We start from the raw sequence: 107,150 nt of genomic DNA, 5'->3' as shown, positions 1-107,150 counted from the left end.
ATCTAACTGCATAATGTGAAATAAATACGTTACATGTTCACTGATAAAACAGCTGGACGATATAGAGTAGTTATCCTCACACGACCTAATGTGCAATATAATGTACATTCCATTTAAAAAAAAGTATGTTTTTATAAGTAATTGAGTGTGCAAAACAACAGGTAGAAAATTCATAAATGAAGGTCAGTCTTAATAATTTATTCAATATTAGTAGAAGCGTGGTGTTTGAGCAAAAACGGTTTATTTCAGTTCCAGCCGTCATTGTTATCAGTAGGTACTACTAAGTGATAACATTGACTTTTCAATCGTTTGACAAATTTGTAAAATCTAGCTCTATCAGTTCCTTTCGCAGTATGAAAAGAAATAAATAGGGCTAATTTTAACCGAGGTTTTTGGACCTACAGCGTGCCTATGTCATCTATAACCAATTGATATGAGACTTGCTCAAATATGGCATCATTGATTTTATACCTTTAAACTTTATTTGCTACTTTATTGTTCGAGTCAGTAGATCCTTCAAGCCCTAACAGTGGCACTCTGTAGATTTTTGTTAGTTGTCTAATTAGCGTTGTAATGTGTTATTAGAGCTGCAGGAACTTCATGAGTGCGTCGTAGATGAGGCGGGGGCTGGCGTCGCCGTCGGCGGTGTAGCGCACGCCGCGCAGCGCGCCGTCCTCGTTGCGCACCACGCCGTACTCGCCCACGATGAACCCGTCCGCCGTGCGCTCCTCCACGCGGTACTTGCGGTACTGCCGCCCCTCCACAACATACCCCACCTTGCAGCTGTCGTCTTTGCACTCTTGACCAGATTCTTGGACCCCATGGCTTTGACCATCCGTCAATACGCTGTCTTTCTCGTCGACTTCGTAGTTCTTTTCCGGCCCATGCTCCGGTTGTACAGTCGTCGTGCCTGTCGTGGTATCTACGACTACGGATGAAGGCGTTTGTGTGTCTTGCCACGGAGTAGGGTCCGGCGCTTCTTGCGGCGGCAGATTGAGCGAGGCGTGGGGACTGTAGAACTTCGCGGGTTCACTGTATATCTTCGCCGGTTCGCTGTACACTTTGGATGGCTCGCTGTAAACTTTCGCAGGCTCACTGTACACCTTTGCCGGTTCGCTGTAAAACTTGGCGGGTTCACTGTAAACTTGCGCTGGCTGACTGTATATCTTCGGTTGCTCGCTGTATATAGGCTGCTCCGGAAACGCTGGAGCCGGTTTGTGCTCTTTATAATTAGATATAGTTTTGGGCGTGTCGTGTAGTATATTAAAACTAACAGTTGTCAATCTCGGACCCTGCCCCCTTTCACTGAGTGACAGACCTTGAATATAATTTTGCGAGGGCGGCGAGAGCGCTACCGATCTACCTAATGGTATATTTGCAATCTCTTCCTGAATGTCATCGGTGATTTCTTTCACTTCGGCATTTAAGGGTTCGTTGGAGTCGTTCGTTAAGTGATGTTTGATTTGCAACTGGAATGGGTGGACTTGTTCTAGATGATGGGTTCCTTGAGCTTCTTTTTTCGAATGAAGTTGTTTGATGAACTCTATGTTGGCGCCTGCTAAGGATGGTGCGGGTTCTTCGAGAGTTTCGTTGCTGGGAGTGGTTGTTTCGATGGTCGCTATGGCGGGAGTTACAGAAGCAGTCTCGTGAGCGATCAGATCTTCCTCCGGTTCCAGGATTTCTATCTGCTTGCCCTTGCCTCTACCGACTGCGACCGAGGACGTAATGCTCACGGATATTACTTCGTCATTTTTCCTTTGGTCGGCGGGCTCGCTGGGCGCGTTGAGATCAACTTTTCCCTCTCCATTGTGGTCTTGCACTGGTCGCGAAGTCACAATCACCAACGGAAGAATCTGTAATGAGGACAGAATATGTATGAGTATATTTATGTACCTAATAGGTGTGCCTGGTTAGTTAAGACAAACCAATATAATAAACTGCATTGCTTCATCAATAATAATATTATAAATTTATTGCGTGAGTTTATCATAAATGATACATAATGTATTGATTTCATTGAATGCATGAGTTTTTTCAGTGCCAATAATTACCTAACTACATGAGTGTAGTGATAATACGAGTACGTATTATCTATTGTACACTAAACTATTTCAGATCTTGAACCAAATACGTTTTTACTAAACAATGGAAGATTTTGCAAACTCACTAAGTTGCACGCGTGTCTTTTAATACCGAGTGGCCATGAAGGTAAAAAAAAGTAATTATTACTTCAATATTGTTTGACAAGCGGCTATATCAAGTTTTTGACACTAAGTAGTTAGGTATAAGTGGAAATATAAATATGCAATACAAGTGCTTGTTAAATTCGTGGCGGAATTTAACGTGTTGTATGTTTTTAAGTTGTATTTAAGTAGCCTCATAACTATTAAACAATTAGCTACTGGGCTAGCTACACACTCATTTTATGATATTAAACATTATGACGCTTACCTAACTAATAATTTGCAAAAACAATTAAAATACCATAAATAAATCATTATATCTTTTAGGTCACGGAACACTTTGCCGGACCCCCTATTATGAATCTGTAAATGATCATTAATGAAGATACATGTTCCCTCCACGCTTTACTTGTAGTAGACTATGCCTCGAGCCTGATCTGGGGGAGGCCTATGTCCAGCAGTGGACGTCTTTCGGCTGATATGATGATGATGCCTCGAGCCGCACTACTTACCCATTTAAACCGTACTCTATTTTAGTACTAACCACAATTTTAAATGGGAGATAAGAACAGAGCGAATACCTTACCTACTCAGACAAAAGACTTAATTTAGGTATGTGAGGAACTTGTGGACCATAGGTAGTTGTAGTATTGGACTATAGTAGGATGGTTTTAAGGAACGCCTAAGTAATTCTACCATAATATATATTAACTACTTTGCATGCCGCCCTTTTCAGGTAAGACCAATTAATACGCTAAGATCAATAGTTATAATTACAACAATCATCTGCGCACACGAGGCGGATGCGTGTTGTACAATTACTGTCGGAAAAAAGTTACCGCGGCCTGACCTGCCAAGTATGCTGGCCGACAACTGAAAGTGGATTTATATGTAAAATGCTGACGTAAGCGCAGTGGGGTGTTAAACCGTGTTGATTAGCTGTTAAATTGCTTATAAGTTGCTACATTTGTAATGGCTCAAACTGTACGATCAATGTAACTGTCTGTATGCGCTTTTTACGATTGCGTGTAGACATTTTGCTCGATTATACCTAATGATTATTCATTAAGAAAATATTATACAGAGTTGAAAATATTATACTTGGTATGCACAGGTTATCCATTTTGTTTTTAAATCACGCATGATTACGTTAAATATGCATTTATTTAAACGGTTATAGAATGCCTAACTGCCCTAATTATTTCTTACTATGACTGGTAATAATCACTTGTCTTATTTATTTAATCAGACTAGATCTCAATTTTTGTATGAATGTACGAGTAGATATAAGTAGAAAGAGCATTATGAAATTTGACTTTAAATGATTTAATGATTGACTGAAAAGTTTCCGTGGGTTTTCGCACTTTCGAGTGTAAATGGGATGAGTCAGATAAGTTTTAGCATACCAAATTACATGCATTGGTAGTCTAGTTGCATGTTAAGTGGGTAAAATATTTTCCTGCTGGTTTCTTCATGCCAGCATAATATACAGACCTATTCTAGGAAAACCTTGACCGGTACGAATCAAATGATACTACTTAACCGACTTAATTAGGCATATGTTACGCTTTTAAAAATGTATGCCACATTTGATTGTGCTTATTATGATTGTACTGATTTTAATTTAACGATGTATAGGATACATATAGGTAGGTAAGTACTTAGGTAAACACTCTTTTTGTTTGGGCAGTCGTGTAAAAATAGGTTGCAATGGTACATAAAAAGGTAGATATAGTTTGTAGTTTATGTAAATCTTGGTACATAACATATATTTAGGAATTTTAAGATATAACATAATTACACATGGTTTACATTACACATACATTGAAGCGTTTTTTGCATATTTCGTAGCTATCGTGCGTTAAAAGCATATGCTGCATACTTCCGGATGTTGCCCCACTGATTAAGTTATTAAGACCACCATTAAGTAGGTGTTGTCTAGTGTCAAGAGTGTCAAGTTATGGTCCGGGAGTAGCGCCCGCGGCGGCCGCGTGGCGTCGATGACCGCCGCGGCCTTGCCACAAACACACCGTGCAGACAAGAACACGCGCTTTAAGGCCAGGCCACACCGCGGGTATGCGCAGTACAGCTTCGGCGATACAAGCCCCTTCCCTTGAGTAGGAGCTTCCTGACCAGGCGGTAAGAAATGGGTGCGACTTCATTATTGCTGACGAATTGGCGCTCAGGAAGAATTACTGCGTACTACGAGTAACCGTCTACACCGATTCTACACTACCAAGTCGATTATACTGGACAGGACTTAGGTAATAGCAGAACGTGAACTTTGATTAGCTGGTCGGGAGTAGCGCACCTACGCTACGCTGGCGTCCTCGACCGCCGCCGCGGCCTTGCTACAAATAGCGCATATGCATGCACACCATGCTGACACCGAGCGAGTCTCACGCGCTTGGCCGTTCTAACTTGGCGGTCAGTAGGTAGGTAATCGGCGTAGCATTGACGCGGATGCGTGGTGGAGGTGGACCCTGCAGGGAGCGTATCCTGAAGAAATACCGTGCACTGCCTGGACTTTACACGGCCAAGTCAATAAGAGGTTGGAATGAAGCGCGATTAGAAAGTACAGCAAGCTGCAAAACTGCATGGACACATTGTTAATGGAAATCATTCACAAAGTTGCCGAGCATTTTTGCAGCTCCCTGTCCATACCCACCACAGCGTATTTAAACCTAGGTGTGATAACTTTGATTAGTGTCAATATTAAAGTAAATGGTCTAGCTGGTAGCGCCCGCACCGGCGTCACTGACCGCCGCGGCCTTGCCGCGACAATCAGTGGGCACGCGCAGAAACTGAAGTAAGATCACGCACTAACTCTGTAATGTATACGTGCTTACCGGTGTCTACTGTCTATTTTACTCCTGTGTAAAATAAATAGCAATGGGCACCTGTTTTTAAAGTGCTGTCATTACCATTGCCTTATCTATAGTACTTAGCATAATGTAGGTTGTGTCTGGTAAGGACGTAAGTACTTATACTAATTAAGCCTTTATTTGCTTGAATGCTTGGAGAACGCACTATTATTCTTTTATTTGGTAGACAGGATAGCCTTTAAATGCAGTTTTGCTATCTTAAATATAACTTGATAACTAAGCCGGATCCTATATCCTCTCTTTTTCAGCTGTGTCCGTCTGGGTGGAAAATCCCTTATGTATGAGTGTAACCACATTGTTGCACGTTTGCAAGCAGTGATCAGCCGCAGTCGTCTAAAGCCATTAGCCGTCTGTGGAAAATGTTACAGTAATTATGCAAGCAGCAGTTGTTTGCATAACCATTAGGAACATAACACGGCCGACATTAATTGTACTTTGCTATTGAACTTTGGTATGCAACATAGGCGTTAAACTCAACTTTATCCACTACGTAGTGTCAAAAATCTATTGCACGCATTCCTTTTTTTTGCGGTATAGGCCTGTAGAAAATTGTGTGAGATCGGCAGCAACTTTTTTATTTCATCTCTCACCCTAAAACCTTTCCAAATCTTTATATTCCGAACTCAACATTATTATAAAATATCATAAAATAGGTAACTAAGTAGTTACCTATTGACTTTTATGATCAGCGCTACGCAAGGATACGATTACAAAAAATGTTGTTTCGAGCCATTTTTTGCGAGATGGACACAAAATAACCTACTTAGACCATAACAAGGATAACGTCGTCAATTTGCCTTTTTATGAACACACTGTCTTACCCCGTCATTGGAATGTGTAGCAAAAACTAGCATTTCAACTGACAGAGCGCATTAATATTTGGTCCAGTACACCCACCGACAGCGGAAGTAACTTCACTCGGCCTTAGAAGGCTGTGAGCCTGTCTATTCACTAAGCTTTATCTCGACCAGGAGCGATACTAGTATATCTTGACCCTGACATTCGTAACAACAATGAGAAATCGGAAACAGACTTATGCTAGAAGTTTTGTGGAACAACAGCGTAACACGCCCAATGCGGCTGATGCACGAATTGGTATGTGGGTTACATATTTTATTCCTTTCCTAATTAACCTTTTATTGGCACGTCTACAAATCAAGGATAAAAGAAGGTGTTATTTAATAAAAGGTGTTAGAATGACGGTTAATAAAATATAAATAGTGTTTATATGATGTTAGTTGTAGTGTCAGTCGTTCCGTATTGCCATACCAAACAAGTAACGTAAGGAATAATGTTATATATTATGCAAGTGTATGGGTGTGTCTAGATGAAATAGATTTAACTGGTATGCCTACATACAATGTGTTAAATCCAAATGGCGCTACGACGGAAAATCAGACAAAATCTTTTTCGACATCGCCATACGAATGAATCATCCCAGAACTCGATATATATTTATACACTATACATATTTCGTTAGAGTACTTGAGTGGCGTGCAAGCGATTATAACAGCAAACATGCGCGCACGCCGCCGTGACAGTGAAAACCAGAAGGTTACAAATGTTACAATACAACGAATAACTCTCCCCAACTCGATTATGAACTGTATTTTACCGTAATAAAATCATTAATCCCGAGCGTTCTATGCTAGGTACAGGTACATCCTAGCAACGTGGGCAAACCTAATGAGCCATTAAGATTATACGCAAATAGATGTTTAGCAGCGTAACAACTTGGAATTTACGAAAAACTGGCATAGAGCTGGAAAATAAAAAACGTGCGCAATTTTTTTTCTAGACATGAGAAAATAGCAAATTATGATACCTATCTGCCATTTTAATTTGGCACACAAACACCCTGTACTATATTATATTTTCAAAACACGTTATTAGCTATCTAAATTGGTCTATAGAAAATAACATGTTAAAAATATTTCATAAAGCCATTCCTGTAACAATGTATATTTTAATATAGGACCTACTTATGACAATATTTTAGATTAAGTAACTTAAAGATGTTCGAACTTAGTTTATCAACGAGATCGATCGGCGGAAGGCGGCATCTTTGAGCGGCGCAGATTCATTCCACAAGTTAAATAGAGCGCAGGTCGGTAATTATAATTAAATATAGTTGGTTGGTATGGTTGGTTGGTTGGTATATGGTTGGTTGGTTGGTGGACTAATCTTATTCTCACAATCGACTTTATCGACTTCGATATGGTGAACTGCATTCTGCAGGAAAATTCATCAGAGTCAGGGGTTGTCCCTAATACATCGCGCTTATGGCAAGTTCACTCGAACTTTACTCGTACAAACGCGCGACATTTGTAGGTAGGTACTTACTTATCCTAACCAAATTGACAATCGCGCGACTCAAATTTAAAAGTCTGTTCCCGCGAATTTAGTTCGTAAGGTAATAAGATTTATATTTATCTAAACGAGTTAAGTATTGCTACCCACAAATTACTAAATAGCAATTATAGCTACAGTTAGTAATGAAAGTCATTAGGCGTTTTTTTTTGTTGTCCCCTACACTTTTTTTTCAAATTTGGGATTTTTTATGTTATTTCTACTCAGAATCACGAGCTCTTTCTATCCTAATAGGAGAAAAAAAGTGTCCTAAGGTTTTTATTTCCATTACGTCACCATTTTTCATAGACTTTGTATGGCGGTCGCGGAATGGAAAGATCGAAAAATGTATGGAAATTTTGGGACACTTTTTTTCTCCTATTAGGATAGAAAGAGCTCGTGATTGAAAAAATCCCAAATTGGCAAAAAAATGTGTAGGGGACAACAAAAAAAAACGCCCCATTACATGTACAACTCACGTAATAACACCTTTTGGACCTTGACACGGATTGATAGCGCCGGCGTACGAAGCATTCTGTTATCCTATCTACCTATTATCCCTTATCATACCTATTATCCCTAGATCCGGCTGCAATAATGATCAAGTTGTGCCTATTTTGCTCTATAAAATTATGCATGTTTGTGGAATCACTACATAGTATAAAACAAAGTCGCTTCCCGCTGTCTGTCTGTCTTGTCACCTCCCACTACCTACTTACTTACTTACTTAACTAACCATAATATAAACACCCCCTTTAGATTTACCCCTGAAATTTGGCCTTGTGATTTAGTCGTGATCGTCTAGTCTAGCGTTAGGACCCCTCGAAGTGAACCGCGGTACCCTAGGTTCTTTAATGAGTATCAGCTAAATTTTGGACTCTGATTTTATTTACAATTACCTGGACTTTGGGAAAAATATATTATGAAATTGGAAGCACATTTATTATGATGTTAACGAGTAACTTACTAGAATAATTTATTAAAATACAGAAATAGTACTGAAAGTTACCAGAATTTATTATTGTAATGTAAATGTTGTTATATTTTACTTCAAATAATGTTATTTAGGTAAATGCAGCATATATGATAATATGAATATAAAAGAAATATGTTTGGTAAAATGAGTTTAAAAATGGGGTTGGTAGAAGCCTGCCACAATCTATTAAGCCTCCGGGATAACATATGAGTAGCACTCCTGGGGTATGCCCATTTACACCCTAGCATTTCAAGTTAATATTATTAACTACCAGCTTCTATACGAAATATGCTACCCATACGCTCGATGCAGGATTGGGGGCTCCTAGTCCAATCAGCAAGGTCAATTGGAACTCCTACCCTACCTCTTTAGCCAGACGGGCTATGACCAACACTTCGGAACCTATGCGTACCTAGATGGCTATGGAAAGAAGTGTCAAAGTATCCATCAGTCATCAAAATTACTATTCTTTTTTATTTCAAAAACTAGGGATGCGAATCCCAATTCCATTCCCCAGAACTAAAATATAAACTGTATTTCTAGTCTTTTAGAAGTATAAACGAAGTACTAAGTTTATTTGTTAAACTATACTATATTTTATGAGACTGAAATATCAAGATGAGCATTATTTCACTCAAATTATCCTTTGGATTACTCTTGCCTGCCAAAGGTTCCCTAAAACAGCTAGTCGTCGATTTTCTATCTCCGAATAGACTGTGTTCCTAATCCCAACTTGATATTTAAGATTTTATTTTGTAAATACCTTAGAAACATGATTGTAATACTCAGTACCTCGTCTTTACACCAGAAAACCAGAATTTCATAAATAAAAATAGAGATAAGATACATTTATTATTTTCCCCAAATAAATTAAAATATTGGAAGATTTAAGCTATTGAAACCCTATACCTATTTACGCACAATCTTAGTATAGCGAGACCGTAGTTGAAATCCCTTAAAAAGAAAAATACATCAGTTTTACAGACCAAGACTAAAACGAACCCTAAATTCCGAATAATTGGTGTGTGAATTTACCCTAAACCTACCCTTGTCCCTACTCTAGTATAACCAAAGCACAGTTCGTACTTACCATCGACCTGGTACTTTGGAATATACGCAAGTGTATCCCTACTAAGAAGCTGTAAGAGTTCGGCGAGCGATTCCGAGAATGCAACCTAACAGCTCGTGGGCTTGTCTCCCCCCATGGCGGGTTGCACAGAGGCAGGGTGGCAACATGGGTAAGACAGGTCCCTATTATGTATATAAGTGGTATAAATAAATATATTTAATATACGAAGCCTCCAAATACTGTAGATTTCAAATGGGCCCAGATTACTCCGGATGGTGCGCATGTGACACCCCCACTATTCATCTAACAGCTGGACATTGGAGAGCTAAGGAGGGAGACGTTTTTCACCTTCTATGTTGGTAAAGAGAAGGTGCCAAGATAACCCTCATCTTGGAGCAAAAAGACTCCTAGACAGCTCACATTTAACACCGCAAGGGGTGAGCGGTCCAGCCGGACAAACAGTCAGTCCAAACAATGATCTGGTTTTAAACTATATAGCAAAAGACCCTAGTAAAACACTAAAATAACTAGGTTCTATTTTACGAACCAAACTCCACACAAAATTAAACTAACTAAACACAGAAGTGAAATTCCCTTAGACACCATTATCTAAGTTCAGTTTTATGACGATATTGTCTCCATAAAACCAAACACAGACACGTTTTCCAAGTCCCTGCTATGCAACGATATTGTCCCTGCATAACGTGACGGCACTTAGAAAACACAGTGTAGAAAACTTCACTATAACTACACACAGTAGCAAAGAATCCCCGCAATAGCCTAAGTTCAGCTTTACGACGATATTGTCCCCGTAAAACCAAACACAGACACGCTTTCCAAGCCCCTGTTATGCAACGATATTGTCCCTGCATAACGTCGCGGCACTTAGAAAAACACTGCGTAGGAAACTTCACTATATTTAAATCCCGTACACGGTAACAAAGAATCTCCACAAAAGTCTAAGATCAGCTTTACGACGATATTGTCCCCGTAAAACCAAACACAGACACCATTTCCATGTTTAAATTCACCAGGATAATTCCAAGCGAAAACAAACATAGTAACAGTAGTAGAGGAACTTTGCTCACCGAATATTAAACGCCCGAGAACCAGAGTCACTGCTAGTCCGATGGTTGAAGAATGAATCCATCGCTCGCGGCGCGCACCTGCCTTTTATACCCCTTACTGGCGACCTATTGGCGACACAATCGGCGACGTATTGGCGACGCAACGGCGACGTATTGGCGACCTGTTGGCGACAAGCGACGTAACGGCGACCTATTGGCGACATGCGACGTAACGGCGACCTATTGGCGACATGCGACGTATTGGCGACCTATTGACGACAGGCGGCATATTGGCGACCTATTAGCGACAGGCGACTCAACGGCGACCTATTGGCGACAGGCGACGTACTGGCGACATATTAGGGACCTATGGCTAGGGTCATAACAGTGACGTATTGGCGACATATCGGCGACATATCGGCGACATATCGGCGACATATCGGCGACATATCGGCGACATATCGGCGACATATCGGCGACATACCGGCGACATACCGGCGACATACCGGCGATATACCGGCGACATACCGGCGACATACCGGCGACATACCGGCGACATACCGGCGACATATTGGCGACATATTGGCGACATATTGGCGACATAACGGCGACATATTGGCGACATAACGGCGACATAACGGCGACATATTGGCGACATAACGGCGACATAACGGCGACATATTGGCGACATAACGGCGACATGTGACTTACTGGTGATCTTATGACACACTGGCGACCTATTGGCGACAGGCGACGTATTGGCGACCTATTGGCGACAGGCGACATATTGGCGACAGGCGACATATTGGCGACAGGCGACATATTGGCGACAGGCGACGTAACGGCGACATATTAGCGACAGGCGACGTATTGGCGACATATTGGCGACAGGCGACGTAACGGCGACATATTAGCGACAGGCGACGTATTGGCGACATATTGGCGACAGGCGCCGTAACGGCGACAGGCGACGTAACGGCGACATATTGGCGACAGGCGACATATTGGCGACAGGCGACGTAACGGCGACATATTAGCGACAGGCGACGTATTGGCGACAGGCGACGTAACGGCGACATATTAGCGACAGGCGACGTATTGGCGACATATTGGCGACAGGCCACGTAACGGCGACAGGCGACGTAACGGCGACATATTGGCGACAGGCGACGTAACGGCGACATATTGGCGACAGGCAACGTAACGGCGACATATTGGCGACAGGCGACATATTGGCGACCTATTGGCGTCAGGCGACGTAATGGCGACATATTGGCGACAGGCGACATATTGGCGACAGGCGACATATTGGCGACAGGCGACGTAACGGCGACAGGCGACGTAACGGCGACATATTAGCGACAGGCGACGTATTGGTGACATATTGGCGACAGGCGACGTAACGGCGACATATTAGCGACAGGCGACGTATTGGCGACGTATTGGCGACATATTGGCGACAGGCGACGTAACGACGACATATTGGCGACAGGCGACGTACTGGCGACATATTAGGGACCTATGGCTAGGGTCATAACAGTGACGTATTGGCGACATATCGGCGACATATTGGCGACATATCGGCGACACATTGGCGACATAACGGCGACATATTGGCGACATAACGGCGACATATTGGCGACATAACGGCGACATAGTGGCGACATAACGGCGACATAGTGGCGACATAACGGCGACATATTGGCGACCAATTGGCGACATACTAGCGACATGTAGAGACAACTGTTATTCTAAAAATACCAGGATACCAGAACCGAGGAAGAGGTGATTTGTCTCGTGGCGTGTGCCGACGCTTGCTTCGTGAAGAAAGATCCTAAGTCCTATTTTGTTTACTAAGCCATACGACCGTAATATTAAGGTTCACATTCGTAAAGTTCGATGTTACCAAGATCTATCCCTTTCCCGCTTGCGTTTTTAGAGAAAGACGGAGATATTTTCAATGACGTCTACGCACACATTCATAGGCAATAGTAGGGTAGTCAGTTTGAGTAGACTAAATTACAATAAAAGGGAACGTTTTATGGCTCCTCTACACGTACGAATTTGTAAGCATTATTTAACTTTGAGATACTTTTAGTTTCTTTCCGAAAAATACTCCCGTATTGAAGTACTTTATGTTTATTAGTAGCCAAACATAGCGGGAAATTTAAAATCTTACGAGTTTTGGATTGTTCGTATTAACGCTGTACTAGGAGTTCAGACTTCCGTACGACCGAACGTCAAACTGTCAATGTCATCCAAAGGTTCACGCATTTAGGTTAGTTTCAACTTGAGATGATTATCTTACGCAATTTATTAATCTAAATAGCGAAAATTTTATAGTGGGTTATATATTAAATGAAACCACAAGTGGTAAAATATGGAAATGTGTGCTTCAAGTTGTAATTGTTACATTATTCATTGGAATCATGTATGAAATACGCGACTGAAGGGGATTTTAGTATTCAAGGTATTTCTTTCTAGTTTCTGAGTTTTGTAATGACAATTTAAGGTTAATATTATGCAATAGGCATACGACCAGTCACAGTCTGTCTGTCTGTCTGTATGCTTAGATCTTTAAAACTACGCAACGGATTTTGATGCGGTTTTTAGGGTTCCGTAGCCAAATGGCAAAAAACGGAACCCTTATAGATTCGTCATGTCTGTCTGTCTGTCCGTCTGTCTGTCCGTCCGTATGTCACAGCCACTTTTCTCCGAAACTATAAGAACTATACTGTTGAAACTTGGTAAGTAGATGTATTCTGTGAACCGCATTAAGATTTTCACACAAAAATAGAAAAAAAACAATAAATTTTTGGGGTTCCCCATACTTCGAACTGAAACCCAAAAATTTTTCTTTCATCAAACCCATACGTGTGGGGTATCTATGGATAGGTCTTCAAAAATGATATTGAGGTTTCTAATATCATTTTTTTCTAAACTGAATAGTTTGCGCGAGAGACACATCCAAAATGGTAAAATGTGTGTCCCCCCCCCTGTAACTTCTAAAATAAGATAATGATAAAACTAAAAAAAATATATGATGTACATTACCATGTAAACTTCCACCGAAAATTGGTTTGAACGAGATCTAGTAAGTAGTTTTTTTTTATACGTCATAAATCGCCTAAATACGGAACCCTTCATGGGCGAGTCCGACTCGCACTTGGCCGCTTTTTAATAGATAGAGTGATTCAAGAGGAAGGTTTATGTATAATTTGTTAACCCATGCGAAGCCGGGGCGGGTCGCTAGTAAGTAATAAAGGAGCAAAGCAAGATTAACCAAAATGTCCTACGCACCAAACTATAATCATATATGTATATTCTTTTTTTTATGGAGCTCCGACTCCGACTCAACTAACATTTGGGAACTAATATGAATTCGACAAATCAAGATCAAAACGACAAAAAAAATCTCAAGTGCTTTGAGTCCTTTGCTTTAAGACTCGACAGTTTTTCTAACTCTAGTTATTAAGTCGGAACATCAGTTTTTATTGCAACTTGAGCCTTTTGTAAAGGCTCGAGTCCTTTAAAAATAAATCCGAAATTACGAACAATTTTTAGGGTTCCGTAGCCAAATGGCAAAAAACGGAACCCTTATAGATTCGTCATGTCTGTCTGTCTGTCCGTCTGTCCGTCTGTCCGTCTGTCCGTCTGTCCGTCTGTCTGTCCGTCCGTATGTCACAGCCACTTTTCTCCGAAACTATAAGAACTATACTGTTGAAACTTGGTAAGTAGATGTATTCTGTGAACCGCATTAAGATTTTCACACAAAAATAGAAAAAAAACAATAAATTTTTGGGGTTCCCCATACTTCGAACTGAAACTCAAAAATTTTTTTTTCATCAAACCCATACGTGTGGGGTATCTATGGATAGGTCTTCAAAAATGATATTGAGGTTTCTAATATCATTTTTTTCTAAACTGAATAGTTTGCGCGAGAGACACTTCCAAAGTGGTAAAATGTGTGTCCCCCCCCCTGTAACTTCTAAAATAAGAGAATGATAAAACTAAAAAAAATATATGATGTACATTACCATGTAAACTTCCACCGAAAATTGGTTTGAACGAGATCTAGTAAGTAGTTTTTTTTTATACGTCATAAATCGCCTAAATACGGAACCCTTCATGGGCGAGTCCGACTCGCACTTGGCCGCTTTTTTTCTAAAACGCAGTGAAATTAATGGGTTAATTAATTAATTAATTTAAATTGTAGACTCAAAAGATTCGCGTTCCTACCAACGCTACGTGTCAGTTGTCACCATACCAAATAAGTATAAGTATACTACCAAACAAAAGACATCAACGAACGAAGTAAAATCGCCTTAGTATAATAATATTAATCCTAGGCGTAGGATGTGCCGCCTCGCCCGCTGATTTTCCCAGTGCAGGGCAACTTATGGCGAGTTGTTGGGGAGTAGCGACCCCACGTACCCGAGGCTCTCTAGTCTCTACCCCTGGCCTGCCTCAGCCAACGGTCCAGAGTTGAGTCGTTTGTCGCCAGTAGCAACTAAAAATTCAAGTGAGTGAAACCGTTGTCGTCTAAGTATATGTTTAAAGACTTTAAAGTCCAGTGACACCACTCTACTCTCAGCCCTCACACCGGTATTGCCCTTGCGCCATCCTTCATGTCGCTTTTGGTGGGGGGCCATCTTGTTGTCTCCGCCGGAAATAAATTTATATAGGTACCATTTTAGTAGGTTTTACATCCCATAGACCAGTATTTAGTCCATTGCTTGCTCCCTATAGCCTAGTTCATTTTAGATTCCATCAACTTTCAATAGTCCTTACACCCTGGCGGGTGCTGCCTCTGAGTGCGTCCCATGACACGGGCAAGGGCGGTATCCGCTCGGTGTACTCCTGTCCAGGGCGATCATCATCTTTTAGTACCACTACAGCCCACTCCGCTCTTTATTTTGCGATGACATTTAAATGTTCCAGGCGCAAAGTTTATGGTTATCATCCTGGTAGTCTCAAAAAATCTCCGTCGACTGTCGACAGTATACATACCTACATATTACTCATATTAGTCTCGATCCTAAGGGAGGGCACTCAAGCACCCAGTCTATCTTGATTCTTGATGTACACTCACTCATCACTGTATCTGGATTACCTTGCATTTTACTTTTACTTCGCCATATTGGATGCGGTTCGCATTACACTACGTATCTAAAAACATAATTATTTCCGATAAAGAGTGTTTCTTGCGATAAAATAAAAGGCTTCGAAGGTCGCCCTGTACTGGCCCTTGTACGCGGAGATTATTGTGAGTTATTCACAATTGGAACTTTATTGCAGCTTTTCGAGTTATCGGAGTGAGGCAGTGACATTGACTTTCGTGGTTCGTGCAGTTATGTAATGCAACAGGTTCGAAGTGCAGCCGATAACGAGATCGAGAATGTCATTGTTTGCAACTCCAAGTTTATCGCGAATTTATATCGGGCAAAAGTCTGTCTGTCTGTTATTTTCCCGTGTAAACGACATATTAGTTAAAAGCTATAGAAGTCATATTTACATATGGTCAAAAATAATAGAAAGAGTAGGTAGTAGGTATTTACTTTAGTACGAATTTTAATGCCTTCTTACAGTCCTACATATAATATGTCCTAAGACAGCACGTGCAAAGGAATAATCGTAAGCGCTATACAAATGCAAAATAAATACAAAGTGCTGGAAAAGGTAAACTTATTACCTATTTTGTATTTCTAAAGCAGCTTAATTTGCTCTAAGCACGGTCCTGACCTTAAGCAAATTTAGCGCGTACTAATGTCTCCAATGTATCTATGGGGTAGACAGCTTAACAACTTTTACCCTTCGTAAAATAAACATATTAATACCTAGGTATATATTTGTACCCGTAGGTGTAATGCTTAACAATTTATGCTGTGAAATTACACCTACAACACTAATGGGATGTTAATGCTGACATTTATAAACTTTATATTATCATAAGAAATAAAAGGTATTAAATTTCACTTTTAATATAACTTGTAGGTCACCCGCTCTGGTTTATAAATATAAATCTGAAATATTGTACATAATTAAACGCACAATTGATGTTTCAATTCCAACATATCATTAAGAATATATTTCTTTGTCCCTGTTTTTACTGCATTTATGCATTAAACCACAGGGCTAGGAGGGGTGCGGTGGGGAAACCAGTTCTGATTTACCAGATCGTGCGGTATTTTAAAGTGCATGCAAATAAATCGGCCGATGATAACGAACTTGATCACCGCACAAAGAAATGCAGGGCGGTCATTGCAGTAGCTTAGTCTGGGGGCCTATTTGACTCAATAAATTGACGGAACAGGACGTGGCTATTAAATATTGCAAATATTGCAATTCGATACTTCCTCTTATGGTCAATCGCTTTTCAAAATTTGAAGGTCGATAAAAGTAGACAGATATTGCTAATAATTTATTTAGGTACATACTTATGCACTTTCATTTTACCACTGTATGAGCAACTTGAAGTGTGCTTTACTTATGTACTTACTATCAAATATGGGATAAGAGTTTAGTGCCTGAGCCCGCTCCTATTGTCACGCAATGTTAATTTTATATATGTATTTTGTTACACATACCTTCTATTTTGGTTTGGCAATAAATGGTTCCTTATTCTTATACGATACATATGACCTTATTTCTAACCAAACTTCTTGGGCGATATTCGCATTTGATCAAAAATTACAAAACTTGATTTAACGCGTGAGTTTGAGATATCAGAGCCCAGATAATCGATAAATTTCAATCTCTGAAATGCAATAAAACATAAATCGATACATTGGCCGGCTCGCATCGCATGTGCTTGTGCATGTGGGTGCAGAGTAAAGTGTAACAGGAAGTAAGTAGACCAGTTTCGCCCTGCGCGCGCGGTGCCGCATCGCTCGATCCAGTTTGATAAAGATCACACTGACATTTGAGGGTTTAAGCACCCCGTATTAAGTACAGGCCCTGCCTAGTGCCTAATATACACAGAATAATAGGTAATTGGTTATTGTGTATGGAAACATAGAAAAATATCACGTTTTCCCTGCTTTTTACTTTGAGAGAATCATCTAAGTACATAGTAGGTAATTACTTATTAGTTTAACTACTACTTAATTTAAATCCAATTCTTGTTATTACCATTGACCATTCCATTCTATGTGTGGATTAGCTCTGGATGGAAATGGAACTTTAATTTACCTAATACCACTTACCTCAGGCGGTTTGGTAAAGAAGTTTTACGGTAATTTTATAGTAGAAGGCAGAGTTTTGGGACTGAAATTGGTTTTAATGTTACATTTTTACTTATCTATTTGAAATAATACCTACCTACCTACAAATTAGCTTCATGCCTTGAACTAGTCCCTAGCTGACAAACCGCCTGATTTAAACGGTAGACTATAGCATATAAATGTGGATTTCCATCAGAGAAGGGAACTTAATGCTCCATTGCATAAGGACTCTTATCTGATGAAAAGCCACAACTATACTTGCGCACATTATTTCTCGTTATTATTTAAACATTTTATTCGATCCACGAGACGTGTAAAGGGATAATTGGACTTAAATATTGATTGTAGGTACCTATCGAACGTATCAACTGATCGTAAGTAGGTGTTCTGACTCAGTAATCAGTAATTAGCCGGGTAAGCCATGTACTGTACGATATAAAATATTAAACGAAGGGTTTAAAGGTACATATGTTGAATTTTAATATCTTCATTTAAGTATCTCACCGCGCAATAACATCCATACATACGTACTTAATACTTGTACCTGGGGAGTGAATTGCCATTATTTAGGTATGAGACTTTAAGAGTATTCATTATACCTACTTACTAGTAAGTACTATTATTTTGGTGACCATTTTTGTAGAAATATCAATAGATACTGCAGCATTTTAATAATGGCCAATGTGCTACTAATTGTAACGTAACGATATTAGTATTGTGTGTCTCGTGTAAGAATTGCAGTTTTACACACGTTATGGATACCTATACCTACAAATAGCGGCGTTAGTGATGGTTTTGTAACAATTTATAATATTATGTCAATGTGTCAAATAGGGTAAGGATATTTTGCGCTTTCAGTTTCACCTTATCTAGTTCTACACGCAAAGACATTAATAGTATGTACATAGACTACATAGTACCTACGCCAAAGCAAATCGTATATCCCACACTTTTAAAAACCTAAACATAAATGCAGCCTTTTGGAACAATAAAAACAATCAATCTCGTGTAATGGAGGCGAGCTATAACACAAGGTTTGTCATGTCAAGAGCTGTCAATAAACGATACGGAATTTAGCAATGACAACCACTATTACCCAGTGAATGGGCATTTGTATGCTGTCACCCTAGCAGTTACCCTTACATTTGGCGGTTACCTCATAATAATAAGTAACGGTAATGGTAGTAACGGTTAGATCACAGCATGCAGGGCTGACCAAGGCTGTAGTTTTTCATAATGTACCGCACTGATTACTGATAAAGTGCGCCTTCCTATGACCATAGCCACTTATCTTTGATACGAGTAGAAAATTAAATAAACAAGAAATATTTAACCATTTAGCAACATAATCCTAAAAGGTCGGCAACGCGCATGTAACACCTCTGGAGTTGCAGGCGTCCATAGGCTACGGTGACTGCTTACCATCAGGTGGCCCGTATGCTTGTTTGCCACCGATGTGGTATAAAAAAAATCCGCAGTCAGAAATAGGTAAACATGCGAACTGTTGAAATGAAATTACCTAATTTTATAGTTTAAAAATTAGGCAAGTGTATACTTCGTTAGGTAGACCATTTTAAAAACTTCGTCCGCTTAAATATCTTTTTTTTTTTAGTTAACTGTACCTTCCTATAATGTAGCAAAGAAACGCACACTCTCCCCAATAACGTAAACTAGTTACAAGGCTAGGGTGCGGATTCCTATGACCTATTTTTTTTAAACACGTCCTTTATCCTATTCCCTATTCAAACAGGTGTTCATGGCCCGACATTTTAAACGCCTCGCAATGTATGACAAATATTTAACCATAATTATGTGTATTATGTATTAGTAAATAGGTACGACCTAGGTACTTTTGAATTAAGTATACGTATGCAATTATTCCCGCGCCTGCAAAATATAGTACAAGCTAGTTATCCTCATAATACTTATGTGCATTTAATTGTAACAGAGTAGGCAATAATCGGCTGGACGCAGCTGAATAAACCGTTTTTAAACATGTAATTGTAACTAATTACGGAACCTTGTGCAGACAAAGTAGGTGGCTGCTAGCCTTAAAGAATGAAATTAAACGCTTAGGAGTAAAGAGCTATATAGGTCCGTAAAAAATCCCTACTGTATATTACAATATACAATACATATACAATATTATAAATGCGAATACTTTTGACATTATATCAATGCAAATACAATTAAATATCCCCGTTTACTACCGGTAGGTAAAGTGTGTGCGGTAAGAGAAAAGTCTGAACTCTTTCCGCACACACTCTAGTCATAATTTCTAATTTACCCATACTCCTCGGGTAAAATGTTCTTTAGGTATGGTGTCCGAAAGTAATAAACTCTTCGCCTTACGTTGCAAACAAATCATCGACTGCAAACGAATCACTATAGGTATAGCTTATACCTACTATTCGAATATAAGTAACATTGTTTTTGCATTAATTTTACATTAGCAGTACATATAAAGAATCGTAATTAGTAAATGAAATTAAGGTTTGCCAGGTTATAAAATGTTGGTTATTTCCGGCATTTTTCAATAGGTACAACAGCGAATACTTCTGAGAACGTTTCCTGATCCGTGTACCTATAAAATAACAAAAATTAACTTTTGATCCATACCAGCAACAACATCCACGTGGTTTTGTCCCTCATCTCGCCTCGGCAGCACTAACTCCTGGCAACTACTGGATCGACAGCGCCATGTCCACTCTCTCGGGCAAATATAACAAAGGCATCTCGCAAAACTATCCTACTATCAGTCCAAAAGTCCGCGGCTCCAGCACTTGGTACAACTAAGCGAAGTCTTCAAGCCCTATATTCGGTTTTCGAACTGGGGAAGCGGTTCGCTTCTAGTACGCGAGTGCTTCGCGCGCGCGCTACGGCCAACTACGCCGCTCGACAATCCGCGGTGACCTTCCCAATTAAGAATTAATTCATTAATGCACTTTCTTATGACACGGCTCTAGCCACGAGAGAAAAACATTATAATACAATAAACTTTATTAATAACGCAGACATTTTTACATTCTTTACATTTTTTTTGTTAAAATTTTTGAAAACCAAAATATAAATAGGCATATCTAAATTACAACAAATTAAAAGTATATTGTTGAATTTTGATAGTTAGTATGTCTACTCTGTCTTCTTATAGTAAAGAAGAAGAGAGAAGAACTGGAAATAATTACGACTGTATATACATAGGTACCTATTTACATTATTCGATCAAAATCAGTATATCAGAGCCTAACGTCAACATCGAAAAATCGAAAATCGTTATCTGTCTTCCTATCGCTCTTTCATGTTTGAGCGACAGAGACGAAGATAACGTTTTTCTACTTTTCGATCTTGGCGGTGTATTAGGCCCTCTGGTCTAAAATGACGCCTTCCTTAGGTGACGCCCCGCCAGCGCTTTGCACCACCTATATTCCGGATTTGGTCTCCAGTCTCATACGTACGCTCACCCGGAGACCAATACAGGAGGCTAATCGAATGCAGGCTCGGCTTCTATGGAGTTAGTTTCCGTAGTAAGGGTCGTGGGGGTAGGCGGGCGCGGGCGCCGCGTACTGCGGCTCGTACTGGGGCTGCGGGGGGTAGGCAGGGGCCTGAAACAATTGAATTTAGTATTTTATAAAAATTAAGCTTTCTTTTCTTTTGAATCTTAAAAACTCAAAAACAAAAAACCGGCCATGTGCGAGTTGGACTCGCGTTCCAAGGGTTCCGTACAATATTTGAGATTCCTACAATGAGCTCTTTCATTTGATATGTAACGCGATACAGTTTGAAAAACTTTATTTTTAAATTTTCTCATTTACCCCCCAAAAATGGCCTCCATATTTAAAATTCTTCTTTGGGTCACAAACTTACATATGTGTGCCAAATTTCAACTTAATTGGTCCAGTAGTTTCGGAGAAAATAGGCTGTGACAGACGGACAGCCAGACGCACAAGTGATCCTATAAGATAAGGGTTCCGTTTTTTCTTGAGGTACGGAACCCTAAAAATGTAGTAGCTATCGGAATGACAGATGCTACGAAAAGTCACGTGACTATTTCGATCCTTTCGACTGTCGTTTTCTATCAACGATTGTCATCTTGGCTAGGCCCCAAGGCAAGGTCACTCGTAATTATATTGTTGCCAACCAGACTTTCGGTTTTTTAATAGATGGAGTGATTCAAGAGGAAGGTTTATGTTAACCCGTGCGAAGCCGGGGCGGGTCGCTAGTCTACCTATAAGTAATGATTGAGTTGATATCAGTCACAATCTGTTAGATAAAAATACAAACAAACAAGTTGTCACCTGAGGATAGCTTTGATAGCTCGGCTTCTTCTTCTCCACCACCAGTTCTATCGGCTTCTTCTTCAAATGGAACTCCAAAAGCTCTTTCAGCTTCAGCTTGGTGGTGAGCACGTTCGCCGCCAGGGCTTTGTCGAAGGCCTTGAGTTCTCTAATCTTGGCCTTGATGGCCCAGAGGCCGTCCTTGAGCAGGTCCAGCTTGCCTAGCTCCAGGTCTTCCTCCTGGTACTCGTCGTGGTCGTAAGAGGGCGTGTCGTAGGCGGCGCGGTAAAGTTGCTGCTCCTCGGAGTCGAGCTCGGCGAAGCGGGGCACGTGCCGGGTTAACACTGGAATGTTTAGGGGTTGAATGATACCGTCTATCCTCGTAAGGCCCACCATACAAAATTTTCCTATTTTAATTTGAAGTGATGAAGATGTTAAAGTCAGAAGGTATAATAAATGGGTAATCATTAGATAGATTTTATATCATTATAATATTTACTTGGTGAATATATGCGCAAAATACAAAAAAAAACTGCTCGCGTAAAAGTTACAAAGAAGAACTGTAGGAAAGCATATTGAATAAGTACCTAAATACCTACCTAGTTTATTTTCTGCTTAGGAAATTCTTACTTATTTAGTAAACAGATTCTCGTATCGTTAACGTAAACGTAAATGGTATTTACCTGGACTGAGCACCAACACCAGACAAATAGTGTACCGCAACATTTTCAACATGTAGAAAGCACCACGTCACCGCACCAGACTAGGCGGAATGTGAACGAATTGCAATGGACGTTCGCGACGGCAATGGCACCAGCGTTTGTTTCTACCCTCACATTTCAACAACCTCGAAGATATCGGTCACCCTACCCGCGACTATAGCAATTACCTATCAACATAAAATAAACTTAAACTAAACATAGAAACGATTATTTAAACCGGGTCAATCTTAATCGCATCCGCGCGTGTTGGAAGGTCCGCCCCCTGTAATCAGTGTGATATATAATGGAAAATTCAAACTTGACATTACTACTGCACGCCAGTAAGCGGAGCTGCCCCCTATGCAGCATAATATGCTGGAATGATAAAGAATAATAATATATTATATATAAGTAGTTCGTCGTTAGGTATTAATAAGTAAAGAGGCCGTAAAGTAGGCAACCGGGTCGTGATCACTATTTATACTTGGTCAACCAGATCTTGTCAGTAGAAAAAGGCGGCAAATTTGAAAGATGTAGGCGCGAAGGGATATCGTCTCATAGAAAATTTGAATTTCGCGCCTTTTTCTACTGACAAGATTTGGTTGACCATCTATAGTAGGTACATATTTACTTTATTTTATCTGCTTAACCACATCGCTGGTGGTGCAGCGTCAAGTTTAATCAATCGGTAAATCTGGTAAGATGTTATTTTAAATGCATCTTATCGCTGTTTCAATCACCAATATCCTTCAGAAAGGTGTTGGGAGAAATAAAAGAATATAAACATGATACATTACTTATATTTTTTATCATAACTTCTCATCTTTGGTTTGTCAGTTTTAAATAATAACAGGTAACGAGTCTGCGAAGAGCGTGACTTACACCGCACCCATACATTTAATAAGATAGCGAGATTAAAGATAAATGAGTGCGCTTATATTTTAGCATTTATTCAATATTTTAATACCCATATAGGTACTGTGAGATCTTTTTTTAGACGAGCTACAAATAATCTTGTAAGGGATTTTTCATATATGCACGTAAAACAAAATGTAGGTACTTATAGTTAGTTTTTTTAGCATTAGAAATAAGGTAAACAATCTTGATGTGTCTTTTAATTGAAAAACACATTTTAAAAGTAAGTTACGGCAAATATGTAACAATTATGAATCTAATACTCGATCATTTATATTCTTCTGCTTTCATAAGCAATAGTTTTTGATTTTTAAAAAGCGTTTTTCAATTAAAAGACATGTCAAGATCGCTGATCTTCTTGCAAGTTCTTTCTAATGCAAAAAAAACCCGGCCAAGTGCGAGTCGGACTCGCGCACGGAGGGTTCCGCACCATCAACAAAAAATAGAGCAAAACAAGCAAAAAAAACGGTCACCCATCCAAGTACTGACCCCGCCCGACGTTGCTTAACTTCGGTCAAAAATCACGTTTGTTGTATGGGAGCCCCACTTAAATCTTTATTTTATTCTGTTTTTAGTATTTGTTGTTATAGCGGCAACAGAAATATATCATCTGTGAAAATTTCAACTTTCTAGCTATCACGGTTCGTGAGATACAGCCTGGTGACAGACGGACGGACGGACGGACGGACGGACAGCGGAGTCTTAGTAATAGGGTCCCGTTTTTACCCTTTGGGTACGGAACCCTAAAAACGAACTATAAATCAATCTAATATGTTTGAAGTACCAGACCAGACTTATTTTGAACACATTATATTTTAGGGACAGGTGATACCTCTGTACTTATACAGGGTGTCCCAAGAAGTAGTGATATACTGAAGCTGGGAGGTAGAGGACCTAGAGGGCTATCTGAATCACCCCCATGTATGTTCCGCGATTTTTCGTATTTTCGGAGTTATGATTTTTTTTAATTTTTCACCTATCGCCGAGTACGATGAGATTTTTATTTATGGTGACGTGAATTATTGCGGTAGATGCTTGATTTTTTTTGTGTGCTACGCTGATAGATAGGCCAATTCAGTATGGTAACATTTACTATCGTTAGATCTTTGAATGGAATTAAAAAAAAAATTAATGCCAAGAAAGATAAAATTACCCAGTATGTTCACAACTTCAAGGGCGCTTAGAAAAATAAAACATACTGGGTAATTTTATCTTTCTTGGCATTAAATTTTTTTTTAATTCCATTCAGAGATCTAACGACAGTAAATGTTACCATACTGAATTGGCCTATCTAACAGCTTAGCACACAAAAAAAATCAAGCATCTACCGCAATAATTCACGTCACCATAAATAAAAAACTCATCGTACTCGGCGATAGGTGAAAAATTAAAAAAAAATCATAACTCCGAAAATACGAAAAATCGCGGAACATACATGGGGGTGATTCAGATAGCCCTCTAGGTCCTCTACCTTCCAGCTTCAGTATATCACTACTTCTTGGGACACCCTGTATAAATGTATATAACAACTTACAATTTAAACGGCTTAAGTAAGTATGTATTACGAAATATAGGTAGGTACGTAGGTATGCTTTTTACTAATTAACATTTTATACACGTAATACTTACTTATAACAATACGCCCGATACCTTTAACCTTAATGTACAAATGAAATAATAAAGTTAAAAGTGGTTTAACATTATTTTTTTATCGAATGTTTCAACAACCGAGATGTGGAAGACTGGTAACACAATAGCAATTAAGTACCTAACACCAAACTGAACAACCACTTTTAGTTGCATCCTGTCATATTGAGATCAAATTTGCAGAGTAATTACTGCAATTAAACTAAATTCACACTACATTATAATTACATAGGTACCTACGATAATTTATAATGCGCGCAATTGAACAGGTCACACAGATCCTCGTTCTTGAATGGAATTCTGTGCTTTTCTAACATTTCCAAGGGGACTTAGTGTCTTTTCTCAAGGAACAAAGAACGCCATAAACTATGTATGTATATTACTTGAATCAGAGACCTTAAGTCTACAGTTGTGACTTAGCCGCATACCAGGCAGCGGCCTACGCAAGGCAAACCAGTGAAATTACTTTTTAACAGCAACTACCATTAGGCACCAAAAAATAAATTGGCTGCATTAATTACACTTGATTCCCTAAATATACACCTGCCAGTAATTGCCTAACCCATTAGGTTCCGGTGAAAAAAAAAGACGAATGCTTACTGATGATTACATATTGACATTGTATGAAAGCGTGATACTTGTAGGTAATAATAATAATAAAAAAATAAATAAATAATAAATAAATATTATAGGACATTATTACACAAATTGACTAAGCCCCACGGTAAGCTCAAGAAAGCTTGTGTTGTGGGTACTCAGACAACGATATATATAATTATACAAATACTTAAATACATAGAAAACAACCATGACTCAGGAACAAATATCTGTGCTCATCACACAAATAAATGCCCTTACTGGGATTCGAACCCAGGACCGCGGCTTCACAGGCAGGGTCACTACCCACTAGGCCAGACCGGTCGGTCGGTCGGTATTTTGAATAGGGGTGCTAGGTCGGGTAACCTCCACGAGGGTCTGGGCCATTCCAGTGTCTGTTGATCCTTACGGATCCGCAGCTATAAGCGATTATTAAAGTCAAATTCTCGAACCGCGCGTGTTGTATTTTTGTGTGTGGCCTTTTTGATTCGCCAAATGGAATGGTCAATCTTCAAACGGACTAAACTTGTAAGTACTCGTACTTTCACCACCGTTTATTAACAGTTTCCGGAGGGTCCAGTCCAGAGGTTGCAGTATTAGATGCGAGCGCGGTGACGGCAACGCCAACGCGATGGTTACAAGGCAACACGCACCTTGTACAACTTGTCTTCCATCTGTAACACACATGGTCGGCAAACTTGTACTCGTACCACCGTCCATTAACAGTTTAAAGAGGTTTCTGGCTTAGAAGCGAGCGCGGCGACGGGGGCGCGAGGGTCACAAGGCAGCACGAGCCTTGTACAGGTCGTCCTCTAAATCAAATGCCGGGTCCGCGTACCCTGAGTCGTCGTAGCGGAGTGATCTGGAAACAAACACAAATTGAATAGCTTGATCAGTGTGGAATACGTTGGAACAGCATTTATGTGTCGGATGTTGAGGTTATTTGCAATGTTTCTAGTATGTTTGGTTAATGGTATGATCAAAGTGAGAAGAACCTGTCGGGGGTCCGAGTGCGACAGCGCGACGGCGGCGGCGAGCGTGACGACGCGCGCAGCAGCGTCGGGTCGTCGTACCGACGCGACACCACGGTGAAGTCGTGGTGCGCGTCGATCAGCTTCTGCAGACGGGAGACCATTTCGAAGTCCGACACCGATGACGGCACCAGGATGCCAAGGAGTTTCGCTATTGAGTTCCTAGAGCAACAAAAAAAGCAAGTTAAATGTTAGTTGCACTATAGGCTACTCTTTCCCCTAATTGTCTATCGAAAATCTAAACATCTAGGTATTTGAAAAGTGGGTGTGGATACCTAAAGCTGGTGAGCTGAGCCTCTCTCCTATGACTTTCAGCAAGCGCTTCTTTGGTGCGGGCCAGGTCATCGCGTAACATGTTGATCTGGTGCTCTGATGTGGTCCGTTCTTGCTCGAAGGTCTCCCCAGTGTTCCGGACCTGCTCATACAATTTTCACAGACAATGATGTAAATAAAGGTACAATGAATTTAGTTATGTCATCGAGTTGAAGAGTTGCTTCTTGCCGCTTTATATAGCAGTACATCAATACGACCACACTCAGATTTAAGACGCAAAATGCTTGTCTTCGTACAAATCTGAGTTTATAAAGGATTTCTGAACGCCCATTGCCCTACCTGGTCTTTGAGCACGTTGACTTTGCGGTTGTACCGCACTCGGAGCAGCTCGGCTTCCTCCAGCTTCTTCTGAAGCTCCTCGATCTTGCGCGCCCTCTCCAATGAAATTATCTGTGATGACCAGTACAAACTTGTTAGTCGAACATTTGCCAAACCCTCGACTAATCAGATAACAGGGTGCGTATCCATCATGCCAATCGTTTACGCTCCGTAGCAACGTACGTACGAACGAAACGCAACTACTACTACACGTAGGTACTACACTAATATGGAAGAGGGGGTCCCGTTGTTTCCCATAAAGTTTTAAGTCATAATGTATTGTTTGTCATATTATCATTAGTCATAAAACTGAAACCGTTATCTTTTCGTTAGGTTATCCTATATAGGATAGGTTAGGTTTGTTTTATGGCAATCCTGAGAAGTGACGCGTTTCTGAACCAAATGAATTATGATTAACGAAAATGCGGGAAAACAGTGCGGGTATGGCTTAAAACTTTTTGGGAAACAATAGAGACCCATCCATGGAAGAGTGATAGAGAGACACAAAGCGTTTCTTTGTCGTAGCGCAAGCGATTGTCAATTGGCTAGGCACGCAGGTGTTTTAGTTCTACGTCAGCAGAATATGAACAGCAACCCAAATATGTAATCTAGAGGTACTGGTTCTTTTTAAGTAATCTTGAGTCTCTCGTTATTATCGCCTACACAACATAATGAACTATCTATCTATAAAAGTAGTCATTGATCAGAAAATTCCAGGTTTTCGGAATATAGGATAGCTAAATAATAACAGAATATATATAGGATATCTAATGTAATTGCATGTCCAATGTACAATGATTCATTGTGACTTCGTAGTTACTAGATATTAGGTATTGAAGGAGCAACAATTTACTGCCTTGTACTTATTTAGGTAGTTGGAAATTCTTGGCAATCTAGATCAGTAATTCAACCCGGCGTATTATGATGATACACATAACTTCTGGTCTAATCGACTACATAAATCAAGATGAATGAGATCACGGCAAGTGATGTTAATGTATAAATCCATTTAACCTTGCTCTTACATACATTTATTCATGCAAATCGGGTTAATAAATGAATAAGTTTAAGTTAAAAATACTGTTTACTTTGATTCACATTCCTCGTCAGTCGATAGTTACAATGTAAGGGCTAGGCTGTTCTTCTGAACATTTAGATCATCCTGGAGCTGATAATTGCTTAAAATAATTTGATAGCGATCAAAACAAAAATGGGAAACACCATTCAAATATTCAGTGCAAGAGTTTTAACAATAGCACCTGCAGCTGTTGTTACCATCTTCTCCATCCAGAATGTACCCGAAATTTCTCGCGTATAAGCTTTAAAGTCCCAACACCATCAGCAGTCACGCTCCTCAGGAGGTTGCCGAATTGCTGAGCGAACTCACCATTCTACCTACTCGGCCACATCAGCTACCTCGGTGGGTGGCAGCTGCGCAGCAAGATATTCCACTACATGTGAGCTGACTCCGCTTATCTTGTACTACCACGCCAGAGGACCTACTGCGTAATTCTAAAATCAAAATTTCGATTTTCTTCGGTAGACCTTCTAACCTGTATTTGCTCACTCCTCACTCACCTTATACTCTGCCGCGTCAGCCACCTGCGCGTGCAGATCGCGCAGCTGCGCGCGGGCATCTCCGAGTTGCGCGGCTAGCTTGTCACACTGGCGGGCGAGCTTCTTGCTCCTCGCTGTCGCCTCGTCGCGCTCGGCCTGCAGCACGGCGCGCACGCGCGATGACTCCTCCTGTTAGGGTCATACATATGGGGCCCGTTTCTCAAAAGCTTGTAACTACAAGTTAAGCGGATGTCACTTAGGTACTTATTGTCAGCTTTTGTTAGAAAGGGACTTCCACTTGTATTACAAGTTACAAGCGTTTGAGAAACGGGCCCATGGAGGCTGACTTGTAACATTTCGGTATAATATATCGTGTAAATCACATGCTCAAGAGTGAGTCTCGAGTTTCACAATAAATTAATCACTTTAATCAGTGTAGTGTGCCCGACGTGCTCCACTCGGATGTGGATTTCTGGCGCCAAATATGTCTATGAAAAGACTAAAAAATTGCAATGAGTCAGAGTGGTACCACGAGTACCTATCTATGTAACATTGTATCAATATATTTATTATGTCAATGTGAGGTTTTCTCAAACCACTAGGTAAACTGAGGAAAAATAGGTAAATAATCCAGCAATTACGAACTCGATATCACGATCTCAATTATGTTTTATGCGTGCATGTTTTGATAATTAGAAGCCTATCCAAATATACCGGTATAATTAAGTTAGTAGCTATATATATAGTGAGTAATGCATAATTGTATAACAGAGGCAGCTATCTATACCTAGAAATATGAAGACGGGAAGTATACACTGTACAGTTATGCCCGGAGGCAAGGCTGCATACGGGTCATTTAAATCAAACAAATAAATTACGCGAACGAGTTTTGTTTTCCATCGTTGAACATTGATAGAGAGGTGAGAGTCAGGATGGCGGGTGTATGTAAACAAAAATAAACAAAAAGCATACCATATTTTAGTACCTAATTTGTACTATTTGGTACCTCATATAAAAAAATTAGTACCTCACGGTATTTAAAGTTATCAGCAAAAAACGTTACACCCGCCAACCTGACAGTCAGAATGGCGGGTGTATTTTATTACGCTATGATCCCGCGATTATTGATAAATTCTATAAAAGCCAAATTTTAGTACCTTTTTAGTACTTTCATATTCAATTATAAATTGAGCCATTTTATTTGTGGTTTCCGAGTTATACTCATTTTACATTTTGCATTGCTATTAAAAAAATTCAGGCGCTTTAATTTTTCACCGTATTGATATCGTTTTTAAGAAAAAACGCTACGCTACAACTATTTTTATTACGCCAGGATTTAGTACCTTTCATGATTAATCTGTTACCCTTTCACGGGTAATCTGTTAGGTTCAATTAACTATGAAAATTACGTCTTACAAATGGCCAGGCGCCATGTCAAAGGATTCTTCCTAAGAAGAAATTCCGCTCTTCGTTGTGCATGTAATTGTGTACATAATACCTACTCTTAAGTAGGTACATGGTGATTAATCAAATAAGAAGAGTGGAGATCGAGGGGGGAGGCCTTTGCCCAGCAGTGGGACACTGTAATTGTATAGGCTTATAATAATAAAAATAATAGGCCCATCTAGTGCGCGGCAAGTCCCCACCTGCCTCGATAACTTGTGAACACATTGTTATGGCAGGTGTCCGTACGTCTTTGTAATAACCCAGTCTCATAGTCCACCCAAACTTCAATCCATAGATCGGTATACTGTTCTCTTTTTCTACAATAGTCCCAATGCCTCTGTCTATTGTTGCACCTGTGAACGGGTTCCAGCAGGCGTTCTATATGACATAAAAGCTCTCCAAGGGGCCTCTACGTGTTGGATCTGTGTCCCCACGCAAGCCTATCAAAAAACCGGGATTATAGGCCCGTGATATCCAAGGAGATACAAAAATAATAATATTTATAATAATACACTAACTATCCGTCCTGAGCAATTTCTATTTCGTTAATGTCTGCCCTATTATTGGGCACATTAATGTGCAATTGTTTTACAAGGGGCAAAGTTGTTGTTTAATATCCTCGTGCTAATATTGATACACGAGTAAGTGAAAGTTTCAAAAATAGAACCATGAGCGTAGCGCGTGGTTCTAAAGTACAGGAATCTTGAAAGTTGCGAGGGTTTCAACTACAACGCATGAGGCTTAAAAAAACTTTGCTACCAAATGAAACACAATTTCTTTCCACACCAACGCGAGGAAAATACTTAAACAATTTGAAATCAAATTAAATAAACGAATGCTGTAATTATTAGTGGCTTTTGTTCACTAAGTATTATACATTAATTAAATTTACAGAAATAGGCATGCACGTCATGCTCGGCGTTTTGGCACTTTTATATGCAATTATGATTATGGTAAGTCAGGATTATGATAATCATATTGATCATATGACCAGTCGATAGAGTCTGTGCAGAAGAGTCGTGGAATGTAAGGCATATTTATACGAGTATAAATATTTTTTTCATTTTTATTTTCAAGGCAGCCCATACATTTCACGACTCTTCTCTTTCCGCACAGACTCTATTAATCTTTACAAGAAATTATAATTTTCACACTCGACTTAAAATAATAATTATTGTTGAACTTTTTTAAGGATGCACATGTTTAGCGGTATTTTTTTAACACCATTTCATGATAAAAACAAAGGTGTGTTACTAGTAGATTGTTAACCAAGGGATGAAAGGCACTCATTTCTGCCGAGGTAGTTTGGTGCTCGAACGCAGTGAGAGCGCCAATAGTCCGAGGCTGATATGATGCCTTTCACTCGAGTTAAACACTCTACTTTTCATTTCGAATACGAGGAAAGTAAAATACGTGTTTTATTAATACGTAGTGCAGAAACGTATCATCAACACCTTTTAGAACAACATTCTATCAGAGCATAAGAAATATATTTCCATCCATTTTGATCCTGATTTCGGTTTTAAGTTTCGTTATTTAGATTTACTTATTTCCATCCGCTCTAAAGGAAAATTAAAGACACAAAAGGCACTAATAGGGTTCAGTAATGAAATTTATAATGGTACATTACGAAAATCTTGCACAAACACGGCTTGCACGTTTTTATTTAGATAAAATAACGACATTTGAAAAAGTAGTCGATATAAAACAGTCAAACACCGATAGGTTATTAATCTAATATCTATACTTAATATACCTCCCTGGCAACGGAAATGCACTTATTTTTTGGCCCACCTGTATACCTAGCTAGTGTGAATCATTAAGTTGACGAAGAAGAAAGTTTGTCAAGGAAATGCTTGCGCAGCATAGGTACGCTTGAATGTGAATTTGGTCTGCGCTTACCTGATAGAGAGTGGGAGAACGTTCCAAAGTCTGATAGCCTATGCCTGTACATGTACCTACATACTATGCCTTAAACAGTTTTTTGAAAAAAAAAAACACTATAGCCTAGTTCGGACTATATTAGTCGAGTGGCGAGTATTTTAGTTGACTAAAATCGGTCAGCTAAACTAAAATCGTTCGCACTACAGATGAGGCCACAATGAAGAGCGGAATTTCTTAGGAAGAATCCTTTGACATGGCGCCTGGCCATTTGTAAGACGTAATTTTCATAGTTAATTGAACCTAACAGATTAACCGTGAAAGGGTAACAGATTAATCATGAAAGGTACTAAATCCTGGCGTAATAAAAATAGTTGTAGCGTAGCGTTTTTTCTTAAAAACGATATCGATACGGTGAAAAATTAAAGCGCCTGAATTTTTTTAATAGCAATGCAAAGTGTAAAATGAGTATAACTCGGAAACCACAAATAAAATGGCTCAATTTATAATTGAATATGAAAGTACTAAAAAGGTACTAAAATTTGGCTTTTATAGAATTTATCAATAATCGCGGGATCATAGCGTAATAAAATACACCCGCCATTCTGACTGTCAGGTTGGCGGGTGTAACGTTTTTTGCTGATAACTTTAAATACCGTGAGGTACTAATTTTTTTATATGAGGTACCAAATAGTACAAATTAGGTACTAAAATATGGTATGCTTTTTGTTTAATTTTATTTACATACACCCGCCATTCTGACTCTCACATAGAGAGACTCCGGTTAAAATCGTGACGAGTTGAAGCGGAAATGTAAGACGAACAGACGTCAATATTTTAATTTTTTTTAGTTGGTATATAGGTGCCTATAATAAATAGTAGGCTTTCATAGCACGATTTTGTTTAGGTAATATGTACTACTTACATATTTCTCGAATGCTAATAAACACTCGATCGATCACTTTACTACAAATAAACTCATTAAGGGTGAGACGCCATATTGGACAGATGGAATACCAACCTAAGGTAGGTTCCCTCTCATAAATCATAGTATTTAGTTAGCACCTAGGTCATCTTGACTCACCTTGACTTCATGTAACATGACTTCATGTACTTACTATGTTCAGCGGCTAGCAGCGTATCACACGATACAAACGCCTTATATAAATAAGTTGAAAGTCGAAAACAGCCTAGCAACAAACAATTATTACACTATACCGACGTACGCGTAAGTACAAAAATACAAAAAAAATACATAAAGTTTATTTACAAATTTAGGTACTTAATATACAAAAATATAATTATATCCGTCAGAGACCATCAAACTAATAGGCTGAGCCTGCATCTTGACCATCTGATCTGCGCGTGTGGTGGTGGTGTTGATCAATGAGCAATTCTAAGATAGGTAAATTATATTATTACAAATACTTACGCGGTTTTAAAGTATTTGATAAAGGAGCATAATATTCTACCACAGTGTCGGTTTATTTATAAATGTTTCGAACTTGATTTTTCTGAAAAGCTAGGTGAAGTTTTGACGCAAACCCATTGATTATCAGATCAAATATGAGATTCCTAGCAATCCTAGCATTTTTCGAATTATTAAAAGCGTAGCGTAATGTTGACAAGTGACACCGGTACCTATAATAAAGTCCGTCAACCAAATCTTGTCAGTAGTAAAAGGCGGCAAATTTGAAAAATCGCGGGTTAGCAACACTGTGTTCGAATAATTCCAAAATGCGTGTCATCTGTGTTTTATCTGTGGAATGTGGATCGTGAACGACAGCCGTCACCTTATTTGTTTTCATTTGGTTTTCATTCTGAATCGTTTCTGTTTCAAGAGATATTTCTGCTGTCACCATTAAATACCAATACATTAAATAAGAATAAGCAAAACTAAGGGGCCTACAATGTACAATCATGCTCGTTGATGGTAAACATTACTAAAAATTGAGGTTATGACAAGTACATACTGGAAGAACTCTTTCGAACTTTTAAGATTATGTTCAGTTTTTTTGTTTTACGGTTAAAAGGCATAAATAAAATTAAAACGTATGCCTAAATCTATCCAACAAGACCATAAATTGTGTCCTGGAAACCGTCCATAGGCCCACATGTCTAATATTTTCAGCAATCAGTTGTGACTATTTACAAAGATGCAATAATACTACAGAGTATTATGCTTGGTTGAAGTGACCCGGTAACATTGGTAACTTCATTATATTTTTTCAATTAATTACCTGAATTATAGTGTAAGCTAAAGTGACCCTTATCTTATTTACCTTTAAATTAAATAAACACCCAAATATCAGTTGTTTTATTTTTAATATGTAATCCTATTGTACAATATATACCAATCAAAAAAATTACACAGGTATGTCATATTCATCCAGAAGAGTACACTAATTTACATTAACAAGTGGCATATTATATTGTAAATAACAAATAAGAGAGAATATAAATTCTCTTTGTTCCCTATCTATGTCTTCTATGTTTACTAAAATAAAATCATATCAAAATGCAGATAATTAGATAGTGCATATATTTGTTATTTACAATATAATATGCCACTTGTTGTAATATGCCTATCGTAGTGCTTATGCACTACGATAGGCAGTTGTTTTTGATATCTTCAAATTTGTTCATCATTTTGATTAACATTGTTTTAACATCGCTTTTAAATTGTCCGTCCATGTTTCAAATTTTTTCAATAAACCGCGAGTGACAATTTGAATTAACGTACGCAGGGCGCGCTCAGCGGAAAAAAAAATCTTTTGGTTCGATGTACATTGCTGCTATTCTTAGCGCAATACTGCTCTTTGAGTGTTGCCCTACTTTAGTTTGCTTTACATTGCTACTGACAAGATTTGGTTGACGGACTATATATACTCCTACAACATAGAAGGTAGGATCCTATAGAAGTGGTATACGCGTGCCTCCGTGAGGGACAAAACATAGGCAATGCGACACTATGATTGGTCGAATTTATTTGTTGCCCACCATAACCCATACTAATTTATGGTGGGGAATAAAAAAAATGTGAGACTGTGACAAGGACAAACAATAATAGCGCTTTCGCTGCTACTCCTACTGAAAGATACATAAGACTATCCCGTTCGCTCATTTCCCCCACCCATCATGCCTTATCCAGTTAAAAAACTAGATTCATGTCCTACAAATATAATGCGCTAACTTATAGTCCGTCAACCAAATCTTGTCAGTAGCAATGTAAAGCAAACTAAAGTAGGTAAATAACAAATATATGCACTATCTAATTATCTGCATTTTGATATGATTTTATTTTAGTAAACATAGAAGACATAGATAGGGAACAAAGAGAATTTATATTCTCTCTTATTTGTTATTTACAATATAATATGCCACTTGTTAATGTAAATTAGTGTACTCTTCTGGATGAATATGACATACCTGTGTAATTTTTTTGATTGGTATATATTGTACAATAGGATTACATATTAAAAATAAAACAACTGATATTTGGGTGTTTATTTAATTTAAAGGTAAATAAGATAAGGGTCACTTTAGCTTACACTATAATTCAGGTAATTAATTGAAAAAATATAATGAAGTTACCAATGTTACCGGGTCACTTCAACCAAGCATAATACTCTGTAGTATTATTGCATCTTTGTAAATAGTCACAACTGATTGCTGAAAATATTAGACATGTGGGCCTATGGACGGTTTCCAGGACACAATTTATGGTCTTGTTGGATAGATTTAGGCATACGTTTTAATTTTATTTATGCCTTTTAACCGTAAAACAAAAAAACTGAACATAATCTTAAAAGTTCGAAAGAGTTCTTCCAGTATGTACTTGTCATAACCTCAATTTTTAGTAATGTTTACCATCAACGAGCATGATTGTACATTGTAGGCCCCTTAGTTTTGCTTATTCTTATTTAATGTATTGGTATTTAATGGTGACAGCAGAAATATCTCTTGAAACAGAAACGATTCAGAATGAAAACCAAATGAAAACAAATAAGGTGACGGCTGTCGTTCACGATCCACATTCCACAGATAAAACACAGATGACACGCATTTTGGAATTATTCGAACACAGTGTTGCTAACCCGCGATTTTTCAAATTTGCCGCCTTTTACTACTGACAAGATTTGGTTGACGGACTTTAACTACTCGTAGCTGTACCGCATAGTTTGGCGGTAAAAACAAATCACTGTCAAAAACATACTAAAGCTGTCCCATTTGTTATAGTTTTTGATAATGATTTGTTTACTTTCATTGTAAATTGTTAATTAATACAACAGACAATTTGAACTGGTAACGTGTACCATTTCCATTTACCACTTTACCTGAACACTTAGTTTGCGCCGTAACAGGTCCAGATGCAAGTCTTTCCTTTGGATTTGTTCCCTAAGAATCCTTATTCGTCTTTGCAGTTGGTACACCACGGCCGTCTGTGAAAACGCATGCAATGTTAGGTGGCGTAGTACGTACTACAGGTGCATCCAGGGCTATAACCGCGAAGTATCGAAGTTCGCAAAATGCGGCCATTTTTCTCCTTCACTCTAATTACGCCTTAATTGGAGTAAAAGAGAAAGATCCCCGCAATTTGAGAATTTCGGTTTTCGCGGTAGCCCCTCTGAATATCTAGCTAGATCAAGCGAATGCACCGAGAGTGCGCACGGCTGTTTCCTTCAGATTGCGCGCGTTCGCATCGCTAGATTTTGATGCACCTTTATGCCACATAGGTATTTATCAGACCTTAATTCTACCTAACAGAATTAATGAGGTATACTTGCAAACTTGGATGTAGGTATATAACGAAGTACATAATACTTAAATGAATGGATGAAAGATGTTTACAATATCAGACTACTTAAATGCGCTAAATACGTAGTAGCTAGAGTGTTAGAGTGTTCTAAATCGATCGATAGCCGATCGATGGATCATCTATCAACGTCAAATCATCAACCAAGTAAAATAAACGACCGTCTAATAGATAGATACATCGATCTCACACTCTTATGTCACATGTAATGTAAAAAAACGATCCGAGCGAAGTTGAAACGTCAACGAATCCGAGCCGAGGGCCACACGGAACGCACGCTCCGAGAACTATGCACGCTGGATGCTGACGCCGACCGCCATTCATTTGTTGTAACAATAAACCTTACGCTACGTCTTACGTAGGCGAACAACGCGCGAACGCCGCGCGGCCGCCGCGCCGCTTCGCGTCTAAATCGCTCACGTACGAGTAGGACACACCTATACGTATCAACGGTTTGTTTCATCCTCGCCGCGCCGCGCCGCGCCCCGCCGCGCCACCGCCGTGCCGCGCCGCGCCGCCGCCGCGCGGCGTTCGCGCGTTGTTCGCCTACGTAAGACGTACCGTTAGCGGTCGGCGCGCGGCGTCAGCGTCGAGCCTGCACATTCGAGGCGTGCGGTTCGTGGCCGAAGCGTGGCTCGGGCACGACATTGCGCGACTGGCGGCGGCAACCATAGGTTGGAGCGAGACATAGCGATCGAACCTTTCGTTCCCACCTATAGTTGTCGCTGCAGCCGTCGCCAGTCGCGTAATGTCATGGCGTGGACGAGCCGTAGTCAGGCGATATCGCTCGGAGCGTTTTTTTCGTAGCGTTTTGTGTCTCGGGTCATGAAAAATACGTTTGCTGTAGAACGTGTTTCCTAACTTTAACAGAGAAACAAAATGCGGTGCAATCCAAAGATAGCTCATTACTACGGTTTTACACCGTGCTGTCTGCATACTTACTGTGCGTGATAAATTGATGATAGATAAAATAGTCAAGTCATTAAGTGCCAATTCGGTTCTAATTAGCGGTCAGTATTATTACTATACGATGCCTGGTGTAGCATGCCTTTTCGGAATGTCTCTTACTTCTTTAAGGTAAGGCAAGTCATGGAAAGAACGCTCCCTGCGTAGGCGAGGCAGCGTGCCATAGTATCCGTAATATAGCAGCTACACAAAATATTAATAATTGTCAATTTAGAGAACTGTCATGTAAAGGTGTGTCCAGATCTGGCGAATTCGCAGGCGAGCAGTTTGCTTAATTCACAAACTGGCTTATTGAAGGCGCGTTCGCCAGATGTAGACGCACCTTTAGACCTTTCACAGGCGTAGATACTACCGTATTACTACCATATAGATATACATACATTATCTACTATGTCATCTTCTGTCACTTTGTTGAGTTGAATTGGAACCCACGAAAAAATCTACTATTTTTTTTTTATTGCAGTACACCTATGACTATTAATTTTGCTTATAAATCTTTTTTTTTGCCGGTTACTCTTTTTTACCGGAAGGTAGTTAGAATATCGATAAGCAACGGCCCCTGGCCAATGTTTAAATATCACAAAATGGTAGCTGAATTAGTCTTACGTCAGAACGGAATATGTAAGTAAATATATGCATGAAATTAATGCGAATTTTGAGGACTTAGGCAATTTAGACACGAGTCAAAAGTCCGATCGATCACGAAACCGCAATCACGGCTATAAGTTGAAAATGATCTCACTAAACTAAACATTTGAACCTACCTATTATTAATATAGTAACTATTAAATTATAATATCCGCGCCAACGCATTAAATTAACTGAAGTATTATTACGGACGAAAATAGCACTGCAAAATATAAGTTATTGGCATTGCTTGAAATACGCCACTGCTACCTCAAAATAAGATTGAAGATGCTCACCACTAATTTAATATGGAAACGATACATACATATATTTTCATTATTAATTGTATTTATTATAAGAACCAATTCTTCATTTAGTGCTCGTTAGCCGGTTATAACGGTAACCAGTAGGTTTTCACATCATTCTGCTACGTAACCATAGACATATACCAACCTTATCGACGATCTTATCGCTCTCCAGCCTCGCCAGCTGCTCGGCGCGGTGCATGATGGAGTCCGTGTGTCCGATGTCCAGGGTCAGCGCGTCCATGTCCATGGTCCTGCAGTACCAACCTTGTCCACGATCTTATCGCTCTCCAGCCTCGCCAGCTGCTCGGCGCGGTGCATGATGGAGTCCGTGTGTCCGATGTCCAGGATCAGCTCGTCCATATCCATGGTCCTGCAGTACCAACCTTGTCCACGATCTTATCGCTCTCCAGCCTCGCCAACTGCTCGGCGCGGTGCATGATGGAGTCCGTGTGTCCGATGTCCAGAGTCAGCGCGTCCATGTCCATGGTCCTGCAGTACCAACCTTGTCCACGATCTTATCGCTCTCCAGCCTCACCAGCTGCTCGGCGCGGTGCATGATGGAGTCCGTGTGTCCGATGTCCAGGGTCAGCGCGTCCATATCCATGATCCTGTAGTACCAACCTTGTCGACGATCTTATCGCTCTCCAGCCTCGCCAGCTGCTCGGCGCGGTGCATGATGGAGTCCGTGTGTCCGATGTCCAGGGTCAGCGCGTCCATATCCATGGTCCTGCAGTACCAACCTTGTCCACGATCTTATCGCTCTCCAGCCTCGCCAGCTGCTCGGCGCGGTGCATGATGGAGTCCGTGTGTCCGATGTCCAGGGTCAGCGCGTCCATATCCATGGTCCTGCAGTACCAACCTTGTCCACGATCTTATCGCTCTCCAGCCTCGCCAGCTGCTCGGCGCGGTGCATGATGGAGTCCGTGTGTCCGATGTCCAGGGTCAGCGCGTCCATGTCCATGGTCCTGCAGTACCAACCTTGTCCACGATCTTATCGCTCTCCAGCCTCGCCAGCTGCTCGGCGCGGTGCATGATGGAGTCCGTGTGTCCGATGTCCAGGGTCAGCGCGTCCATGTCCATGGTCCTGCAGTACCAACCTTGTCCACGATCTTATCGCTCTCCAGCCTCGCCAGGTGCTCGGCGCGGTGCATGATGGAGTCCGTGTGTCCGATGTCCAGGGTCAGCGCGTCCATATCCATGGTCCTGCAGTACCAACCTTGTCCACGATCTTATCGCTCTCCAGCCTCGCCAGCTGCTCGGCGCGGTGCATGATGGAGTCCGTGTGTCCGATGTCCAGGGTCAGCGCGTCCATGTCCATGGTCCTGCAGTACCAACCTTGTCCACGATCTTATCGCTCTCCAGCCTCGCCAGCTGCTCGGCGCGGTGCATGATGGCGTCCGTGTGCAGCTCGATGCCGATGTCCTGGGTCAGTTCGTCCATATTCATCGTCCTGCTAAGCCGCTCGAGGAATGCTACAAACTGTAACAGTAATCCATTATTTTACAAAAAAAAACAGCGCCTTTGCGATTTCCGTGTGAATAAAAGTGACCAGATGTAAACCTTACGAGAAAGTTATAAGGTCCACGGATATTCAGTTAAGTGTTGGAGATAGTACGTCATTAATATAGTAAAGTTACTCGATTGGAACTGATTTATGATGGACCGGTGCAGGTCGATTCTGATAAACTGAAGCGATATCTAATGGGGACTTTAAGTATTCAATATACCTATCAGCATCGATAGTCTCATATATTCGTTTATTTCTTATTGCGTATCATTCCGTATTCATCACTCATTCGTCGAAAAGACCCTGCACTTGAAATATCTAATACCTTTAAACGAGCAATTCTTGCTTATTTATTTATTTATATATATATTTCAATGATCTCGGAAACGGCTCTAACGATTTCGATGAAATTTGGTATATGGGGGTTTTCGGGGGCGAAAAATCGATCTAGCTAAACGCTATCTCTGGGTAAACGCTCATTTTTTAGTTTTTATATGTTTTCCGAGCGAAGCTCGGTCTCCCAGATATTAAGAAGTTATGCAAATACAGTTTTAATTTTGGTAGAACGCGACTGTGTAAAGATTAACAGTCTATAATTTGAATTTATCTATGGTTCTTCCTAATTTGATGCTTACATTAGCTTTGTCCTTGCGTAAATTGTCCCTGGTGAGCTCGAGCGCTGCCAGTTCAGCCTCAAGCTTGTGGACCTATGAAAACATATCTTTAAGAGTAGATTATCATAGGATACATTATCATAGGGTAAGGTAATTTTTTCTTCAGTATAGGTACATATAATATAATATACATATTACGACATTTATTTCAATTCACGACGTAAGTAGGTACCTTCCCCTCGAGCATGTTGCGCTCGTCCTCCAGCACCCGCACTCGGGTCGCCGCCTGGTCGTGCGCGTGCGCCGCGCGGCTCAGCTGCTGAGACTCCATGCCTAGCTTCTCGCGCAGCGCGTCGATTTGCTGACAAGAGGTATAAAATCACTTGAATTTAGATTTTTACATAAATAGGTAGGTACCATCACCATCAGATATATCGGATAGGCGTAGGTGTTCACAATATCTGAACACGCACTCTTGCCCTGATATAAATAGAGGCGTGATCAGATATTTGTGAGCGCCCTAGCTGCAGCGATATTATCTGATGGTGACTGTACTAAATAAAGTAATTTAAATAGTAGCATAAATAATTAACTAATGACCTAGATTTTTACATCATCGCAAAAGCAATAAGACTTAGATTCAATTTGAGTGACAAACTCCAGCAACCGGAAGTCTTTTTGAAATTTAATGAATTGACAGAAAGTTATAATTCCAACAGCTCTAATTTATGATAAATAATTTATGATATACATATAACCCATCTGATCTGAAGGGATATAACTTTACCAATCCTAAACCTTATTGCACCGAGATAAAGTCTACCTACCATTGCTCAGTAATCAGTGTCAGTACGTACCACAGTTTTATCCTTGTTGTCGCTCAGTATCTCCCTAATCCTGTCCTTGATAGTGCTCTCGTGGGCCTCGACGAACCGCGTCGGCAAGCTCAGGAGGATCGCGATTGACTCCATCGTGTTGCGGAATTCCGTTTGCAATCTTTGGTATTTTTCGTCGCGATGACGTAGGTCCTCTGAAAATATATATATGTAGAAACAAATTTTCGTACACGTACTCATTTCTTAGTGTAAGGCCTGAGTGGACGCTCGAGTTGGGCGTGCAGCGGGGCGGGGCGTGCGGCGTGTATGTTAAACAAATGCAAGCGTATAGCAACGGCCTTAGTGCACGCCGCTCAAATCACTTGTGAGCCCGACGCCTCGCTGCACGCCCCGCCGAACGCTCCGCTTCGAGCGTCCACACAGGCCTAACACTTAACTCCCATAAAATGACTAGGACTTACACAAGACTACTTTTAGTATGGTAACAAGTCACTCCACGATTTCGTCGAGTAGCTAAAGGTACCTACAAGTACGTGCGGCCCACACCAATTGTGGTGTCTAGCCATAGTAGTTGCCGCGCATCGCTACGGAATGGACGCCTGCTCGCGCTGCTGCCACCTAGCGGTCATATCTGTTGTAATAGACGCGTTTTGTTAGAAAGTGAATCTTCTGTACCTAGTACTGTTATTTATTCCGTGCCAAACGTCATGGCTGACTACAAGTATGGCGGTGATCCACTGTGAGCCGCTCCAGCGGCAGTGACGTCCTCTGCCGGTTTAATAAATACCCACCTTTCAGCTGCACAATCATGGACTCATTCTGGTTGACGTTGTCGGTGACGACGCACAGGTTCTTGGAGCAGTGGGACAGCTTCTCGCGCGCCTCGTGCAGCTCGCGGTCCAGGACCCTCGTTTGTACGGACAGGGACTCCTTCTCCTGCCGTAGACGCTCCAGCTCAAGCAGCTGAGACGTCACCTAGTAGATTTACAATTCAGTTTTGGTAAGCAGACATCTATGCTAAAAGAAAAAATAGAACAATTTTGGTGTGGAGTAGCGCATTGCTCTACTGGTAATCCAACGCCCCAAATACGAGGCACTACGGGGTGAGGTGGGTTTTCCTCTTTATCCTCAAAGTTATGAAATGGAACTACCCAAAATAAAATAAAAACTAAAATTCAAACGTCCGGAACACTTATTATATAGGGGAAACTGGGGAGGGTTGATCAACCCTTTTGTTTTTAGCATACATTTTCTTAACTATTTGTAGTATTGAAAAACTTTATAGACCATACGATTCAGAATTTATCTCTTCATTAATAGTTTGAATTAGAACAGATTTGTGCAATAAATTAGACCATTATTTAATGAAAACCCATACTGTTGACTTTTACCATGTGTCACCTATGTAAGGGAGACTTGTTTACCCCTGGTCGGGAGCCTTGATCCTAGGGGGATCAAGTGACCCTGGTTCTTGGGACACATGGTAAACAGATTTTTACCATGTCTCCCCATACCAGATTCTCATTGATTATATAACTAGGATCGCTATTAGCAATGCATCTATAATTTGTAAAATACACAGCAAACATATATATATTGCATCTTCCATGCTTTGAAGTTGTATTTCCGGTAATCAGATGTGTAAGCCGAGGGGATCAAGTCTTCCAGATTTGGGGACACTTGGTAAAAAGATTTTAAGCGGCAATGTCATATTTCGAGGGTAGTATCTACATTAATTTATTCACTTTATCTACAGAAAATTAATATATGAAGATATCTAACACATATTAATCCATAATCTTATACTTTTAAAAAATAATGTAATCGACGATTACATTATTTTTTAAAAGTATAATTACGACGATTACTAATCGTAGTATCCATAAAACAACATAAAATAGGGAATCAATTTTTGAACCAAAAAAAAGTTAAAAAAAAAACAAAAATCTAAGTTATTAACATAAAATTTCTTGTAACAAGCTAAATTTTTTAAAGTTATTATGAAGGTATTTTTAGCGTCAGATACCTACAGCAATTTTAATTTTTTTACCCATCTCTGGTCGTTATTGTTTACTATAATAAATAAGTTTAGAAATTTACTGCTCACGTTTCGAGGACGGTGTTTGAGCTACATAATCCTAAAATCCTTTCTATGGACCGTCGGTTCTATAGTACATAAGGTCGGAAAGCCATTGAAATAGCATTTCATCCATAAAAACAAATATCGCCGGTTGAAAACCAAATATCGTTATAAGTGTTGTTTGTCGACCGAGTAACATCCCCTGTGTGTAAAAAGTTTAACTTGATAAACAAGATCAAGTGCGGGTAGTTCGTAAAATGTTGATGTCAACTTTAGTTAGTCTTTTCAAAGGCCACGGGGATAATTCCGTTTTCGGAGTTCGGAGTCGGTTGTATAATTAAAAACTGAATTATACGCCATTAAATCCCGTTTTAATAAACAATAATCAGTCAAAAACCTTGAAAGTTTAAATCGGTGTTTCTCTGGTCGTACTTTTGCGGCATGATTTACTAAAGAAAAGAAAATATTTATGATAGCTCTATGAATCATTTTGTAAGTAAATTTATTACAATGTATATACTTGATCGCTTTGGGGGTGACATGATCCCGGAATCATATCTCCCCTGAAGAAAAAGACAAAGTCTCCCCATACATAGTAAGATTATAAAACGTGCCGTACTCGAAACGTGTGTTCGCGTATATCAATGTAATCCAAGTTAATCATCACTTCAATAAACAACAAATAAAATAAGCACACTCACTAACATCATTTCCATCTCATATTATAAAATAAATCTAGTTAAAGCTTACCGAAAATTTAATATAGTACGCAGAAAATCTTTCACCGTCCGCCATTTTTGAACCACTGACTTTTCCGATACAGTGCCATGACAGAACGTGAAGTTAGGAACGAATGAATGAGTGTTACCAGTGCAAAAAAATGTATCTCGTTTGGTTTGATTAAAAATGAAGTTTACCAAGTGTCCCCTAGGGATCGACCCTCCCCACCCTCACCTATACCATTCCGTTTTCGTACGTAAAAATAAAATGTTATCGAGGTTTGAATTTCAGTTTTGACTCTACTCATCCCATTTTACGGTAATAGCGAAAAAAATTACTGACTGCTACTTTCACAATACTCAAAAACGACCGGAATATGACGCTTCGATAGTTTTAGTTGAGACGGACGATATCCCAGTAAGTATAGCGGTCTCGACACATTGTATAATTAATTTAGATACATCACCTGTCGTTGCAGCATGTCTTTGTCCGCGTTAGCTCTCTCCAACGCATCCCGGCAACTCCTAAAGTCCTGCTCAACACTCGACAAGTTCTCCGTAGTGTTCATGCACTTGTTCTTGAGCCTTGTTATTTCTTGCACCAACTCCGCCGCTTTGATTATAAGACTTTCGGGGGAATGAGTGTGGGTAGTGTCGCAGAATTCAGCGTCCAATGCCGCAGACAAGCGACGCACTAAGTCGTGAAACTGGCAGCGGGCATTTTCCTTTTGCTGCTCTTCGTTGTGACACTCTAATTCAAGATTACGAAGCTTCTTTTCTAAGTCTTTTATTTTATCATCGTAGTAGCGATTGTCCCTCTGTAAAGTCTGTACTGTCATGTCGCTCCTCCCCTGAGCAGCTTGCAGGTTACGCTGTATTTCTTCGAGGTCCTGAATTTTCTTCCTAAGAGATGATATGACCGCGTTTTGTCTGGCATTCTGTTCGCGCAGGTGGTCTATTTCCACCTGCTGCTCTAAAATCCTTTGATCACGAGAAAGCATTTGGTTCTTTAAATCGCTGACCTGCAACATTGTTAGAATACAGAAATTAATAGGTAGGTACGTTTCGAATGCCTGTTAAGAATTTAAAGTTCAGTTACATTATCAGCAGACTTCGGTGGTCCAGTCCGATACTTACTAATATCGGATCTTATGTGAGGGCATCGGATCCGATTTTGTGTCGGACGTCGGATATTGTAAAAAACTCTTAAACCTAAAAGTAGCATCTATGCTATGTAACTAATTCAGTACCTTTAAATAACTAAATAATACCTACTTAAAAATGATTAAGTATATTGTTACTTAATACTAACGTACTTTTTTTGTGCTACTTTACCCAGGCTGCACGTAATTTTGAAGTCAAAGTTGTCTAAAAACAATCTTTTTTAGTGACACACATCCATTCAAACCAGCGACAGGTTTTTCCATACTTTTAGCCCGGGGTGAACCGATACCGCATACTCACTTCAGACAACAATTTATCTCGCTTATACTGCAGCCCCGCGAGATCGCTCCTCAAGGCGGTCACGACGTCATTCCCCACGTCCGCGTCCATCTGTAGGTAATACAAGTTCACCATAAATTATTCATCGAAGGTGCGGCTTCAATAGGCTAACAGTGGCACTATAATTACAGTCATAACTTACAAAATGCCATGGCGAGGTTTTATCGTCAGACAGTCCTATCCAAGCGAGCAGAAGACAACTACTAAGCCGTACTTCTTATTAAAAAGTTTGCGTGACCCGTATTGCTATTTTAAGCTCGCGAAAGGCACGATATTCTCATTATCATGAAAAGGAAAACCCACCCAAACAAATTATGACTTTGTTGACATGATTTGTCTGATAAAGACCGCGACATGGGGTTCCATGCAGGTACATACTTAGGCAGCTCCGCTGTCAACAACCGTATAAAAGGGAAAAACGAATTCCTTTTATAGCTACGAACTGCATAGTTTCAGGGAAATCTCTGCATGGTACGGTCTTGAACACGCTACTTTGCATCGTACTAAAAGTACGATCATAATTGATTTAGCAAAAAGCGCAGGCTTTATTGAAGAAATGTCGATACGAGATACGAGTATCGTAGCTCGTACCGATTACCTGACAGGTACCGTTTGAATTGAACTTGTGATGGATTACTTATAGTAGTGCCGTGCCTTTTTTATCAGTAGGTATGCATGTAATGAGGTATTAATAGCATTAAAACTATAATTACGAGATCTTCGACGAAGAAATAAGGACGCGCAAAGTGGTGCAAAATATTGTATGGTTTAGAGTTTTAGACAGTCCTACCTAATACCACTACATAAGCCATAACAGGACCATTCTCTAAATTAATAAATGAATTAGATATCTACTTAAATTATTAATAAATGTTCTGTAACATAAAATACTTCCGAATGTCAGTTAATCTCGAAAATAAACTCAGTCAGAATTATGGGTGGATTCCGGAATTCCCCGATGTTCAGAAGTATTCTGAATTACCCGATTGCTTACATCTCTTAATGGCTCCTCTACACGATGGGCCAACGCCGGACACTCCAAGGGACGCAGCCATGCGGTAGAATGAGATAGCAATATCACTTGCTCCCTGTAACGCATAAATGCGTCCCTTGGAGTGGCCGGCATTGGCCCATCGTGAAGAGGAGCCATAAAACAAAGTCCCCCCCCCCCCCCGCGTCTGTCTGTTTGCAATAAACTCAAAAACCACTGAACGGATTTTCATGCGGTTTACTATTCGGAAAAGAGCTTTTTCTTCCCTGTTAGGAGGGATCAAAGTGTCACTTTTCCTCCCTGCTAGGAGGGATGAAAGTAACACTTTTCTGTCCTAGCACACTATTTTTACATTTATTGCACATTATTTTTTTAGCTTAAATAATCTGTTTACGTCATTTCAAATTAGGGGGGGAGGGGGTCTGGACATCGGATGATGGTAACATGACGTAGGAGGAAACGGGGTCATTCGAAGCATGATTTTAGCCCCCCCCCCCTAAATCAAAAATCGTCAAAAATAGATGACGTAATTTATGGACAGCCCCCTTGACGGAAATATATAATTTTGATCCCTTGTAACACAAACTACTATATTAACCCATGCGAATCCCGAGCGAGTCGCTAGTAGGTAAATAAAGATCTGACCATAATAAAGGTTCCTTTTTACGGAATCCTAAAAACAGCCTTTTAGTTAGAGGACGGCTGAACTGGGCCGATCCTCATTAAATCGGCAAAAATCGTAACAGGGCGAAGTAGAAAATGAGCCGGTGTGTAGCGCCATCTATCGGAAAATCTGGTCACTAATTTGCGCATTAACTTGCCAACGCAAGCAACGCGCCACGAGCGTAGCAGGAACAACACGGGAAAAACCGTATGTGATATTTAATAAGATTTTGAGAATAAATTATAATTATTTAGTGTGAGTTAGGTTAAAATAATGGTATTCAGTAGGTAGTGATTAAAAATATGATCTGTGTATACCCGAATATTTGTTAATTAATCTGTCGGTCGTCGCGAAAATGACCCTTCTCTCCTACCCGCAGATTGTAATGATAAAAGAGTATAAATATAATGTACCATGGGGTGGAAGATTCATTCTCGCTCGGCGCTGGAACGAGTAACACTAAATTTAGCACGAAGGTTACTGCTTGTGAACTTAAGATTGTTTAAGAGTGTACGTAGAAGTAACTAGTCGGAGTAAATTAAAAGTAAATGATTGTACCAAGGACTTTGATTCATTACAAGTCAGACGTGGTGGTCAACGGCGCCCATAAAAGGACTAGAACGTGTGAGTACCTAGTATACATATACATGTTTTATATACTCGGACGTTGTGGTAGTAAGTTTTAAGTTGTAATAATGCTTATAATCTTAAAGCCTGATTGAGAATATGTAGATACGCGATTATGGTTAAGTTGAAGTAACAAATGCAGACGTGTTACGTAATTTATAAATCTGCTACTAATCAAAATCGATACAGGCATTGAGCGAATTGAAAACCTTATTTTTTTTACAAGAGTCATGTTATTTTTAGGCCGTGGTTACAAGTTGTCTTAGAATTTGAATACTTACGATTAGGCTGTACAGTGTAGTAGTATGTTTTTAAGTATAAACGTGCTCGGTTGTTATGCAGATTTAGTTAAAATACGTACTGTCGTTAAATTAAGTGTTTACGTGTATTAGAAGGTCATCTGCTTCCAGAAATATATACATTTGTAAATCAATGTATTTTGCTTTTCCAATTAATTAAACGTATATTATTTTAACAAAGAACCAGCCGTTACACCTCGATCATCTTGCCTGTCCAGAATACCCGCCTGTTATATTTTTTTATTCAAAATAATTCCTTACCCACATTTCATTTGTGTTTTTTTTAAACATTGCTAGTGTTGCTAACACGTGTACCTACATCCTATACTTGAGTTTCGAATACTGAACTTAATCTATTACATAGTATGAGCTAAATGATCTAATAGTAAAGTCATGATTAGTTCCCAAAATGAATAAAAGGACTCTATTAACCTGTCAGCTCCCAAGGGCTTAATCACACGTTGTCATTAGTATGTATGAGTGGCATGTAGGTGATTGGATAGCAACAATTAAAATTTAAAATTTCAATGTTGAATTGGCTGTTATGTATGTGCACCATGTAGGTGATGTACTTAACCAGATCTAATGTCTAGTTACCTATGTATGTAGGTGGGTAATAATGAATTTAGTCACCATGTAGGTGGTGTACTATAACCAGATCTAATGTCTAGTTACCTATGTATGTAGGTGGGTAATAGTGAAGTTAGTCACCATGTAGGTGGTGTACTATAACCAGATCCAATGTCTAGTTACCTATGTATGTAGGTGGGTAATAGTGAAGTTAGTCACCATGTAGGTGGTGTACTATAACCAGATCTAATGTCTAGTTACCTATGTATGTAGGTGGGTAATAGTGAAGTTAGTCACCATGTAGGTGGTGTACTATAACCAGATCTAACGTCTAGTTTCCTATGTATGTAGGTGGGTAATAGTGAAGTTAGTCACCATGTAGGTGGTGTACTTAACCAAATCTAATGGCCAGTTATCCATGTAGGTGTGCTGCTTATGAGTGCGGACATGTAGGTGTGCTGCTTATGAGTGCGGACATGTAGGTGTGCTGCTTATGAGTGCGGACATGTAGGTGTGCTGCTTATGAGTGCGGACATGTAGGTGTGCTGCTTATGAGTGCGGACATGTAGGTGTGCTGCTTATGAGTGCGGACATGTAGGTGTGCTGCAGAGTTGAGTTAAAGATTTTAAAGTTTAAAGAGATGAGTTAAAGATTTTAAAGTTTAAAGAGTTGAGTTAAAGATTTTAAAGTTTAAAGAGTTGAGTTAAAGATTTTAAAGTTTAAAGAGTTGAGTTAAAGATTTTAAAGTTTAAAGAGTTGAGTTAAAGATTTTAAAGTTTAAAGAGTTGAGTTAAAGATTTTAAAGTTTAAAGAGTTGAGTTAAAGATTTTAAAGTTTAAAGAGTTGAGTTAAAGATTTTAAAGTTTAAAGAGTTGAGTTAAAGATTTTAATAAAGAGTTGAGTTAAAGATTTTAAAGTTTAAAGAGTTCAGTTAAAGATTTTAAAGTTTACAGAGTTGAGTTAAGGATTTTAAAGTTTAAAGAGTTGAGTTAAAGATTTAAAGTTTAAAGAGTTGAGTTTAAAGATTAGTTTAATGATTTTAAAGTGTTGAGTTTAAAGATTAGTGTAATGATTTTAAAGTATTGAGTTTAAAGATTAGTTTAATGGTTTTAAAGAGTTTTGAGTTTAAAGATTTGAGTTTAATGATTTTAAAGTTTAGTTTAATTTAATGATTTTAAAGTTTAAAGAGTTTTGAGTTGAGTTTAAATGTTTTAAAGTTTAAAGAGTTTTGAGTTGAGTTTAAAGGTTTTAAAGTTTAAAGAGTTTTGAGTTGAGTTTAAAGGTTTTAAAGTTTAAAGAGTTTTGAGTTGAGTTTAAAGGTTTTAAAGTTTAAAGAGTTTTGAGTTGAGTTTAAAGGTTTTAAAGTTTAAAGAGTTTTGAGTTGAGTTTAAAGGTTTTAAAGTTTAAAGAGTTTTGAGTTGAGTTTAAAGGTTTTAAAGTTTAAAGAGTTTTGAGTTGAGTTTAAAGGCAGCCATGTAGATGTGCTGTTACATTCATAGTCTACAGCCATGTAGATGTGCTGTTATGAATGCAGATATGCAGGTATGCTGCCAGAGTCCATAGATCTGAGTAGTCTGATAGATCTGAGTAGTCGGAGTAGTCCGAGTAGTCTAACGAGTCTGTTCAATGAGTCTTAACGAGTCTGTTCAATGAGTCTAACGAGTCTAACGAGTCTGTTCAATGAGTCTAACGAGTCTGTTCAATGAGTCTAACGAGTCTGTTCAATGAGTCTAACGAGTCTGTTCAATGAGTCTAACGAGTCTGTTCAATGAGTCTAACGAGTCTGTTCAATTAGTCTAACGAGTCTGTTCAATTAGTCTAACGAGTCTGTTCAATGAGTCTAACGAGTCTGTTCAATGAGTCTAACGAGTCTGTTCAATGAGTCTAACGAGTCTGTTCAATGAGTCTATCGAGTCTGTTCAATGAGTCTAACGAGTCTGTTCAATGAGTCTAACGAGTCTGTTCAATGAGTCTAACGAGTCTGTTCAATGAGTCTAACGAGTCTGTTCAATGAGTCTAACGAGTCTGTTCAATGAGTCTAACGAGTCTGTTCAATGAGTCTAACGAGTCTGTTCAATGAGTCTAACGAGTCTGTCCAATGAGTCTAACGAGTCTGTCCAATGAGTCTAACGAGTCTGTCCAATGAGACTAACGAGTCTGGTCAATGAGTCTGTTCAATGAGTTTAAAGAGTTTAATAAAGAGAGTTTGGACAGTTTAGAGAGTTCGTAGAATTTAAACAGGAAAAAGCATGCTGTGTAGGGTGAAAATAAATTTTAACAAACAATCATACAGCGCACTGAAATTTAATTACAGGAAAAAATGAGGTGAGCGACGGTGGACAGATGACGTGGTACACTGCGACAGCCGAGCGTGAGGTGCCTGAAGACAGATGTCGTCACAACAGCGGGCGCAGACGACGGTGGCCTCTCTCAGATGACCCGTACGAAGGACCGCGGGAGTCAAGGCGACGGTCAAGAGGGATCTTACGAGTGGAAGTTGTCATCAAGTTTGTAGCCTAGTATTGTAATCGTACACCCATTGCAACTGTTAATTACAAGCCTGATTAAGTTGTTAATGTAATTACGTATTAGCTTCCCCAAAAAACATTATATTCATAAAGTACATGTATTTCGTGAACCTTTACATGCTTTTTAGTATAAATGCTAAGAGTATTAGTATTCTATAAACTGACTACAACTAAAATAAATAGGACTGTAAAGGCATTTAGGCAACACGGCCGAGTGTGATATTATTGTTGATCGTGCACCGGAGGTAGCACGCAGTCGGATGGCCGAGTGTGATATTTAATAAGATTTTGAGAATAAATTATAATTATTTAGTGTGAGTTAGGTTAAAATAATGGTATTCAGTAGGTAGTGATTAAAAATATGATCTGTGTATACCCGAATATTTGTTAATTAATCTGTCGGTCGTCGCGAAAATGACCCTTCTCTCCTACCCGCAGATTGTAATGATAAAAGAGTATAAATATAATGTACCATGGGGTGGAAGATTCATTCTCGCTCGGCGCTGGAACGAGTAACACTAAATTTAGCACGAAGGTTACTGCTTGTGAACTTAAGATTGTTTAAGAGTGTACGTAGAAGTAACTAGTCGGAGTAAATTAAAAGTAAATGATTGTACCAAGGACTTTGATTCATTACACGTATGTAGCGACAAGCGCCTCCGGACAGAGAACCCGCCTAGCAGGTCGCTGGCAGGCGATGTGCTCATGTACCTACTACCATAGAGAAATTTAGTAAGACAAGAGTGCTCACTCCATACATCAGTTCAGACTATTAATTTCAGTGTCTACATCTAGCATCGAGTAGCGGAACTATCAGTACTGACTTGACAATGACCGGAAAGTCTTATCTCAACAGCATAAGACTTTCCGGACGGTGCTACATCTATTGTCAAGATAGCAGTACTGATAGTTCCGCTACTCGATGCTAGATGCTAATAGTCTTTTAGGTACTAAAACTGATGTATGGAGTGAGCACTATATGTATTTTTTTCTCTATGCTACTACGAATGTTGGTTTTTCAGATTTTCATGTAATAGATTTTTATTTTTTTTCTTCACCTCAGCAGCAGCAGCTCGTACAAGGGTGCTTAAAAATAGTAAGTATTTAAATGGGATAAAGGCGTTCATTGTATTTTTCCTGTAGGTACCTACATATTTATGATCATATTAATTTTGTGTGGGTAATAATTTCATATCTTTTCTCTGCTACCTACAACTCGAACTCTTTCATATGATACGTACCCCACTAAATTGACTTTGACTTGTTGCCATCTACCATCTTATCTTACCAAAAATCTCAAAAGTAGGTAATTGTAGAGAGATAACGTATTAGGTAGGTATCTATCTATCTAATACCTTTAAACGAGCAATTCTTGCATATTTATTTATTTATATATATATTTATTTATTTATATGTATATATATTTCTGCGATCTCGGGAACGGCTCTAACGATTTCGATGAAATTTGCTATATGGGGGTTTTTGGGGGCGAAAAATCGATCTAGCTAGGTTTTATCTCTGGGAAAACGCGCATTTTCGAGTTTGTATGTTTTCCGAGCAAAGCTCGGTCACCCAGATATTAACCTGTCCGATCCCGCGACCCGAAAACTAATTTTGTCGTTGTCTCCCAGTATGGCTCACATTTGAGCCACTGGGAGTTAAGTGGGAGGTTTTGAAAATCGTGGGAAATCTGGAAAATTTATTTACGGCTCATATTTGAGCCCTTGGGATATGACAGGTTAATATTATATATATGCTGAAAAAACTTTTAAAATCAAATTGAAAGTAAATAGGGAGGTTTCTACTTCTACGCTACGGTAATAAAAACGGATTACTTTGTGTAAAAAATTGTATATACAAAGATTTTTAGCGATTACGTGAGTAGTGACCCATTCGTTGTTTTAAAATCTAAAATATATGTATTTACGGCCAGATAACGATGAAACAGATCCAGGCGATCCAGCCGAAAATCCATACCTTTACTTTCCACTCACCTCTGTTGGTGTTTTGCTGCACAGAGCCTCGTATATCTTCCAATCCTCTTCGTCCTTCCCCTTATCGCCTTCCATAGTATTTACACGTCTCGCTTATTTGGAGCCCAGGCTTGTTTGGAGCCAGTTGACGTACCGTCGTTGCCAGGAAAGTGTAGTCATGTAAACACCAAAATCGATTTTACCACCGTTTAGTGTTAACTATTTTAAACCTTATTGTAGAAATATAAAGTCTACCGATGTTTAGTTTGGATTGTTGTTACTGTTGTTAGAAGTCATTGTTATACGCAGTTTTGGAGTTTTCTTTGAGAGCCGTTTTTAATGAAAGAAAAACCATTAAGTTTATACAAAGAGAATTTGAAAGAAGAACGTATTGCAGCGTTACAGTTCATACTTAATAGTGTTAGACGCCTGTGTAAAATCGATTAGCAAGGTTTGGCTACGTATTACCAACTTTATATCTATATATGTGTGAAAGCTTTCTTTTGTAGTTTAATAGTTTCTTTTCATTGGCCAAAACAGCGCCTAATGTCAACCTGGAAATTTTGGCTATTTATTTGGCACAGGAGCTGTATTGTTCAATAGATGTAAATTAAAAATGATTATTTTCACCAGACCAACTCACAGGATATACGCACCGCGAAAACCGAAATATCTGCGATAGAGGCAGTCAACGAAATTTAAATTTTCACGGTATGCCCTCATAAAGGCTTTAATTTATAATATGTATACTTTGAAATCGCTCGTCTTATTCGTTTGTCGTTTATTTCTTATTTCGTAACATTCTGTATGTCGTCACACACCCAAACTAAAGTGTCATTCAATAGAACTTGCTAACTATGTAAACAACCCGCCATACTAAAATTGACACTGAATGTCAAATTACTAGTAACTTTTGTTTACATAGTTAGCAAGTTCTATTGAATGACATTTTAGTGCTATAGTTATTGAAAACGATATTTTTTAGATTAATTTAAATGTAGATATTTTACGCTTGATAAGAAGAAACAATAGTAAAAAAATAGCGATTGAGACGAAAAAACGCGATCGAAAACGATTAGGGAGCGTGCATGAACTGTAGGGGGCAGCACAGGAGCAGTCAGAGTCAGATTTATGTCGCGAGGCGTAAATGTGAAGTTTATGCTTCCGATCTAGCCCACAAGATGGCTGAACCTACTATGGTGTTTTTTTTTTACATTTTCTTTCATATATCAATTTATTTTACTATGAAAAAAAACAAAAAAATCGTTTTGGATGTTCAATTTGAGCTCTATAAACATTTCTTTTTTTTTTAATCAAGTCCAACCCCCAAGTCCTTATGGCAGTTCTTTAACCTTTTCGACGCCGTGTCAAACACAAAAGCTGTCTCTCAGACGCCACGTCACCGAAGTGTCAAAACTGAAATTGAACTTTATGCATATGCACCTAAGTCTATGTTGCTCTGTGGTCTATGACGGATTAATACGTCTTTGGCGTTGGACCTGCGGTGCGTATATATCGGTCATTGGCGTCCAAAAGGTTAAAAACGATGAACATGTACAATACTTTCATATTTGGGTATACGTACAAGCTTGAAATGAAAGATACACATCACATCAAGTAATCATTTATTTATAAGAATGAATAATAACAAAAATAGTTTTAAAGTCCTTATTGTTAAGGAGCAAAAAAGCACCCAATTTAAGTCTTTGCAATACAAGGGCACTGAGTCTCGAAGACCTGGCCAAGCGGCCACTAACAAATACGAAATTAAAGATATCTTATAATTTGACAAGTTATCTTTTCAACTCTTAACCCCTCGTATGCGGCCTGTCAAATTCGATCATTGAAAAAGTGACCTTGACATTTAAAACAATAGATTTCAATTCTCACGCACGGATCCGTGTTTAAGCATACGAAGGGTTAAGCCAGTGTTCAATTTAAAGTATATTACTAATATTTGAATAACTGAACTTGAAATATAATTATGAAAAAATAAAAACGTAAGCCGAAGCTATAAGGCCTCGTCCATGAAAATAACGCACAGAGTGAATACGCCACACGCCGACGTTAGCGACATAGGACTGAAAAAGACACGTATTCACTTAGAACGTTATTATCGTTTTGGACACCACCATTGTTTGATAATGTATTGGTCTGCCGAGTCTAACGGGGACCAGAGGCATCGTAAATAATGACCAGACGAAGCATTTAAAAACAAAACTGACAAGTTATAAAAAATTTAGGGTTTACAACATGTACTTATCTAACAATTCTAACATCGAAAATACAACTTTATTCGCCTCGAAGCGACTACCTAATAATTCGAACTAAACCTTCTGGAATGTTCGCAGTGTAAATATTCCAAAAAGTGTATATTAAAGAGATTCTCTTATTCTAATCCCAAAGGAATCTGCGCCCAATCTCTAAATGCACTAAGTACTACTATGTAGTGTCTACCTTACATGTAGTCTCACTCCTCGAAATATCATTACATTAGCACATAACACGTCAAAGACAGTAACTCGTCAAAATACTTAACTCAAAATATGTTTATTTAATTTGGTGGACTTAACATTACAAACTTAACGTGTTCTTCGCTCGCACTGCTTCCATACTGTTTATCAGGCAAGCACGGCACTGGCAATAGTGCTAAGGGGGTTAAAAAGTAAGGAAGACGGACGTTTAACCCTTTAGGCCCACTTGCACCATCCCACTAACTCGGGGTTAAGCGATTAAACCGTTAACCAAGTGTCAAATTGTACTGGTAACCATGGTAACTTCAGGTTTAACCGGTTAACCCCGGGTTAGTGAAATGGTGCAAGTGGGCCTTAGTGGTTTAAAAATGTATGCTTGATTAACAAATTGTTGACCAGATATAATATTATTATCAGATCAAATACCCATAACCCTTTATGCCTCAGTGCCATAAAGAGGCTTTGCAAGTTGGCATTCAAGTTTTACAATAGTAGTTTACACGCTTGTACCTTATGTACCTGTTGTATCTTATGTCTACTAAGTTTTAGGCCTAATGTACAATAAAAAAGCGAATAACAAACGAGCGGTGGTCAACATCTGACTAGTTTGTTTATCGATTTGAACACCATACACATTTTCGCATTAAAATTTTTAATGGTAAATCACACAAGTCACAATATTTGTGCACCTCTGGCTCATGACGTCATACCCATACCTGTGAGATCCACAGATAGTGTGACCAAAAAGCATCAACCCCCAACTCGGTTTCATTAGATTCCAAAATATAATATGTCAGGAGGCTCTACCATTAAACATACGAATAATCAACAAACATAAATCTCAAAACAACCTTAAAGTAGAACTATTATAATACGGTATGGCATAGATTTATTTTTTGATCATTTAACTTGAGCCCGTATGATATCGTAACGCCACATCACAAGTGTTTTGTACGAAGTATGGAGATGAACCTTGTTGGCCGAATATAATGAGTAGTTGGTGCGTTTACAGGAAGTATAGTGTCTCGTTGAGCGAGTAGTGCGGTTGGTTGTGCAGCGAGTTGGCGGCGAGGAACGCGAGCTTGTGCGCGTACTGGCACACGGACGGCACGCGCACGCACGACGAGTTGTTGAAGTACATGTGCGTCAGCTTGTACGTCAGCCGCTGGATCTGGATATACACACTACTGTATTAGCTCCACTATAAAAACTCAACATAATATTACATCATAGAAGGTAGGATCCTATAGAAGTGGGAACAAAAAAAATGTAAGACTGTGACAAGGACAAACAATAATAGCGCTTTCGTTGCTACTCCTACTGAAATGTACATAAGACTATCCCGTTCGGTCATCCCCCCCCCCCCCTTCATCATAGGTGGATGTATTACATGGTCTTTCGTAATATAAACTTGTCATTTGAAAACGAGACAAGGGCCTGCACTGAACGAACGCTGCGTTAGAGTTAATTAACCTTTTGAACGCCACAGACGGCAATTGACGTCAACGCAAAATCGTGACAACGACGACAAAGACGGCATTTGACGTCGATCGTTTATTGATGAAAATCTACTGAAAAACACCCCACTTTTAGATTGGCATTATTTATTCACAAAACTAAATTTTACCCCCGTGGCGTCAGTGGCACGGCAAATGGATGCGCCGTTTGGCGTTCAAAAGGTTAAGAATATTAAAGGCACAAGGCGTATAGACTATAGACGCCAGTTTTCGCGACTCCACAAAGAGCATACAAATAAGTCTTGAATGCCATTGAACCTGAAGACTCAAGACTTAAACTACCACAACAGGTATTCGTCTCGTCGAAGGGATTTCCATGTTTAAAATATGAGGCTAGTTAATAAGGGGCAACTACTTACATGATCAGGGGTCAGGCCAGTCGAGTCCTCGATGACGTTGTAAGACGTCGGTGCGATGGTTCCCTCACGCACGTTTTGGGACACAAGGAAGAAGTCGTATCTGCGGATAAAACAAATTTAACATTATAATTTTATTATCAAAATAAGTTTGCTTGGTAAACAGTTTGCAAAGTGCTAAAATATTCTGATAGTTTTTAATTGGAAAATATAGTACATTATTGTCGAGGTTCGGAAGTAGCTACTTGCAGGCTGAGGATTTGTTTTAAACGGACGACCTTGGGAGTCCGTTTAATTGAATCCGAAGCCAGCAAGTAGCCTTCCAGCCGAGCCATATATAGTGCTTTTCTCAAAAATGGTGTAAGAAATAGAAATATTTTACAGAAGCAACGTTCTAATTTTCACAGAAAAAAGTAAAACCATTAAAAAGATTTGCTTGCCGCCATTAAAAAAAAAAGTGTATTTTTCTGCTGAAAATACGTCAATTGTATTTGAATCACCTAAATATAGCTGGTCAAGCAAATCTTGTCAGTAAAAAAAGGCGCGAAATTCAAATTTTCTATGGGACGGTATCCCTACGCGCCTACATTTTTAAAATTTGCCGCCTTTTTCTACTGACAAGATCTGCTTGACGAAGTATAGTCGCGGTACCACCATTATAATAATAAGTGCTGATGATCTGTTGGCTGTTTAATGGACCTATGCCTTCATTTGATATGGCCATTTAAAGTTTCAAAAAGTTTGGATCTCGTTAAATAATGGAATTTGTATGCAATGCAAAATTAAAAAGTTAAAAACATTGCAGTCTCGATTTCGTGACTGCAATGTTTTTAACTTTTTAATTTTTTGAATGACCATAAACTACGCACTTCGCGACCTATTTTTTAACCGGCAACGTCGACTTTGCCGTCCATTTTTGAGAAAAAGTAGTTGTTTGTTGTTGTTGTCCTATGGCACCCCAGAGGTGCAAAGGGCCTTCACACGCTCGCGCCACGCCTTCCTATCTTCAGCGGCCCTTCTGCGAAATAAACGAAGTGTTATCATTTGTCACCTCTCGGGCAGCGTGACCACGTCGTCGATGACGGTGCCGGGCTGCGGGTTCTCGCCGCGGCCGCGCGCCACGAAGATGCGCGTGTTGATGCGCTTCGACACGATGATGAAGCACAGCTTGTACGGCGCCTCCGCGTACACCTCGTTCAGCTTTTTCTTGATCTCACCGACCTGGAAATAAATTGCCGGTTATTATTAAGTTTGGTTATGTTGACAGGCTTGTGAACGCGCTTCGATTGTAAACTCGGTAACGTTAAGCTTTGGATTCCTCCGAAAACGGTGCCGTCATATTACGGCCGCTATATAGCGTTGACTGACGTCACTAGAACGTTGTCTATGTAAACAAGATGGATTCCTAGACGGCGTTACGTTACGTTGATTGTCAACGTAACGTAAGATGACGGCCGTCATGACCTTGTCGATAGTTTCGTGAACGTTTTATTAGATAGCGGTGACGCCATTTTTAATAAATGACACGAGATTTGAATAAATGATTCCGTACTACGATTATTTTCCTCTTCTGATGATATTTCATCCTCCAAGTAAATTATAGATGATCAAGCAAATCTTGTTAGTAGGAAAAGGCGCGAAATTCAAATTTTCTATGGGAAGTTATCCCATCGCGCCTACATTTTTCAAATTTGCCGCTTTGACCTTGGTGGATGACGGTGTGTTATGACGCCGTGGTACTTTCCACATGTCGCCACCGTAAAGACGGCCGCCTTTTGCTGCCGCTATATGACGGCCGTCATATGACGGCACCGTTTTCGGAGGAATCCAAAGCTTTACTGAAAAGTATTTAATAATTAGTGAGCAGATACCCTTCCTTTGACGATCTTTTAACCTGTCAGCTCCCAAGGGCTCAAATTTGAGCCAGAACGCTTATGGTGACGTCACACACGTGCGAGTTGACGGGTTAATGAAAGCCTTTGTTTTATCCTGTTGTGTAAAATACTGTGTCTTTTTCTTTAAGAAATAAATCTAATCTTTCCAGTTTCTTTGTTCATATATTTATGGCTGTTCGTTTAAAAAATAACACCACGGTAATTAGGCAATGGTATTAAATACAGTAGGTGCATAAGATTGTATAAAAAATGTAACTAGCGGGCGTAGCATGGTTCCATTTTTATCGCCTGTCACTATGCCCGTCACTACGACCGTGCTACCACCGCAGGATGCATAAGCAATACATTAAGTTGACTTACCTCGTGGCTATGCACATACGGGATTTGTCCGTCGCCCACCCCGTCACGGTAAATGATGATATGCGACGGCAGCTTTTCTGTCAATAATAAATATGCAATTTACAACACTGAAAAAATGTAAGAATGCCACTAATTTAAAGTTTTAAAGTACGATAATAAGATTGTTAACTTGTGCTGTTAACAGCGCCATCTATCTGACCTTTTAGATACTTCAATGAACCCTATATGGCTTAATGATCTACATAAAGGTACTTAGTCCTCCGGGACGGTAATTAGTTCCCTTTACAGTGCATAGGTGGCGCTGTAATTAGTTATTATTATTTTAGGCTAGTGAATTAAATGTACTCGTGACACTTTCCGAATATACACCATAAAGAGCACACGCTGTCTGACCCCGACTCCCCTCATGATCCTCCGATCTCCGCCCACGTGCAACCAAACATATAAGAGTTTAAGAGAAGTAATGTTGGTGCCAATAGGAGCACCGATTAGCACGCTAGAACAGGGGCCCATTTCTCGAACGGTATTAGACTAATATTATTAGCCCACGAACTGTCAAATTGTATGGGTTACCATGGCAACACACTAATAATATCAGGGGGGTGTCACTCCGCAGTTTAGGTACATTTGGCCGGCGCGCCCAGCGGACAGGCGTATGGCATTGGGCTGCCGCTCGGCTCGCACGATAGTCGTGTCACGTAGCGCTTGCGTAATTGAAAATACACAATGGCTTCGAAACTTACTTCCGTGAGAATCAGACATACTATCTCCGGATAAAAAATGTATGTTTAGATAATCAACGTTTGTAATTCCTACATACTTATCTTAAAAATAATAAATCAGTGGGTATAGGTACAAAAACTTGTCAAGCGACAACCCCGTGCCGACACTCACAGCTCGGTCATAAAACTGCGGCGCGCAAAGAAGATTCACGGTTCGTGCGCGGTTATAAGTTTCAATTTTGCTTGCAGGCGGCGACAAAGGTATAATTTTATACCTAAATCTGACTTTTATGAAGGAGTGAATTTTCTGTACGGTAGTACTATTAGTTATTCTGTGATAATATTAGATTAATACCGTTCGAGAAATAGGCCCCAGTTCTGCACTGATATAATATAGAGGCAACTAACGGTTGATCTCTCGGTACTTCTTGAGCGCGACGGTGATGTTGAACCCCATGTGCGAGGAGAGCTCCTCGCCGGAGGTGTGCGCGTTGACGGAGGAGATGTAGCGCGTCTGCTGCCGGTCCATGGAGGCCACGAACGCGCCGAAGCTCTTCTCCTTGCTGCGCGTGTCGTGGCACACGTCGTACCCGACCACCATGAGGCTCGGCAGCGGGATGTCCACCGTCCACGGCGCGCCGCCCAGCTGCACCAGACACCATACATTATAACGCGATACGGCTACATTACATTTTGTACATGTAATAATATAAATAAATAATAAATAAATATTATAGGACATTATTACACAAATTGACTAAGCCCCACGGTAAGCTCAAGAAAGCTTGTGTTGTGGGTACTCAGACAACGGTATATATAATATACAAATACTTAAATACATAGAAAACAACCATGACTCAGGAACAAATATCTGTGCTCATCGCACAAATAAATGCCCTTACTGGGATTCGAACCCAGGACCGCGGCTTCACAGGCAGGGTCACTACCCACTAGGCCAGACCGGTCGTCATAATAACCTGACTAGAAGTACATGGAACGAGCGGTCCGATGTGAAGAAATAAATTCAAATACAAATAAGAATGTATGATTTTTATGGTCCCAGCCGAATGATATATAAATAATTCAAACAAATATAACGTAAAACTGTCAAACTGTCAAATGTTCGCCTGAGGAGCAATGTCAGTTTTTTAGGGTTCCGTACCCAAAGGGTAAAAAACGGGACCCTATTCGGGATCGCTGTCCGTCCGTCCGTGCGTCCGTCTGTCACCAGGCTGTATCTCACGAACCGTGATAGCTAGACAGTTGAAATTTTCACAGATGATGTATCTCTGTTGCCGCTATAACAACAAATACTAAAAACAGAATAAAATAAAGATTTAAGTGGGGCTCCCATACAACAAACGTGATTTTTGACCGAAGTTAAGCAACGTCGGGCGGGGTCAGTACTTGGATGGGTGACCGTTTTTTGCTTGTTTTGCTCTATTTTTTGTTGATGATGCGGAACCCTCCGTGCGCGAGTCCGACTCGCACTGGGCTGTTTTTTTTTATATCATTTAAACCACAATCAACTTTGCCATAAATAGTCTTAATTAATAATCAAAATTCTGCTGTGCCTATTGGTTTGACGTTAAGACCCCGGTGCTTGAGAGTGCAGATTCATTCTACAGCTGTCAGTCAAGTAAGTTACCTTGCAGTTGATCTGTATGGCCACCTTGGTGGCGATGGACATGGCCGACTTGCTGGTCATGTTGCGGCCGCACACCACCTGCGTGGGCACAGCGCGGTCCACCGTGCACTTCTTTTTGATCGCTTCGTACCTGACACAGGAAACGATCGGTCAAAAGGGAAAGGTGGCGACTGACTTGTACCATTTCGGTGTAATGTAACACGATACAACCCGAGCATTACAGCAGTCAGTACAGCGAACAGAGCCGCTCGACGCGAGCGCTGCGTGCTCCACTCGGCTGTCGGTTTTTACGCGAATCCTTTTGAGTGTTACGTTACAAGTCAGTACAGGTTCACGAGTCGCCGTAAGAGCACGTCTCGCGTGATTTTGTTTTGGGACTGGATTTTTCAATAATTTTTCAATCTAGTATCTTGCTTTACCACTAACGGCCCAATTAAATTAATGAGTCGGTCAAAATCGGTTGACGACATTCTAATGAAGTTTCTGTATTGACCAGTAAACTCTTGGTTACGAAGAATATCCATTATAGTCGTATCGTTGTTTCTTCTTTGGTACAAATTACTTATCCAATATAGTTTAGGTAGTTTTTTCTTTTTTTTTTTAATAGCAATAACTTAGTAAAATAAGTGAAGCACACACAACTTCCATGTCTGACATTTTGAAACAATATGGAGCACAAATGAACAGAGCGCACAAAATGAGCGTTCGCCGCGTAGCTGGAATGTAACTGTAATGTAACACGATCGCCGTAAATGATACATTACACCGAAATGTTACAAGTCAGTCTCCACAGATGACCAGTTATAGGACGGATCACGTTTACCTGACACTGGCCCATGCAGTTTTCAATTAAAGTTCCCGTGGTTCCCCTACGTAGCCAGCAAAATTAATATTCTCAGCTCAGATACTACTAGAATACTTAATTCTTAGTAATCTGAGCCGAGTATTTGAGTATCTAAACTAAGTCTCTAGCTTTTAGAAATTATTATAATCAAAAACCGATTAGTTGTCTTTATTTTACAGCTGAATTTAAATGGTTATAGAAATGATTCGGGTGTTTCAAAAAGACTCTATGTAGACACATAGAGTCGTAAGAACACGTATTACCAGATATTTTCCAAAATTCGATATTACAAAAAAAAATATCAAAATTCACCTGTCCGCCATCTGTCTTGCCAAGACGCACAGAATTAGAGCCGGATTTTTCTTGGCGATGACGTTCTCGCACATGTTTGCGTACTCCATCGACCCGTCCCGCTGGATGGATACTAAACAAGAGACATCAATTATTAATGCTTTTTACTGAATATATATCCAAGCAGAAAATAAAAATACTAGTAGTGCTATACAGTGGTTCCTAACCTTTGCAGTCCGGTCACCCCTATTGACTAACTAGGGAACCTGATTTTACCCCTCCTCCCAATGGTAATAAAAAAACAAAACGTGTACGTTTGTTGTATTAGGTTAGCTTATTACCCCCGTAAAATAGCAGTTTTACCCCCACGGGGGTAATTACCCCCAGGTTAGGAACCACTGTGCTATAGTATAAGCCGCGTTTTTATCTCGAACCATAGAGTGCTCACTCCATACATCAGTTTTAGTACGAAAAAGACTATTAGCATCTAGCATCGAATAGCGGAACTATCAGTACTGCTACTTGACAATAGATGTCGCCACCGACCGGAAAGTCTTATGCTGTTGAGATAAGACTTTCCGGTCGGTGCTACATCTATTGTCAAGTAGCAGTACTGATAGTTCCGCTACTCGATGCTAGATGTAGACACTGAAATGAATAGTCTGAACTGATGTATGGAGTGAGCACTCTATGTATTTTTTTCTCTATGCTCGAACGTACCAATTTCCGGTTGTGGCATTCTGAAGCCGGCCCCGCCGCCAGTCTTCATGATCAGCTGCACGAAGCTCTCGGCGTCGCGGCGCTGCCGCTCCGGCGTGATCACCACCCACGAGGGGCACGGCCCGAACGAGAGCAGAGGCCGAGACCTGCAGGTATTAGGGGTCATCCATTAATTATGTTAGGGTCCTACTGGGACGTAGAAATAAATCGCGGACTGTATCAAAATAGGCTGGTTTATTCCGCCTTAATTACAGCAAGAAATCCCGGCCAAACAATTATAAAATTATATTCGGTATTCGTCCGTTGCCGGTGAAGTAGGTAAAGCCAAGTATGGGCCGCGCGTCGCTCGCGGCTTGCCGCGATGACGTCGCGTGCTGCCCGCCGCCCGCGCGTCTCCTCCCGTGCGTATATCCAGTACTTAACAATTACGTCACACGTTTAGGGGGAGGGAGGGGGTCAAGAAAATGTGACATGTTGTGACATGGGGGAGGGGGGAGTCACAAACATTGTGATGTCACTTTAACTTCATCAGTAACCGAAAATTAATTTATATTTTTTTATAACACACAGTTAAATAATGAGATTTAGGATGTAACTTTCGTTGTGTTATAAAATTACTAATTATATCAAAAATATTTTTTTATTAAAAATATAATGCCGAGTTAATATTGTAGATTTCGTTGAAAACAAAATTGCCTACAATGTGACGTCACACCAGGGGGGGGGAAGGGTTTGCAAAATGTGACCAAGTGTGACAAGGAGGGGGGGAGGGGTAAAAAAACCTAGTCTATTTTTTTATTCGGTAGACTAAAATGACATTTCATAGTATGAAATGAGACATGATGTTCATACTATTCAATTCAATTCTCTTTGTTTCAGATAAAGCATCCATATCGTGTTAGTTACAAAATAAAAATAAATCTTAAGCTAAAACTTAAATAATGTTAGTAAAATAAATTTAATAACTATGAAAATTAAATGTCATTTTAGTCTATGGAATAAAAAAATAGACTTTAGAAATTGGTGTGACGTAATTAATGGATGATCCCTTATTAAGGATTCAGTAACCTACAGCCACCAGTTTTTTTTTTCAATCTGAAGTGCAGCAGAAATGACTAACCTCATGTCTTTGGTCCAGCCTTCAGTGGTGAGGCCGGCGGCGTATTTCCGTCCGTCGCCCTGCGTAATGTTCTCCGGCGGGAGGAGACGGCCTTTGAACTTGATCAGATCATTGGCTAATTTCAGGTCCCACGTCCCCAATTCCTGAAAGTTAATCAATTGGTTAGATTCCTACAAATTTGAAAGATTGGGTTTTATACACATTTTTAAAGTCTGTGAAGAAGAAATAAGAGTAGAGGCTTATAAACAAAAGCTTTTCCAATAATATCTCATCAAAATCTGTATCCATCTTCTTTATTTATCTTCATATTTTCGTAAGTACGAGGGGCGTTCAATAAAAAGTGAGAATGAGTATGTTATATACAACTTTTATTAAATATTATTTTATTTTTCGACATAGTCACCTTTTAGCATAATACACTTAGTATATCTTTTTTCTAAACTTAAAATTCCATTTCTAAAAAAGGTTTCATCTTGAGTACTTGAAAAATCTTGTATTGCAGCGACTACCGCGTCGTCGTCTTCAAATTTCTTGCCTCTTAGGTATTCCTTCAATCTCGGAAATAGGTAGAAATCACTAGGGGAGAGGTCTGGTGAATACGGAGGATGCTTAAGGATATCGAACCCAGCATCACGTATTGCAGCCATTGCAACGGCGGACTTGTGTGCCCGTGCATTGTCCTGATGGAACAACACAATTTTCGAGAGTTTACCTCGCCGTTTTTCACGGATCTCATTGCGCAATGTTGCTATTTGTTTGGCATATAAAGAGCCCGTAATAGTGGCTCCATGCTCGAGATACTCAATCATTACGACCCCTTTACCATCCCAAAAAACAGAGCCCATGACCTTACCGGCAGATGGGCCCACCTTGAATTTCTTCGGAGTTGGAGATGATGGCCTTTTCCATGTCATAGACTGCAGTTTCGTTTCAGGGTCGTAATGATGGAGCCATGTTTCGTCCATTGTTATAAATCGCGCCAAAAAAAGTTCCCGGTCTTGCTGTATTAGGTCCAAAGCTTCTTGACAAATATCGACTCTAGTTTGTTTATGCGTGTCAGTAAGCATTCTGGGTACCCAACGCGCTGATACCTTTTTCATACCCACGGGTTCATGTAAAATATTATGCACGCTCCCCGTTGAAATCTTTACATTTTCAGCAATAAAACGAACCGTGACACGACGATCCGCCAAAACTAAGTTTTCAACTTTTTTCACAATTTCTTCCGTTACTGCTGTAGTAGGGCGTCCGGAGCGGGGGTGATCCATGGTCGATGTTCTTCCACGTCTAAATTCGGCGCACCAACGTGCGACTGTCGAATACGGAGGAGCATTAGACCTTAAAGTGTCCCGTAAATCTAAATTGACTTGGTCCATAGAAAAAAATTTCAAACACAAGTATTTGATAACGGCGCGCAGTTCAATTTTCTCCATTTTCGCTAACGTACTCAATAGCATCGCAAAGAAATCGCCGTATTTTTTTTTAAACAAAGAACAGTTAGTTTTTTTTTTTCATGGCAATCAGCTAGGTAGATTAGCTTTGTCGGCCAGTATTTACTTTCCTAATATTTAAAGAGTTTGCATCTCATTCTCATTATATATTGAACGCCCCTCGTAACACATCTTCTTCCTCGCGTTATCCCGGCATGTTGTCACGGCTCATGGGAGCCTGGGGTCCGCTTGGCAACTAATCCTAGGAATTGGCGTAGGCACTAGTTTTTACGAAAGCGACTGCCATCTGACCTTCCCACCCAGAGGGTAAACTAGGCCTTGTTGGGATTAGTCCGGTTTCCTCACGATGTTTTCCTTCACCGAAAAGCGACTGGTGAATATCAAATGATATTTCGTACATAAGTTCCGAAAAACTCATTGGTACAGGCCGGGGTTCGAACCCGCGACCTCCGGATTGAAAGTCGCATGCTCTTACCGCTAGGCCACCAGCGCTTAAGTAACACATCTAACGATAAATATTTCCTTTCTATTTGTGAAGGCGTCAGTCAAACGGGGGCCGCGTTTTCTTGGGACAAGCCGTTCCGGCTCCGGTCTGAGAGCGTCTGGATAGTATAAAGCTTAACTTACCGCAACCACCTCCGTGTTCTGCGTAAAGCGCCTGTTGAACGCGAGCAGCTTCTGTATCCTGGTGTCGGGGCCGATCTTGGTGTGGACGGCCATGGCCTTCATGAGCTGGAAGTTGGCGCGCATCTCGTCCGACAGGCCGGTCTGGCGACAGAGCTCTGGCACCAGGTAGACGAGCTCGGGCATGCCGGCGCGGATTTCGCGCGGCTTCGAGCGGGAGATCAGCAGCGGCTGGCGCGCGTCGTTGATGCGAATGTTGTATTTCTGCAGAGCGTAGGGAGCGGTTAAGGAATGCCGTTAAGATGAAATGAGTAATGGACAGTTTCCTAACCCGAGCAGTCTTTAAAGAATAAAATTTTACTTTGCCATTTTCTGAACTAAGTCAAATCAATTCGATAAAATTTTATATTACAGGAAAAATTTAAAAATTCAACGCTTACGGCAATTTTATCGTCGAGAACGAAGACTGGATTTGTGTTTAACCTTTTGGACGCCGATGACCGATATATCAGCACCGTAGGTTCAACGCCAAAGACCGATTATTCGGTCACAGACCACAGAGCAACATAGACCTATGTGCATATGCATAAAGTTCAATTTCAGTTTTGACACTTCGGTGACGTGGCGTCAGAGTGACAGCTTTTGTGTTTGACACGGCGTCGAAAAGGTTAACTATACTGTAGTCTGAGCATAACTATTGCTAAGGGAGTACGAGTATGTGCAAAATCATTTGGCATCCACATAAACTTTGCTACTTCTGCTGTTGACTATATAAAATAAAATAACATTTAACGTTTAAGGAGTGCTTTGAGATCACTATCCGCTTCAGTACTTACAGTTTTGTAGTAGTCCATATAGGATATTGTCTGGTCCTTCATTTGGAATGTGGAAGATGGAGACTCGTTCCAGGCCACGTCATCTACGCGGTAGGTTCGCCTGTTGTAGTCGGTCATCACGATTTTGCCTACAATTTGAATAGTAGTTCATGTGACTGCTACATACATGAACCTATAATATTACGGACAGAGTTTCGCTTACAACACAACTGTGATTCCAACATCCACCAGTTTCTAAGTATTTACGCGTGACACACACACATTGACAGCCCACATCCACCAGTTTGCCGTCAGACGAATCGAAACGTCATTGAAGTAAACATGTCGAACAAAAAAAATAAAATATGCCGGCATGCGTAGTTAAATCCTGCTAGAATTGTACCGATCGAAAGAAAAAAAGTCACGGAATAACTTTCCATACTTAAGTTTATCAACTAGTACGTAAAATCGTGATAATTTGTTGTTTATAAATTATCAAACTGCAAAACAGGAGTGTGACCAGTAACATGAATAGGGTAATTTCCCGAAAGTAGGGTAATTGATACCCTTCTTATTAAATCATTATGTATTAAGAGATCATTTAGGTAAATGGTTAAATTATTGATTGTGCATTTCAAACTAGGTCGGTATGATAATTTCCCGATACTAAGGAGTGATACTTCACGTTTTTTGTTGAAAACCAGATATGTTTCAAGTTAAATGTATAAATTAAAAAACATGACGAACTGATTACATTACGATGCTAAATATCATTAGGTATTGAAAATAATGTTTGCACAAAGTAATTGTGCAATATTGCGCATTTTCAAGACCTATAAAATCAGATACGTACACACCTTTTTTATTGTCTAACGTAATACTGTCCTAATTTTTTTATTTGAAAACAAGGACGATATTAAAAATAATTGTTTCACTATTAGGGGAGAATTTGTGTTACATGGTAACACTCGTCTACACGCACACATTCAAACCGTCCGCCATTGCAGTGTCACAGTTTGTCTTAGGTGACAGTCCGTCCGTAATATTCTAGGTCCATGGCTACATAAATAAAAATAATGAAAGGCAATAAAACAAGATCGAACCATCAATATACTCGAAAGTGGTGCAACAGTTAATTTCTAAATATAAAAAAAAAACTAATTTATAGGACAAGATAAACTGAACGTCAAATGAAGATAAACGATAACTTTTTTCACGCATGTCATGCAACCTTTTTTTTTATTTAGAGATAAGAGTGGGCCCCGAAAGCCGTATCATTCGATATCAAGTAACTTGCTCAGGGAAAAGAGTGGACCCCACGCTACGACAAAAAAAGAAAAAAAGGCGGACAATACAAGAGATGGTCAGATGATTTAAAGAAGACTGCTGGTCCACTATGGAACCGACTAGCCAGAGACAGAGAAGCATGGAAGGCAATGGAGGAGGCCTTTGTGTCAAAAGGACACGTCGAGCCGACGGTTGTTGCAAACACATAAATAAATAAATAAATATTGTATTAATTATTATTAACTGTATGTTCGATAATAAAAGGCTTTGAAATTGAAATTGATATTGCGCGCGGCTGCCGCGCGAGCCAATGTTTGATGGTTTGCCGCGCGATATGGAGACGGGGCTATAGATTATGTGTGTAGATAAAGAGAATCTAAAGTTCATACATTTTTACAAACGGGTGTTGATGAAATAATTGCAAATTAATTAAATCAATGATTTACCCGCCACGTCTTCCACGAATATTTTTTTAAAGTTTGCGCCCTTGGTTTGGGCATATTCTTGCAGCATTTGCAAAACCGTGTCCATGCGCAGAACTTTGTGGGTGATCTCTGTCACCATAAGGAGGCGGTCCTCATATTGATTGATCGTGGTCTTGTAGCCAGGCCAAATTTGCAGCTTGTATTCTGGGATGTCAACCTATAAAATAATTGTATTTTCACCTCAGCAGCTCGAACAAGGGTACTTTGCTACTTAAAAACAGTGAGCAAAATCGCGTTTTGCTCACTGAGTGAGACAAAATGAGCAAAATGCGATTTTGCTCACTGTTTTTAAGTAGCAAAGTACCCTTGTTCGATCTGCTGAGGTGAAAATTTAATTGTTGGTATATCTTAAGAAAACATGAGTGAATAGAGGTAAGTGATGAAGGAATACATTTTTCGGGTTCTCTAATATGTTCTCACTGCTGAGGTGAAAAATGTTGTGTACTACACGAGATCAAAGTTATTTACATCTCGTGCGCTTTTGAGTCCCTTACTACGCTCAAGATTCTAACGAGTGAATCTATTATAGAATCTTTCGCTTGCACGGGACTCAAAATAAGCACTCGAAGAAATATCAAACTTTGATCTCTTGTTGTACAAATAACTATTGTAAAATAGTTAATTCTCTTAAATTTGTAATCATTTGCAATTTCTATTGAACTTGACTGTGTTACTCACCTTAGCATCTGGGTCGAAAAAGTCCCTGCCCATCAACTGCAAATTCAGCTTGTAGAAACACTTTCTGATTATAAGATTGAATATCTGCAGATAGTGATAGTCTCCAGGGGCGACATCTTGCGTTAGCTGGAATAAAAAAACACATAAGAATGTGGAGAGTAAGTTACGTTGAAAGTTAAAATTTTATGTACGTGACGTGACATCGACAATAGGGTTGGCCGGTCGAAGTATTTAGCAGATGGCGCCATCATAGCTTGCTGTCAATCCCTAGAATTACCTATGTAAATTTTTTGTTTTTTATGGCCATGGATGCCAGCCATTTAAGCCAAATCTAATACAAAAAGGGGCAAGCTATGATGGGTCTATGCAATTCTTAGACAGTTGCCAACCCCATTGTCATTACCGCAGCGGCCAGATATGCTAAAAAGACGTTACATTACACAAGAATTTAATGTAGTAAGTAGTACAATAATACCAGAAAATGTACAAATGCGTAGTGTATTTTTATACATTTTTCTTCATGTTTGACGATCCTGTTGTGAAATTCTTAGTGTTAAATTTGATTTGTATAATAATCAAATATTATTATGGAATACTAACATCAATAACTTGCTCTGATAATTAGCTTAAGGGGACGGTATATGACGTTTTCGATTTAGAGCTCACTTTGTGCAATCAATTTGTTCAAGAAATGTTTAATAACTGCATTAAATTATATGTAAATTTGTTCACGAAGAAGCCGTGTACCGGCTCTTCACGCCATAATATTTTTTATTTGCTGTAATTCTCTACAAATCGACACTAAAAGTATCCAAAAATCAAAATATGGAGTTCCGTTTGAGCAACACGCATTACAGTTTTGTCTTTGACAGTAATTGAGTTGTTGTGTGATTTTGAATGCTATATAACTAAACTAGCAAATTATTATCTACTTATATTTTTACTCACAAATACAACACAGAAATTCAATCCCAAATGTAAACTTTCGTACAATTTCCATACATTGACGACATCGCTCAAAATTCTTCTTAGAGTCAGATGGCCGCTGGCCTTGGATCGAAGCAGACGTGTACGTCGTCGTAGCTCGTTTTTTGACATTATTAATATTATTTTAGACATTTAGTCATATACGCATACGAAAATGTATACCAGTAGATAAACTGTATTTCAAAAAATAGGGTAAATAAAAATAATTAAAATTTGATTTGTTGTTATTTACAGGTCGTAACGATCGAAAACAGCAGTAAACTATCCTAAAACAATACGATTACAATCGAATTTAAGTAACTTGTTCCTTCAAAACCCGCTTAAAATAAAAAAAGTTTAAAAACTCGTTTTACTGATTGGGATTGATTTTCATTATGCTGGTATCAATTTTGCGTCATAAAAAAATATAACTTCTGTACGTCAATGACTTTTGATGTCAATTGTAATCTTGTATTTACGTTAGAGAATATTATATATTTATTTAAATATTACTTACCTATTAATACGAAGCGTAATACGTTTAATACCTGAAAGTCTTACAGTGTCTACACCTACTTACTTTGTGGCCGTTCGTTCCGTCTATATGTATGCGATTACGTGCTGTTCTGATAATCTTCAAGAAATAACGACAAGACCAGCATTTAGTACTAACTAGTTTTTGCGGATTTGGAGACAGAGATGAAGCTTCGGCCAATACCGCTGCGGCCTGGTTATTGTTATGTGTATATCGAGTATTATATATATTTACTATAAAAAAACAATGTTTTATTTCAATGACATTATGTGCGTAGGTACTTATGTATGTTTCGGTGATTATAAGAATATTGTCCACACAATAATTGTGCAAAGCAGAGACTGCATGCTTACTTTACGGTATATGCGGTATGGTACCGTTATTATTTATCAATACCGGTTCGTTTTGAAGGTTATACCGGTTAACTTAAAAACTATACCGGTTGAAATATAAAGTGTACCGGTACCGGTATAAAATTACAGCAGGGACAACTATTTTTATAGTCAGCTGCAGAGAAAAGGTACCACCCTTGCATAGATGATTGTATGCAGAGTTGGTACCTTTTCTCTGCAGCTGGCTGTACCTAAACCATCATTGACCGAGCGTTGGCGAAGGTCTCCGTTCCAACTTGGGCAAAAATGCTTTCGTATGTCCGAAGTCTTCTCCTTTGCATATTACATTTCTCAACTGATTCTGGTGAAAATTTGTAAGGAAGTTCGGTACTCAGTAGTTCGATATAATTATTCGGTTTCTTTTTTTTGAATAATTTAAAATAGGCAGAAATTATCATAAAGGACTTAAGCCCCAGTAGGGTCTGTCACACTTAAGACCACTGTTATTATTAGGTACTTACTGGCCCCTATTTCACCACGACCACGGTGACAGGTGCGACAATTGTCGACATCACTGTTGCTGATGTCACAGGCCTCCATAGGCTACGGTAACCGCTTACCATCGGACGGGCGATGTGCTTGTTCGCCACCAACATTTTAATAAATAAATAAACTCCATTATATTGCCACTAAAAAATCTTATTTTGCGAAGCTAATGACAATTGTCACAAGAAACACGACAATTGTCACGACATTTCGACACAGAACTCATTTCCTGTCAAGCTTACTGAAAATTCTTTGAAAAATCTTGTGACAATTGTCCCAAGAGAAATGTCTGTTTTATCCGATATAATAAAGTTTTTTTTTAATAATACACTGACGGTGGCAAACACGAATACGGCCCGCCCGATGGTAAGCGGTAACTATTGTCCATGGATACCTATGGCGTCAATAACAGTGATGTTTTATAATTGTCGTACCTGTCACCGTGGTGAAATAGGGGCCAGATTACGCCGCGCCGCGTGGAACGTGAAGTGCATAGGGGTAAGTGCATACCGTTCACTCAAGGAAAAAAATATCCCTTATAAGATCACTCATGTGTCTGCCATTTTGTTAAAAGCCAATTTTCACCGTAACTACTTACTAGTTCAATTGAAATTTGGTACACATATGTCTAGTAAGGAAGTAGTAAGTCGGTGATCCAAAGATGGGCTAGTAACGTAAATAAATGAACTTTTAACTTTGCGGCGATTTTGGAATCATGTGACATATCAGATATAATACATAATTATAAGTAGGTAAGCAAAAGTGTACCATAACGTATCTCAGAATTGTATTACATATACAAAAAATAGTTCAACGCCAAAAGATGAATGGAAGACCCATGTCCTTGGTGAGTTGGTCTTAAACAAAAAATATGCAATAAAAATGTGTAACTGTGGAACCCATAGTGAATCCTACTCGTAGGTACATGATCGGTTTTTTTTTTATATTATGTACCTATAAGGTATTTGCTACTTTATACTTTATAAGTGTACCTACATAATATTTACTTATAAGCAGTTGTCACGTAAAATATTTGTAGATTTTTTTGGAAGTATGTGTCACATCATCATCATCTTCCTCGCGTTGTCCCGGCATTTTGACACGGCTCATGGGAGCCTGGGGTCCGCTTGGCAATTAATCCCGGAAATTGGCGTGGGCACTAGTTTTTATGAAAGCGACTGCCATCTGACCTTCCAACCCACAGAGGGTAAACTAGGCTCTTATTGGGATTAGTCCGGTTTTTTCACGATGTTTTCCTTCACCGAAAAGCGACTGGTAAATATCAAATGATATTTCGTACATAAGTTCCGAAAAACTCATTGGTACGAGTCGGGGTTTGAACCCGCAATCTCCGAATTGCAATTCGCACGCTCTTACCGCTAGGCTACCAGCGGTTCTTAGGCCTCCAGCGATTTTTTTGAAGTATGTATAGCACAAAAAAATATTTAGAAATGTAACATTTAAGGTAGGTAATTAAAAAAAGGTATAAACATTATTGAAGGAGACTTAGAGGAAGTGTCATAGGGATCTACATTCGATGCGTGAAAAACATGTTCTTTTGTCTAATTATAATCGATCGACAATCACGCGAGCACATAAAACGAAAAATCATTTTTTTTTTCACTCCCTAAAAATCCTTTAACCTAATAACAGTAAAACAAAAAATTAAATATATAGTAGGGTTACCAACCAGCCAAAGAATTATAAGTAGATATATGCACTTATCCCAACGCACCTCACGTTCTACTCTGCACGGGGTTCATTGCCGCTCCTACCGCCGTAAGTACCTAACTATCAACACCTACATTATCAAGGCAACGATCGAAGATAATCGGTTCAGCACTGAAATCTTACCGGTGGAATACCGGTATAATATTTTTTATTTTCCTTTTTGTAATTTAATTGCGAAACAAAAGGCGAATATACCACATAAAAGTAAGTCGGTAAAGTGTTACCATATATTTTCAAATGTTATTTTGTCCGCCTTAATAAAATTTTGTACCCTGCCGGAACTTTATTTATTTAAATTCTCATTGAATTGATTTTGCGCCTTATGAAAAGTCGTATAGTAGTAAATAAAATTTTACATATGACTTAATGACATCTGGATCTGGTTTTATTCAGTTTAACTTTACAAAACGCGTATCTCGACAAAGTCATAATGTAGAAAATTGTCAACAATCAAATGAATGATTCGAATTTAAATAGGTACATCACGTGTGACATGAACAGACAAGGAAAACAAGATTAAATGTATTGTTTCTCTTTCTTCTTTCAATGGAACGCTTTTACAGTTTCTGTTCTTAAAAGGAGGTCAGTGGTTAACACTAAACTCAAAACGCTATCTTAAAAAAAACTTGATGGGTCAATTTTACTGGGATAGGTCCCCAGTAAAGTGAGGTAGTGTGCGTGAAGTGAGCTTGTGTGTGAAATGGGGTAAATTGACAGAATCTGAAAATTTACCCACCGCTACCGTCACCTTAAGATAATATATTATGTAATAACTAGTTACTAATCATAAGTGCTTGTTGCTAGGCCTACATGAATAAAGTATATTTTTGACTTTTGACTTTGTTATGTGCCAACCTTTATGAGTAGTCTCATCCTTTGACCGTCCGTCTTACGGTCCGAGTACAGCTCCATTGGGTTCGGGTGCAGTTTCTTCACGGTGTACAACACGCAGCCGTCAAAGATATACCTATAAACATTACAATACGTATATTGTACTTACCTAACACACTACATACATAAAATACTTTAAATCTGTAGGGTCTACCTCTATCTCAGGGCTGGTAAAGGATTTGCGCAGTAATTTTCCAGTAAGATATTTAACTCCAACTCACAGCGGGCCCAAACTGAAGAAGAGTGGCCCATGACAGACCCCAATGGAAGGAGCTGGAGGAGACCTTTGCCAAGCGGCACACTGAGTTGAGAGACATATTGTAACTCAGAATAAAAGGGCTAAATAGATAGATAAAGGGTTAAATGGTATATTATATACTATAGATAAGAGTATGGATCATATTTGTCAGCTTTTGTCTCGTCTTACCCTCCTAGAGCGTTCGCGTGGACCCGGAGCAGCCCCTTGCGGGTGCCCGTGCTGTCTTCTTCGGGATCCACGTCGACGTGGTACTGGTATAGGCGCCACTGCGGCGTCGAATGTACGGTGAAATAGTTTGCCATCAGTTCGATCGGATCGCCGAATGTTCCTATATAAACAAAATGTAACGTGTGAGAATATTGGCATGATAAACAGCCATACTGGTAATAATTTTAATGTACAATCGGGGACATTCCCGGTGAACCACTTGAGAAAAAACCGGCCAAGTGCGAGTCGGACTAGGGTTCCGTACATTAAGTCCGACTCATGCTTGACTGCACATTTCTAATAGGTTTTCCTGTCATCTATTCGCTACGTGCACGACTGTCACGCAACCATCCGCAACTCTAGGGGAAAACGTCAATTTACTACATCTTATAAAACTACTCAAAACTCAAAAACTACTGAATGGATTTTCACACAATTTTCATCTATCAATAGAGTGATTCTTGGGGAAGGTTTATGTATATAAGTTATTAAGGTTTTGTTTAAAATAGTTGTAATATGACGATTTTGTCGGGAAAAATCACGCTGGCTAGGAGCTTTAATCGAAAACGCTGCCTAATAATTGTCTCTCTTTCTTGGGTCTACAAAAAAGTCCGCGATGGTGTGTCTATCTTTTAAGGATAACTTACTATACCCATTCTTAACTTCTAAAAAAAGATCACATGGCATTTGCAAAGCTTTTTACACGGATACAGCATCAATAATTATCAAAATAATTACGTTAGTTATATTAAGCATTTTATACAGATTAATTGTAATCAGACCATTGGGTCTATTACACCATACAATTTAAATGAATATCTTTAGGAGTAATCGTAAATTAAAGTTCCAGTTCGAGCCTTATACTTGTATGAAATGTTAAAGACTATCCTTTCGTTAGTTCCAATTTTCACCACCGCATGCGCTGCGATCGCTTTTCTTTGCCCCACCATGTACTCCGCACGTAGCTAATAGGTAAAGAACTATTTTGTGTATTTTTTTTTCAATAATGTAGACCCAGTAGTTTCGGAGATAAAGGACGTGAGGGGGAGGGGGGGATGGTCGGACAGACAGACAGACGCACGAGTGTTCCTATAAGGGTTCCGTTTTTTCCTTTTGAGGTACGGAACCCTAAAAATGTACCTTCACTCCACCTCCCATAGAGATAACCAATTACGATACATTTAGGATTCTTTATCTTAATAATGAAAAGAGTAATAAAAACAGGTAACGAGACAAACAATAGGTAGTGAAGACAGTTTATTACGGCCTGGCCACGACATTGGTCTAAGGCGATCGGCGGCGGCGACCGGCGGTAAGTCGCAAAAACAACAGCCCAGCGACGAATACAGCATGCCACGAGCTAGACATGGGCGAAATGTGTCAGTAGAGAGAAAATATTGATATATATATCTTTTTATCATTGGGATATGTATCACTCTTTTATATCTTTATATCCGTGTGTAACAGTCGTCCCGCTCGCAACATCGGCACTTGATGACTTTGAGTCATGAGAGAGAGAGAGAGTAGTTAATTATAATGACGCGTCCGAATCCGTCCGAACGACCGCTGTCGCTCGTTCGTGTTACTTCGGTCGATGCGCGACCGAGACTTCGCTTATCGCTTTCATAAATCGTCGCCGAGGGAGTGAGACGTACGGATATACTGATACATTCGGATTCGTAAAGACAAGAAGAGTGATTCATGAAACGAGAAAGATATACATCTTTTTTATCTATCACTCCGGAGTTACCCATGTCTACCACGAGCCTTGTCGCCGAGCGGCAACGCGCGCGGCGTGCACCGGGCGACCGGCGGCGGCGGCGCGCGACTCGAACATTTGTATCGGGCAGTGCGGGCGATGCCACGACGCCAGGGCTATAACCGCGAAAATCGAAGTTCGCACATTGTAGCCATTTTTTTCTGTCACTCTAATTACGCCTTCATTGGAGTAAAAGAGAAAGATCCCCGCAATTTGCGAAATTCGGTTTTCGCGGTAGCCCCTCAGAGCGGCGCGACCGGCCTAGACGGCGAGACTGATCGGGCGGTGCGATGCGAAACATTTTGTTTTTTTTTTATTCGAGCGACATGGATGCGAAAGTGTTTATTACTGAAATTTTAACTGTACTTACCATATTTTAACCCTTAAATGCATAGTGATGCATTTATACACACAACATAAACATCAAATGTTATGCATTATTAAACAAATTCTATTTGTTCTTGTATATTATTTCAATAGTAAAACTAATAAATTTTCCGAATTATTACATAAATTTACGCAGTATTTTAATTTATAAAAGTTACATTTGTTTATAGACGAAATGTCGGAAAACTTGGAAAAACCTGGAAGTTGATGATTTTTAGTATGTGATTTTGGGCAGATTTTTCGGGGTTTGTAATTATTTTATATTTACAAATTTTATCATAGGAACATCACAAATAGTGTACCTTTCTGTTGGCAGTTAAGATTTTTCCTATACCCCTTACTAATAGCTATATATTTCCAGAAATATGATTTAGACTATGCAACTTTTAACACTGATTTCCCAGTGAAAATCGATGATATATATTTTTTTACTATTTTTCCTAGAAACGGCAAACAATTATGTGATATATATATTAATTTCGGGCAAAACGAAAAAATCATGTATTTAAGGGTTAAGTATGTAGTAACGTCTCCACACTCATTCTTGTGATCTCGTGAGTTTTTTCTGGGTGCTCTCTATACGCAATGTATAAATAAACTACTGAACTAGCCGTAAAGAAATTTTTGCTCTGTATTTAGTTCTAGCACCCCATCTCTCGTGCACAAGTTGGTATTGACAAACAAATTATATTATAGGCACTGAAGTGCCACTTTTGTAAAAAAAACATGTTTTTTAATACGTCCATGCCCCAGCCGCTCCTAGTCGCTACCGCCGCTACTGAGAGTACGTGGCATGCCTGGCGGTCGCTCGCGTTTATCGCGCCGCCAGCCGCCCCGCCTGTCGCCTTAGACCAATGTCGTGGCCAGGCCGTTATTAGTTGTTTAGGCTAAGCTAGGCCTCCCCATAAAATATTGCATTTTGGATTCCTTAAATCTTAGTTTGAAAATGCCGGCCATCACAAACGACAATGGGCGGCAATAAACGTTACTTGAGCTAACCTTTTTCAACACCCACATTTTTATGTGCATTGCTATTGATCATCCCTTTTATGATATCGCCTGCCTGACCATCTGGAAGACGATTAAACGTTTTTTGCCCTTAAACAGTTCACCGCCTAAGTCCCCGATTGTACAAGACAGTTTAACATGTTCACTGTCAGTTAGGGTGGTCAAAAACTATAAAATTATGAATATTCCTTTTCCACATGTTTCCTTTTTATCCAAGATAAAATTATCCATATCAAAATGTAAAACAACAAATTTAGAGGTAGCTGTAAATAAAAAAATCCCGCCGTACAAAAATATATGAAAATAAATTAAACCATGAATATACAGATGAAACCGATCATTCATTAAATTCCGTAAAGAGACCGAAATCAAACCGAGACCGAGCGTTCTCAAGTATTAAGTGACGTAATGGAGCACAGTACACATAATGCACAAAATAAATAGATTAATAATAAAGTATTTTATGCAACCGTTGTATAAGGGTAAAAAAACACTGTAAAGGAACATAATTATATTCCTATACAATAGGCGAACATTGTAAAGAGTGTAAAGGAATACACCATGAGAATCTTTTAGATTACAGCACCTAATTTCAAAATTAGTAGTTAGACTATTTTTTTGCGTTCCTCTAAATTTGAAACCACTTCATTGGAAACTGGGAAGTGGTTAAAATTAAACTTGCAAGATTTGACCCGTACCAATGCAATACATTGCAAGTTAAATAAAAGCTAGTAAAAATTAATCCCTATTCCCTTGATCAGGGATTCACACATGAATGGCTGGGCCAATTTCACTAATTCTTTTTTTGTTGTGTTTGTTATTATCAGGTTCTTATGAAAGAAAATATTAAGAAAATTGCATGGCACCTAAGAAAAAAATTAATGAATAGTAAATTAATGAATAGATGTAGATGAAATAAAGTTTACCGGGTCATTTAGAAGTTGTATTCGGGCATTTGAAAAAAAATAAACATCAACAAAATAATACTTTCCGGTTGGTGCTACATCTATTGTTAAGTAGCAGTACTGATAATTCCGCTACTCGATGCTAGATGTCAACACTGAAATTAATAGTCTTTTTGGTACCAAAACTGATGTATGGAGTGAGCAGTCTTGTCTTACTATATTTCTCTATGATATGGGTGAATAAACTTTTTCTTGTCACTACTCATTGCCATGGTTACGTTCCCCTGGGTCATTCTTTAAAACCTGATTTTTAGGCATTTAATTTCTGCAAACACGCTTCTTTGTGAAACTTATAAACCCTTTCCATAGAGGGTCGTCTACCAAGCGTGTCAGAAGAAGGCGGTGGACAATGGTCTTCTAACAAACTATGCTACTATTGTCTCTTGGCTGACCGGACAGAATAACAACAAGAAATAGTTGATCCTCCCATATACACAAAATCATTCCCGCATCCAAAATGGCAAATCCAAAATCCAAAAACCAGGGGCATGGTAATATTCGCAAATGCAGAACTAAATGAAAATACCTCTAGCCGCAATCAACAGACCGCTCCGCTTCCTTTTATTGGTATGGTCCATTTAAATTATTTACTGAACCAAATGCTTGCACGCTTAGAGGTATTTGAAAGGAATGAGCTATTTAAGAAATGGAAACAATTACCTTTTTTAGACTGGAGTTGATCGGGGCGCGTACGGAGAATCATCACGTTCTCCGGCAGCACCCTGCCGCCCCCACGGCGCGAGCCGCGACCGCTCACCGCTCCGCCGGGCTCTCCCGAGGCTCCCGGCCCACCCTGGCCTAAAAAAATTAAAATCGGTTTACAACAAATAAGGCACAGGAGAAATCATGTTTCGGCTCGACAACGATGACAGAGGACGGACGATGCCAACGTCGCACACTACTTTTCTTCAGAGACTTCAGCCTAAACTCAACGAAACAAAAACGAGACAATAAAGAAGTCGAAATACCTATGTCCAACGTCTGCATTCTCTGCTGAACGTCAACATCCCCCGGATGCGCGTGGGTGGACGGAGTGGTCCTGTGCGAGGCGCGGCCGGCGGGCGCGGCGACGGCGGGCACGCCGGCGCGCACCGGCGGCGCCACGGAGGGCGGCCCCCAGGCCGACGGCGGCTGCGGCCGCGGCCCGGCGGCGGCGGCCCCGGCCCCGGCGGCCCCGGCCTGCGGCGCCGGCTCGCCGGGCCGCCGCGGCGGCTGCGCGCTCTCCTGCGACCCTCGCCCGGCGCGCCCGCGGGCCTTCCCCCTCCCTCGTGGTTGTTCAGACATCGTATCTGCAAAAAGTTCAAAAATCAACAGAGTACGAAATTGCACAACCTCGACGATCGATGTTCCGACGTGACCTTGATGCGCTTCCCGATTTTACAAAATGGATGACCCGATTACCTATAATTTTTTGGGCAGGAACAAAACGGTCACTTATTACTTAGAGGTAGGTACACGATTTCTTTAAATTTGGATGTGAAAGTGTGGTGTGTGAGTCGACAATATTTTCTAACATAATTTACATATTTGCATAAAGGGGTCAGCATACGAAATAAATCCCTTCATCAAAAAAAAAGCTGACGATAGGCATTTTATTTATCAACAATGGCGGATGACGCGTGCTGTTGTTATTTTGATTGAAAAAGTCGTCTGTGCGATTAATGATGATATGATTGATATATCACGTATTATTAAATTTCAACTAAATAGTCGTATAAAATATAATATCCATTAATTAATTAAACACATTTTCAGTGATAAACTGATAAATAAAGAGAATCGAGGACAAGGAGAACCATGTACATTATGTGCTTGCTGATGCTGAAACACTCACTCATCATTACGAAAACATAATATTTGCGTTCAGATCGAATAAACTTAAAAATGTATAATATATTGTTTTCACTTACTTGTTTCTATTTTATTATTTTGAGACGAAGCCCGAAAAAACGTAACCCGTCATCTATGCAGCGAAACAAAAAGTGAATGCTTGCAATTGCAATGTGAAAAATAACTATAGGCGGAAATACAACGCGTGTTGCCACTTGTAAAATAACTAGACTACTAACAGACGACCGGACGGTCTGACGGATCGTTGAGACGTACCTAACAAACTGTTTTGTGTTATTTTGTTGCTTAAAAATAGCGAATACAATTATTTTCTGTTGTCAGCGAGCGATAATATAACTATGTCGGACCCGGATTTAGGCACGAACCGTGAATGGAACCTGAGGACCTACAGCTTTGTCCAGACGGGCTGGGCAAATCGACCGATTTGATTAGGAAAATAATTGGCGTCAATCTCCAATTTAAGATTTGGTGATATTTGAGCCCTCTAAGTTAAAAAAATGCTCCAAAACGAAAATACTAGCGTCATAAATTGGTATTCTTGTGTCCGCACCCCATTTCATCGGTAATATCGGTCATAATCGGCGGTCGAATTCGGCGAGCCAAATTGGCGTTTGCTTCCGCACGTCCTTATTTGATCGGACAATTTCATCAGATTGGCGAAAAATTGTCCCGTCTGGACACCGCTTTACACAGTACACAGGCGACGCCATATTGCCCGCCATAAACAATCCCTTTTGATCTTCTTTTGATCATCTTTTGATCATTGATTAACTTTCTTGGTGTAATAACTATTTAACAAAAATTACACTTATTACCACTTTTAAACATTTGTGAATTATTTTCTTATAGTGCACTGCCTTATGGGAATATAGTTCAGATCCGGAAACCGCTTCCAACTTTTAGTATGTTGTTGGCATGGTATTGGTTCTCCAAAACTGCCGGGAGACAGCGGCGCCGGCCATCTACTTCAGCGGAATGACGTCATAAAAATGACTCCCGCCTCGTTGCGAATATTGCATATTGCACCCAAACTATGCATTGCACATACACGTGTGGGGTTTTAAATGAAAGCCAATTAAATATAATATAGGTATTTAATTTATATAGTGTGTACCGAAATAAACGACAGTTTAAGAGAAATTTACAAAGAAATAAAATTGATGTAAAAAAATATTCGATTATTTGGGTTGTACAACCAAACCAAAAGTCGGACGTTAAAGCAATGTACTACAATATTAAAGATGGCGTCTAGAGCAATACACTGATATAAAAAAAAAACAAAATTTGTCTAAAAATGTGGAAATTATGCAACAAAATGTAGGTATTTGCCAGTACAAATGCATTAAAGTAAAAAAAATCGAAATTGCTCATTTTCAGGATAATTCGCATAAGCATCTAGTATGTTATTAGCAACATGACCTGGATTCTAAAACCGCCGGGAGACCATCTCTATTGTTTCTGAGTGACGAATAATGACGTCATACAAATAATCACGACCGAAATTTGTAAAATCTAAATTATAACTATACCATGACTACCATGAGTCATACATACACGTGTTCTACATCAAACGAAAGATTATTAAATATACTATGATTCGTCAATACATTGTTTATACAAATAATGTATATTTTAAGAGCCACAAACAAAGAAAAAACACTTTTTATGAAAAAAGTTCATTTATACATATTTTATAGCTCAACTAAAAACGTTATTTATTTATTTTTATTTATTTATAAATACGTTTACACGACATTACAGATAAACCAATACATCGTGAAACTAACACTACACATAACAACATATAACAATTTATACTATTTACATTACATTTCACACACGGATAAACGTACACTCGAAGGCCTAGCATCCATCACCTCACAGAACCTCAAGCATTCGTTTCTCACGGCCGCCCATCGCCATGCAATCAGAAGGCCTACCGCGAACCACGTTCGACGTGTTGCCTCTCTGTCGCACTTGTAAATTCGTACGTAAGTGTGACAGGGAGGCAACACGTCGAACGTGGTTCGCGGTAGGCCCTCAGATCGCATTCCGGTGCTGACGTCAAGAGCGCATTAAGTAGAGAGAGAGCGCGCGGCAGTGGCGAGTTCTTTCGCATGTTATAACAATGTTGCGTTTATCAAAATCAGTTCAGTAGTTCCATGTAAACAATACATCACAGATAGACAGTAAATTTAGACACCTTGACCATTATAGGTCGTATTTTTAATTAAATTTACAACTAGACTTGAGTCTGTGTGGAAAGAGAAGAGTCGTAGAATGAATTGGACGCCATACATTTCACGACTCTTCTCTTTCCGCACAGACTCTAGATCAAAATATAAATTACTAGCGACCCGCCCTGGCTTTGCACGGGTTAACAAATTATACATAAACCTTCCTCTTGAATTACTCTATCTATTAAAAAAACCGCATCAAAATCCGTTGCGTAGTTTTAAAGATCTAAGCATACAGACAGACAGACAGACAGCGGGAAGCGACTTTGTTTTATACTATGTAGTGATAGTGATAGTGATTTGATGGTAAATTGTTTAATAAGTACCTTTATATTAAGAGCCCATCAACGTGCACACTAGCGCCACTGCTAAATTATCGTGATTATTTCAATTTAACGAAAGATATTTAAAAAAAAAGCGGCCAAGTGCGAGTCGGACTCGCCCATGAAGGGTTCCGTATTTAGGGGATTTATGACGTATTAAAAAAAACTACTTACTAGATCTCATTCAAACCAATTTTCGGTGGAAGTTTGCATGGTAGGTAATGTACCTACATCATATATTTTTTTTAGTTTTATCAGTCTCATTTTAGAAGTTACGGGGGGGGGGACACATTTTACCACTTTGGAAGTGTCTCTCGCGCAAACTATTCGGTTTAGAAAAAAATGATATTAGAAACCTCAATATCATTTTTGAAGACCTATTCATAGATACCCCACACGTATGGGTTTGATGAAAAACATTTTTTTGAGTTTTAGTAGGTACTTAAGTATGGGGAACCCGCAAAATGTATTGTTTTTTTTTTTCTATTTTTGTGTGAAAATCTTAATGAGGTTCACAGAATACATCTACTTACCAAGTTTCAACAGTATAGTTCTTATAGTTTCGGAAAAAAGTGGCTGTGACATACGGACGGACAGACGGACGGATAGACCGACGGACAGACAGACAGACATGACGAATCCATAAGGGTTCCGTTTTTTGCCATTTGGCTACGGAACCCTAAAAAGGGGGCGCTACGGACTGTATCTTGTATTAAAGTACCTTTTGAATACATTAAACTAGTTTCTACGAGGGGTATTCAAAATATTCTCGGTATGAGAATGAAAACAAACAAGTACGAAAAGTTTGATATTTTTATTTTTCAATATACTCCCCCCCTATGTTCATACACTTAAAAGATCGATCAATTATTTTTTTTAATCCCTCGTAAAAATATTTTTTATCTTTCGTGTAAAAATGCTCCTCCACTGCCGCCTTCAATGCTTCATCGTCAGAAAATTTATTTCCACGCAGATCCTTTTTAAGATTGGGGAGCAAAAAGAAGTCGCTGGGGGCTAAGTCCGGACTATACGGTGGGTGAGTAACAGTTTTAAACCCACGTTCAACAATAGCTGCCTTGGCAATATGAGCAGTATGGACGGGGGCGTTGTCATGCAGAAGCAGAATACCTTTGGTTAACTTTCCTCGCCTCTTTTCTTTAATTACATCCTTTAATTGACGTAGAATGTTAGCGTAGTACTGTCCTGTGATATTTACACCTTTTTCTTTATAATCGATTAGTAATACTCCTTCACAATCCCAAAATATCGTGGCCATGACCTTGCCAGCTGAAGGGATGACCTTCAACTTTTTGGGATGAGCTGAACCCTTAATGTGCCACTGCATGGACTCTTGTTTACTCTCTGGGTCATAATGATGAACCCAGGTTTCATCTCCAGTAACTATTCTTTGCAGCACCTCATCAGGATTTTCACGGCACAGGTCAATAAAATCGGAACAACAAGCTACACGCATGTCTTTTTGAAGCCGAGTCAGCATTCGCGGAACCCATCTTGCACTTACTTTTGACATATTAAGATGGTCATGTATAATATCATGTACGGTACCAAAAGAGAGATTGGTTACTTGTGCTATAGATTTTACCTTCACTCGACCATCTTCCAATATAAGTTTTTCCACTTTATCAATATTTTCTTGTGAAGTAGCTACTACAGGCCGGCCAGGTCTAGGGTCATCTTCAATACTCTCCCTTCCGCGTTTAAACTCGCTTGACCACTTTTGAATGGTAGATAAAGAAGGAGCAGACTCACGGTAAACACAATCCATTTCCTCTTTTATGGTTTTTTGATTTTTACCCTGTTTTGTCAAGAATTTTATCACGCATCGATGTTCTAATTTAGTTAACATTGTCAATTCGCACAGGATGTTCATGTTTGTTCAGCAATTGCAGAAAAACAAAAGACTATCTCGGTTCGAATTATACTTTTTTTTAATGTCAATGAATAAACCTTAGCGGCCAGTAACGAAAGAAATTTTAGAAGAGGTCGTAAGATATCAATACCGAGAATATTTTGAACGCCCCTCGTATGTTGCTGGATTCGTCAATCTAAAAACTCAAAACAAAAACGGCCGTTTTAACTTTGGACGCATGGATTGACGAATCCAGCAACATAGAAACTAGTTTGAAGTATTCAAAACTTCAAAAGGTACTTTAATACAAGATACAGTCCGTAGCGGCCCCCTTTTTAGGGTTCCGTAGCCAAATGGCAAAAAACGGAACCCTTATAGATTCGTCATGTCTGTCCGTCTGTCCGTCTGTCCGTCCGTATGTCACAGTCACTTTTCTCCGAAACTATAAGAACTATACTGTTGAAACTTGGTAAGTAGATGTATTCTGTGAACCGCATTAAGATTTTCACACAAAAATAGAAAAAAAAAACAATACATTTTTGGGGTTCCCCATACTTGAACTGAAACTCTAAATTTTTTTTTTCATCAAACCCATACGTGTGGGGTATCTATGGATAGGTCTTCAAAAATGATATTGAGGTTTCTAATATCATTTTTTTCTAAACCGAATAGTTTGCGCGAGAGACACTTCCAAAGTGGTAAAATTTGTGTCCCCCCCCCGTAACTTCTAAAATAACAGAATGATAAAACTAAAAAAAATATATGATGTAAATTACCATGTAAACTTCCACCGAAAATTGTTTTGAACGAGATTTACTAAGTAGTTTTTTTTAATACGTCATAAATCGCCTAAATACGGAACCCTTCATGGGCGAGTCCGACTCGCACTTGGCCGCTTTTTAAATATATGTATTTCGTTAAATTTATATAATCACGATTATTTAGCAGTGGCGCTAGTGTGCAAGTTGATGGGCTCTTCTAAATGCTCATTGAGACAGTGCGAGAACTCGTCAATAGTTCACATCGCATATACAATATAAATCGCATGCGAGATCGCTCGCCGTCTAAAAAAATAGGGTTATTACCGCTAATCGAAGTTCACACATTGCGGGCATCTTTCTCTGTCACTCTAATTACGCCTTCATTGGAGTAAAAGAGTAAGAGACCCGCAATTTTCGGTTTTCGCGATAGGCCCGCTGACGACAGGGACGCAACAATACAATCATGTCGTCAAATACTGGATTAAGTAAAGATGTGAGAAGCGCTTAAATGAGGCCTTAAGATTAAACCAGTCCTTTGTATTCCTTGATTTTCCTTTGCAACGATTCCAGTCCTTTCAATTTTTCTTTTCCCCTATCGGACCCTAAGCTCGCCCTAAAGGTCCGGTGTCTACCCGCCAATTCGTCACCCGGTCACACCATTAATTTCTATACAAAAATACAACGGACGCTTTTACAGCACTTTCGATAACATCAAAATGACATTAGGAACGTATTTTACCTTCATACGGCCGTTTCTACGAAAGGCTTCGTCACACAGGCGCGTTTTCCAGGCGGGGCGTGAGCGCGGCGTGGGCGTTTTATACGTAAAAGCGGCGCGCCCCGCTCACGTCCCGCGCGGAATACGCGCCTGTGTGACGAAGCCTTTCGTAGAAACGGCCGTATGAAGGTAAAATACGTTCCTAATGTCATTTTGATGTTATCGAAAGTGCTGTAAAAGCGTCCGTTGTATTTTTGTATAGAAATTAATGGTGTGAGCCTTAAAGGGTGTTATTCCATCTGTCCAATAACTTGGTTCAATGTGTATTTTGTCACACATTTTGCTTAATGAGAGAGTGAGTCGCAATGATATTAAACATGTATTAAACCTAATTGAACTGTTTTTTACAGTTTGACGAATCTTTAATTATAGGGGCCACCATAAATGTAGGTAATACCTACTGTAAATGGTTTATTTCCGATATAAAACATTTGTATTTACGTACAGTCTTGTCTTGGGTTGTTCTCGGTAAACGATTATAATCACACCCCGGAGTTAGTTCATTAACCATAACGGCATGCACCCTCTTTATCGCCATATTTGCTACCGGAAACAGGGACAAGCAAATAATAAAGATTGTTAATTTTCATATATGTATGTAACTATAGATGGTCAAGCAAATCTTGTCAGTAGGTAGAGACTGCTCGGAAAGTGAAGAGTCGTGGAATGTATTGGGCTCCATACATTCCACGACTCTTCTCTTTCCGCACAGACTCTAGAAAAAGGCGCGAAATTCAAATTTTCTATGGGACGATATCCCTTCGCGCCTACATTTTTCAAATTTGCCGCCTTTTTCTACTGACAAGATCTGCTTGGCCATCTATAGTGAGTTCCTCATCGTATCGTAGTTGTAGGTAGCGTCACTTTATCCCTATCTGTTAAAAAAAATCTACATAACTCTCAGATTTCGTTTCAATAAACACTTTATATCCAAATATATAGTAAAAAAGGCGGCAAATTTAAAGAAATGTAGGCGCGAAGGGTGGTCCTCCCATAGAAAACGAATTTCGCACCCTTTTCTACTGGCAAAGTTGGTTTGCCAGTGTATAATAGGGTTGCCCTATAGTTATTTTCGATACAAGTGCGAAAAAGAGGAAATTCGAAACGAGTGGCGATAAATTAAAACACGACCGAAGGGAGTAAGAACAAAAATAACTATACTCATCCTTTTCTTTTGGGTTCTAGTACTGGTGTAAGACAAAGATAGTATGATTCTCTCTGTCTATGTCAAACTATAATTGTGCAATATAAGCTTTATGAACACGGATGAGATCCTTAAAAAAAATATAAATAATCTTTGATTTTATTAAGCAGTATTCGCACGATCATACACGAGCACAACGGTCTTGTAAGAACGAGACATGTAAGGTCGTTTATATTACTATCTCACTCTATCCTATAGCTTGAAATGATAGCTGATCGGGTCGTGTAGACGCGGCCCGCGGCTATAATAATTGGCTGTTTGCGTTTTTTTATTTTTAAAAAGTAAAAAACACTACAGTAATAAGTTATTACTGTAGTGTTTTTTTACTTCCCGTCCGCTAGAACAGGACAGCGATAGTTTTATTTTTTTAAATTAGAGTTTGACAATAAAGAAGTACTTCCGGTACTATTTTTGCTACAATAAGGTGAACATTTCCGAGCATATTGGAGAAAAATACTATACAGGGTGTCTCATTTAAATCGGTCAGTATGGTTAAAGTCTGAAACTATAAGATTGTATTGTATTGTATTTATTTATTTGCGTTAAGTACATGTACATGCAAATACAGTTTTATAGGTACAAGGTAGGTATATACAATTATTTACAATATTTACATTAATTATTATCCATTACAATTACAATTATGTTTATAATTTAATTGGCACAAGATTAGAAAAACATTGAAAATACATTAAAATTAAAATCGATATAAAATAAATTTAAAACTACACATACACACATAAAGCTTACAAATTACAGTCCAAACTATACTTGGTCAACCAGATCTTGACAGTAGAAAAAGGCGGCAAATTTGAAAAATGTAGGCGCGAAGGGATATCGTCCCATAGAAAATTTGAATTTCGCGCCTTTTTTTACTGACAAGATTTGGTTGACCAGCTATATATAATAATTACAACTACAATAACTTAATAATTAATTTAACAATAAAACCCCCACTCATAAAAATAACCCCCATTACAGTCATAATATCTTAAATCTAGCTAAAAATATAAATGAAGGTATAAAATAATGTCGGATGTTGTATAAATGTCAAGTTATGATGTAAAAATAAATAAAAAAGTCTACGAAGTTGCAAATACAGTTCCTAAAATAATTTTAATCAAGTGAGTTGGCAAAATATTCGTCAATTGTGTAGAATGGTCTATTTATGAAATAATCTCTTACCTTTATGTCAAATGTTCTTAGGTCACTACATTGTTTTATAAGATATGCGATGATCTGTTCTTAGGAACCATGTCATCGATTTTAATAACAAGAAGAACTGCATTCATACATTTAAAAAAAACCTATACTCAGCTCGGGAATCGAACCCAGACGTTTTGAAAAATAAAACTAAAACTATTTCTATTTATTAAATATCGATTTTGTATAGGTCTTAAGCAGTAAATTTTACTATGAAACATGATGTCTAAAATGAAAAAAATGGATTGTTTTCATATTCTTTTCACCTCAGCAGCTCGAACAAGGATACTTTGCTACTTAAAAACAGTGAGCAAAATCGCATTTTGCTCACTGAGTGAGACAAAATGAGCAAAATGCGATTTTGCTCACTGTTTTTAAGTAGCAAAGTACCCTTCCTCGAGCTGCTGAGGTGAAAACTTAATTGTTGGTATATCTTAAGAAAAAATGAGTGAATAGGTAAGTGATGAAGAAGGAATACATTTTTCGGGTTCTCTAATATGTTTTCACTGCTGAGGTGAAAAGTTTTGTGAACTACACGAGATCAAAGTTATTTTCACCTCAGCAGCTCGAACAAGGGTACTTTGATTCTTAAAAACAGTGAGCAAAATGCGATTTTGCTCACTGAGTGAGACAAAATGACATTCAACTGACCTTTATAGTCAAATGTCATTTCAACATGCGGGGTCTAATAAAAGTTCGAAAAACTTGGGTTCTATTATCTCTGTCCCTTTCACACTGTCACAAAAAGAAACAGACAAAAAAAAGTTAAAACGACATTCAACAGTATATTCACGGTTTATAATAGACCCCCGAAAAACTTCAGACCGCATCGTTCCAAACCACGTACGAGTATGAATTCTTAATAATTAATAAATAAAAATAAAGTTTAAGATTTCATAAAAACTAATAAAATACTATATTTTAGGTATTTTATTGTACAATTAAAATAACGAACTCAAAAAATACACAGATCATCACGCAAAATTAATTATTTTACTTTTAAGAATTTCTACCATAGTTGACAAATAGTACGTATCCGCAATTCGGACCGTATCTTACGAAGATTTTTTTTGTTGTCAAAGTTGGCGATTGAAGTGTCAGTTAATGTTTGTTATTTCTATATCATTTTACTGGAATTTATTATTACGTTTTGTTTTTGTGTTCCATTGCGGTAATTAAACTTAATTGTTTGTATATCTTAAGAAAACATGAGTGCAGGTATTAAGTGATGAAGAAGGATTACATTTTTCAAGTTGTCTAATAGGTATGTTCTCACTGCGCTGAGGTGAAAAATGTTGTGTACTACACGAGATCAAAGTTATTTACATCTCGTGCGCTTTTGAGTCCCTTACTACGCTCAAGATTCTAAATTAGATTCACTCGCTACGCTCGTGAATCTAGTATAGAATCTTTCGCTTGCACGGGACTCAAAATAAGCACTCGAAGAAATATCAAACTTTGATCACTTGTTGTACAAATAACTATTAATTTATTTTAGTTAGTGTTCGAAATGACCACCGCCTTTTTATTATAGCCGGAGAGCTAGCCACGGCAATAGGTATGCAATTTATAGAGCAACGAAATCCCTCTAGTTAGTATGCCATACTTTCATTATTAATTAATCCGGGCGCCTGGCAGCTGTCTAGCGGTGGGTGTGGGAGTGGATGGGCAACAAAGTGGTTGTAAAATCAATTGAAGGTGTTCAATTTATAGAGCTCTGTGTTTGGTGTGATATAATAGCTAATTATGTATTTAATTCAAATATAACAATGCCAGGCGTTTTATTTGGGGGAAAAGTAGTTACATTGGAACTTAGTTCGTTCGGGTAACAAGTAAGTGATTTTTTTTAAATTAATTTTATTAAAACTTGGGATCTTGGACCAGAAGAGTTCCGTCAGCGCCATCAACAATAATGAGTTGTGAAACTTTGTATGGACACTGACTGTCTATATTATAGTAGTTTATGCAACAGTGATATAATAAGGGTTCTTAAAATTCAAGGGTCGAAGTTACAAAACGAGACGTAGTCGAGTTTTGTAAAAAAAGACCCGAGAATTTTAAGAACCAATTATGAGCTGTTGCATACATTACTTTTTCTATGACAGCTGCAGCAAAAAAAAAAAAAAAAAAAATAAAAAAAAAAAAAAAAAAAAAGAGTTATTATTAAAAAAAAGAGTTATTATTAAAAAAAAGAGTTATTATTTAAAAAAAAAGTTATTATTTAAAAAAAATTAAGTTATTATTTAAAAAAAAAAGAGTTCTTATTGTAAATGAAAACATACCTCTTTCAATCAAGATGATCGGAACTTGTATCTTTAAAAAAAATAAAGCAGTTGTATTATACTCATAAGATGACTGCTAGCAGTCATCTTATGAGCCTATAGACAAAGCATTCAAATGACATTGCTTTAGATATCACTGTCAGTCATTTAATTGACACATTTAAGTGCTGGAGTAGAAAAAATGATTTTGTTTATCTTTACCGGTTCCGAATTTAAATCAGGATTCCATATCCATCCGACACTGCTTTCAAATTGCACGTTTTGCCTCGGCATTTTTATTAGCTCTCCTTTTCTCCAGTTTCCTCTGTAACTGGAGAGCCCTCTTTAGTGGAAATTTATTCAAATTCTTAAAAGAATACTCCCTTTTATTTGCTTTCCTTCATTGTCTCAGTTACGGAAGTATAAGTGAGTTAGTTACAGTTTGCAAGTTTATTTTATAGGAGAAGATTTTGCAGTTTTTATTACCTATTAGAAGTTATTTGGGACATAGATAAAAGGTTTTAATTTGTCTTTCCTTTTCCCGAAAATTAAAAAGTAAAATACTCTTTATACAATACAACATACCGAAACTACATCGGGAGGTTATAGTAGATATAATATATAATATATATTATAATACTAGTATACCTACATAGAAAACATCTATAACTCGGGAACAAATAGGTATTTGTGATCAACACTTAATTAAATGCCCTTACCGGGATTCGAACTCGGGGCCTCTGCTTCTACATTCCTTTTACTAAACAGCTTAGGTCTCTCCTGATAAAGATAAGTAACGCGTTGAGAACCCGCCTCTCGCAAACTTTGTTGCATGTAAAATTCTAGGAAGAGTAGGTACCTTATATGAAATTCAGATGTATATCGAAGGTTTTATGATACCTATACGCATAATTGTATACTAGGTATTTAGGTACTTAATCTAAACACTGTAATATATATTGTACGTTAAATAAATGCTTGTGATAAAAGTAATTATTTTTAGTTCGCAACACAATACTTACGCCATAACGGCAAGTTTCATTCAACGGGATTCAGAGAACCAACTTATCAACAAATCTCCATTTATCTAGATTTTCAATTTGGAACAAACAAAAGAACCGTGGGCGTTACGTTATGTTAATTGAAATCTATTCCATTCGCTTCCCCTTAATTAAGTGCTAGTAGAGTTTTGTACAAGGTCCCTGCGTCCCAAGGGACTGGCGACACTAAACTTTTATCCAACTCTTTGAAAACGAACTTTATTGTGTATAAAACAAGGTAGCGATTTGAATGGCATGGTTAGGGTAGATACGAGCTTTAGAAGGTAAACAATCGGTACGGTTTTAACCCGGTTAATAGCTACGTTTAGGAGCGACGTATTATTCTCATTTCTCTTTACTAAACTTTAGCATATTTTGGATGGTGAGAGCTGAAAGGGGCTAAGCTAGCCCAACGAAGTACCGTTAGGTACATGTATGTACCTACTTACTTTGCTCCATAATACATAAATGTAAATTAATTTAATTTTCTTATATGGGGCTACTTTTCCGCACTAGTGCGTAAAATAGCACTTTTCGTGCTTATGTCGAAACTTTAATTTAAAGTGCCATATGTACTGTAAAACGTTCGATACACGTTACGTGCGAATAGGTAATTCGCAACTCGCGTCGATTTAAAACACTCCCTTCGGTCGTGTTTTAATTTATCGCCACTCGTTTCGAATTTCCTCTTTTTCGCACTTGTATCGAAAATATTTAGTAATATTTAACAATTTTTATACCGTGGTAGATATATGAATGTTGATACTGCCGATTTAATGTAGACCATCACTGCTGTCATGTTATTCTTATTGTAACATGTAAATAAACTTGTGATACAGTTTTAATAGGTATTTAAAAACTGCTGGAGCACAATTAGGTACCTAGAATTGAGCAAAGTAGGCACATTTAAGCTAGATACAGTCAGCAGCAGAAGTTGCTAAGCGGGCCAGGCCGCGTAGCCAACATGCCAATCGCTTACGCTCCGTAGCGATCGAAACGCAACTGTCACTGTCGCACTAATATGGAAGAGTGATAGAGACAAAGCTTTTCGTTATCGATGCGATTGCGATTGTCATCTTGGATAGGCGTTCAAATCTTCTGCTGCTGACTGTACCTAGCGATCTTTAGCGATCTACAGATGCAACAATTAAATCGTGATTTGTCATTGTGATCTTGTGCAGTCACCATCAGATATATTGGAGTGGCCAAGGTGATCACAAATATCTGAGCACGCCTCTATTGTCAAGGCGCTAGAGTGCGTGTTCAGATATTTTTGAGCACCTCGACGCGCTCCGATATATCTGATGGCGACTGTAGTACATACATGTATAGATACAAAACCTACATGACTAATTGATATACACCAGTCACTAAAATTAAAACTCAACAAGTGGTTTATAAAACACCAGACCGGCTAGCATGAGTTTCGTTCTTGCGCACGAGTCCGTACTTGAAGTCGCGGTACAGATGTATGGAGTCGCGCGCGAGAACGCAACTCATGCTAGCGGGTCAGATAATAAAGAAAACGATAAGATAAACAAACTCGTCGAAAATACTCCGGTCCGTCTACGCTGCGCCTAAACCTACGGCACAAAAGTTATGAATTAATACACTTTTAATCGTCGACATCATTGTAAACAATAAATCTGCAAATTAATCAAAGTTGGAAATGATTTAAATATTGATCTAACTCCAGTAAGTACCTAGAGGGCGGGCGCGCAAACATTTGTGCTGGGCAAACAGCAATATCGTTGCGCCTCCCGGCGAGACTCGCTTCCGCCACAGTACTAGTAGTTGAAGCAGTACAGTGATTGCCTTGTGGAGTTAGCCTTATAAAACAATAACTAAAGGGGCCCACAGATTACCAGTTCTCCGGACGATAACACAGCCTGTCAGTTAAACGCAAAATGTGACAGTTCCGAACAACTGACAGGCTGATGATATCGTCCAGCGAACTGGTAATCTGTGGGCCCCTTAATACTTGATCCCCGCAATATTCCTGCCACGTAAATTCATGCCTCCTCTACACGATGGGCCAGCGCCGGCCACTCCAAGGGACGCAACCATGCGGTAGAATGAGATAGCAATATCACTTGCTCCCTCTAACGTATAAATGCGTCCCTTGGAGTGGCCGGCGCTGGCCCATCGTGTAGAGGAGCCATCAGACAATTTAGTTTGTAGGGCAAACCTTGGCTTATCGGTGATACTTGGTAATTCGGTGATACTGCGTTATAATCTTACACAGTTCTCACCATGAGGAAATGCGAGCTATAAAATTGTTGGCAGCTGTTAGTTTTGATGCTTGCAATTGGGTTGGCAGCGATTTAATTGCTTACATTTCAGCATTGTAAGCTCAGCGTAAGATAACAACGCATCATCACCGAATTACCAAGTATCACCGATAAGCCAAGGTTTGCCCTAATACAAGGGAGCAGCGTCATATACCTACTTACTGTGTTGTCGGAATCTAGTGGATACAAAAATCAAATGGATATCAATGGTAATTTTTATTTAGTGTCTAATTAAATTATAATGAACTAATGACGCTCTTTCCTCAAAATGCCTAACAAGGAATTGGTGTCGTAGTGAAACAAATATGTTTCAATAGTAAAACATAGATATAATGCATGAAAGTGTGATTAATGTGTTGTAAGAACCTATGCAAAATGTTTACCTATTTAATATTTATTGCACAAAAGAAAAGAAAATCGTACCAAAGGCTAACTTTATGCTATGCCATTCTCTACCAGCCAACCTTCGGCAAAGCAGATAACTTGTAGACGATGTAACATAACACACATCACACATGATAAAATTACAATGATATGATGATAATTAGGACACTACTAATTTACAACAACATAATTTTATTGGATATAGTTAAGTTAAACCTTATATCGATAATAATATTACAAGACGGTTTACGAATAGTCAGTTTATTCTTTGGACTTTTGGACTTTGCGTGCAAACTTTCCTAGCGGCGGGATGAGATAAGTCACAATGTCATGGGTGCTAACGTCAAAGTACTGTTTATAACTTTGACTGTGGCCCTGGGCCCTCGATATGATAATGATGGATCAGTATGCTGTATGCTCTGCACGGCTTAGCTCTCTTATTGAACTCCGAGCTTTAATTACGGGTTCGTTTCCATTTTTGTAAAGAGATGAAAAAACTGGAATCATTTAGGTACCGATACATGATGTTATACTACACAATATCTCAAAAATTCGCTGATGTTAAAAAAAAGATAGCTAATACAAATGTTCATGTAACTTTTTTCTACCTATAGGTAAGTATTATAAAACTTATAACGATCTTATATCATCTACATGTCTACGGTACGGTACTTACAATGCCACCCAAGCATGCCGGCAAGGCGCGCTGGTCGCATTCTCGAGATAAGGCCGCCTGTTGGTACCTATAATTCTAGTTGTTCTGCTTACAAGTCACGTGATACCTACTTGGCAAGCACCTTTAAGTCACAAATATCTATGTATGTCTAGGTAAGTGCCTACTAGTTTTCGTTGCTAAAATTTGTTAAAATTGTGATCAAATGCTTAAAACCTTTTTCCGATAAAACAAAATAGAGCGAGACGACCGAGTAGAAGTTTTGTATGTAAAACTACTACCTACTTGCTCTAATTTCTTTGTAGGGTCATTGCGTCTAACACAATTCTTTGTGGCATTTACGCCAAGTGGACGGAAGCAGACACTGGACGGTGAACGGACGCAATGGCCCTATTTCAATTTCTAGTATACCAGACATAGATATATACATACTCGTATGTACATTACTTGAATGTACATGTCAAATTTCATGATATTTCAGAACGTAGTTCTTAAATGAGTGTCTAAGATAGATTGTATGGCAGCAACTATTTTTGTGGAAGTAACTTCTAATTTTATTTATTGGAGTAATAAATAAAATAATAAATAAATATTATAGGACATTCTTACACATAGGTACCTATTGACTAAGTCCCCACAGTAAGCTCAAGAAGGCTTGTGTTGTGGGTACTCAGACAACGATACATATATATAATATACAAATACTTAAATACATAGAAAACAACCATGAATCAGGAACAAATATCCGTGCTCATCATCACACAAATAAATGCCCTTACCGGGATTCGAACCCAGGACTACGGCTTCACAGGGTAGGGTCACTACCCACTAGGCCAGACCGGTCAATAAATAATGTTTACTTAGACCACAAACCACAACATTCGTTGCTCTATTTATTTAGTTAATTAAAATTGGTATAATTGTAATTCTGACCTGACCACTGTCGATAAGCGGAAATTACTCTCTTATCAAACGTCCTGTTAAGTGTGGTGGTTCACATGTCAGGAAAACTACGCACCGTATTTATATTTATTTAAAAACAGCTTTTATTTTAATGGACTAGGTGTTTGTTTTGCTTATTAAAATATCTAAAGTTGTACACTGACGTGGATACACTGTTCTCTCACAGGAACTCACCCATTTTAGAATATCAGCACTGATAAGACAAGAGAGCATACATATTGAAAACAACAGATTGTTCGTTTAATACAAGGTTGCTTGAAGCGATCCAGTTTAGTTTAGACATAATGTTTTACATCACCTCAGTAGGTATTTAGAAAAAAATATATATATTAGGTTTCCTATCATATAAGTTCTTAGATAATCACTGGAATTTTAAAATGTTAACACCTAAAATCTGCTTAAGATTATTTCCATAAAAATAATGATTTGTTAATGAGCAATAAGAATTTGGGACATAAAAGTGCACCGCCAAGATAAAGTGCCTTTAACTAGGTACCTTTTGCCGAAGAGATTAGTGGTTATAGTGATTGGTTAATAGTTACTTAGTATCTGGTTGACCGGTCGGCTTATTAAATTTGCTTGTAAAAGACCACTGTTGTTTGTGTTTTGAACACGATTTTAATATAGCTGGTCAACCAAATCATGTCAGTAAAAAAAGGCGCGAAATTCAAATTTTCTATGGGACGATATCCATTCGCGCCTATATTTTTCAAATTTGCCGCCTTTTTCTACTGTCAAGATCTAGTTGACCAAGTATATTTACAAATAGATAGGTAAATATAAGCCGCAAATATAGTGTAAAAGGATCAGTCACACTGTCATACCAGAGCGCGCACTAATTACTCTGTAATGCAATCTCATTGTCGCCCCTCGCGCGTCACTTTTAATGACGCCCCTAATTCTGATCAAATTTTAACTTTGCTTTTATCCTGGGCTGGGTATCGGAGAGCATAAGCAAACAAATTATTCTCATTAATTTTGTCGTTGAGTGATAATGTAATGATTCTTGTTGTAACGCTTGCATAAAGTTTAGCAAAAGCTATAGCTATTCGCGCGAGTGGAGAGGCGAATATTGTGCGCACTGTTTTTTTTTCGTTAGTCAGCTAGCAAGAAAATGGAGAGTAAGCCTTCTCTTTTTAGTATACATATTTTAATTGTATCTGTAAATGATACGATAGCAAGGATAGGTACAGCCATTCAAATGTATTTTTACCAAGTAGCAGATCTCAAGAGTTAGGGCTTGAGAGTTATAGTTATGATCAATTGCACCATTTACACCGTATGTCACCGTTAAAGCGTTAGGTAAATTTTATCGTATGAGATATGGGACGTTTCTTTTCACTGCTGAGTGACATTGATGAGTGCGCAAAATGTGGTTGGTCCAACTGACCCTTTAGTGGGCCGCCAGAGGTTAAAAATATGAACTTTTCAGACTATTTTGCATCTGTAAGCATGCTGTAAGCAGTCAAATAACTTATATGTTGCCGGCAGCCCGCAGCCAATAATCGCCGCCAATGCCATGCACACCGCATACATTACCCGTTTAAAACTCCATTTTTACAAAAAGTAGGATCAGCAACTCGGGTGGACATCGTTATAAAGCGATCATCCATAAGCCGGCAACTTTCTCGGCACCTCGGTAATGAAGACTTATGGGGCTGTCTCGACTGTCATCCCGTCTGGAGGGGCTTTGATGACAGTGGTGTAATTTTAATTGATGCCTGCTCAGCAGATATGGTGCTTTAACGATTTTCTTGGGAGTTTGGGAAGTTGTTTGGTTAACGGCGTAAATGAGAAAGAACAAAAAAATAAGAAGTTTTATAATTATTGACGGTTTACTGTGTGTAGCATTGAACTCCTAAATAAGTTATACCTACTTATGTAATGTACTTATCTTATGGAAAATTTGTAGGGGAGGGGAGCCTAAAACGGGTACCCCGCTTAAAGCCGGTAGGTGCTCTTTTATTGCGAATTAAGTGCAAAATAGTAATAAAATTATGTTAATTATGTAATGATTATGGGAACGCTCCTTACTTTTTACATATTATTGATCGATGTTTATAGACGTCTGTATGACAATTCCTTAAATAATCTTGGTAAGTTTGAAGAATCGCGACCGATGACACTTTTGGTTCTTTACTTGAGCAATAAAGTTTAAATACCGCTTAGCAAAATTACCACGGGTCACATTACAGATTTTTCGAGGTATCTTTAAATAACCATGTCCCACACTAAGTAGACGGTATAAGGTAAACTCCTTAGCGGTTTAAACCCCCTTTGAGCGTAATGTGCGTACGGGTGGCGCGATTCATCAGGGCCCATTCACGGCGATCTCTGGATTGAGATGCGGTTAAGTAGGGTGGTGATGAATTCTTCATTTCATCGATAACGATAAGGCAAAGTGAATAGTTGAATGAGTTTATAGATAACTGGTGCGGTTAATTGAATTTAGCCATCGTGAGTCGTTAACTTTAATTTAACGAGTTAACTCACGTATTTACCGGTACATAAAATATGTGAGCTAAGCCGTAAAATTCGTTTACTCTTACGGTCGTTATAGTGGCGGGGAATCTTCAGGAAACAGGAAATAGATAAAGAACACTGTTTAGACATATTGTAGTGCCTTATCGTCTAGACGTGAGCAGTTCACCTGTTAGGTTAGACTACGTACCTATCACTTAGCTACAAAGTCTTAAGGGGGCCACTGATTACTCGTCCGCCGGACGAAATTCAGCCTGTCAGTTAGAACAAAAAGTTGACAGTTTCGAATAACTGACAGGCTGATATCGTCCGGCGGACTGATAATCAGTGGGTCCCTTTAGGTAAAGTCCAGTTTAGTACAGATACATCTTTATAAGGCAATGTCGTGGTCGCGTACGTCGGCGTCCCCATTCCCTCTCGCCTAAGAGAGGCCTAGCAGTGGGCCAGTGGGACGTATATAGGCTGGTGAATGTTGAAAATAAAATTGTTATTAGTGTTGGATAACTACTTAAGTGGTTTATTAAAATTAAACTCAGTACAACGTGATGACGATTTTTACTGATAGGGCCCCATCAAAATAATTTGCCACGGGCCCCAGATGGTATAGTTACGCCACTGACGTCGGCATCGACACCAGAGTTAACGTCGCGCACACAATTGGACAATAGCTCTGGCTAATCTAACCTACTGTAGCTTAGCTTCGAAAATTTCCGAAAACGTGAAAAACTATGGATATATATCGTATCCCATCACTGGGTGGTAGAGATTTAGCCGACGGCTGTCGACGCGCGGCTTACGGTGATTTCCCGGGAGGGCCGGACCGAAAAGACACCTCACTGCATCCACGTTATTACTTTCCCATACATATAGGGTTACCATGTCGACTACGGGACGGTATACTTTGGAGCATTCCATGGCCCTTACAAACACATTTTATTTCTTGTAGGATAAAGATTTGTTTTTTAGTATTTTAAGGCGATAATTTTTTAAAGTAATTTTTTGATCCTTTGTCACAGGAAAAGTAACTTCTATACCTACAAATCTTCAGAAAATTCGCGTTTGTTTCGAGTAACTTTTAACTGCATCATCAGATCAGCTCCATGTTAGTATATTATTGCATTGTCATCGGAATTAGGGAAGTACTCCAAATTTCAACTGAATCAGATACCAGGAAGTGGTCAACATTTAAGTTGCAGTTGCAAGATTTGTAGCTAATAAGCTCATATAAAAACTATACTATTGGGTTACCATTGCTGTTTGTACTTATGTATCGTTTAATACGAATTGAATGCTCATGGTCCAATATAGACGATACGATCCGAAAATACGAGACACTTGGTTACCTTACTAGATTTTCACTAGCTGGAACGGCATAACATCCACAAACACCAGCTAAATAAAAATTAAACCTTAACTGCCGAGAAATAAAAGCGTTGCTGTCTGCAAACGTAAAGTCGGTTGTTTAGGGACGCGCTAATCATTTCGGGATATCGTAATTATTTTCGCGTGTAATTGATTATTACGAGTGATGTTTGACTTACGATATTACAAATGTAATTCGTATAGACGGTAGGGATATCTTGGTATACCTACATTGACATTTTCGAACTTTATGTATGAAATAAATTTAGTACGAAAGAAAGTTTAAATATATTTTCCCTGGCCTACGCGTAAGCCAGATCTAACAATCTCCATCCATCAATAAGTCCGACCGATTTTATTATTAATGTTTGCTTGAACATAAAAACATCCATGCCCTCCAACAATGCATCGCGAGGACATCCGGCGGATGCGTCGTAACGAGCCCGTTGTTCCGCCCCTCCCCCTCCTCCCCTTCCCAACCAGTGTTGCCAGGTGATCAAGTAAAAAATCTGTGTTAATTCCAAGTGTGTAAGTGGAAACTGTGTCATTAAACGGCATTAATTTTTTTGCGATTATAATGCAAAAAAAAGATATAAGTAACGTTACATTTCATTTGTGTTTGAAATTTTGTTAAAAATGTAACGCTATATATTCCTTCATAACGTTATTATAAGGCTTGGAGGATATAATCAAACGGAGACGCCATGTCTGTAATTTTCTGTACAAAACAGTCTGCCGATTTTTGCGGGGGAGGGGAACGTCAAATGTTGCGTAACGTAAAAATAGCCATGTCAGATAAACGTCAGTCCATACATTGTGTATGACCGTTGGCCGCCTATTTTCGACAGAGGGGAAAGCCTGTTAATGGCTACTCCGTTTAGTTGTATCCTCCAAGTTATAAGGAGATAAATCCATGTTTTAAGGTAAGTAAATTAATCTCGTACTTTAGTAGCATCTTGACTCGATGGTCGCGCTCGAAGTTGTTAAAAAACTTTGTGTGTAACGTTATGAAAATATCGGTATGAAATACTGGTTAAATAACACGAAAATAATGTTCTTGAAGATAACGTTATAATTTTATAAAAGATAAGATTACACTATTCCGCGGAACTGCCGCCCCTCAGAACTTTTTGGTGTTTTATGATTATTATACACGTCTGAAATCGACAATTTAGTTGTACCTACCTACAAACCTATATATCTTAAAAATTTGACAATATCTGTATAAAACTTGTATAAAATCTGCTGCAATTGGGTCGTAAAAATGTGTAATTAAAGTTAAATCTGTATAAATTGCAACACAGTTTCAACCCCATGGAGATTATATCCTCATTCAGCCGTCGATGCCATGGCGATGAATACGACGAATAATTTGCCGACGGGCAACTTGGAATGGGAGTAACAAGTCTTAATAAGGAGTAGGATTCAAAAGATGTCTATTATGAGAAATACTAAAGATCGGATATATTACGGGTCATACCTTACTCGCTACTCGTATTCCAACCTAGCCACTGACTTAGGTTGAATTGAATAGGATATAAATGACAAGTTTTTAATGGTCTTAGTCAATCATCAGATTAATCAAGTTTGTTTTTAATGTTGCCAAAAATCAGAAACGACAGTCAACTCAATCGTACTCGCGCGAAACGCCAACAGAAAATTTGCGATTGTACAGGACATACCTTTGATACCTTCAGACGTAGTGCATAATTAGTAGTTTTTGTACTGAGACTGACTGAAATAGCAAGACACTATAGTTCGTTTTTTTTAGCATTAGAAAGAACTTGAAAGAAGGTAAGCGATTTTGACATGTCTTTTAATTGAAAAACACTTTTTAAAAATCAATAACTATTACTTATGAAAGCAGAAGACTATAAAAGATCGTATTAGATTCATAATTGTTACATATTTACCGTAACTTATTTTTAAAATGTGTTTTTCAATTAAAAGACACATCAAGATTGTTTACCTTATTTCTAATGCTAAAAAAACGAAGTATACGTTCGTACATTTCCGTGAAAATACGATGGACAATATGCACTACATCTGTAATATGTATTATTATGGAAGGTATTCAACTTTTCAGCCACATAAACGTTGAAATGTGCATTTTGTGCAATACATATAGACGTTCTACATTAACGATGCAATCACTAGCGATTCAGACCAATCAAAGGCAGCAATTAGAGAAGCTTAAAATGTACAGTCGGTGGCAAAAGTCCGTCGAGTTACATATTCAAAATGCTGCACAAACTATAGGGCCAGGACTACTACCTACCTACCTACCCTTGACCTATACCTTGGGCTACTAACTCGTACCCGTACCCCGTACTACTAACTCGACTTCATCTGCGTAATGAAATAATGATGATGATTAGGTATTTAAAAAATATCGAATGTCCTTTCAAACTATGGCTGATACCGAATTACATCTAAAATATCTAAATCGGTCCAGCTATTTAAGCGTGAAGAGGTAACAGACAGGTAGACAGAGTTACTTTCGCATTTACTAGGGATTTGAATTCAGATCCTGAAAAGCTTTACTTCTAAATACCTATATAAAATACCTATAAAACTAGTTTATGTCTATATTTAAGACAGACAGTGAGATATTTGGAATAACTGACATTTTAAATTACATATAAAGCATGCATTTAGGATCTAAATTCAGATGTGTCCGTAATGATCCAATAAAGTATTTTGAACTTTTTTACCACGTAATTTCAAGTGGTGATTGAGAGTCTTTACTATTTACTTATCCCTGACAAAGATTTTTTACAGTGCATAATGATGAAATTAAAAAAAAAACGGTTGCGTTTGCGTAGGTATCAAAGGCAAAGGATATTAGGCTACCACTGTACTACTTTTGCTGCTGACTGTACCCAAGAGGCTTTAATTTGAATCCGAGGCTGATGTAGGCTGGAAACAGAAACGCTTTGAAGGAAACCAGACCAATGTTTCTTTTGTTTATGGATTTAAACCCAAATACGGCGTCACCCAAACGCAACTGTCACTGTCACACTAATATGGAAGAGTGATAGAGAGACATAATGCGATTCGATAGCGAAGCGCAAGCGATCGTCACCTTGGCTAGGCCGATCCGATACCTAAGTTGCCTACCTACATTACGATAAGTCATCGTACAGCTACTGATGATGAAAATTGTGAAACTCCCACATGGAAAAATTGCGGAAACTACTCATATTTTTGTATGGGGGTCGAAATTTTCCATTTCCAAAATAAGTTCTTTGATCTCCTATGAAATTTAAAATTTACCTGAAATTTCGTAGTGCTCAATTTTTTTGCTCATCTGGGTGCGTAATGTTTTTTTTTATCTGGACCACGATTAAAAGCCGGAAAATTAAATGAGTTTTTTCGTTACAAGTCTCTATGAGTGCGCTAAAAACGGTAAATGATATTTATGCTTGTTTTGAAACTTTCAAACGTAATCTATTTATTTCAAAAAGGGTAAAGGCAACCCGCTGAGTAGAAAATGAGTAAGCGCAAAAAAGTCAAAGTATTCCTGATAAAATTAGAATGTGATAAGTTTAGGAAAATATTTCACAACGCAGCATGATACTTGATGGTTTTGGCTTTAATTATTCAATTTAGGCTTGGAATTGTACGTTTCAATTTAAAACATGAATTACAATTTTAGACGGCCCCTATCTAGCCTAGTCGGTAGTGACATACCGAAAACGAATCCAGCTACAATTTATTATAGATTTTGATTGAAATATAGTCCTAATAGGAGTAAATAATAATAGGGAAATTAATACAATAGTATGAATCAAGGTAGCCCGTATTAAAAGCGGGAACCTTTTGTGAAATGTCCAATGGTCGCCCGTATTGCCAATCATGTCCTGTTACATTTAAGGACCATAATACTGTATGAAGACATTGCTGTAGGACTGATGGGATAGAAAATAGTGAATTAATATTCACGTTTTGTCCATAGTAAATGTATGGAAAGAGTTTTCTTTTAGTTGTGGTTTTTTAGTACATTACCGTAAGTTGACCCCAAAGAAACTATTGATACTGGATAGGAATGGAATCGATTGGCATACAAAAATAGCATGTGAAAAATAAAAGTTTTCATTTTCATACATGTAAATTGTATGGGAAGTTTTCCTCGATTTGTGGCTTTTCGAGCCGGATTTTTTTTTGGTTCTATACAAGCTTTTGATTCTCAATAGGAATGGGATCGATTGGCATCAAAAAAAAAGTTTGTCAAAAATGACCTTTTCCTCGCACCCTGTATGTTTTTTCCAAAATCTGTAAAAGCCAATCTTCATAAATTTGAAATCGAGGGAAGGTCTTCTAAGACCGTTTTCCCGTAGCAGCACGGGATCTGGTAGCTGCCCTCACTGACCCAAAAAGAAAATCCACCCTGTAATGTATATCCTGTGTTTTACTCTTATACATAATATAAAACGGACTGTAGCATAGGTATTACGTGAATTTATATACGGATATCTTTACGATATTATGTAATACAGTGATTGCGTGAATTTG

The 107,150-nt window shown here is 39.0% G+C and overlaps 4 protein-coding genes across 6 annotated transcripts; all 4 read right to left on the bottom strand.

Annotated features, from left to right (window-relative positions):
- Positions 1 to 523: 523 nt before the first annotated feature.
- LOC134650914 (uncharacterized) lies at positions 524 to 20,643 on the bottom strand. Its single transcript, XM_063505868.1, has 2 exons — positions 20,372 to 20,643; positions 524 to 1,853 (listed from the first exon to the last, which is right to left on the bottom strand). Exons 1-2 carry the CDS (start codon positions 20,402 to 20,404, stop codon positions 582 to 584), a joined length of 1,305 nt encoding a protein of 434 aa, XP_063361938.1. The 5' UTR covers positions 20,405 to 20,643; the 3' UTR covers positions 524 to 581.
- Positions 20,644 to 20,963: 320 nt separating this feature from the next.
- Positions 20,964 to 22,823, bottom strand: LOC134654217 (uncharacterized). Its single transcript, XM_063509690.1, has 3 exons — positions 22,710 to 22,823; positions 22,048 to 22,370; positions 20,964 to 21,354 (listed from the first exon to the last, which is right to left on the bottom strand). Exons 1-3 carry the CDS (start codon positions 22,759 to 22,761, stop codon positions 21,265 to 21,267), a joined length of 465 nt encoding a protein of 154 aa, XP_063365760.1. The 5' UTR covers positions 22,762 to 22,823; the 3' UTR covers positions 20,964 to 21,264.
- Positions 22,824 to 26,563: 3,740 nt separating this feature from the next.
- Positions 26,564 to 54,205, bottom strand: LOC134650897 (coiled-coil domain-containing protein 170). 3 transcript variants are annotated; one of them, XM_063505837.1, is made up of 15 exons: positions 54,102 to 54,205; positions 46,390 to 46,479; positions 45,393 to 45,947; positions 42,918 to 43,101; positions 42,148 to 42,320; positions 41,523 to 41,651; positions 41,312 to 41,383; positions 40,505 to 40,648; positions 38,337 to 38,417; positions 36,790 to 36,894; positions 29,147 to 29,314; positions 27,530 to 27,640; positions 27,193 to 27,332; positions 26,882 to 27,079; positions 26,564 to 26,748 (listed from the first exon to the last, which is right to left on the bottom strand). In XM_063505837.1, exons 1-15 carry the CDS (start codon positions 54,174 to 54,176, stop codon positions 26,664 to 26,666), a joined length of 2,310 nt encoding a protein of 769 aa, XP_063361907.1. In that variant the 5' UTR covers positions 54,177 to 54,205; the 3' UTR covers positions 26,564 to 26,663. The 3 variants fall into 3 exon arrangements, with proteins under 3 accessions (XP_063361907.1, XP_063361916.1, XP_063361925.1); XM_063505846.1 differs by lacking the exon at positions 54,102 to 54,205 and adding an exon at positions 46,571 to 46,782; XM_063505855.1 differs by lacking the exon at positions 38,337 to 38,417.
- A 3,332-nt stretch (positions 54,206 to 57,537) lies between these two features.
- On the bottom strand, positions 57,538 to 82,237 carry LOC134651803 (piwi-like protein Siwi). The gene is made up of 17 exons (XM_063506917.1): positions 81,922 to 82,237; positions 81,614 to 81,751; positions 76,796 to 76,955; positions 76,333 to 76,444; positions 71,368 to 71,493; positions 70,651 to 70,846; positions 68,939 to 69,066; positions 68,106 to 68,366; positions 66,028 to 66,170; positions 64,908 to 65,053; positions 64,209 to 64,320; positions 63,053 to 63,182; positions 61,813 to 62,050; positions 60,683 to 60,759; positions 59,479 to 59,648; positions 58,431 to 58,530; positions 57,538 to 57,725 (listed from the first exon to the last, which is right to left on the bottom strand). The coding sequence occupies exons 1-17, from the start codon at positions 82,235 to 82,237 to the stop codon at positions 57,561 to 57,563; spliced, it is 2,718 nt and encodes a 905-aa protein (XP_063362987.1). The 3' UTR covers positions 57,538 to 57,560.
- Between the last annotated feature and the right edge of the window lie 24,913 nt (positions 82,238 to 107,150).

Source organism: Cydia amplana, chromosome 1 (genome assembly GCF_948474715.1).
Source record: "Cydia amplana chromosome 1, ilCydAmpl1.1, whole genome shotgun sequence".
Lineage (NCBI taxonomy): Eukaryota > Metazoa > Arthropoda > Insecta > Lepidoptera > Tortricidae > Cydia > Cydia amplana.
This window is presented reverse-complemented; position numbering and strand designations above follow the sequence as displayed.

Coding starts and splice junctions, on each gene's coding strand:
- LOC134650914 (XM_063505868.1), bottom strand. CDS start 20,404: ATGAGGGACAAAACCACGTGGATGTTGTTGCTG. Junction 1,854..20,371: donor CCACGTGGATGTTGTTGCTG/GTATGGATCAAA, acceptor TCCTCATTACAG/ATTCTTCCGTTGGTGATTGT.
- LOC134651803 (XM_063506917.1), bottom strand. CDS start 82,237: ATGTCTGAACAACCACGAGGGAGGGGGAAGGCCCGCGGGCGCGCCGGG. Junction 76,445..76,795: donor CACGCGAACGCTCTAGGAGG/GTAAGACGAGAC, acceptor TAATGTTTATAG/GTATATCTTTGACGGCTGCG. Junction 66,171..68,105: donor AGAACACGGAGGTGGTTGCG/GTAAGTTAAGCT, acceptor ATTAACTTTCAG/GAATTGGGGACGTGGGACCT.
- LOC134650897 (XM_063505837.1), bottom strand. CDS start 54,176: ATGGAAGGCGATAAGGGGAAGGACGAAGAGGATTGGAAGATATACGAG. Junction 45,948..46,389: donor GAGATAAATTGTTGTCTGAA/GTGAGTATGCGG, acceptor ACAATGTTGCAG/GTCAGCGATTTAAAGAACCA. Junction 43,102..45,392: donor AAGACATGCTGCAACGACAG/GTGATGTATCTA, acceptor TAAATCTACTAG/GTGACGTCTCAGCTGCTTGA.
- LOC134654217 (XM_063509690.1), bottom strand. CDS start 22,761: ATGTTGAAAATGTTGCGGTACACTATTTGTCTGGTGTTGGTGCTCAGT. Junction 22,371..22,709: donor GGTGTTGGTGCTCAGTCCAG/GTAAATACCATT, acceptor TAAACATTCCAG/TGTTAACCCGGCACGTGCCC. Junction 21,355..22,047: donor GCTATCAAAGCTATCCTCAG/GTGACAACTTGT, acceptor CAATTGTTTCAG/GCCCCTGCCTACCCCCCGCA.